The sequence below is a fragment of the Pristis pectinata genome, chromosome 12 (assembly GCF_009764475.1).
Source record: "Pristis pectinata isolate sPriPec2 chromosome 12, sPriPec2.1.pri, whole genome shotgun sequence".
NCBI lineage: Eukaryota > Metazoa > Chordata > Chondrichthyes > Rhinopristiformes > Pristidae > Pristis > Pristis pectinata.
In genome coordinates this window covers 41,574,452-41,675,417 of record NC_067416.1, presented here as the reverse complement: position 1 = coordinate 41,675,417, position 100,966 = coordinate 41,574,452, and the positions used below count along the sequence as shown (strand labels likewise).

The 100,966-nt window shown below is 41.7% G+C and overlaps 3 protein-coding genes and 1 non-coding gene across 7 annotated transcripts; 1 reads left to right on the top strand and 3 right to left on the bottom strand.

The window, feature by feature from the left end:
* Nucleotides 1-7,565: 7,565 nt before the first annotated feature.
* On the bottom strand, nt 7,566-10,942 carry LOC127576720 (cytochrome c oxidase subunit 5B, mitochondrial). The gene is given in 5 exon segments (XM_052027408.1): nt 7,566-7,732; nt 7,734-7,780; nt 8,603-8,702; nt 9,796-9,866; nt 10,813-10,942. Coding segments are annotated over 5 exon segments (408 nt in total). The 5' UTR covers nt 10,916-10,942; the 3' UTR covers nt 7,566-7,645.
* Nucleotides 10,943-19,007: 8,065 nt separating this feature from the next.
* Nucleotides 19,008-60,631, bottom strand: sirt1 (sirtuin 1). Of its 3 annotated transcripts, XM_052027414.1 has the most exons (10): nt 60,505-60,631; nt 59,320-59,459; nt 44,396-44,539; nt 43,427-43,668; nt 39,698-39,850; nt 36,672-36,819; nt 35,838-35,917; nt 35,194-35,380; nt 33,296-33,892; nt 19,008-22,588 (listed from the first exon to the last, which is right to left on the bottom strand). In XM_052027414.1, the coding sequence occupies exons 3-10, from the start codon at nt 44,493-44,495 to the stop codon at nt 22,281-22,283; spliced, it is 1,815 nt and encodes a 604-aa protein (XP_051883374.1). In that variant the 5' UTR covers nt 44,496-44,539; nt 59,320-59,459; nt 60,505-60,631; the 3' UTR covers nt 19,008-22,280. The 3 variants fall into 3 exon arrangements, with proteins under 3 accessions (XP_051883374.1, XP_051883373.1, XP_051883372.1); XM_052027413.1 differs by lacking the exons at nt 59,320-59,459; nt 60,505-60,631 and adding an exon at nt 53,334-53,408; XM_052027412.1 differs by lacking the exons at nt 59,320-59,459; nt 60,505-60,631 and adding an exon at nt 52,920-53,192 and having other exon boundaries at nt 44,402-44,539.
* Nucleotides 60,632-60,830: 199 nt separating this feature from the next.
* On the top strand, nt 60,831-79,374 carry dnajc12 (DnaJ (Hsp40) homolog, subfamily C, member 12). Of its 2 annotated transcripts, none has more exons than XM_052027415.1 (5): nt 60,831-61,028; nt 66,047-66,125; nt 71,118-71,257; nt 73,979-74,198; nt 78,339-79,374. In XM_052027415.1, the coding sequence occupies exons 1-5, from the start codon at nt 60,951-60,953 to the stop codon at nt 78,431-78,433; spliced, it is 612 nt and encodes a 203-aa protein (XP_051883375.1). In that variant the 5' UTR covers nt 60,831-60,950; the 3' UTR covers nt 78,434-79,374. The 2 variants fall into 2 exon arrangements, with proteins under 2 accessions (XP_051883375.1, XP_051883376.1); XM_052027416.1 differs by having other exon boundaries at nt 60,901-61,028; nt 66,051-66,125.
* Nucleotides 79,375-86,211: 6,837 nt separating this feature from the next.
* On the bottom strand, nt 86,212-86,293 carry trnas-uga (transfer RNA serine (anticodon UGA)). Its single transcript has one exon. It is a non-coding gene; the product is annotated as a tRNA-Ser (tRNA).
* Nucleotides 86,294-100,966: the final 14,673 nt, after the last annotated feature.

The window sequence follows — 100,966 nt, the reverse complement described above, 5'->3', positions numbered from 1 at the left end:
TACATAAATTATTTTGGAACATTGGCATAATTTAAATAATGGGCCTGTGTATTCTGATCAATTTGTTCATCGGTGGAACCTTGGCACTAACTTAAGCCAAGACTGATGCAGGAATAGTAACAGCCATGGTATCAAGGATGAGTTCAATCCACAAACTTCAAACAATAATTAGTTGGAACAATCGCAGTAAAGGATCTTTTTGTTCTTACCGTAAAGTTATTTCCAAAACCATTTTTGAATCTACAAAACTCCATTTTTCTAGGACTGTGTTTTAACAAAAGGGTAACTTTGGCAAAAGACAACTGTGATTGATAGGCAAGAATATACATTTAAATTATTTTTGTAATAAATACACAAGTACGATAAAAGAACTTTGAATTTAAAACTTCTAAGCCAGAGCTCTTAATGTCTTGGGATTCACTTTTTTGATTTTGTAGTGCTGAGCTACTTGTTCAAATACCAATCGCTAACTTGCATATTTCCAGGATAAAATATTTTTACCAAATAAAAAATGCAGTGTATTTGTTCATTGGATGTTTCAGCTTGATTTAGAAATGTCAGCATCCTGTAACTTATTTTCTAGTAAATTTGGAGAGTTGTTGGGTTTTATCTTGGTCCATTCAAAGAAATATGTAGTATATTACAAGTTTAAATTAAAAATTTCATTTTTGATGAAATAATTAACCTGTCTTAATAATTAAGCTTGCTTATAATTTTCCAAAGGTAATTATATAATAGTTATATTTTGTGTTGTAATGCTGTGACATCATAAAAAAAAAAGGTCATCAAGAGCTGTGAGTGGACCTTTACATACAAGTGGAGCCAGTGGGAGTGGAGGGAGCCATTTACCTGCTCCCCGGGCCCAAAAATTGAAGTTGGTGGATTCCCTCAAATGCGCATGCACACAGAGTGGAGCATACATTTAGGACAGGAAGCACATGGACATACATGCACAGAGATAACAAGAAGAAGAGAATGATTCTAGATACCATGGAAGAGAAGCCTCTTCCCTCATGACAAATAGTATCCCTTTGGATCAACCTGTCTTAGAGGTAGAGAATTTTGAATGGCCTGTGCTTCCAGTGCAGCTAAGCCATCAATTGCTTCCATTGCAGCCAACAATAATGCTTATGCATTGAAGTGCAACCATCCTTCAGGATGGAAGTGATTCTGTCCTGGCTCCATGTTATCTCATGCACGATGCTGAAAAAAATATGCTTTGAGTCACCTTGTGCATTTTGGTTGACAGGTTAGCATTCATGCTAGCTTTCTGAATGCTTCTCTATCCCAGACCTCATCTGATTGCTCTGGGGACATACTAGGATGTTGACTCTCTGTGCTCCCACCCCAGCTACAAACCAGCACAGTAGATTTCCTTTATTACTTACTTCAGTCCAGCCCATAAACATCAGCTGTCTGGGGATCAGTTGGGCCAGTTACCAAAGAACATGGCCTCACTCTTCCTGCAGTTGACTCTGGCCCCAGATGTCTGCTTAAACTGGGTGCTAATTAAATGACTTCTAGGGCAGGATATGTATTGGCCACCAAAGTCTGTGTGCTGCAGGGAAAACTTGGGTCACTTGCCATCAAAGCTCTGCATCCTGCCACCCAGGGACAGACATGATATCGATTTGATTGTTGGTATAGATGTCAAGGCAGTGATTGGGTACCATCCAATTGTAATGCGATCCAGTGCTCCAGATTGAGTCAGCAGCAGAGGTCTGAAGAGCAAGAATCCTGTTGGAATGACATTTTCTTTTCACTTCACTACTAACACTGTGACAGTGTTGTCATGTATGCTGCTCAGACAGCTTAGACTTTACAGTTCACCAGCACCTCTACTTCCTCAGGAAATTTGGCATATCCCCTTTGACCCTTACCAATGCACCATAGAAAGCGTCCTATCTGGATGCATCGTGGCTTGGTATGGCAACTACTCTGCCCAAGACCACAAGAAACTGCGGAGAGTTGGACTCTGTCTATACTTCTCGCTGCCTCAGTAAAGCAGCCAACATAATCAGACCCCACCCATTCCAGACCTCTTTTCTCCACCCCACCCCCTCGACCATCGGGTAGAAGATACAAAAGCCTGAAAGCATGTACCACCAGGCTCGAGCAGCTTTTATCCCGCTGTTGTAAGATTATTGAATAGTCCCCTAGTCCAATAAGATGGACTCTTGACTTCAAAGTCTACCTCATTATGGCCTCGCACCTTTATTGTCTGCCTGCACTGCACTGCACTTTCTCTGTAACTGTAACACTTTATATTGTTTTCCCTTGTACTACCTCAATGCACTGTTGTAATGAGATGATCTGTATGGATGGCATGCAAAACAAAGTTTTTCACTGTACCTCAGTGCATGTGACAATAATAAACCAACTTACCAATTTTTGAGCCAGACCATCCAGGCTCAAAGCTGCATGTGGTGTCTCTTCAAAGCCACCTGTTGCTTCTTACACCACAAGGGAGGAGACTTTCACCAGCTCAGCTACCATCATTGGAAAACAGAAGCTTGGGAAGCAGATAGTAAGCAATGATTCCAATGTTATCATTACAGATTGCATATGTTTCCGTTTATATGAGTATTCTAATTTAATTTACAGAAGTTGTTTTGATTCTGAGATCTTCCAGATTGTTTGCATGGTTTGTGTTACAGGGTTATGGAGGTAGCCATGAACTGAGGAGTTTAACTTGGCAATGGTGTCACTATGTGGATCTCTTATATTTATTCAATGGCTATTGGATCCTGCAGAGAGTGATGTTGCTGTGTCCTGCTTTTGTGGAGGGAATGATCACTTCAGCTGATAAAATAGGCCACATGCCAATGTAGCTATGCTGTTATCACAAGGGAGCGTAATCTTTTGTTGTGACAACTACGTCTTGTAGTCCATCTTGCAGTTGTTCAGACACGCATATTAGAGGTGCAACTTGCTGAGGCCTTTGTTTAGGCTGGGAAGAGATTTTCTATAGAGTCTTAATATTCTACACCATCCAGTACCACCACAGAGTAAATGATACAATGCAGTGATGGGGCAAGCAATATATAGGATGGCAAATGAATCTGGTGTCACCTGGCTGAAAGAAGTACAATCTCCTATTGCTAGTAGCACTTGAGGTAGGTGCAGAATTATCAATCTCATTTGAGGCCTGTGTGAGTAAAGCAGGGTCTTATTTCTGTTGAGGCCTGCAGTAGGAGAGAAGGGGAAATGAGGTGCTGTTCCTGAAGACACGAATATCGAATTCTCAAACTTCAGGTTACTGCTCCCACTGTCCCTTTCCTTTTTTTTTCCTTTTCTCTCCTGATCCAACTGACCCCACCACCCTATCTCTTTCCCTTCCCAAACCCTCTCCATCTGCCCATCACCCACACACTCCTCCCACTGGTTCCCCTCCCTACCTCCCTCTCTTTATTCCATGCTCCACCATCCTCGCCTATCATGTTCCATCTTCTTCGTCCCTTTGTCACTTCCACCTATCATCTCCCAGCTTCTGCCATCATTCCCACTCTCCTCCCTCGTTTACTTATCACCCCCCCCCTCACCTGGATCAACATATCACCTGCCAGCTCTCGCTCCACCCCTGTCTCCCGCCCCCCCACACACACACTTTTATACTGGCTATCTCCCCTCTTTTTTTCCAGTCCAGCTGAAAGGTCTTGACCCAAAACATCAATTGTCTGTTTCCCTCTATGGATGATGCCTGACCTGCTGAGTTCCTCCAGCACCTTTGTGTGTTGCTGCAGATTTCCAGCATCTGCAGCCTCTCGTGTCTTCAGAAACTATTTGTCTGCCTTGTAGCTGTTAGTCACTTTTACAATGGTGTGTGGGAATTGATCATGCCACTGAGAATCAAGTTGAGGTAATATTTGATGTAGGTGCTCACAGCCAGATACAGGAGTGTTACCAATGCAAATTGTCAGTAGAAGTTTTAAAGTCATGTGGTGTCAAAATCTGATGACATTAGTTGAACTATTGTCTCTCTACCCAAATATGGAGGTCTTGGAATAAGATCCTTAAATTTTCTGAGGTTATGAGGTGCACTCTGACAGCATGTCCAGAGAGGGGCTAGTTTTGTTACTACTTGGTGACCCGTTAATCCTCTGGTTCCTCTTCCATCCCTGCCTGCAGTTCTAGATGCAACTGCTCTAGCTCATCAAGCATGAGATGTACTCTCAGTTTAGAAAAATTGTGCAGGGGGAAAGGAGAATGTGTTCTCCACAAGTACTGAAGAGCATCCGCCAATTGGTCCAGGCACCAGCTCATCTCAATGTCTCCAGTATCGTTCTCCACAGCTCCCAATCCCCATGGCTCTGGTTATGCTTGCACTCTTCAGTGTAACCTGAAGAGTTGAGCTAATAAAGGATACAGCATTATCCCCAAAGAGCCAGCCATCCCATTCATCTATGGCAGGCACTGCTAGCCACCTGAAGAGGTAGAAGTCATGTGAGTTTCCATATACGTGGCATGGCTGAGGATTTTTATCTCTTTCGTGTATTAAAGTGGAAGGGTGTGTGGTGAGCCACCTTTCATGAATTGCTGCAGATCCAGTGAAGTTACTCCCACAGTATTGGTTAGAGTTACTGTGCTGGGTTGAGTAGTGTTGCAACAACCACCTCACACAACGTCAGCAAGACCAAGGAATTGATCGTGAACTTGAGGAAGGGAAGTCGGGAAAACACAGACCAGTCCTCATTGAGGGGTCAGCAGTGGAAAGGATGAGCAGCTTCAAGTTCCTGGGCATCAACATCTCAGAGGATCTATCCTGGGCCAAACACATTAATACAATCACGAAGAAGGCACGCTAGCAGCTCTACTTCATTAGGAGTTTGAGGAGATTTGGTATGTCACCAAAGGCTTTTGCAAATTTCTACAGATGTAAAGTGGATAGTGTTCTGATGGGTTGTATCATCGCCTGGTATGGAGGCTCTGATGTGGAGGATCTAAAGAGGCTGCAGAGGGTAGTACACTCAGCCAGCTCCATCACAGGCGCAACCCTCCCCACCATCAAGGACATCTTCAAGAGATAGTGCATTAAGGACCCTCATCATCCAAGATGTGCCCCCTTCTCATTACTACCATCTGGGAGGAGATACAGGAACCTGAAGACCCACACTCAATGTTTTAGGAACAGCTTCTTCCCCTCCACCATCAGATTTCTGAACAGTCCATGAACACTACCTCATTAATCTCCTTTTACATTTTTTGTAACTTATGGTAATTTTTAATGTCTTGCACTGTACTGCCGTCACAAAACAACAACTTTCGTGACGTACATCAGTGCTAATAAACCTGATTCTGATTTATGCCTTCTGGATCATGGAAAGGCTTTGAGAAGTCAGGAGTTGAGTCAGTCACTACTGAAGGACCTAGCCTCTGACATGCCCTTTCAACTTGGCCATTTCTTTTAAAGTTCTAGTTACTGGTGATCTCCAAGATGTTTGTGATGGAGGACCCAGGGATGGTAATACCATTGAATGTCAAGGCTAGGTGTCAGGCTCCTCCAACTGGAGATGGCCATTGCTTGTGTAGTGTGAGAATCAAGTGCCACTTATCTGCCCATACTTGAATATTGTTAGATCTTGCTGCATGCCCCATTTTCTAAGTTACAAATGGAATTGAACATTGTACATTTCTTACTTAACACTTGCACATGACTGTATCATGAAAGAAAAGCTAACAACTAAAAAGATGATGCTTGGCCCTTGGATACCACATCGAGTAAATCCAGCTATGATGCCATTGACTCAATTGTACAGCCCAGAAACAGGCCCTTCAACCCACCTCATCTATACCGACCAAGACATCTGTCCAAACTAGTCCCATTTGCCCCATATCCTTTTCTATCAATCTATGTAACTGTCCAGATGTCTTTAAACATTAATTGTACCTACCTCTACAGCTTCTTCTGGCAGCCTGTTCCATAGGGCTACCACCCTCTGTGTGGACAAAGTTGCCCCTCAGGTCACTTTTAAATATTTCCCTTCTCACTTTAAATCCATGTCTTCAAGATTTAGACTCCCCTACCCTGGGAAAAAGACTGCTATCAGATTCCATTATCTTCAACCTATCTTCAGTCACTTCCACCTATCACCTCCCAGTTTCTGGCACTATTCCTACTCTTCCCTCCCCCAACTCCCTATCACCCATCCTCACCTGGATCTACCTATAATATGCCAGCTCTTGCTCCACCCCTTTCTTCCACCTTTTTATACTGGCTATCTCCCCTATCTTTCAGTCCAGATGAAGGGTCTCAACTAATTGGGTCATGCCTAATTGGTTAAAATCAACACTCAAGAGTTCCTAGATAAAGCAGATCACACTTTTTGTTAGGTCAGAACTCTGAACATACCAATTCCAGAAGATAAAACAGATAACACCTTCTCCCAGATTTAACAGCAAGGATTCATTTATTCTTGGGGCAAGATCAGCCAGAGGTAGCAGCACTATTGTTCAGTTGATCCTCAGGACTTAAATGGTTACTTAACTAAAAATAATCAAAAATAAAGCCCTAAAAGCCTACATGGAAAATCATTTTTAGCAATAAAACCATATTGGTAGGAAGAATTTACATTTATTTATTGTTTCAGTATAATTACAATGTGGCTTTCAAAAATACTCACACTATTGATCAAGAAGCATAGAAAGTGTGGATAGAAAAGCAGTAGTAAGCAAAAAAAGTGTTCAAAATTACATGAAAATGAAAATTGTCTATGATTATTATTACAAACTATGGTTTAGCTGTGTTTGTAAGTTAATACACCTCAAGTTTTTAAGTAACCCAAGATACTCATGAGTTGGCAAACAGTAATAAAAACAGGCAGATGTCAGAACTGAACTGAAAATGGAAAAATTCAAACCCTATTATCTCATCAATTTCTCCCTCAAGCAAGAAGCAAGATAGAGATTCTTACCCTATAGAATACATCAGATTGTGCAAGCCAGAATCAGGTTTATTATCACTGCCATATGTCATGAAATATGTTGTTTTGTGGCAACAGTAATTTGCAAGTCTTTGGTGACATACTAAATCTCATCAAACTCCTAATGAAGTAGAGCCACTGCTGTGCCTTAGTGATTGCATCAATGTGTTGGGCCCAAGATAGATCCTCTTAGATGTTGATGCCCAGGAACTTGAAGCTGCTCACCCTTTCCACCACTCCTTCCACAATCAATTCCTTGGTTTTGCCAACATTGAGTGCAAAGTTGTTGTTTACTTGTTATGAGCCATGTTTACTTATAAAGGAGGCCATATAGCCCATCACATCCATCCTAGCTCCCAGCAAAACCCCTCCCATTTCCCTGTAGCCCTACAAATTCTCACATACCCATCAATTTCCCTTTGATTATTTAGATTACAGGGTAATTGATAATAGCCAATTAACCTACATATTCTGAGAGAATGGGCCAAATGCATACAGATGAAGGATTGAACAGGGGTCCTGGAATTGAGAGACTAATTGCTGTGGCACTTTGCCATGCTTGGTTGCTAGATTACAGTAATCAGTAAAACACAGCACACACTTCATCCACTCACCCAATATTCTGGTATTGAACTACATAAATAATGACTTTACACAAATAATTAAGTGTTTATTTTATATGGTGCAAATTATCCATGTCATCAACAAAAAAACAGTAGACCAAGCTACTTAACTATTGTTACAAGGCTAATGAGGAAGCTCATGATGCTCGAGTTTATAGTGTGATCCACAGGATGGACAACGCTGGGGCTTTCCTGAATGCAGCCAGAACCAAACAATTGCAGTGTTGTCCTCTTCACCTGCAGTGAAGACAAACTAAGTAAATCCCACCTCTAGCAACTGTTAAAGCATTAATTGGAAGTTAATAGTTTATAGATAAACAAAAGTTAAGTAAACAGCATGGGATCAGAAGCCTTGCATCCAGGTAGATGCAAGGCCTTTAATATTAGTTCCATGACCAGTAACTGTTCTTTGATCGTAGTCAATACTGTATTTGCTACTCGCCCCTCATTACTTCAAGATGAACAACCTGGATATCCCACCCAAGCTGAACTCTGCTAACTGACATGTTATCACTGCTTGACACCCCTCAAGACTAAACCAGGTGGTTCACAAAAGGCTAAGTGATGCTTTACTTACAGGTATGGCAATAGGAGATTCAGTAGTGCACAATGCTCAAGGTATTCTAGCTACTGAACATGCTTATGCTTGACTTTCTTTGCACAAGATTACAAGTTGAAGGATGGTGACAGGACATTCCCAAGTTTATATCAAGGATCAGTTCCAGGGATAGGATCAAAGAGGTAAAATAAAATCAGTGGAGAGAGAAGGGAGTTGAAAACGCATGCAAATAAAAATGATGCACATCCTGGGGTCCCTCATGTTTAACCTCATCAGATGTACTGAGAACCAAGACTAAAAAGTGGACTTGGTGCAACATCACATCTTGTGAAAATGGATCATGTGGTTTCACTGATCCAATTATTAAGTACACTTTATAGGATTCAATTTCACAAATTACCAAGGCAGAAAGTAAATCCTAAAATGAGTCATTGGGCCAATATTGTTATAGTTAAAGCACCATTCCAGCCAGAATCCCAGCTATAAAATCTCCAACTTACAAATGCAACCAACAATCCTCTTCTCAGTGATTGAAGGAACAATGTGAGGATCGTCCTTAGTACCTGCATACTCTTTAGGTTTGAGAATACTGTAGGGGTCCTGTGGAAAAAAAATTGCAATTGAAAACCTATTAAAACTGAAGGAAATAAAAAGAACAAAATAACTGCCTGTAGATACTGTAGTGTTGCTGTGGCTCAGAGTCTTTTCTAACTTTACCTGAATTAGATCAACTGTACCCTGCATCATTTTCATGCAAGAATCCCACCCAACTCTTCACAACTTCAAGCATGCCCAACGTAGCTTTCATTGCACCCAGGAAATAAATTCTACTGAGCAACTTCCAGCTCTGGACTCATCCTATGAATATAGTCCTAATTCCATAAACAGCACAGTATTATATTTCTATCATATCAGGTCCTGTGCTTTGTACAAAATATGTTCCTACTTTGCTCAAACTAATTTTCAATGTGTACAGAAGCTAAATTTCCTTCTTTCTACAACTTTACCTGACCAACTTGAGATTTCATATCCCTGCTCTCACAATTAACACGAGTCAGTCACATGGTTTATCCCAAAATATTTTTACCTTAATAAAAGGAAGCTGCTAAATAGAAACACAAGACTAGGAATAGACAATACAGCCCACTGAGCTTGTTCCACTAATATAAATATTGAACTTCAACTTTGCTTTCTTGCCCACTCCCCTTATCCCTCAAAAACCCAGTGATCTCAGCTTTAAATATGCTCAACAATTAGCACTTCAAGGCAGTAAAGTCCAAAAATACACAACCCTCTTCTGAAATATATCTTCAGCTACTTACCATGAAACCACAACCACTGCTTCTACAATTTGAGAGAAATAGCCCTTCAACATCTATCCTATCAAGGTCCTCCCTAAACTCATTTCCTTACCTCTGATTCTCTGCTCTATTTCAGGTAAAGTGAACAGATTAATGACTTTCTACAACATTCTATTAGCAAGTTTTCTTTAGACTGGGTGGAAAATAAAGAATTTAATTGCTCAATTTAATGTTTTCTAAAAATAGTAATCATGCCCTGAAATTCAGAGCAGGAATAAAGTGTTACACAATTATTTTTAAATTAGAACATCTGATAATCTAAATAAATGTTGAAATGCTTGAAATTATACTTCTGGATTTGTTTTACTTTGAAAAGTAGTAAATACACATACCATCCCTTTTTTCATTGCTTGCAACGTCTTTCGTTCAAGTCCAGTGGACTGCTCTTCATCTGTTGGAATACCTAAGCAAGGGAAACTGAAGTGATTTGCTGTAATAACTTGCTTCCAATCAAAACTCATAAGCCTGGTTTACTGTTTTTCCCCAGTAAACCTGGGGTGAGTTTTGAGTAAACAGTACTGGTTTACTGTTTTTCCCATCATCCAAAATAATGCAACTTTCCATTACCAGCACTAGAAAACAATACTGCCTAGTTAATAATAAAACAAGTTTAAGTTTCTTGAGCCTCGTCTCGGCAGACCATATCCACGGCCATATCAGAAAGCTGCATCGACCAGTCAACCTGTGATGTTACAGTGCGTTTCTCAGAGTAGAGGTCAATGCATGCCAGAAAAACAGCTGCGTCTTTGCGTTATGCGTCCACCACTTCAGTCAAACACATTAAATGTCTATTTCAGGTAAAGTTACAATCAAAATGCAAATATTTACTGAAGCAAATAAACCAAAGTTACACAATACATTGCAATCAGAAGCATTGTCTATGAAACTAACAACACAAGTTGGCATTGTCCCTTGGCAGAGTCCTTAAGCCAACTTCCAAGACTTTCTCTGATTCTGTCTTACCACAGTGCCATGTAAACACAATGTGTTACCCAGAGCCCCTGACCGGCTGCACCAGTCCCTGACCTCTGGGCTCGCCTTTGAGGCATCCCCGGCTGCAGAAGCAGCGTTAACCTTGAAGCAAGGGGCCTGCTTTCAGCCTCGGGCCGGAGCCCGCTGCACACCCGGCCTCGGGCACCTGGAGCAGAGAGTCGACGCGCCCTTCCACTGGGAGCTTCTGCCGCGGCGAGGGCTGGGGCTGGGGCTGCCCCGCTCCCCGCCAGGCGAAGGCTGGGACTCCCTCCCCCGCTCCCCGGACAAGGTCACCCGGACACGGCGCCCCTGCGCCCAGACAAACCGTAAGCAGGCGGCAGCCCGGAGCCGGCCTCGCACGCAGGCCGCCGCTTTACCTGTCAATGCCATGGGCCTGACCAGCAGCCGGGCGGCGGGACGTCCCGCAGCCGCCAGGGGCCGGAGACTGAGACCGCTCCGCACAACCAGTCGCGCCGCCATCCCAGCGCCGAATGGCAGCCGCCTGCCCTCCGCCGTTTGTTTGGCAGGGAGCAGCGACCAATCAGCAGCAGGGGGCGGGGCCGTGTCTAACCAGGAGCCAAGAGGCCATTCAGCCCACTTGTGATTAATCCACCCTCGTCTCCGATTAACGAGAATCTATTAATCACAAATCGTTGTATCACAAAAGGACATTCAACCCATCAAACCGATGAGAATACCACGAGCAACTCTAACTCTAAAGCTCTGCAATATGGTTCAAGTACTACACATCCTATTGTTTTAAAAACCACGATTGAATCTGCTTCCTTCAGCCTTTCAGACAACGCATTCCAGATCATGTCCTCACCCTGGAACCACAGCGAGTCATTAGCACCTTCTCGAAGATATTGATTGATAGGCACTGTTCCTCACGGTTTGGTGGCAGTGGTGAAGCAGATGGTGGTGCCGTCACCCAGCTCCAGCAACTTGGGTTCCATCCTGACCTCCTGTATTGTCCATGTGGATTTTGCATATTCCCCCTGACCCCACAACCACTCTAGTTTCCTCCCTACATCCCAAAGATATGCAGGTTGGTAGGTTGATTGGTTACTGTAAAATTACCTCCAGTGTAGGTGGGTGATAGTAGAATTAGAGTGGAACTGATGTCTATGTGATGCAAGAGGGAATGAGTTACTAGGGAATAAGATAAAATAAAATAAGAGATATAAGACAGGAAATGGGATTGCTCAGAGAGCTGCCATGGACTCAATGACCCAAATGGCCTCCTTTTTCTGTCATAAAGAAATATTTTTAAAAGAGTAATAAATACCAACTTTTCCAAAAGCACCAGGTCCCTTTGTTTGTTTTGTAAGTCCTGAATCACTCCTGATGCAGGGTCTCAACCCAAACCATTGGTATTATTAGTATTGGTTTATTATTGACATGTACTGAGATACAGTGAAAAACTTAGTTTTGCAAGCCATTCATATAGGTCATTTCAAAACATAAGTACTTTGAGGTAGTACAAGGGAAAAGCAATAACAGAATGCAGAATATAGTGTTACGGTTAGTTACAGAGAAAGTGCAGTACAAGTAGACAGTAAGGTGCAAGGGCCATGACGAGGTAGATTGTGAGGACAAGAGTTCATCTTTAATGTACAAGAGGTCCATTCAGGAGTCTTATAATAGCAGGATAGAAGCTATCCTTGAACCTGGTGGTTTGTGTTTTCAAGCTTTTGCGTCTTCTGCCCGATGGAAGGGGGGAGCAGAGAGAATGTTCAGGGTGGGATGGGTCTTTGATTATGCTGGCTGCTTTTCTGAGGCTGCGAGAAGTGTAAAGAGAGTCCATAGACAGGAGGTTGGTTTCCACGATGGACTGAGCTGTGTCCACAACACTGCAATTTCTTGCGGTCTTGGGCAGAGCAGTTGCCATACCAAGCTGTGATGCATCTGGATAGGATGTTTTCAATGGTGCATCAATAAAAATTGGTGAGGCTCAACAGTGAAATGCCAAATTTCTTTAACCTTCTGAGGAAGTAGAGGCACTGGTGTGCTTTCTTGGCCATTACATTTACCTTGCTGACAAGCTATTGGTGATGTTGACACCTAGGAACTTGCACTCAACCATCTCCACCTTAGCACCATTGATACATACAGGGGCATGTGCTCCACCCCTTAACCATCCCTTTGCCTCCACAGATGCTGCTTGACCCACTGAGTTCTATCAGCAGTTTGTTTTTTATTGAGTTTTGAATCTGTATCCTTTGGTGAACCTCTTCACCAATGTGAATATTTACACTTTAGATAATTTTTAGTTAATTTGTCTATACCCTTCATGATTTGGAACAATTCCATTAAAACTCTGTTCAACCTTCTCTGTTTGAAGAATAGACCCAGTATGTCCACATTACTGAAGCCCCTTATTTTGTGTCTACTCTAATAAATCATCACGACATTCTCATTGAAGGCTTTCACATCCTTACCACAGCACAGTGCACAGAATTAGGTCAATGACTAGATCAGGGATATTTTCTTTTGAACGAAGGATACTGAGGGGAGTGACCCATCAGGTCCATGCCTGCTCCCAGGGGACAATTCCATTAGTACCATTCCCCCTCCTTCCTTGTATTCTTGGAAATTATTGTCTCTCTCACATGCCCACCAACTCCCCTTTGATTCTTTTTGCCATTAATTTACACTAGGGGTAGTTAACAATAGCCAATTAATCTACCAACACATCTTTGGGATGTGGGAGTATTTGGACAACTGGAAGACTGTGTAGAGGACTACACAGTCACAGAGTATCCACAAACTCAGCACAGACAAACCCAAGGTCCCGATTGCACCCACATCCCTGGAGTTGTGAGAAAGAAGCACTAACTGCTGTTCTACTGTGCAACCGCTTTCCCTTACTAATTCATTTATTTAATGAAAAGGACAACCTGGAATCTATCCAGGCATTGGATTCAGACACAGTCAAGCCAAACAAAGCCCAGTCGTCGTTGCATAGTCCTTCTTGCAAACGTCTGGAAATCAGTGTCTAAACCGGAAGAGATTCTTCACAGATGATTCAAACAACAGGCAGACAAACTCGTAACTTGCAAATTCATACCTTACAAATGGCATTCCACAGATTTCCATAACGAGTCCTAGGCAAGTCCTGACCCTGCAGCAGGACACACACCAAAGGTGGCAGCATATTTATAGGGAATCTTCACATTGACTGTAGACCCCACGAAGCTTCATGGCATCACAGCCAAGGAACTCTGCTGATTACCACCTACTTTTTCCTCAGCTGATGAGTTAGTACTCTACAGTGGACGAAGCATGAAGTGAAGCAAGGGCATAACCAAGTACTCTCAATAGGAGAATTCGACATCCAGCAACAAGAATGGGTCAGGTGCATCACTACTGAGTGGCCAAAACCTGAAGGACGTTGGCTGGTTCTGCAGCCAGCAGTGAGACAACCAGTGAAAGTAACAAATTTGACCTCATTGTCGCAGATTCAGCTGCCCATGACATAACTGAAGCCGTAACCACCACACAGATCTTGTGAGGACAATTTCCCATCTTTACACTGATAATTCTTCTGCTTTTTGAACAAGGCCTCCTCCATTATTGTTACAACTAGGTCTGGGAGTAGAGGAACAATGATAAAATGCTGAAAACAGTCAGCAGATCAAGCAGCATCTATGGCAAAAGCTGGTTCACATTTCACATCAAGACCCATCATTTGACTTTCAATTACTACAAGCAGTGGGACCTCTACAAGGAAGATAAGTTGCATCTGAGATCTGGCGCCAGTGCATCGGGAATTAAAACATTCTCTCTGTCCTGCATCTTTTCTACAACCACATATTCATCTCTTATTTCCGCACTCATTGATAGACCGCTGGAGGATACCATTTCTGGACTTGGAATTGGTTTATTATTGTCACTTGTACCAAGGTACAGTGAAAAACTTGTCTTGTGTACCATTCATACAGATCAATTCATTACACCGTGCATTGAGGTAGGACAAGGTAAGACAATAACAGAGTCCAGAATAAAGTGTCACAGCTACAGAGAAAGTGCAGTACAGGTAGACAATAAGGTGCAAGGTCAAAATGAAGTAGATTGTGAGGTCAAGAGTCCATCTCATCATACATGGAAAACATTCAATAGACTTATAACAGCGGGATAGAAGCTGTCCTTGAGCCTGGTGGAACGTGCTTTCAGGCTTCTGCCCAATAGGAGATGGGAGATGAGAGAATGGCCGGGGGTGGGGGGGCGGGTGGCGCGGGGAGGTGAGGGGAGGGGAGGTGGGTAGAATCCTGGCTGGCTGCTTTACTGAGGCAGCAAGAAGTGTAGATGCAGTCCACGGAGGGGAGGCTGGTTTCCGTGATATGCTGAGCTGTGTCCACAACTCTCTGTAGTTTCTTGCAGTCACGGGCAGGGCAGTTGCCATTCCAAGCCGTGCTGCATCGAGATAGGATGCTTTCTATGGTGCATCGATAAAAATTGGTGAGTGTCAAAGGGGACATGCCAAATTTCTTTAGCCTCCTGAGGAAGTAGAGGCATTGGTGAGCTTTCTTGGCCGTGGCTTCAACATGGTTAGTCCAGGAAAGGCTATTGGTGATGTTCACTCCTAGAAACTTGAAGCTCTCAATTCTCTCGATCTCAGCACAGTTGATGTAGACAGGAGCACGTGCACCACCCCCCTTCATGAAGTCAATGACCAACTCTTTTGTTTTGCTGACATTGAGGGAAAGGTTGTTGTCATGACACAATGTTACTAAGCTCTCTATCTCACCTGGAGACCGAGATTGTAAAGTGTTAGCTTCCTTAAATCTGCCTGTAGCATCATAGGATTTCTTTATTAGTCACGTGTACATCGAAACACGCAGTGAAATGCATCTTTTGCGTAGAGTGCTCTGGGGGCAGCCCGCAAGTGTCGCCACTCTTCCAGCGCCAACATAGCATGCCCACAACTTCCTAACCCGTATATCTTTGGAATGTGGGAGGAAACCCACGCAGACAGAGAGAGAACGTACAAACTCCTTACAGACAGCGACGGGAATTGAACCCGGGTCACTGGCACTGTAATAGTGTTACGCTAACCACCACGCTACCATATCCCTCGTTCTGCTGGTCATTGGAATCAAAATGCTCCACTGGTTGCCCATTGTTAACCCGACAAATGTTCTGCAGCTACTCGGTGACATTCTTGATCCTGATCCCCGGGAAGCAATGCGCCATTTTGAAATCACATTTGCAGCCACAGTACCAACTCTTTGGAGCACTTTGCTTGATTCCCAAGAACTTGTAGCTATCCTGACCTTTATGCCGACCCGATCGCCACAAAGCTGAGCCATTTGTGGGCCAACTTCTTATTCCTGAATGTAATGCCAGAACCACCAACCCAGTTCCTCCTACACTCACCTGTTCTTTCCCCTCTTCTACCCATTCCATCTACCAACACCCACACACTTCTTCCACTAGGTCCCCTCACCCCACTATTCCCATCTGCCCACCCTACCTCCCTTATCTGATTCCATACTCCACCTTCCTTTCCAATCAGACTCCACCTTGCAGCCCTTTGTAATCTCCCCTGCCCTGCTATTTTTACTCTTCCCTCCTCCACCTGCCTATCACCTCATCTCAGTTGGATCCACTTATTGCTCGCCGGCTCTTGCTCCACCCCTTTCCACTGCTGCCTCCCTGCGGTTCTTTCAGCCCAGATGATGGGTCTCAAGCTGAAATGCAACCGTCCATTTCCCTCCACACATGCAGCCCGACACACTGAGTCTCTCCAGCATTTTATTCATTCAGAATACCCTGCCAATTTGAGTACCTGGTGATCATCTCCTATTGGTCTGCCAGTCAGGGTAAGTATTCTAACTGGGCCACTAATTTGTCTTCAACCCAAACTCCAGCTTTCAGGGGTTATTTGATAAGACCCTCAGATGTCGATATAAACTAATATCTATACACATTCCCACCTACTGTTCTAGTTACCTCTTCACAAAATTTGATCATGTTCAGTAGACATCATCAGTTGTTTTACAAATCCATGCTGGCTTTCTCTGATCCACTGAAAATTTAAGGTAGAGTCATACACACAGAAACCAGCCATTCAGCCCAACTCATTCATACTGACCAAGCTGCCTACCTGAGCTAGTCCCATTTGTCTGTGTTTGATCCATATCCCTCTAAACCTTTCCTTTCCACATATCTGTCTAAATGTCTACTGCTTCCTCAGGCATCTCATTCCATATACCCACCACCTTTTATAGAACATAGAAACATAGAAAAACTACAGCACAATTCAGGCCCTTTGGCCCACAAAGCTGTGCCGAACATGTCCCTACCCTAGAAATTACTAGGCTTACCCATAGCCCTCTATTAGATAGGTACATGGAGCTGAGTAAAATAGTCTCTTGAAAGACCGTATCGTATCCGCCTCCACCACCGTTTCCGGCAGCCCATTCCACGCACTCACCACTCTCTGAGTAAAAAACTTACCCCTGACATCTCCTCTATATCAACTCCCCAGCACCTTAAACCTATGTCCTCTCGTGCCTTCTTAACCAGAGTCAACCTGCGCAGCTGCTTTGAGCGTCCTATGGACTTGGACCTCAAGATCCCTCTGATCTTCCACACTACCAAGAGTCCTACCATTAAGACTATATTCTGCCAACATATTTGCCCTACCAAAATGAACCACTTCACACTTAGCTGGGTTGAACTGCATCTGCCACTTCTCAGCCCAACTCTGCATCCTATCTATATCCCTCTGTAACCTCGGACAGCCCTCCAAACTATCCACACCACCTCCAACCTTTGTGTCATCCACAAACTTACTAACCCACCCCTCCACTTCCTCATCCAGGTCGTTTATAAAAATCACAAGGAGTAAGGGTCCCAGTACAGATCCCTGAGGTACACCACTGGTCACCGACCTCCACTCAGAATACGACCCTTCAACAACCACTCTTTGCCTTCTGTGAGCCAGCCAGTTCTGGATCCACACTGCAATGTCCCCTTGGATCCCATGTCTCCTCACCTTCTCAATAAGACTGGCATGGGGTACCTTATCAAACGCCTTGCTGAAATCCATATACACTACATCTACAGCTCTCCCTTCATCGATGTGTTTAGTCACATCCTCAAAAAATTTAGTCAGGCTTGTAAGACAGGACCTGCCCTTGACAAAGCCATGCTGACTATTCCTAATCAATTATACCTCTCCAAATGTTCATAAATTCTGCCTCTCTATGTGAAAAAGTTGTCCAAGTTCTCTTTAAATCTTTCCCCTCCCATCTTAAAATTGTGCTCTGTACTTTTAGACTCCCTTAACCTGGGAAAAAGACTGTGACCCTATCTATGCCCATCATGATTTTATATACCTCTGTAAGATTAACCCTCACTCCAGGGAAAAAAGCCCCAGCTTATCTAGACTCTCCTTATAACTCAAGCCCTCCAGTCCCAGTAACATCCCGGTAAATCTTTTCTGCATCCTTTCCAGCTTACTAACATCCTTCCTATAGCTGCGCGACTGGAACCGCACACAATACTGCAACATCTTGTATAGCTGTAACATGACATCCCAACTCTTGTATTCAATACACTGACCAATATGACAAGCATGCCAAGCACCATCAACATCCTGTCTACCTGGGTCACCACTTTCAGGGAACTATGTACATGTACCCCCAGGTCTCTGTTCTAAATACTCTCGAGGACACCGTCATCTACTGTGCAAGTCTGGCCCTGGTTTAACTTAAAGTGCATCACTTCACACTTATCCAAGTTAAATTCTATCTGCCATTCTTTGGCCCACTTTGCCAGTTGATTGCTATCCTGTTAACATACAAATAGATGACCTCCTTCACTGTCCACTCCACAACAATTATGGTGTCATCCACAAACTTACTAACCATGCCAACTATATTCTCATCCAAGTCATTAATACAGATGACAAACACACATGACGCAGCACTGATCCCTGCAGCACACCACTGGACACAGCCTGCAATCTGGAAAAATAACCCTCCACTACCACCTTCCATCTCCTAGTATAAACTGATGGAATGGGCCAAATCTTTCTGGAGTGGGGTATCTTGAAATAAACTTTTATTCTTCCTTGCATTCTTCAAATCAAACACATTTGTGCCTCCCGGAAGTGCATATTAATATCCTCACAACGAAGGCAATGGAGTAGTAGGGATCCCAGTGAAGGAACGAAGACAGAAAATGCTGGAAATACTCAGGTCAGGCTTCATCTGTGGGAAGAGAAAGAGTGAATCTTGCAGGTCAAAAGACCCTTAAAGGCCAGAACTGGGAAGGAGACCAAAGCAGCTTGTTCAGTTGCAGGCACAGTGGCTGATCCTTCACTTCTCATGGGTGAAGGATATGGTCAACAGTTAAAATCTTCACCGATGATAATTAAGGAAGAAGGAAACAGGGTCGATTTGGAGTCTGATCAGGTACAGATGGGGACCGAGGCAGAAAAAGAGGCAGAATAGAAACACAAAAATCATTAAAGAGGAATGCAAGGTTTAAATTATTAAGCTGAAGATGAAATGGTTGTGTTTCAGATCTAAATTAATGATTTTTCTGTACTTCAATACAGACTTTTCAAAAACATGTCAATAAATTCAAACTCAAATAATTTAACCAAGGAGATTTATTGCAATATATTATCCATTCAAACACATCTTCACTTTAAAAGCAGAGAACAGAGCCTGTGGTACATGGAACAGGAACAAGATTTCACAATTTCAGGCAACTCAGTTTAAATTAACAGAACATTTCCTTGAATCACGGTGTTCCAACAGTAATTCCAAAAAGCATCATTCCCGTAAAAGTTTGCAATTCAAATTGTAAGATGTTAAATGTATAAATTAAAAAGTCTCACCCAAAACTGCAGGTATGAAATTTGTATCAGAAAACAAGTCACCTTTTAATAACTGTTCCTTATAAAACATAGTTTGATTACATTAATGATTGAATATGTACAATGGACAGAAATAATTTGAACACCATGCTACAAAATAATACCTACAGAGCAGAGTTAATCTATATGCAATACATTGTATTTAGTTGACCACATCATACAAGATTTTAGAAAGCTAATATTTGGGAAGATGAACACACTAATATAAGAACACCTTTGTATTTAAAGGTCAAGTCACATTAACATCAAGGCAGCAAATGTAGGGCTCAAAATTTGAGACTTTTTTTAATCTGGGTATATGCAGTTTTTCTCTGATGTTTTGTATGATTCCCAATTTCAATATAGATGCAAAAATGGTTCATGTAAAAGTGCTGGACAACACTATTCCACAGGGAACTGATCTGAGGTTGTCTATTATTTCCACAGGAACAGAACAAAATATGTTCTGAAATTCCAAATATAGGACAGATCATTAAACATTTGAAAGATGGAGTAATGTGTGGAAATTGGAGCATGTTCTTACAACAATAAAAGAATGACTCGTACATTAACATGAACAAGTTTTGAGAAAAGTTGCACATGTTGCAAAATAGATGGGAAAGGGAAATTCTATTTCCAAACCAAATTCAAAAAAGTGCTTTGAATGAGCACATTTATTTCCGGTAGACTGCAAAAATAAGTAAAAATTTTTAGTTGTTTCACTGAATAGCAAAACTATAAAACAACAAAACCCTTTACAAATTTCTAACATTTTTTAGCTAGATTATTTAGTTTAGTAATTCTTATATCAAAATATGTACCACCCATTTTCATATCTAGGTAAATGTTTTCTTCAATATGCCAGTAAATTTATAGTTACCCTACTTGTTCTGCACAGTCTCAGTTATGCTCAACCAAAACTTTACAAAGGTTTAAAAAAAATTGTTGTATGAAATTATGTGACTTGGATTTGGCAGTCCAAATTATTAAATTGTTATGCTTATTCTGGGTAAGCAACAATACATTAAACATTTGAAAGAAATAATTTCGACTTCCAATGTAATGGGGAATTAGAATGCAGACACATCAAAAGGAACTAGAGCTCAATGTTGAATAAGAAACAAAATGTAGATGCTGGAAGTCTGAAATAGAAACAGAAAATGATGAAACATTCAGCAGCTCAGCCAGCATCTGTGGAAAGAGAAACAGAGTTAATGTTTCAGGTCAAAGACCCTTCATTAAAACTTGGAATGAAAGGAAACATTAGTTTTAATTTCCAGACGGGGTCTAGGGATGAAAAGGACAAAGTGAACATCTCAGAGGGCGAGGCCAGAGCTGCCTTGGTGAAAAGCTGTTGAAGAAGCCATTTAATTAATGACGGTGGTGAGAGAGCAAAAACAAAGGAATATACAAAAGCTGTTAAATGAAAGTCAAAGAGCTCTAGAAAATGCTCAGATGTTTCATTGGAGACAGAACAGCTCTTATTACAGATGGATAATCTGCCGGAAAACTAGCCAGTTCTGATACAAACAGAATAAGGAAGTGACCCAAATTGCTGAATTCAATAGGATGGAATTAATTTCAGTTCACTGGTTGTCTCTGCTTGTATCAGAACCAGTTAATTCTGTGACACAAGGACAGTTTTTCCTCTCTCCACTGATATGAGCTGATCTGCTGGACAATTCCGACTGTTCTGACTTGCATGTCACAGCTTTTACATGTTCTTTTCTTTGTATCATCTCTCTAATCATCCTCATTAATCAATTTATCATCATGGCAACCCTAGCCTCAGCCAACCAGAGTCATTTCATTTAATCTGTCCATCCTCCTACCACGACACATGCAACTTAAACCAACTTGTTTTCTTTCTTTCCCAGTTCTGGCAAGGACTCTTCGACCTGAAACGTTGACACTACTTTTTTTTGACAGGTGCTGCATGAGCTGTTCAGTTTCCAGCATATTCTGTTGCTATTTTAAAACTCAATATTCTTCAGCATTCCAGCTTTAATTCTACAATGGTGTCAAAACATTCTTATACTTTTAAATTACACACTTTATATATATTTCTATAAGAAAATGCAAGGAACAACAAACCTGCTATGTACCTAAACTGGACCCAGGCCTCAGCAGAACCAGGCTCCAGGAGGAAACCCTACCAATCTCTATATAAGGCAGCAAATAACTACAAGTGCTACATTTTGTAAAAATGTTCTTTTCACTTAAATAGAGTAGCCTCAATGGTTTCTAATATACAGCTTAAGCTCAATGAAAAATAGTAACCTCGGTGTACAAATTAGCTGCCAGCTCATCTCATAGAAAACATTACAGCCAGTGTTTTATGAGAGAAAATACAAACCGGAAGGAAAATATGTAATATGCTTAAACAAATCACCCATGCTCTAAAATAAAATCTGCTACAGACTTCTTAAACTTCTGTTGCAGCTCTAGTCATCGAGATCTCCCATTGTTCTTTGGTCTTTTTACCTGTTCCCTTTTTTTTACCCTTTTCAGCAATTAAATGGCTTTTGAACAGCATTCACAAAAATATGTACAGGACATTCATTTTAGCTTCTGAGGAACTGTATTAAATAGCTGTACAACTCAACGTAAATAGAATCTAAAAATAGTAAAACAAATCAACTATTTTGACAGAGAAGGGACCCTCTGGCCCACTCATAAAAACAAAAGCTTATAGTAAACGTAATGTCAATGAACTCAGTGTGTTAAATGGTTGTCTCAATATGCAGAATTTTTATTTGGTAAAAGTACCAGATTGAAGAAAAGTACTTAGAGGAGGCCTAGTGTTCTTGCTGTACAATACAGACTGAACTAGAAGTTTCAGACTGAGGTTTTGCATGATCGTTACAGCCACTGTACGTCCAGGACAGCTCACTGACTATAAAACGTGTCCTAAAGGTAGGCTAATGCTGGTGGATAACTTCATATATTAATATCATGCAAATGTGCCTCTTATTCCAACAAATTATCATCTTCACATTCACCCTGCATGGAGTTTTCAGTCAGCGCTTCACTTCCGAAGTGCTCACTCTCACCCCCAAAGTACACCCCATCGGCATCATAGGCTTCCTCTTCTATTCCATTATAAAATTCTTCAATATCACTCTCCTCTTCCCCGTCACCAACACTTCTGCTGCTACAGGACTCATTGTCGCTAACACTGTTGCCAGAAGATGAACCTTCATCTCCCTCAGAGTCTGAGTAGACTTCAGCACCGTGGAAAATGTAGCGATTGGGTGCCAAGAACAGGTATTGGGAATCTGAAAATTAAGAAAGACATATACTGTAAGACCATTATGTTAGGAATATACAAGTCATTTAGATCCCCTACCCCCCATACATCTAAACCATAGGAGAGTCTGATCTCCATAATGCACGTCTAGGTGACAGAGGGAAGTGGGAGAAGGTAAAAAAATGTGGTCAATCCACACAAATGACATGACAAAGTACAAAAATTAAGTGCACAGAAACACATGGTTCATACAGTTTCATCTGCCTACATTATTCATACAAGGATATATTCAGGCTTTCCCTAAAGTCCCCATTTTATTTGTTGATAAAAATGTAACCCTAGACATGCAACATGACATACAGGAAATGTGCGCAATAGTCTCAACACATTGAAGGGTTTAAAACAAAACAGCTGTTCAAGAGAGAAGCACTTTATACTTCTCTATGGAGGATAGAGTTGTCAGAATGGCAGCCAACCAACTGACCATGAGGAGCTAGGTGTATCCAGTGGGAGGAAGGGGAACACATAATGTGACAGTTATAGAGATTATGTAATTAAGGGAACAGAAATGATCCTATGTAACCAGAATCTAGAGTCCCATATGACACACTACCTATCTGAAGCTAGAGCAAGAGAGATCTAAACTTAGCTCAAAAGGACATTGGGAAGGGAGGGATCAACCTAGATAATAGCCAGTCCACTGCTTCAGCATAGAATTACTAGGATGATACCTGGATTCCTAGCCAAACCCACAAAGTTCCCCTCACCAACATCTGGAGGATGCCCAAAAAACTGGGAGCAATGTTCAAGAGCTGACAAATAGCTTACTACCTCTACAAAATCATACATTTCAGCTAACATCCCAGACTCCTGTTGCCAATTCTTGTGTTTGGCACCCAGTTTTGAGTTTGCCTGATGTTGCTACAATCTACACTCTTTATTGAATCAGGGTTGGTCCCTGTCATGGAGTGATAGGTGAGCAGGCTGTGAGGTTACAGACTGTGGCAGAATAGAATTCCATTTCTACTGATGGCTCGCCATCTCATAGGTGCCTAGTTGTGAGCTGTCATATCTGTTGTGAACATATCCTATTTAGCATGGCTGTAATGCTGCACAGTAGGATAGAGTGTGAAGACGGGATTGCATTCCTGTCTGTATAGTACGTTGCTACTGCCTCTATCCTGCCATTGACATAACATGGGCAGATGCAATATGCTACAAAGTAATCCCACAATAATAAGAACAGAAAAGCTCTGGAACAAATAATCAAACACCGATGAACACAAACCTAAAAGGGTTCAACCCATGAATAGTCTATCTTCATTGACAGTGGAAGTTGAAATACAAGTGGCAGTTCCCCACAAACACCCAGATCAGAGGTGCTCAGTTTGGATTCATCCAGAACCACAACTCCAGATCTAATTACAGCTTCAAAACATCCGAATTAAAGTTTCGGTCAAACCTTTGACAGTTTGGCTTCGAGGATTCCTAGCAACATCGAACTGAGTGGGAATCAACGGACACACTGTTCATCGGCTGGAATCAGGTCTCAGACAAATTAAGATGATTCTGATTGTTGGAACCAACTACTGCAATCCTAAAACATACACAAATACCTTGGTCTAATCTCCTGGGGTCAACCATCTTCCTCTATTATAAACAGAAGAGATCATGCTTGCTGATAATTGCAGTGTTAAATTCCATTTACAATTGCTTAGGTATTGCAATAGTCCATGATTCTGTGCTGTTAAGATCTAGAAAAGATCCAAACTTGTGTGGTACAACACTGTGTCCTTGAAGCCAATTTTTTAATAACTCTCCAAGGTAACAAGATACATTTCTTTTCATTTGGGCATGTTTATTTTAGCCTGCTTATGCATCTTCCTTCATTTTTTGACTTACATGGCTTAAATATACATTAAATTTTTGTATTGTAGAGGCAATTATTGTAGTTTAAATCCACTTGTTTCTGTTTGGATTTAACCATTAAAAGTTGAAGTACTTGGACTCATTGGAAAAGAAATTAACTTTGACCACTCAAGCACTTGAACAGTGGACACAAGATTATTGACTTAGAAAATCGAAGTCGGAGAAAAAACCTGCAGATAATTGATCTCTGTGAAAATGTCAAAAATGGTAATCCTATTGAATTATTTTCCAAATTTTTGATGGATGTGTTTGGCTCTGAAGTTTTTTCTGCCCGTCCTATACTCGACCGTGCTCATCGAGCTTTAAGACCCAAACCTCCCGAAGAGCAAAAACTGCAATCAGTAATATTGTGATTCCACTATGTGAATAAGTGAAGAGCATTTAATTTGAATTGCTCGTTGTAAAGGAATTATCCAACACAAAGATCTGAAGCTTCATCTGGTTGAAGATTACAGTCCAGAAGTAATGAAAGAGAGGTTGCTTTTTAAACTGATCAAGTCACAGCTCTATCAAAGGAAACTTCAACCTGCATTGCTATTTCCAGCCTGCTTAAGGGTCGTTCTCCCTGACAAATCACGTAAATGGTTTGAATCAGTGGACGAAACTAAAAAAGTTTCTTGACGATCAACTTTTGACTTCAGATGGCCAATAAATGTACTAATCTTTTTATATCTATTCGGTCTACAGGTCAATAACTAGTTCATGGATCTGAACTTAAGTCCAGAGATTTTTGCCCTTTGTTAACACCATCGTGCCTGGTTCTGGAATATGGATATTCCATGCTTCTATATTATAATTCTCTTTTTCCTTTTATTATTTTTAATTGTTTATTTTTGAAATAATTAAGAATCTGATTTGGTGGCTTTTTTCTTTGAAAGATTAGTAAGACTATTTTTCAAAATGTTGCCTTTCAGAATTTCTAACTGTGAAGAATTTTCCAGTAAGTTGTTTTTTTCCTCTATATGTTTATGTTTGGAATGTTTATGGTACTTCTATCTCAATGTTTTCACTAATGGTGGTGTTTTGCATTCCTTTTAATTTGGAGATTTGCCATCAAGAGAGATGGGGTTAAGGGATTTTGTAGTTAGCTTTCTGGCTGTCTATTGGCCAGTCTTCGGGCTTGTGTGGGTGGGGGGGGGGGGGGGTGCTATTCTTAGTCTAGTTTTTTCCTTTCTGGGCTGATCTACAACTACAAATACGCCTGAATTGTCGTAACAGCCAGCTACCCTTTGAACTTTTTTCCCTCTTCCTGATTAATGAGTCTCCTGTGCAGCAAGGTTAACCCTTTACATACCATATGCTTTAGTCAAGTAAAATGGATAATATTATTAACCTTTGTCTCATGGAATACGAATGGATTAAATCATCCAATTAAACGGAAGAAGATTTTTAAAGTTTTCCATAGATTGAATGCTTAGATTATTTTTGCTCAGGAGACTCATATTAGGAAGGAGGATAATCAGTGTTTTTTTAGATTTTGGAAAGGTCAACAATTCCAGTCTAATTCACAAGCTAAGGTGAAAGGAGTTTCTATTTTTATAGACTCCTCAATTTCATTTGTTCACTACGAAACAATTTCAGACCCAAATGGTAGATTTTTACTAATTACTGGTGTACTTCATAACAAAAAAGTTATGGTTAATGTTTATGCACCTAATGCCGATTATCCTGAGTTCTTTAAACATTTATTTGCATCTCTTCCTAACTTAAACAAATATACGTTGGTTATGGGTGGAGCTTTCAACTGTTGTTTGAACCCTTCGATGGATAGGTCTGCGTCTAATCATATACTTCCAATCAAATCCACTATCTTTATCAATTCCTTTTTATTTGATTCCGGAATTTTAGAAGTTTGGGGGTTTCTACACCCCAACAATAAAGAGTTTTCATTCTTTTCTCATGTTTACCACAATTACTCTAGAATTGATTATTTCTTTATCGACTCTTGATTAGCTCCATCTGTTATCGATTGTATGATGCAATCGCCGTTTCTGATCATGCACCCTTGAAATTATCAAATTAGCTGACATAATTTTTGGTGCCAGGCAATGGCGGTTCAATTCTTCTCTGCTTCAGGATTTAAACTTCGTTAATTTTATTAAAGAACAGATCGCCTTTTTCTTTTCAACTAACTCTATGGAAGAGATTTCCCATGAGATATTATGGGATACCTTTAAAGTGTATATCCATGGTCAAATTATTTCATATTCTGCTGGATTGAAAAAACGAGCTAATAATGAAATACTTGTATTGGTTGGTAAGATTAAAGAAGTTGATAAAAAATACTCTGTTGCTCCTAATCTGGAGCTTTAAAAAAAGAGAATTGAACTTCAATTGCAACACAGTTTGTTATTAACATCCCCAAAAACTAAGAGTCAGTCTTATATACATGGTGATAAATCTGGTAAATTATTGGCCAACCAACTGAAAGCCGTTTCAGCTAAACGTCAGATTATTAAAGTTCGTAAACGAGATGGTAATTTGACAGTTGACCATGACCAAATTAATAAATCCTTTCAAGAATTTTATACCTCTTTATATCAATCAGAATTTCCTGAGGATTCCACCTTAATGCACGAATTTTTAAGGAAATTGAATATTCCAAAATTACCACTTAACGAATGTTTAACATTAGATGCACCCATTTCGGAGGAAAAAATAAAGAAAGCAATCTCTTCGATGAATTCTGATAAAGCACCTGGTCTCGATGAGTAAACAGTAGAATTTTTTTTTAAATCTTTCTGATCTTCTTTCTCCTTGGTTATCTAAAATTTTTTTAAAGATGCCCTCTTTGTAGGTAAATTACCACAATACTTTTATGAAGCATCTCTTTCTTTAATTCCTAAAAAGATAAAGATCCTTCTGAATGTGCATCATATAGACCTATTTCCTTATTGAATGTGGACTCAAATTTTTCCCCCAAAATATTGGCTACTAGACTGGAAAAGGTACTTCCACAAATTATTTCTGATGATCATAGGATTTATTAAAAATCAGTATTTGCAGTTTAATATTAGGAGGTTTATGAATATTGCATATACCCCTTCATTTAAAACTCCAGAATGTGTTATTTCGCTTGATGCCGAGAAGGTGTCTGATACAGTTGAATGGAAATATTTATTTAACACTCTTGAGAAATTTAATTTTAGCCAAAATTTTATATTCTCGAATAAATAGATATATGATACACCTTTGGCTTCTGTACTTACCAATAATCAGATATCCCCCTTTTTCAGGCTTTTGAGGTACTAGAGAGGGCTGCCCTTTAAGTCCTTTACTATTTGATATTGCCTTAGAACCCTTGGCAATTGCTCTTCATGACTCTTCCAACATATTTGGCATTATTTGTGGAGATGGGACGCATAAGGTATCATTATATACAGATGACCTGTTACTTCATATCTCTAACCCTGAGAAATCCATCCCTGAAGTATTATCACTGCTTGCTCAGTTTAGTGTTTTTTCTGGCTATAAATTAAATCTTATAAGAGTGAGCTTTTCCCACTAAATATGCAAGTTCCAATATATAGGCAATCACCATTCAGATTAGTGACTAATTATTTTACTTATTTGGTTGTTAAAATTATCAAGAATTATAAAGACTTATTTAAAGTTAACTTTTTACCGTTAATTGATCATGTTAAACAATTGCTTACTAAATGGTCCCCATTGTCCCCATCACTGATTGGTCGAATCAATGCTGTTAAGATGACTATTTTACCTAAATTTTTGTATCTATTTCAGGTGGTTCCAACCTTTATCTTTAAATCCTTTTTTGATATTATTGATTCTAAAATTCTTTCATATATATGACAGAAAAAACCCAAGGTTAAGAAATACTTACAGAAATTAAAAAAGGATGGCAGTATGGCTTTGCCTAACTTTAGATTTTACTATTGGGCAATTAATATTCCATATTTAATTTTTTGGACACAAGATTTAGATGTAATTCAATGTCCACGATGGGTGTATCTCGAGCAAGGGTTTTCATTGGCTTCTATTTTAGGGGCCTCGCTCCCCTTTGCACTTACTAAATTGAATAAACAAATGATTAATCCAAAAACTAAACACACAATACGAAAATGGTTTCAATTTTGTAAATTTTTTGGATTGAATAAATTTATTTTATCAAGTCCTATCTAATTTTTTCTTTCAACCATCTGGAATTGATCCAGCTTTTTTTTAAAATGGAAAATGAAGGGAATAACATGTTTTCATGATCTATTCGTTGATAACTGTTTCTTGTCTCGAATAGTTGTCTAATAAATATAATTTGCCTCCTAGATCACATTTTTTTTTAAGATACTTACAGATTAGAAACTTTTTATGTTACTCTACCTACTTTTCTGATACCACATCAAATTGAAATTACAGAAAAAAATTTAGGTTTTAACCCTTATCAGAAGGGCTTGATAGCAATAATTTATGATCTGATTATGAAAATATGTTCAGGGATATCTGATAAAATTAAGAATGAATGGGAAAGAGAACTTCAGATACTTTTACCTATAGAGACATGGAAGAAAATTCTCCAATTAGTTTACACCTCTTCAATGTGTGTTAGACACTCTTTGATACAGTTTAAGGTGGTTCATAGAACCCATATATCTAAGGATAAGTTAGCTTGTTTTTACAACCATATAAATCCTATCTGTGATGGATGTAATTCTGAGGTGGCTTCCCTGACACACATTCTGGTCCTGCCCCCTTTTTGGAAAAATATTGGAAAGACTTTTGATATTATTTCAGTGGTATTGAATATTGATTTACAATCTCATCCTATTACTGGATTCTGGCCATTTATCTGCCTCAGCCTGTTGTATGATTGCATTTGTTACATTAATAGCCAGGAGATCCATTCTATTTAAATGGAAAGATCCTAAACCTCCTACTATATTACAATGGTTTCCCCAAACTATAACATGCTTAAACTTAGAAAAAATTAGGAGTGGTACTATTGATCCTTCGGTTAAATTTAAAGAAACTTGGAGCCCATTTATCCAGCATTTTCATATGATGTAAATTGACCTTTTCAATAACTTTCTATTCGAATATAGAGGAGCGGAGTTATGACATAATAATGCTTTTAACCGATGAAATACAACAGCCCAGCTTTTGTTTAGTTTTTGGTTATTATTATTTGTTTTGTTTTTTTTTAAGTTTGGGGTTTTTATTCCGTATAATCAAATTTCTTTTAAAATCTTTTTCATGTTCAATTATCAAGAGATTGGGAGGTTCAGATTACAAATTTTACTGTCTGCATACATTACTGTTATTATTGTAATCCTGCTCTCTTTGTATCATGTGTATAATTACTATGTTATGGACTCAGTGAAAGTCCCTTTAAGATAGAGAGTGTGTGTGTATGTGTGTGTGGGGCGTGCTTACGTCAATAGAAGATAAAGGACGTAATGACGTTGTTGAAGAAGTAAGAAGAAGAAGAAGGAGAGAGAGAGAGAAGGGAGAGAGACACCAGCCTGCTTTTTCTCTCTATCGATGGATGAGAAACAATAACTGTGTTTGCCACTGAAATCCATGTATGGAAGTTGGAAGTAATCCGGTGGAGTTCACTTTGTTGCTGACCTGTAGAAGGAAACAGGTATTTGTGTGTGGACGACCACGGTTCGGATGCTTTTCGGGGTGAGGAAGTCACTACCGAGTAAACACTGAAGTGTCGTTTGGGTTCCATCGAGGAACATCTGGATTTCGTATGTACTCTCTCTATGTTTTTCTACATCTACATCTTATCTTCAGACAACGGTGGTTGTTGAAGAAGCCCTTGCTCATGTTTCACCTTATGGCTTGCGGAACTGAACTTTAAGAACCATTCAGGAACTGGGAGTTTTGGACTTTGTCACACACACACGAGACGAGTTTAGTTTTGGGGTTAACATTCGAGGTTTAACATTTTTGAATTCTAACATACTAACATTTTTACTTTTATTTTACGTATTATCATAAGTAGTGATTAATAAAATAGTTTTTAACACTGAATCATGCTCAGTGTGTTTCTTTTGTTGCTGGTTTGTGACAACTATTGTTATGTTAATTTGAAGTGTAATAAAAAGATTGAAAAAAAGTTGAAGTACAAATTGGTCATGGTCTGAGTGCATCATGGAATAGAACTGAGGGGTTAACTCTTCTTGTGATCCTATAGCATGTTTTACACCGAGTTCAACCACCTGTCATAGTTATTAATATGCAGTTGAGCTAGACAGATACAGTCCTCAACCTTGAGAACGGAGGGGAGAAAGTGACAGGATTTTTTTCTACTTAGCTCCAAATAAGCTTGGTAATGTGTATACAGTGGACAAGTTGGACAAGGAGTAGGCAGCTTACAGTAAGCTATGTGATTTTATCTGTTTAATCTGCAGCACTCATCCATGGTGGATGAATGGAACTGCATGAAGGAATAATGTGGATAACACTACCAATCTTCAGCTAAATTCTCTGGAGTTAGGAACATGAGGCAAACCAATGCACGACTCCATTTCTACCTGAACGGGTTTCTCAGTTGGTAATGTGTTTCCATGAATTACAAATTAACAAAACAGTATATTAGAAGTCCACTCAACTAAAAGTGTTCATTTTAAACACCTGCATATGCTCTTTCTTTCCCATCACCAGCAATTTTCATCTTTTTACCAGGCAGTTTGTAATCAATTACCAATTCTTCCCTCACTGAAAGTCCAATGTTCTTTCACCAGCTCTTTACTAGTCAGTAAACAAAGCCAACATATAACTAGACCCACTCTCAGCCTTGTTGAGTTGCACAATCTCAACAGATTAGCCCCAGTCTTTGGGATAAAGGTTGGGCAGGAGAGGTAAGAGGTTAACTAATGATGACTCCCACTCTTAACCGCACCTACTGCTGGAAACGTGAATGTGTAAATTCAATGATGACCGAATATGGCTGTGAAGACCCATACATTGGGCTGAGTCAACCAACCCACTTCTCACAGTTATGGCCATTTCACTCTTGAAGGTTGGTAGGAGGGTAACCTAAGTGTGCTGGAGGAACTCAGTGGGTCATGCAGCATCTGTAGGAGGAAAGAAACTGTCGATGTTTCGAGTCGAAAACCTGCCTGGTCTATAGCCTGTGTAGTGAACCATCACGACGACCCTGAGCTCCTCTAGATTTTAGAATCTTGCAGCCTTTGCCTCTGCTACCAGCAATCTAGGCAGTGATGATCTGGAATGTTTAATGGTGGGAGGGGTTCTCTGGCTTGATGAAGGGAAGGACCAGGGTCTCTGACCCAGATTTGGGGAGAGAACAGTGTGGTGGAGATATATTTAAATCAGAGAAGCCATGTGTTAATCCACACCTAGACAGATAGAGCATTTAACAGTCATATTAAAACCTTTCAGTCAGCAAGCCTTAGGCAATACTACTAGCATCTATACATCTTGAAACTCAGCCTCTTCAATCTGCTCACAGAACCAGATTCACCACAGTTGGATCAAATTAACTCACGTCCTCGTTCTGTATTCATGATGGTATTTGGCACCAAGTGGTAGAGGAAAAAAAAGGGGAAACAGTCGTTGAATAAGACCTCTAACAGAATACCTATGGGCTACAGTAAACAAACCGAAGATCACAACTAACCATGGATGAAACTCCCTGATAGAGTCAAACCAGTGCTCAATCAGAGCAGTGCTCAAGACAGGCATGTTAGGAGGACTTGGTAAAAGGAGAAACCTAATGATTGGTTTGGATTTTACCTCCCTGCATCTGCATTACACCCTATCCATTTCCCTGAGCAGGGAGGCATCCTAGCTGCACATCAGATGTCCAGTGGGATTCTCGCTGCGGAGAGAGAATTTAAGATGTACAAGGGAAGGAAAATGCCATCATCCAAAGATGTGTCAAGTGCCTCGAGTATCAGTCAAGATTTTGATTGAAGCCTCAACTGAGAACAAGGCCTACACCAGATAAATAATAGTGCCAACTTGAGAGAGAAGATGTAACAAAGCCCTCTCCCCACAATAAGAGGATATCACATTGTTTATTGTCATTTTCAAGAGCCTAAGGCCTAAGAAATGTGTTCTGCCTTCTAGCTAGCAAGAAGTGGGGAGGAAAGGAGTAGTCAACAGTGGCCCTGGTAGAAGTAAGGGAATGAGAAATAAAACAGAAAAAGTTGAAAATACACAGGCAGCCACACCAAGAGTGTTACAAATCAGTCCTGCATTTCACAAGTCTTTATCACAAATGCAACTCATGGGAAGCAATTTGTTGAACAATCCACCAACCCAGCCATATGGTGAAGTTGTAACCGGTCCCAAATGTGGTTTCTTTCTTGGAGACTTAAGTCTGAATTTAATCACTGTCCTTCCCAAATAATCTGATCTCATACACATCAATACTCCTGATTAAAAAGTGGTAAAATCAAATCATCAGCGCGTGTGAAAATGACAGTCTTTGACATGCATTTACATTGTCTGCACTGCAACTGCTATTCATTCTGACTGCTGCTCTCAATGAGGGTCCATTGTGTTGTATATTATGAGAAAATAGTTGGTAAGCAGCAGGTTGGATGACCTGTCCCATTCAAACAGCCTTCCAACTAACATTCCCATACGAGTAATTTTTTTTGGCCAAGCAGCTACAGAATAACCATTAAAATGTAACAGCAAGAAGGGTTGGAATAAAAAAAGGTCAATTCTATATGCAAAATTATATATCAGCCAATGAACATTTACATGATGACTTAATTGGGAAGTCATTGGGCATCTATGCTCCAGACTCTAGTAATACTTAACTGTACACAAAATGTGAATTCAGAGTTACATATACAATATGACTTACCAGACAATCGCTTACTGATTTGTTCTTTTGGAAATTTACTGCTCCAGCCTTTTTTGAGAGTTTCTTTAGTGTGCTTTGTGTCACTTGGAACATGATGCTCCCTGTCTGGGCAACTTTCTTCAATAGCATGGGTAATATGCACATCACTGTCACAATCCCCAGAGCTTTCTGCCACAGGAGTTGACCTCTCCTTCCCGTGAATTGTTTCTGGCTCAGGTTCCTCTGGATTTTCCTTCATACAACTTGTGGTGGATTCCACAACAGGTTCACAACTTGTAGCTGCAGAATCTTTACTTGTTGCCAACCTGCAGTTCTCCACTTCTTGCTCACATGAACTAGAATCTTCTGTTAAAACCGGAGGAGTAGGAGGGAGATCACATGGCTGATATTTTAATTCTTTTTGCAATCGTGGGGGTTTTTCTGTGATTTCTGTAAGTTTCACTGGATTGCCACAAAGGTCTTCAAACTCTCCGCCCAAACGATGAAACAGCTCATTAATGACAACATCACAATCACCCAATAGCTCCACATCAAAGTTAAGATGATTCAAGGGCTCCCTATTGATCAGCACCTGAGGCACATGATGGGGTATAGAACCTGCAAATAGATCATCAATTAAAAATAGGGTTGGAATGATGAATAAAAATTGCATGCAAAAATAGAGAATTACGCAACTAAACAAAGTGTTCAAAATAATTCAGCATGCATAGGAAGTACCTGTCCATATTTCTAAGTTTGCTAGTTCTGAATCACAGGAATTTATGGCAAAAGAACATTCATGCCAACTGATGAATAGCCATTTAGCCTGAACCACTTTCCAGCTCTTGCTTTATAGTCCAGTAGGGTCTGGTGCTTCAAGTGCACGCGCACATAATTCTTAGAATGGGTTAAGTTCCGATTACACTACCCTTTCAGGAAACTGTCCCCAGTTCCCTATATTTTCTGCAGAGTCCTTTAAATGAATCAGTTTTAATTTGTGCTTAATTTTGTAAAACACCTATACTTCATGTTTTTATTGGTCTCAATTTGCACTGATTGACATCCTCGATATTTCAAGCTCTGTTTTTCTTTAAAGGGCTCCATCACCTGCATTTCTTTATAGATACTTAGAACTTCAACTTCAGACTAAAGCTATTTAGTAAACAAATTATGCACAAATAGGCTTTATTTTAAAGCCAAAATAAATGTGCAATAGTTTCTCTGATATGTCCTTAACATGGTACAGAACGATACTGATTCAAAATGAACAAAATATAATCCTTACTTCATACTATTTTAGATGTGCAGAAATTACAGTTTGACTCATTTCACTTGGACTGACTCAACCTGCAGGAAGTCAGCAAGAACGGAGCTTTTATCTGCTCACAATGCTGGCTGTGAATGTATGCGGTGAAATCAGGACAAGTTTTACTTTTGGTCATGCCCAGAGTCAATGCCTCACCATGCACTGCCCACATTTAAGAAATACATCCATTATTCATGGAACAAAACCAAAGCACCGGTCACCATATTCAGAAAGTTGCTTTAAAATCTTAACTGCAATACCAATCATCAAGGATATGTGGCATGCATCCATCAGACAGTATCATTAACAAGTAAATATTTACAAGTATGCCAGTTCATGCTTTCAAAGAACAAGAAATGAGAGATTACTAAATGGTAAATCACACATTATTGATTTACTATTGTCAATATTTGAATATTTTTTTAAAATATTTGTTGAATTCTGCTAATCAAGATGCTGGCTCATTATCATTTTAATAGCTAAGTGTAGCATTTTGCATTGATAGTGTTCTTTGATACCAATATTCATTACAACACTCTATAATACTGCATTAAAATATTTGTGATATATCCTATGAATCCCATAAGGTTAATTAATAGATTAGGATTCTTACTTGGTATGAGGGCCACTGGCCGGACTTTTAATGAAGATCCAATTACAATTAGGAGGTCAACTTCATCTTTGTCATACTTCATACTCCTGTGAAATTGCTCAGGTAAGTTTTCACCAAAAAACACTATATCTGGCTTCATAATGGCAAGGGGAACTTCAGGTGGGCACCTTGGACAGCGGGGTACAACCTTAAAAAAAAGAACAAGTTAGTTTCATGCTACAAACCATCTTGCACACAGCTTAGTTAGGTGCACACATTTCACAACAGTTGGTGCACTGCACCGTCATTGGCTTCTTGGATATAAAATTCAGACAGCCACATAGTACATCAGTACAGTGCACCAATTTGAGTAAAATGCAGCTTGATGGCCCCCCATCATCCATAAGTCTCCATGTTTACTAAATTCCTAAAGTACTGGATTAATTGGATAGATCATCTAATAGGGACTTGTACACCTCCCAGGAGTTAACACAAGAACTACACACAGTGCTTGATGAAATCAAACACCCACTCCAGCTCTGTGACAAGGAGAAACAAACATCAAGGCTCATCTTCTTCATCAGGACAGCAAAAGAAAAACAGACCCCTGATTCAACACAGAACAGAGCGGTGATTTCAATTACCTCACTTCAAAAACAAATTACCTGATTGAATACTTCTTCTCTAATTGCTTCACAGTCAACCTTGTATTTGCACATCAGACAAGAAGCCATGGCAAATGAACCTAAGTAAAGATTTCACATAACAATAAAACCAATACATTCATAATTCACAAGAAATATTACTTACAGAAATACATCAGAAGGAACAGAAAAGAAGCAATCCAAAGCCATAAATAAACCTGATGGTACCCCAATAAGATTAACAATTTTTTTTAATTCTAGAATTTGCATCAACTCCCCAGAAATATATAAAATTCTTCCCCAAATTACAAACATGTTTAAAAAAGATCAAATCCTGGACGCTGGCTCTCCTTTGGTAAGCTATGAACTCTGCTGAGCTTAACTTGAGGGCACATCAAGACATATTTTGCCCTGCTTTCTAAAATCAAGTTTGAATAAAAACAGAAAATGCTGGAAATATTCAGCATATTAGGCAGCATCTATGAACAGAGAGATAAAGTTATGTTAGACCGCTCATTAGGAAACGATGTGGATCCACAATGATCCCATCAGCCCCCAGTTCAATCAGGAAACAGGTGTAGAGGGCATGCATGCCTAACTTCTATGAAATGCTGGCCTTTAACACAGCACAATAAATGAAGCCGGATAACCATATACTTGAACAGCAAGATCTTTATGAGCATGTGCTTAAAAGAAGTCAATGTGTACTCCAACCAATATTCTCAGGTAGATTTTTTGAGGTGCTTTTGTCAGATCTGACTAACAGGACAGGAATCCCACATTAAAATGTGTAATAAGTCAATGAGAGGGAAAACTCATTCAGTTATTTAGTTGCAGATATTATCCTCTACTAACCATGGCACTCAACAATCCTACGAATGCCAGCAACCTGCTCCAGGGTATCTATGTTCTGGGTGTAATTCCGAAGCAGTCTCTCTTGTTTATCCAGCAAGGCTATAAATTTGTGACAAAGTGATGGCTGGAACTGACCAGGATAAATCTCCTGTGAAATAAAAACAGGTGGAATTACCCTCTAATATGCATTCTGATAATATCTATTAGAACAAGTTAATCTAGCAGGCTTCTGTAAAGTGTAACTTTATTGGGTATAAAAATTCAAAATGCTATGTGATGGAACAATTAGAACATTCCTCAATAGGGTTATTAACCAACCAGTTTTGCAGAAAATTCACTTTCCATTGAATACCTGTCGTAGCACAGTCACAAGATCATGCACCCAAATCCAAAGCAAAGGCTCAAGAGAAACTCCACACTGACATATTGGTGCAATACCGAGAAAATGCTGCTCTTCTGGATGTGCCACTTTTAGAAAAATGCTAAACCAAGGTTTTAACTGTTCTCAGTTAGACTTTAAAGATCCCAGGAATATTTGTCTTTCACCGTCTAAAATCAGAATACCTGCTATTGACATGTTTCTTTGAGCTGCATAAGCAAATTAACAGTGACTTTTTTCGTACATCATTGCCTGTGGATCCTCGCAAGGTTGTGAAAAACATATTATAAATTCATGTCTTAGGACAGAGCCCACAATGATTTGGTGGAAGATAATTTAAACTTAAGCTAGGCAGCAATTAAACTACATCAAACTTTCTGGTTTTATATTACTAAATGACAAATTGATCACACAGTCAAATGAGACAGTTTGCATTTCAATAGCAATGAACTAAGCATTTTCTGAGAGTACTTTACACAGTAACAAACTGCAATTAAGATAGCAAACAGGTAAAGGAAGAGGCTCCTGGAATGGATTCTTTTTTAAAAACAAAAGCACTGAAAATAAGTAATGTGATGGAGGAAAGCAAAAGGGAGGAGCAAAGTACCTGAACAAGCATGCCCTGTAATGGAACGCAAGCAGCAGTTCTTGGTATTGTGGGGACAGAATTGGTATTGTTCTCCTTGGAAGGGTGGTGGGTGGAGAATTAATCAGGGCTTTCCAAAGGAAATTGAATATAGACTCTCAAGTGAAAATAATTTGCATGGTCATGGGGATACAGCAGGGGAATGGGACCAACAGGATTGCTTCACAAAGAAATGCCAGTCTCTTAATGAGTTGAAATGCTTCATGTAGCATTGAGTGACAAAGCCATGAGGAGATCTGAGACTAGGATACAGGCTTCAATGCTTTATGAGAAATGGGCTTTGATACTCTGGATGAACGGCAGCTTACAAATGAGTAACTGTGTTGTGATGGTGAGCAAAGCAATGGGGGGAGGGGGGGTGCAGGAGTGGAAGGAGGGAGGTAGGAATAAACCTATTTCACTTTCTTTTTCATTAGCAGCTACTGCATGGGAACACCAATGGCAGATTCCCTTCCAAAACACAACATATACACTATCCCCATGCAGAAATATAACAGCCTTCCCTAAATCTGCAACTCCCACCCTTCACTAGAAGGACCAAAGCAGTTGAAGAAGGTGGATCATCCACATCTCCTCACGAAACGTTCTACTTCACAATTTTTTCCAATCTACTTGTTCCAGATTCATACAATTGTACTGAAAAAAGTAGAAACAAAGGGCTGGATCAGCCTATATCCAGAATGCTCCTTGTGCCCATCTCATGCCCTTCCTCCATCTGTGGTGTGGCACAACCATTGCATTAAACGAGATACATTCAGAACAAAACTGAGCAGCGTTAAGACATCCACTTGTGGATTCAGAATTGGCTTGCCTATAGAAGACAGTGGCTGATGAATCTTATTCTGGGCGAAGGTCCTTGATTAGTGGTCTTCCACAGGAATCCATACTGGGACCTCTCTTCTTTTATGATATATACATACACATAACGGCGGATGAAAACACAGATGGGTGAGTTCGTAAGTTTACAGATGACACCAAGATTGGTGGCACTGTGGATAATGCAGAAGATTGCCAAAGGATACAGTAGGATATAAATCAGTTGGAGATATGGGCAGAGAAATGGCAGATGGAGTTTAATCCAGACGAGTGTGAGGTGTTGAACTTTGGGAGATCAAATGTAAAAAGTACACAGTTAATGGCAGGACCCTTAACAATACTGATGTAGAGAGGGATCTTGGGATCCAAGTCCACTGCCCCCTGAAAGTGGCCACACATGTTGATAGGGTGGTAATAATAAAGGTGTTGTTTAATGTTTGGAGAGGAGTGGGTGGGGAAGAATGCCAAAAATAGGAACAGTCAGGTGGTTTTGGAAATGAAACAGCAAACATGGGGAAAGATCACATGTAGGGCTCAATATTAAGTTTTATGCAACACTTTCTGGACAGCAGATAGTGACAGCCAACAGTTACACTGATTCAAAACTGGACATAGTGGCTGTGCCGGTCTCGAGCCAGAGGGAGGTTTAATTCTTTCATTTATTAATGTCACAAAGAAAGTTAGAGTTGGCAGCAACTCTAGTTGGATTGACTGAGATGACAGCAAGTAGAATTAGGCATCCCATTATGGGAATCTGAACATATATTTGAGTAATATTGCTAAGTTGTAGTATGTATAGCTGAGCATCCAAGCAAGGTTGGAGATACTATTTGAGGAAGGCTGAAGTCAACAATGGCAAAAATTGAAATCAGAATAAAACAGTGTCACTGAAATGACTGATGGAGGTGCACACATTGTGAATGGAACAGTCAATAGTATTGCTGGAAATGGAAAAGTGGAGGAGACCCCCTCTATAAACACAATTACCACTCAATTCATGTTCATAAATCATATGGGACCACATTTAGATGTTTACATTGATTAAGTGTAATTAGATGACAACTGCTTTCTGAACATCTTAGAAAGCATCTTTTCCTCACTCTCGACATTTCACTTGGCTCTGCCTCTTGCCTTAAATTAACAACATCAGGTTTCTCAAAATTTCCAAATCGTTAAGATATTTACCTTTGCAAACTTAAAAAATGGTCTGGGGTCTTTTCTGAAGTATTCAATGTCAAACATGGCATGAGGATCTGGAAGGTCTGGAAAGTCTACTGCCAATCTGGCATAAATCCCATCTCTTGATCTGAAGTCTGGTATTCCACATGAAACGGAAACCTAGGAAAGTGCATTAAGACCAACTTATTGATCAGTTGAAAGCAAAATTGAGGTTCATTTTATTTCACTCCATTAAATTTTCAACTTGGTACCAATAACCCAGTGCTTCTGTTATTATACAATTAAGTGAAGGAGATCCAATAAGATGCTTTAAACATTTAAATCAACTTATAAAGTTAAGATTTTACAAAAGAAAAATGGAACTCCAATTAACTTACCCAAGCCAAGTTTCTGACTATCAGAAAGGTAAAGCCAAGGAGGCAGTGTCTTATAACGCAAACTAAACTGGTTAAAGCAGCACATGACAATGGCACTAAAAGTGTGAACAGGTCCCAAAATGTACATACTGTGCAAAAAAACAAGGCTACCAAGAAGGTAAATGTGTTGCTTTGACCCAGGTTTTTAATTCTTTTTATTTGTAACAGTATCCTTAATTTCACCAAGCTGAGATTTTATATGCTTTTCCCTTGTTGCTTCTGTCACTTAATGGCCCAATTATGAAGGAAAATTCATTGCAGTAACTGTTCACAGAAGGTGGCAGCACTGATTGACCAACTGAAGTGTCTACTGAGTCAGTGTGGGTGGAAGTCAGAAACAGGAAATCACTATTGGGAGTATTCTTTAGGCCCCCAACAGCCACTGGGACACTAAGAAGCAGATTTTGGAAAGGTGCAAAAATAATGGGGCTGTTGTCATGGGAGACTTCAACTTTCCTAATATTGACTGGCACCTCCTTAGTGCAAAACATTTGGATGGGGCTGAATTTGTTAGGTGTGTCCAGGAAAGATTCCTGACTTGCATGTGGACAGGCCGACTAGTGAGGCCATTCTGGAACTAGTACTAGGCAATGAACCTGGTCAGGTGACAGACCTCTTGGTGGGCGAGCATTTCAGAGATAGTGACCACAACTCCCTGACCTTTGGCATAGCCATGGACAAGGATAACAGCAGACGATGTGGGAAAGTTTTTAACTGGGGGAGGGCTAATTACGACAGTATTAGGCAGCAACTTTGAAGCATAAGTTGGGAACAGATGCTCTCGGAGAAATGCATAGCAAAAACATGGAGGTTTTTTTTTTTAAGGACCACTTCCATGGGGTTCTGGATAGGTCTGTCCCACTAAGACAGGGAAAGGATGGTAGGGTAAAGGAACCATGGTTGACAAGAGGTGAAACATTTAGTCAAGAAGGAGGAAGCATACTTAGGGTTTAGGAAGCAAAATTCAGGCAGGGATCAAGAATTATAAAGTAGCCATGAAGGAACTTAAGAAGAGACTAAAGTGAGCTAGAACGGGACATGAGAAGGCCTTGGTGAGTAGAATTAAGGAAAACCCCAAGACATTCTACACATACATGAAGAACAGGAGGATGACTAAAGTGAGGGTAGGATCACTCAGGATAAAGGGGAAAACATGTGCCTGGAGGTGGAGGAGGTAGGGGAGGTCCTTAATAAATACTCTACTCAGTGTTCACTAGGGAAAGAGACTTTGACAAATGCGAGGTCAGTGTAGAACAGGCTAATATGCTGGAGCATGTTGAGGTTAAGGAAGAGGTAGTGTTGGAGCTTCTGAAAAACATTAGGGTAGATAAGACTCCGGAGCCAGAAGGGATATGCCCTAGGTTACTATGGGAAGCGAAGGAAGAGCTTCTTCAGGCATTGACGATGATATTTGCATCCTCCCTGGCCACAGGAGTGGTACCAGAGCATTGGAGGATGGCAAATGTTGTTCCCTTGTTCAAGAAAGGTAATAGGGATAATCCTGGGAATTATAGACCAGTGAGTCTTATATCAGTGGAAGGGAAGCTATTGGAGAGGATTCTTAGGGACAGGATTTACAAACATTTGAAGAAGCACAGTTTTATTAGGGTTAGTCAGCATGGATTTGAGAGGAGCAGGTTGTGTCTCACGAGCCTGAGTTTTTCTAAGGAGGGTACAAAACAAATTGATGAAGGTAGAGAAGTGGATGTGATGTATATGGACTTTAGTAAGATGTTTGACAAGGTTCCCCACAGTAGGCTCATCCAGAAAGTCATGAGGCATGAGATCCATGAAGACTTGACTGCGTGGATTTGGAATTGGCTTGCCAACAGAATGCAGAGGGTGGTAGTAGATGGAGAGTATTCTGCCTGGGAATCAGTGACTAGTGGTGTTCTGCAGGGATCTGTTCTGGGACCCCTGCTCTTTGTGATTTTTATAAATGACGGATGAGGAAGTGGAGGGATGAGTTAGTAAGTTTGCAGATGACACGAAGGTTGGAGGTGTTGTGGACAGTGTAGAAGGTTGTCGGAGGTTAAAATGGATATAGACAGGATGCAGAGTTGGGCAAAGAAGTGGCAGATGGAGTTCAATCTGGAAAAGTGTGAAGTGATGCACATTGGAAATTTAAAGGCGGAGTACAAGGTTAATGGCAAGATTCTTAGCAGTGTGGAGAAACAGAGGGATCTTGGGGTCCAGGTTCACAGATCCCTCAAAGTTGCTGTGCAAGTTGATAGGGTGGTTAAGAAGGTATATGGTGTGCTGTCCTTCATTAGGTCGGGAGGATTGAGTTCAAGAGCCATGAGGTAATGTTACAGCTTTATAATAACTCTGGTTAGACCACACAGAGTATTATGATCAGTTCTGGTAACCTCATTATAGGAAGGATGTAGTAGGTTTAGGAAGGGTGCAGAGGAGATTTGCCAGGATGCTGCCTGGATTAGAGAACATGTCTTATGAGGATAGTTTGAGTGATCTAGAGCTTTTCTCTTTGGAGCGAGGCAGGATGAGAAGCAATTTGATAGAGGTGTATAAGATTACGAGGGAGCATAGATAGAGTGGACAGCCAGCACCTTTCCCCCAGGGCAGCAATGGCCAATACCTTAGGACATCAGTTTAAGGTCAGAAGAGGAAAGCTTCAGGGAGACATCAGACGTAGTTTTTTTTTTAAATACACAGAGAGTGGTGGGTGCCTGGAACACACTGCCGGGGGTGGTGGTAGAGGCTGATACAATAGGGAAATTTAAAAGACTCTTAGATAGGCACATGGATGAAAGAAAAACGGAGAGCTTTGGGCTGTGTAGGAGGGAAGGGTTAAATTAATCATGAAGTAGGTGTTTATATAGGTCAGCACAACATCATGAGCCAAAGGCCCTGTACTGTTCTAAGTTCAATTTACTTTAGCAAAATCTTCAGTTCCTTCTTAGGAAAACAATTACATCAGTTGCTTTATCTATTTCAGAAACATCTCTACTATTACAATGTGGTAATAGTATTACAAATAAACCACCAGAAATTGAGTTGAGGCTCATGCACTGATTTCACATTGGCACTTGGAGAACACTTATACCCCCTCATTTTGGGTTAGATTCCAATGCAGAATCCAGAATAGTGCTGAAACCACCAGATCCTTCTAAGTCATCAATAATATACTAACAGAATGGCAAATAAAAAGATTGGAATAAAAATTTTTGGAAACTCAAAAATAAAACAAATTCAATCTGGTTTACAAAAGGAAAGTTTGATTTAACAACCCAGAGTCACTGCTCATTAATGCTTACAATTTTAATAGGATCATTGAATGCTATTCTTTAACACATACCCCAGCTCCAGTGAGGACCATGATTTTCTTGCTCTCTTTCAAGATTCTCACCACATCCTCCAAGGTGTTAATATCTTTACGCTTCTTTCGTTTTGGTGGCTCTGACAAAATGTTGAGAACAATCTGCCACAGTGTCATGTCATCCAGATCTGGGGGTGGACTGTTCCCTCGCAATAGATCCTTCAAGATAGACCGTGGGTCTGTACCCAGCATAAGATGTTGCTGGACGAAGCTATATGGACCTGGTTGAAGAGGTAAAAGGGGAAAAGTTAAAACTTTAAAAAGTTAAAATTTTAGTTAAGGGTAAAGAGCTTGAGTGTAACAAGCATTTCCATTCAGTTCACAACAGATATCCCATCTAATGATTATCCCTCGACTCTTTTTAGGCTTATCTAAGACCCCTGCTGTTGAGTAGCCCATACCTCCTGCCATGGTAAATGAGGTTTATGAAATCAGTCCCAGGAAGGAATCAATGATATTTTCAAGGATGTTAGACAAGTGTTATCTTTGACCATAATTTAGGATTGAGAACTGGTTATTAGACAGAAGGTAACGAGTGAGAAAATGGATCTTTCTCAAGTTGCTAGGCTTTGACCAAAGGGTTACTCCGGGATTGGTGCTTAGGACCAATGATTTGACTGAGGGGACCAAACATTATTTTATATCTCCTGCTGGATGGCTTCACAGAAAAACAGAGGATTTAGTTTTTCGCATGACTGGGCACGTCATCATATTGTGAAGAAAAATCTTGTGTGTTCATGAGGCAACTTCAACTACAAAAAAAAATGAACAGTGAAGTTTTAAGATATATAAACAAATTAACAAGGAAGATCATCAAGGTGCACCAGAAGTCAAAGTAGCAAGAAAGGAACCTGGATTACAAGCTGAATATTTTTCTATGAGTCAATGAAATCATGATAAAACACTAAGCACCACGCAACAAAAATAATATTCCAACTATATATTAACCTGTACCTATCCGTGCATGAGGGGTCCAGTCACTTGAGCTAGCATGAGAGGTTTTGTCATCTTCATCACTTTCCCACGAACGAATCCCATTTGGAATCATTTCCTCAGGAGCAGCATTTAATGCATGTCCCACAGATAAGCCATCTGAAATTTGAAAACACAACTATTATAAAACAATTATCTGGGTAATAACAAATAATGGGAGAAATTTATCATCTGTTCTCAGCAACTATTCACAATTGCAAGAGGTTGTTAAATCTTCAACAGATTGGTAGCTCATTTACCAGGTTTATCCAGAATTTCTGTCCAGTTTTGGGAAGTGAGGATTCCTGTAGAAACCATTCAGCTGGTTCCCAGCTGCTCTACCTACTAATGGGAATTCCCACAGGATCTCACAATCCCAAGCACCTTCCAATTAAATACCAATGAAGGAAATTTATTAATCAAACACAGTATTGATATGATTGCCTTGGCACCACAGTGCTGCTAGAGCAATCAAGATGTTAAACTTAGATTGGTTGCCTGTCAGGGTGTAATCAGAGGTTGATTTAGGCTCAGTGGTTGCTGGAAAAGAAATTACAGAAAAACTGTAGCAAACATAATAAGCCAAATGGCTTTCTTCTGTGCCAAATGCCAGAATGATTTAGCCCAACTTCCTTCAAGACAGGCTGTTGAAATCAGAAACTGCCTTGGGAGCCCACCATTGATTGTAGTTATGCCAATACCAGATGATTTCCACGCACCCCCCCCCCTCCCCCCCCCCCCCCCCCCCCCCCCACACACACAGAAGCATCAGCACAGAAGGAAATGAATGGTTGATCTGCACCTTTATGATGCACGAGTATTGACAACAAATCCCTTAGATATTATTCAGATAACTATATAATTCAACCACAACAAAGTTTAAAATGAAAAGTGAAAGTCTGGGTAACAGTAATTCATACTTTGACAAGAAATTGTATGTTTTAGTGTTCAAAATATTTCAAAAATTCCACCATTCACCCAATTTACAAAAAAAATGTCTTACATTTATTTTACAAAGCTTTTCCCCAGCAATTCTTTCTGCAGTGTAGTCATCTCTGTAATGCAGGAAATGCAAAATCTATTTTGCAAAGCGCCACAGATATAATGACCAGTAAGCTGCTTTTCAATGCTGCTGACTGAGGGATAGATGTTAACCAGAGTTCTGTCAGTACTATCTACACTTGGGGTTTTGCCAAGGAATTTACATCTAAATTTGGCTTAGCATTCAACATGAACGATAGGGGCAGCCCAACAAGATGTCAGCTCAGATTCTGCACATCTTAGAACTGGGACTTAAGTCCCAAACCTCTGACAAAGAAGAATCACATTGTCCTAGTCACTTCAGAAATTTTTATATTTTAAATAAAGAGAAACCAAACCAGATAGGCTTCTAATTAGTTTGTAGCTCTCAGAATGCGAAGTATAACATAGAAAATACATTTCACCTCAGCACATGCCAACTGCCCTGTTGGGAAAACAACACGTGTTCCACACTGGGTCTTACTTATTACAACGAGGAAGCAAGTCGGTCAGTTGGGTTCATGACAGCTCCCAGCACAGGATCCTCCTAAGTCCCATTACTCCTCATTATTTCCATCACCTGACAAAGTACTTGCTCCCACAGGCCCATTAACACCCCTTTTAATTGCTTTTGCAATTTACCGATACTGAGGGGCAAGGTGGGAGAAAACCAGAGAACTCAGCAGAAACACACACTGCCAGGGGGAGAATGTGCAAACTCCATACATACGGTGCCTGAGGTCAGGATTGAACCGGGTCCCAGGAGTGGCGAGGCAGCAGCACTAACTGCTGCGCCACTCTACCACCCTAGGTGAACTTGTGCTCTGCACCAAGCCAACCATTACCAGGTCAAGCATGCATGTATGCTACACCAAACCATAACCAAAGGAAAGGTGTAAACCTGTCCACAGCTTTAAAATTCATTGCTCTACTGTTCAGGTATTTATAACATTTTCTGAAAGTAGAACATTTTCCTCCAAAGTTGGTGCCCTGTATACCCATCCATCCCCCTTCTATTCCTTATTTGATTGCACAGTTTTAATTCTGCCTAGAATGCAAAAAAAAATTCCTTAAGTGTTAGTTGCTCGAGGAACTCAGGCTCAAAGTATATGAGCTGGAATCTGAGCTTCACACACTGCAACACATCAGGGAAGGGGAGAATTACCTGGACTTTGCGTTTCAGGAGGCCGTCACAACTATTAGATTAATTCGGTGTGTGGTCAGGGACAAGAATGTGTGAATGAGTGAGGCAGGTAAGGGGATCCAAGAGGTAGTGCTGGAGGCGTCTCAGCCCTTGAACTTGTCCAACAGGTCTGAGATTCTTGCTCCCTGTGCGGAGAGTTGGGGCTGTAGGAAGGATGAGCAACCGAACTGTGGCAATGTGGCTCAGGGAGCCATTCAAGAGGGGGCAGAGAAATGTAGCTGTGATTGCGGATAGTATAGTCAGGGGAACAGACACAATTCTCTGTCGCGAGGATCCAGAAACCTGAAGGCTGTGTTGCCTGCCTGGTGCCTGGGTTCAGGACATTTCATCTGATCTGCAAAGGAATTTGGAATGAGAGGGGAAAGATCCAGCTGTTGTGGTCCATGAGGGTACCAATGATGTAGGTAGAACAACGAAAGAGGTTCTGCTGAGGGAATTTGAGCAGCTAGGGACTTAATTAAAAAGCAGAACCAAAAAGGTAATAATCTCTGGATTGCTACCTTAGCCACATGCAAATTGACACAGGGTCAATCAGATCAGAGAGTTAAATGCGTGGCTCAAAGACTGATGTGGGAGAAGTGGGTTTGAATTTGTGGGACATTGGCACCAAAATTGGGGAAGAAGCGAGCTGTTCTGATGGGATGGGCTCCACCTGAACCACTCTGGGATCAGGGTCCAGGCAAATCGCATAATTAGGGCTGTAGAGAGGGCTTTAAACTAATTAGTAAGGTTTTAACAGATTGGAAAAGTATGGTTAAAGTAAAAGGGAAGGAGAGTGCAGGAGAGGTTACTGAAGTCTTCAGAATAAAGAATAAGACAAAGTTTAGAAAGGGAAAAGAAAGATCAGGCAACATGGAGACAAATTTGAGAAGAAGGGTGGTGCATACAGGACTGAAGGTGTTATATTTGAATGCATGCAGTATACGAAATAAGGTAGATGAGCTCATAGTGCATTAGAAATAGGCAGATATGACGTTATGGGCATCACAAAGTAGTGGTTGAAAGAATTATCAGGGAGCCAAACATCCAAGGATACACATCCTATCGAAAAGACAGGCAGGTGGGCAGAGAAGGTGGGGTGGCTCTGTTGGTAAAAAAAAATGAAATCAAATCCTTAGCAAGAAGTGACATAGGATTAGAAGACGTAGAACCCTTGCAGGTAGAGTTAAGAAACTGCAAGGGTAAGACGACCCTGATGGGAATCATAGAAAGGTATGATATATGGGGTACAAGTTACAACAGGAGGTAGAAAAGGCATGTAAAAAGGGCAAAGTTCTGGTAGTCATGGGGGATTTCAATATGCAGGTAGATTGGGAAAATCAGGTTGGTACTGGATTCCAAGAGAAGGAATTTGTAGAATACCAACAAGATGACTTTTTAGAGCAACTTGTGGTTGAGCCCACTAAGGAAAAGGTAATTCTGGATTTGGTGCTGTGCAATGAACCAGATTTGATTAGGGAGCTTAAGGTAAAGGAACCCTTAGGAGGCAGTGATCATAATATGGTAGAATTCATACTGATGTTACAAAGGGAGAAGCTAAAATCTGATATACCAGTGTTACAGTTGAGTAAAAGGTAACTACAGAGGCATGAGGGAGGAGCTGGCCAAAGTTGATTGGAAGGGGATCGTAGAAGGAATATCGGTAAAGCAGCAATGGCAGGAGTTTCTGGGAGTAATTCAGAAGACACAGGATCAGTTCATCCCAAAGAAGCAGCAGCATTCTAAAGGGAGGATGAGGCAACCGTGGTTGACAAGGAAAGTCAAGGACAGCATAAAAGCAAAAGAGAAAAGATTAAATATAAAGGTAAGCTAGCCAATATAAAAGAGGATACCAAAAGTTTTTCCAGATTTATAAAGAGTAAAAGAGAGGCAAGAGTGGACATCAGACTGCTGGAAAATGACACTGGAAAGATAGTAATTAGGAACAAAGAAATGGCAGAAGAACTGAATAAGTATAACCAACAACATGCCAGAAATTCGGGAGAGTCAAGGGGCTGAAGTGAGTGTAGTCGCTATTACTAAGGAAATGGTGGTTGGGAAACAAAAGTCTGAAAGGTAAGTCACCTAGACCAGATGGACTACAGAACCAGGGTTCTGAGAGGTAGCTGAAGAGATTCTGGAGACATTAGTAGTGATCTTTCAAGAATCACTACAGTCAGGAATGGGTCCGGGGGACTGAAAAATCACAAATGTCACTCCACTCTTTAAGAAGGGAGGGAGGCAAAACACAGGAAATTATAGGCCAGTTAGCCTGACTTCAGTGGTTGGTAAGATGTTCATTATTAAGTACGAGGTTTCGGGGTACTTGGAAGCGCATGACAAAATAGGCCGCAGTCAGCATGGTTTACTTAAGGGGAGATCTTGCCTGAGATCTGTTGGAATTCTTTGAGGAAGTAACAGGCAGGGTAGACAAAATGGAGTCAGTGGATGTTGTTTACTTGAATTTTCAGGCGGCCTTTGACAAGGTGCCACACGAGGCTGCTAAACAACTTAGGAGCCCATGGTATTACAGGAAAGGTAATGGCATGGATAGAAGATTGGCTGACTGGCAGAAGGCAAAGAATGGGAATAAAGGGGGCCTTTACTGGTTGGCTGCTGGTGACTAGTGGTATTCTGCAGGGGTCTGTGTTGGGTCCGCTACTTTTCACATTATAATGATCTGGATGACGGAATTGAGGGCCAAGTTTGCGGATGATACAAAGATACGTGGAGGAGCAGGTAGTGTTGAGGAAGCAGGGAGTCTGCAGAAGGATTTGGACAGGTTGAGAAAATGGGCAAAGAAGTGGCAGATGGAATACAGTGTAGGGAAGTGTATGGTCATGCACTTTGGTAGAAGGAATAAAGGCGAAGACAATTTTCTAAATGGCAAGCGAAATCAGAAATTGCAGGTGCAAAGGGACTTGGGAGTCATAGTGTAGGATTCCCTAAAAGTTAACTTACAGGTTGAGTCGGTAGTAAGGAAGGCAAATGCAATGTTAGCATTCATTTCAACAAGACTAGAATTTAAAAGCAAGGATGTAATGCAGAGGCTTTATAAGGCATTGGTCAGACCACATTTGGAGTATTGTGAGCAGTTTTGGGCCCCATATCTAAGGAAGGATGTGCTGGCATTGGAGAGGGCCCAGAGGAGGTTTATAAGAATGATCCCAGGAATGAAAGGGTTAATGTATGAGGAGCATTTGATGGCTCTACGCCTATACTTGCTGGAGGTTAGAAGGACAAGGGGGGGGGATCTCATTGAAACCTACCGAATATTGAAAGACCTGGATAGAGTGGACGTGGAGAGGATGTTTCCAGTAGTGGGAGAGTCTAGGACCAGAGGGCACAGCCTCAGAATGGAAGAACGTCCCTTTAGAACAGAGAAGAGGAGGAATTTCTTTAGCCAGGGGTGGTGAATCTGTGGAATTCATTGCCACAGACGGCTGTGGAAGTCAAGTCATTGGGTATATTTAAAGCATAAGTCTTGATTAGTAAAGACGTCAAAGGTTACGGGGAGAAGGCAGGAGAATAGGGTTGAGAGGGAAAAATAAATCAGCCATGATCGAATGGTGGAACAGTCTCAAAGAGCCGAATGGCCTAATTCTACCATGTCTTATGATCTTAAAATTTGTACTCTCAATTGTGACACACACAAAATGCTGTAGGAACTCAGCAGGTCAGGCAGCATCTAACACACACAAAATGCTGTAGGAACTCAGCAGATCAGGCAGCATCTATGGAGGGAATTAAACCTCTTAGCTCCACCTTAGAAGCTTGTTGTCAACCGTTCTTCTACTTCTAAGCAAGATTTGCTTCCAGCACTGGTTTAGAGTGTTGTAAGGTGGTTCACAAGGTCAATTTGGGAACTGCAGACTCCCCCTCAGAAGGGCAGATGGGTAGTTTGTGAGGTGGTGTGCTCCTTCCGTTGCTGATACAGGGCCTGTGTGCTCAAAGTACCATCCCGAATGCTCCTGCTCTGCTGTAACTCATCATGGGCCAGAGACCAGTGATTCGCAGCAGTCAGAGGGGATGTTGCATTTCTTCAAGGTAGCTTTGAGCATGCCCTCACATCTGAAAAAAAATGCAGCTGGTGGAAATCTGAAATGAAAGCAGAAAATGCTGGAAACATTCAGCAGGCCAGGTAACATCTAAGGAAAGGAAAAGAGTTAACATTAGAAGGGTCTTCAACACAAAACATCATCTCTGTTTCTCTTTCCACAGATGCTGGCTGACCTGCTGAGTGTTTGATGAATTTTATTTTTATGCCTTGAATCTTTTCCTCGACCTGCTGAGAAATCTCTTCACGTGAGGGTCTGGTGTTGGCTATGAGAGTGATGTAGCTTGCCCAACCCTTCACTCTTTAACAGACCATTAGGGACAAATTTTAAGACAGGTGTCAATCTATTATTGTGAAAATAAATTTAAAATGACAAATATATATTTGAAGTTATTAACATACTTGCTTTTTCATGCAAGATTGCATTTTAGTTAAAATTAATTCAGGAAATACAAGTTTAAAAAACTGACAAACAACTATCATATTTTTTGCAAGTAAATGCACTGAATTTTTCAAGGTGCAGGCATTCTGTTTACTGCTTTGTAAAACGCAACTTAATGTAACAATTGAACAAATCCAACTGTAATTTATAACATATAGCTATAAATATTAGTAAAGGAACTGGAGGGATTTTCACAGAGGTCTATATGTGCAGAAAATAAATTTGGAATTGTATTCCAGATGTTGACAAATAATAGGAAGTTTAAGTACATTTGAAGTATCTCATCTATTTACATCAAGCGAGATCCACTGAAATCATCGGGAAAGGGTGAACAAGCTGGGGTTATTTTCTCCAGAAGAGAGTAGACTTTGGAGTGATTGCAAGAACTCTTTGAAATTATTGTTTAGACATTTAAAAGACCAAACAGGGTGGGGGTAGGGGCAGGAATGAAACATATCCATCCGTATATCCTATATTCAGGACAGACTGTTTCAGTGAAAGATTGGCACGAATGTGAAATTCAACATGTAGCAGATGAGAAATTGCCAGAAGTGCAAGAGTACAAGCTTCTTATTTACAAAGTGTGAAGAACAGAAAATCTTGATAGATTCAGACAAATGGGAGGGTGAGGAGCAAAAGCAGTCAGCATGTATTGGTTTAACCAAGGAGACTGTTTCTGTGCAGCAAATGCTATGCATTTCAAGATGAGATAAATGGGAAACTTGCCCACACAATCAAGTTGCCCCTTTAATACCTACAAACACAGCCTTAATACCGTTTGTTTTCAAAAATGCAATGACTAGAAGTGCAGACTGGAGGATAGACTTCTACATCACAGACTTCAATTTAAAATGACGCTCAGAATCTGTAAAGTTAAGTTAACTATTGGTCAACATTTCAATTCCGTGGAAGTGTTATAGTTTAGGATTCCCACAAGCAGATCCCAAGCACGGTGGAAGTAACAGCACCTCTGAGCCTCTTTCCACTGCAACTCATATCCACCAACCTAGCCATGCATCTCTACAGACTGGCGAATTTACTCCTTCATCACATACCTCAGCTTTGGTCAATGGAGCAGTTATTATCCCACTTCCCCTTCTTTTCCTCCGTCCCCACCAAACCCTTCCCCTCCTCCCCCCCTTTCTCCTCAGCATCCCTTTCTTAACCTCCTTCTCCCCCTCTTAACCCCTTCCCCCGAACTCTCCTTCCTCCTCCACCACCCAATTCTACCCCACCCCAACACCTTCCACACACCCACCCCACCCCCAACACCACCCACACACCCACCCCACCCCCAACACCACCCACACACCCACCCCACCCCCAACACCACCCACACACCCACCCCACCCCCAACACCACCCACACATCCACCCCCAACACCACCCACACATCCACCCCACCCCCAACACCACCCACACATCCACCCCATCACCCACTGCCCCCACACCCTCAACCAGACCCACCCCCAAACTACAGCCCCATACAACCCTCATACAGCCCTACCTCACCAGACCCACCACCCCAACCATTCCCCACCCACATAACAACCATCACCCACTCACCACTCCATCCCCCACACCACCACCCTCCCCCACAACCACAGTCCCCGCCTTCAGACCCCCTCCCCCAGACACCCCCACTCCCCCGCACCCAGAACCCCTCCCCACTCCCACGACCCCAGACCCAACTTCCCGCCCCCAAACCACCCGAAACCCTCCTCCCCACATCTCCCACACACCACCCCCACCCACAGAGACCCCACGCACACCCCTGCCCCGTCCCCCCGGACCGCTACCTCCGACTGCCGGTGCGGACCCGCTCTCCGGGCCCCCGGCCCGGGGCTCATTGTTTCCCGGCGCCGACCCTGAGGCCTGGCGCTCGCCGTCGGCCGCTCTCCGCCACCGCCCTTCCTCCGGCGGCTCCTCGGCGCTAGCGGCCACCGCGGCGTCTCCGCCGTCCAGACGCGGCCGTTTGGCGACCTGACCGCAGTCCGGGTCCTGGTTGTCGACCGCACGGTCCCGGAGCCCGCCCGCCTCCGCCATCTTCGCAGATATTTAAACGGAGTCACGTGACCGCGCCAGCCGGGGTCAGAGGTCACCCGGGGAGAACAACAACAACAACAACAACAACAACAACTGACGTAGCACGAGTGCATCAGGATTAATATCACCTTACTTCAAAACTGGATTTAAAAAAGAGGTGTAATTACATTTTCTCATCCTTAGGCAGTCCCCGAGATCAAAGATGCTTCTGCACAATAGATTCTGCAAATGCATGTTGCCTGACCTGCTGAGTTCCTCCAGCATTTTGTGCGAATGACTTGCCTCCTATTCACTTTGCTGCTCTGATCAGCCCAGTGTGAGATCTGTGACTCTTCCACAGACGGGGGAAAAGAGAGACGGCAGATGGGCTGCGTGGGTGGGAGTGTGGCTTCCTGAACACACTTTAGGTGTAGGTTCTACAGACTTGAGCCTTTCTTCCCTCCCTTCCTTGGGGTCCCGTTTGCTTGTGTCCAACACCATCCTGTTTTTCCAGCTCTGCAACACACCTGGTGAGAACACACCAGAGGCACCAATGCCAAAGAGGTAATACATGTGTAATGGCAAGGCATCTCATCCAAACTTGCTGTGCTCAGTATCAGCATCCCCCTGAAACAGCAGGCAGCGAACTGCATACTCCACAGCAGACTGCATAAGTCTCTATTCATTATGTGACTGGGCCCTTTAAATCATTCTGATGTAGTGGATGGAGGCTTCTGTAAACATGCTTGGCAATGATTTTCCTGAAGCAGAAAAATGTGACCAATTTCACTTTCTTACACACTAAGCAAGTGTTATGTGACAGATCATGTTACTCTGTGTGCTTCCCACATGCCTAACGTTTGACATGCTGGCTTATACCGTGACTGGAATTGCAGGGTCCAATTTCCCCTCCTGCTTGATTCTCAGACATTTTTGTGATTTCCCTGCTAATATCATTCAGCACTGAATCAGTAATGAAAGAGTTACCAACCAAGTCAGAGTCGTTGCCAGGTTCAAATACCTGCACATAGGCTCCTAGGTATAGCTATAGAGACAGGGTGAAGTGCATCTACGGGGGCTCATGTATAACTGCAAAGTGAGATTCTTTTTCCTACATATGGAATCCTACAGTGGGAAAAGCATATACTGGGAATTCCAGTATATCTAAAGAGATTTACATATAAATGTTTATAGCCACAGTGTGTATCTATAGAGAAAGTTAAGTATTTCAGTATATGGATAACCAAGTATATCTAAGGAGTGAGATATGTACATGTACACACAGGCTTAACCACAGAGAAAGATAAATTACATGATCTGGATGAAGGAACTGATGGCATTGTGACCAAGTTTGCAGATTATATCAAGATCGGTGGAGGAACAGATAGTGTCACAGAGGTAGGGAGTCTAGAAGGACTTGGACAGTTTGGGAGAGTGGGCAAAGAAGTGGCAGATGGAACACAGGTAGGGAAGTGTGGGATTATACACTTTGGTTGGAAGAATAAAGGTGTAAGCTATTTTCTAAATGGGGAGAACATTCAGAAATCAGACGTGCAAAGGGACTTGGGAGTCCTTGTTCAGGATTCCAACAAGGTTAACTTGCAGGTTGAGTTGGTGGTAAAGACAGCAAATGCAATGTTAGCATTCATTTTGAGGGGAATGGCATATAAAAGCAAGTATGTACTGCTGAGGCTTTAAGGCATTGGTCAGACTACATTTGGAATATCGTGAGCAATTTAGGGCCCCGTATCCAAGGATGTGCTGGCCCTGGAGTGCATCCAGAGGAAGTTCACAAGAATGACCCCAGGAATGAAAGGCTTATCATATGATGAGAGCATTTGATGCCTCTGGGCCTGTATTCATTGGAGTTCAAAAGGATGGGTGGGGGGGAGGGGAAATCTCATTGAAACCTACCAGACACTGAAGGGCCTGGATAGAGTGGGTGTGGCAAGGATGGTTCCATTAGTAGGAGAGTCCAGGATCAAGGGGCACAGTCTCAGAATAAAGAGATGTCCCTTTAAGACTGAAATGAAAAAAGAATTTCTTCAGCCAGAGGGTGGTGAATCTGTGGAACTCATTGCCACCGAGGGCTGTGGAGGTCAAGTCATTGGGTATATTTAAGGTAGAGATTGATAGGTTCTTGATTGATAAGGGGTTATGTGTTATGGGGAGAAAGTAGGAGAATGGGGTTAAGAAAAAAAATCAGCCATGATTAAATGCGGAGCAGACTAGATGGGCCAAGCGGCCTAATTCTGCTCCTATGTCTTATTGTCTACATGCTTATGTAATCTAAGAATATTTATTCAAAGTTCAGTTCCTTGAATTGTTGTGGAATTTCTTTGTTCATGATATCTACCTCCTACCTCTTCATCTTGAATAACTGTGCATTGTCAAGATGGAAGGGGATACCAAAACACATAGTTAATGGATATTCAAGATGTAAAGGTTACTCATTTGCAGTTCTCATAGAGTACAATCTCCAATCCCTAAAACCCAGATATGGTTCCAGAATCCCATTTTATGAATACAAAATTCAGCTGATTCAGTGGCCCAGATATAACTTGCTGTTTGGTATAAACTCCTTTATTTTTCTGGTCTTTTTGATGCCAATCCTTCTCATTACCCAGTTACTGCTGTGCCTCCATAGTTCAACTTCACCAGTCAATTGCAACTTTACATCTATTAGCAGAAGCAGTCCATGTGAAGTACTGTGCATTGATTGCATTTTCTGAACTTACCAGCAAAGACAAAGAGCATCCCTGATAATGGAAATACCTACCTATGAATAATTTATCCACAAAACATGTGTAGATCTAAGCTGACCCAATGCCACTCTTTCACTCCCCCCTTCATATGGGAAGTTGGAGATCACTACAGCTCACAGAACATATGTTTGGTGCTGAGTTTGAGGTCTTTGCCTTGGAACACATTTCTGCAGACTGCTGAAGGTTGTGCACTGGTGGGTGTTTATCATCAATGTTTGTCCTTGCTGAGTAGCAGCTCCTGAGTTATTGGAAGTGGTTCACATTGAGCAAGATCTCATGGATCATGATTGTTGGGGCCAGTGTTCTGTAGCTGGGCAGGTTGGTGAAGGACTTGGGTTTAGTGCAAGGACCATCCTTTTGTGTACTTCAGTAAAGGATCATTGAGAACCTTGGACTATGAGTGTATGCTGGTATGATCTGGGGTCTGCAGGGGAGGCGACAAAGGTTGTACTCTTTCCCACTCATCCAATCGATTAGCTCCACTCCAACAGGAAGCTTGTTGGAAGTGAAGTATTGCAGTGAGAAAGACTGAGATAACAGCTTTGTACGACTCCAGTCAACTCTGAGATTAGGACTGTCATGGATCTATTAGTGAGGTTCACAACTTGCATGTAATCGTGGAGCAGTGGATGGTGATGAATTTTTGGCAACAGCTAAGTTTAAGAATGGCTCATGATAATCACTTTATTATCCATCTCCCTCTCTGTTGACAAATTTTGTGAGGTAAAGGGTGGTCACATACAGTGGATGATGCTGCTCACTGCAGTTGTCTTCTTCATGCAGTGAAGAGAATGTCCAATGTGTTTGCAACTCCAGAGGAGCTCTTTGGGTACTGGGTCTCATGATGCCTTTCCCTCCGTAATTGCTGCATTCAGTCCTGAGATTCCTCTGGTATCCTATTCTTTTCCCCACAGAGGAAATCATGAATTTGTGCATATGGGGATATATTCCTGCACCACGCCTTATTCAGCAGGAATTTCTTTACAAATGTATTCATTTTTTGTGATAATCAGTGTCTGTATTCATCACCCTTTCTACGTTTACCAGAAAATGCTCAGTGTAGAATGCAGTCAAGGGCATTCACACCAAGGACCTAGTCTAGGCTGAGGAGATCTTTGAATCACATCCTCTATCAGACCCCTATTGCCTCACTGTCCTTGGTGAGCTCTCAATTACACTGATGGTAACATATAACTGACACTTTGCATATAAATATGTTATTTTAAATCAAGCCCCCAATGTCATACTCCATACAGTATAAATTACCTCTTGATGTTGTAACGTTGTTGAAAAATCCTCTAATTCACTGACTGACTACATGATACAAAGTTCTTAAAACGAGCAGGCATTTATCACCTTTAACAACACATCTTTAAATCTTTGCAGGCCACTGGCGAGGTGCCAGATAACTGGAAGACAGGAGATGTGGTATCCCTATTCAAGAAAAGCAGCAGGGATAAAGTCAGGTAATTACAGGCCAGTGAGTCTAATGTAAGGGGTAGAGAAATTATTGGAAAAGTCCTGAGTGACAGTATTAATCTGCACTTAGAAAGGCAGGGATTGATTAGCACAGCTTTGTTGGAGGGAGATCCTGTCTGACTAATTCAATAGAGTTTTTTTTTTGAAGAGGTATATTGATGTTGATGAGGGCAGTGCAGTTGATGCAGTTTACATGAACTTTAAGGCCTTTGACAAGGACCCACATGGAAGGCTGGTTCAAAATGTTAGAGCCAATGGGATCCAAGGCACGTTGGCAAATTGGATCCAAAATTGGCTTGTTAATAGGAGAAGAGATTGATGGTGGAGGGTTGCTATTGTGATTGGAAGCCTGTGACCAGTGGTATACCACATGGATTGGTGCTGGGACCCTTGGTGTCTGTTATATACATCAACTACTTGGACGTGTATGTATGAGCTATGATTACTAGGTCTGCTGATGACATGAAAATTGGTGGTGCCATTGATAATGACAGAATGATATTGATCAGCTGGTAGAACAACGATAAATGGAATTTAATCCTGATAAATGTGAGGCGATGCATTTTGAAGGGGGGGTGATGGAATCTAATGGGGTCGGGCATAAATCTTGAATGATCGGGCCCCAGGGAGTTATTGAGGAACAAAGGACCTTGGTGTACAAGTCCAAAGATCCCTGAAGGTGGCAGCACAAATAGATAGGGTGGTGAAGGCGGCCACTGGGATGCTTGCCTTTATTAGACAGGGCTTAGAGTATAAGAGTAGGAATGCCTTGGTACAACTTCATAAAACATTGATTTGGGCACAGCTGGAGTACTGTGTGCCACTGGTCACCATTCCATAGGAAGGGCATCATTGCACTGGAGAGAGTGCAGAGGAGATTTAGATGTTGTCTGTTGTGAGGAGTGACTGGATAGATTGTGTTTGTTTTTTTGTGGAGCAAAGGAGGTTAAGGAGAACCTGATAGATGTGTACAAACTTATTAGAGGTGTGAGTAGAGAAGATAGTAGGAAACTTTTCCCCATGGCGGAGTTGCCTAAAACCAGAAGGCTTAGATTTAAAGAAAAAAGGTAAGAGGTTTATTGGGGATCTGAGGAAGAACTTTTTCACCCAGAAGGTCGATGGAATCTAGAATGCACTGTGCCCGAGAAGATGGTGAAGGCAGATACTCTCATAACATTTAAGCAGCATCTGGATGAGCCCTTGAACCACCAAGGCATAGAAGGCTTTGGACCAAGTGCTGGTAAATGGGATTAATACAGATGTGTTCTTCTGTTTCTGTGCTGTACGACTCCAAATCTCGTTTATACTTCCAAAAAAACAAAAATGAGCACAACATTTCACAGAAACAGGATAAAAGGAAAATCAGAGAACAAGGAGCCACATACAGAGATACTTTGTCAGATGAACAAAGGCTTGGTGAAAAAGCTATGTTTTAAGGGGCAACTTAAAAGAAGAGGAGTGGGTAGATTTTGGGCAGGAATTCCAGAGCTTAGGGCCTTGACAAGTGAAAACTAAATTTAATGTTCTGGGAACAGGTCATAAAATTATTCATTCAATTTCTGCAAAGCTTTGAAAGAAAATTATGAATGAGATATTTACACAATTAATACAATAGGCAAGGCATAAATCATTTATGCTTAACACTGACAGCCACCTACGTCAGGTAAATAGCATGGGTCATTTGTTATTACAATACGTGTCAAATACAAAGGCAATCTTTATGGGTGCAATGGTTGTGTCCCAGTTAATTTACCAGATTGGTAGTCCAGGGGCTTGCACAAACAATCCAGAGACCCGCATCCAAATGACAAAAGTGGAGTTTAAATGAAATTATTATTTTTGAATAAAGCCAGTCTAAGTAGTGAAACTACTGGATTGTGGTTAAAAGCTCACCTGGTTCAATACTGTTGAAGAAATCTATTGTCCTTACCTGGTCCAGTCTAACTCGAGATACACCAAATGTGGGTTGACTCCTAAATGCGCTCCGAAATCATCTAGCAAGCCACACAGTTCAAGGGCAATTAGGGATGGACAATAAATGCTGGCTACTGTTTCCATCAACAACCACATCTGAAAAATGATAAGTAAATAGTTATGAAGTACTTGGTGTGTAGAACAGAGCCACCTCCCATCCAACCCCAACAACCTCCCTCATTGTTATTAACTTTTTCCTTGAATGAATCTACCATTTATCATTTTGTGGTTGCAAGTTCTACATTCTAACCATTGACAGCGAGGGGGAAAAAAGCAAGGCTGTTAATTTAGAGCTTTCACAGAAAAATTGTCAATTCCAGAAAAGAAATCTCCAAAATACTGATAAAAATTCATGTAATAAAAGCTGACCCCTTGATTGATTTTATTCCTGACCGGTAAATTCAAAGGCTAGTTAATACAAGCGGGCGTAAGATAGAATCAACTTTCACCTTCACCCCCACCAGTGGAACCTATCACACTCCTGTTATGATTTTCGCATACATTGATTCCGGGAGAAATGTGAAGTACGGTATGTTAATTCTACGAAAGATGGGAGATAGGATCTCCAATTTTACGATGCAGGGGATTAAGATATAAATTAGCCCACATTGGCCAAAGCCACAAGACATCTGCTAATGTTTATAAACAAATATGCACATCTATATCACACACAGCTGGAATTGTATGAACAATGGAGAGTACAGGACTGTTGGCCTAATGGATTCACTCGATGCTGGTACTTTTCTACAGAAAAGCGATGCAAAAGATGTGATATCCGCAGAAATAAACAGAATAGAAACTGAAAAACACGCAAATATATAGGGAGACACAAAGAGACAAATGTATCACACGTGCGCCAAGGATGAATAAATAAGAAACAAGCTAGATGGGTATATAGGCATACAGACAAATGCATAAACACACTGCCGTAAGAAAAAAAGCACGGAGTGATTTCAGACAAATTTCTTCGTTGCTGAAATCAAAGGTGACTGTACTGGACAGTCTATTTCCTGTTCCCAAACATGACGGTTTTTTTCAACTCCTTTCACGGCTTCGCCCGTCTGTGAAACCTTCTCCAGCCCCTCGACACCTGCTCTTAAACATTCCCGCCTCTTGTTAAAACCCCGGCAAGGAAACCTACCTCTCTAACCAAACGTTTCATTACCCGGCCGAACACACGTTCAATTCTGAAGAGGCGCTCCGTGAAGTTTCCTGGGACATTTCACACCCCCCTCGAAAATCGCTCTCACTGCAAGTTGGGAGTCCAGCGTTTCCCCTTCTTGAGGCAGTCAGCATGTTGAGACTGGTCTCAGTTCCGGACTGGCCAAAGTCCCTCAGGTCGAGGTGTTTCACGTTGCTCGGCTGGGGAAGCAGAGCACTGGCGAGACCGACGCCTGCAGCGGCTCCACGCTCCTTGTGATACTCCCCGGAGATGAGAATCTCAGGAGGTGGAGACTGGCCGTGTGTGTGTGTCATCGCCCGGAACATGGTGAGTGGGCGGCGCATCCGCTAGGAGGGCATCGCCCGCTCTTCATAAGGGGCCGCTGCGCAGCCGGCCGCTGAAGTAGTTGGAGTTGGGTTCTTCAGATGGACGCGGTGCTGAATTTCACAGCCGAGGACGGAGACGATTATTACCAGCTGCTCGGCTGCGATGAGTTGTCCACGGTGAGAGAGATCCGCGCTAACAGTCCTTTACGGCATTTAATGGGGTCAAAGTCCTTATGGTGGCCTGTGTGTCTCCTTGTGGTGGTTTGGTTTGGTGGGGTGGGGGGTGGGGTTGGTGTTGGTGTTGTGGGGGATTGGGGGTGTTGGTGTTGGTGGGGGGGGGGGGCTGTTCCGACAGGTAGTGAGGCCCACTGTCTCCCAGTGCAGTCCGCTTTGTCTCTGAGGACCTGACCAGTGGGTTTGTCAGTGCAGGACTGCATGCATTTTAGAATGGGCTGTGGGCCAGTGTTAGTGTGGCCAGTGAGAGGTGAGTGTGCACCAAAAATATGAACCAGCAGGCTGGTTAGTATATGTGGGTTAGTATATTTTGTGGGTGTGATGTCCCTGGCAAGGCCAGCATTTATTGCCCAACAGTAATTGTCTTCAGAAGGTAGCGGTGAACCACCTTCTTGAATTGTTGCAATCCATTTGGTGAAAGTACTACCACAGCCCTGTTGGTGAGGAATTCCAGGATTTAGACCCAATGATGATGAAGGAATGATGATGTATTTCCAAACCAAGATGGCATGTGATTTGGATGGGGAATCGGCAGGTGGTGGTGTTCCTATGCACCTGTTGCCCTTGTTCTTCTTTGTGGTAGAGGTTATAGATTTGAGAGTTGCTGTTGGAACATTCTCTGAGTAACTGCATTGCATTTTGTGGATGGTGAGAGAAGAAGGGAATGTTTAGTGTGGAGGATGGGGTGCTAATCATGTCAGCTGTTTTGTCCTGAATAGTGTTGAGTTTCTTGAGCATTGTTGGAATTTCACTCAGGCTCCTGTGTCCCTGATGTCCCTGACTTGTGCCTTGTAGATTGTGGAAAGATCTTGTGGGTGTTAGGAAATGAGTTAATCACTACAGGATACCCAGCCTCTGACCTGCTCTTGTAGCCACAGTATTTATGTGCTTTATCCAGTTGAATTTCATGGTCAATGGTGACCCATCAAGATGTTGATGGTGAGGGACTCAATGATGGTAATGCATTGAATAAGACAATTAAATGGTTTGACTCTTTGTTGGAGATGGCTATTGCCTGGCACATTTATGGTGCACGTGTTGCTTGCCATTGATCAGCACATGCTTGAGTCTTGTTGAGTTCTTGCTGCAGGCAGGTGTGGGCTGCTTCATTTGCTAAGGTGTTATGACGAGAAGTGAACATCGTACAATCATCAGCAAACAGCTCCTGACCTTGTGCCGGAAGGTAGTCATTGATGCTGGTATGAGTAAGCCAACATCAGGATAAGCCAAATTAACTTTGTTCCTGTCGATCTACCTGTGGCAGATGCATCTGTCCATAAAATGATTGGTTGAAGTGACCACAGCACAGCCCCTATTTCTGTCTTCACTCTATCACATTATATGGCACTACAAACATGCTAAATGGAATAGATGTGGCAGCTCAAAGCTGTGCTTCAGTGAACTGCTGTGGACCAATTCAGTCACTAGTGACATTAGTAAGCCATTCTTTGTGGTGTCTCTTGATGATCCCCTCACCTAGAGAACACTATGTGCCATTGCTACTTTCAGTGCAACTTCCAAGTATGGCTCAAATGGAGGAGCATTGATTCATCACCTAAGGGAAGATGGCAAGTGATGCTCAGAAGAAAGCTTCCTTGTCCATGTTTGAGTCTGGAGTCAATGTTGAGGACTCCCTCCTGCCTTTGACAGTGTCCTGCTGCCTCTGGTGGATGTGCCCTGCTGATATGTTGGGATTGTGATGGAGGAATCTGGCCTGTTGTCTGTAAAATATGATTCTGGGTGAATGACTGTGACAAGTTGTTACTTGACTAGTTAATGGGACAGCATTCCCCAGTTTAGACATCAGACTCCAGGGGAGGATTTTGTAAGGTTGATTGGTGGGTCATTGTGGATCTTTGTGCAATTTAGAGTGTATGTAATTATGTGCCAGGATACATTTTAATGCACATCAGGGCCAGCATACACCTGTCCCATTTAGCACATTTGTAGTTTATTTTGCATTTTTGTGTGCATCCTACTGCAGGCAATTTGAATCTTGGTGTAGGCCAGTTGTGCACTGTAATGTGGGCACCCAATCTTTACATCTGTACCACTGGAAAGGACATAGCCAGTGGACACAGGAACACTAATGAGCACAAACTATCCTGACTTGGAAATGTGTCGCCATTCCTTCATTGTTGCTGCATCTAAATCCTGGAGCTCCCTACCCACCAGCAGTTCACAACTGCCATCTGAAGGGCATTCAGGGATGGGCAATAAATGCTGGCTTTGCCAGAGGCATCCAGTTCCTAAAACAAAAATGAATAATTGAAAAGAAAGCTATAGTTCTGTATCAGATAAAGAATCATGGACCTTGGTGAGCGACATCATATCATTTAGAAACAATTCCAAGCTACTGTACCCTGTAAAGGTTTTGTATAGATTCTTTTAAAAAAATAATGTTACTTCAGAGTATGTATAGTTGCTTCTTTGAATAATTAATTAAATTTGGTCATAATCATACAGCATAGAAATGGGTCCTCCAGCTCAGAGTCCATGCCAACCATCAAGCACCCATGTACACTAATTCCATTTCATTCTCCTCACGTGCCCAACAACTCCCTCCAGATTCTATCACTCATTTACACATCAGGGGCAATATATAGTAGCTAATTAATCTGCCAACCCACATGTTTTTGGGATGTGGGAGGAAACCAAAGCACCCAGGGGGAACCCACACAGTCACAGGGAGACCGTGTAAACTCTACACATGCAGCACTGAAGGTCAGGGTTGAACCCAGATCTCTGGAGATTTGAGGCTGCAGCCCTACTAGATGCACCACTGTGCTGCTCTGTGTTGAGTCATTGTTTCCTTGCACCACTATCAATGGGAATAAAGCTTTAGGAGATTTGGTAAATTTATTATTTAAAGCTGAAACAACAGCACTAACCTTCATTTGTATAGCACCTTTAACCTAGTTTAACATCCCAAGGCATTTTTTTTGCAAAAACATATTTGTAGAGCTAGAGGGACCAATCCAAAGAAGAATACAATTGGGCTGGTGGTGAAAAGTTCTGTCAGAGAGATTGGGATTGAGGTACATCTGAAAGAAGGAGTAGTGGAAAGGTTTACGGAAAGAATGCTAGGCTTTGGGACCAAGATGGCTGAAACCATAGGATGTATAACCATTGGAGAATTGTAGAGACCTTGGAGAATTTTAGGGCTGCAGGAGGTTACAAAGGTAGGGAAGTTGTTAGCCAATTTATTTTGCTCATGTGTCATCAAGAAACTGAGTACACTGATTACGTGTTGTCCACAATAGCAGCTCAAATCCAAACTGGCCAATTGCATCATATCCTATTATCAGCAAAGTGATAGAAAATATTATCAACAGTACAATAAATGGCACTTACTCGCAAATGATATGATCACAGATGCTCAGTTTGATTTCTGCCAGAACTCCTCAGCTTCAGAACTCTTATAGACATGGTCCAAGCAAGAACAAAGAGCTGCATTGGTGAGATGAGAATGACTGCCTTTGACACCATGTGTGACAGTGTAACAACAATAACCCTAGGTAAAGCATAAGCCTGTGGAATCTGTAGGAACTCTGCATTGGTTTGTGACTTTATCAGGGATTAAAAAAAAATCTGATCCGCTTCCTTGACATTCATTAACATCACGAGTATTAACATCTTGGGGGTTGGAGTGGCAGGGGGAGTCACTATTAACCAAAAACTTAACTGAACCAGCCACAGTACTAGGACCACAAGGACAAGTCAGAGGCTATTAATTCTGACTTGCCTCCTGACTCCCTAAATCCTCTCTATAGTGCAGGTCAATAGAATTGCAATGATATCCAGGACACAGCAGCACACCTCCTTTGTACCCCATAAAGAACATCCATTCACCTTATGACTGGCACACCTGGGTTGGAATGTGTGCCATCTACAAATTGCACTGCAGTAATTGGTCAAAGCTTTTTCATCACATTCCAAGCTTGTAACCTTTAGTGCCTTGGAACATGATGCCAGCAGGTGCATGACAGCAAATTGCACAATGTCCTGACTTTGACACGTATCAGTGATCCTCCCCTTCATTTTTGGAATTGTCTGTCTAACTTTACCTGACAAGCTGCAGTGGTTTGAGAAGGCAGCTCACCATTATCTTCTCAGAAGCAATGGGGTATTGGCAATAAATACTGGTTTTGTCAATAATGCCCATATTCCAAGACTTTTTCATTATATATTGAAATGACCCTGTAAAATGTTCTCCATCTGCCTTGATGGAAGCATCCTCTTGATGTATGTTTGGGTAGTGCTCCAGAGGACAGTATGTGGTCCCAGGCAGTGGGTGAGGTTAACAGACACTGGAGCAAAGTAATGAGGAAGGACAGTTGAATAAAGGCAATTGAATAAATATCTTGCCAGGGTATTGTCTGGACTGTATCACAATGTATAAGATCCCATAACGGCACTGACTAGGTTGGGGTTCTCTGCTATTCCAAGGGTTTCAAAGCCTAAGCACCAGTCAAGTTATATGCTTAAATTTATATATTTTGCTTTTATTTGGCACTTTTAAAATTGGAGACTCTAAGAGATTTGAGCAACAGATGAATGATGTATGGGAAGTGTGCATTGTAATTAGCAAACAGGTTCAGACTGATAAATATTTAAATGTCATTCTTCCTGTATTGCATTATAATGGATCAGTGAATTCAGTATCAGATCGGTGTCATTAAAACACAAATTAAAATCTCTCTCTGAGAATGTGACGCAGTTTCCAATATTTACAACTGTACTTGCAGAAGGCTGAGCATTAACTGTTGCCTTGGTGAATGTATTACATCATGAAAAGCATTTACTTCCTGGCTGCAAAATAAACTAACCAATAGAGGCAATACATACATAAAAGGAAATGCAGTCTGATAAGTTCACCCATATTCTTCTGATGACATTAGTGACTCAAGATTTATCTCTATATCTGATGTTGTGTCATGATTTAATATTTATTTTGTCAGACAGAACAAATCATGGCAGAATTTAAAGCGAAGGCCCTGAGCTGCCATCCTGACAAACATCCACAGAATCCAAAAGCGGGTAAGTTAGTATTAAAAATAAAATGTGCTCTCTGAATGTCTGATGGCACAGGATAATGCTGTAGCAAAGTGATCTGCTTAGTTGGACAGATCTTAGTGATGTGCTGGGGGGTGACTCAGTGTGAACTGGGGTGTAGTCAGGGTACCCCAAGCTGGAGTCTCCCAATTCAGTGGCAGTTCCTTGGAATTCTTGTACCTGCACCCCTCAGCCTCCCCTTCTTATGAGCAGGCACCAGAGTTACTGGACTTCACTATCTTCTGCCTCTCATCCGATCTGCAGAAGAGATTTAGCAAAGTGAATCTAGCGATGAGAGATTTTAGTTACGTGAATAGACTGGTGAAACAGAGGTTGTTTTCTTGGAACAGAGGAGGTTACAAGGAGGTCTGATACTGATGTTTAAAATCATGAAGGACACAGACAGAGTAGATAGAGAGAAATTGTTCTAATTGACAGAAAAGTTGTGAATTAGAGAACATAGAATGAAGGCAAAGGGAAAAGATTTTTTATACAGCGGGTGGTTAGAAGGTCAATTTGATTGTAACATTCAGAAGGGATAAAAATATAAAGGAAAATATGTGCAGGGTTATGGGGGTTCTTGAGGCTGGTACAGGCTTGACAGCCAAATAGCCTCCTTTTGTACTGTCACCATCCTGTGATTCTGTAGCAAGAAATGCTTGAAAAATATAAAATGAGTATTGTGGCGACTCACCTTACCGGTATCGAACCAGCTCCCGAGATCGCAAGCGTTGTTGGAGGCCCCAACCCAAGATAGCACAGGGCCAAGATATACAGGGTATACAGATATACAGATATAAAAGGACATAATCATGGCCAGGGTATACAAGATATTGAGAGGAATAGATAGTGGACAGCCAGTGCCTCTTTCCCAGGGCGCAAATGCTCAAAACAAGAGGACATGGCTTTAAGGTATTGGGTGGGAAGTTCAAGGGTGATGTCAGAGGGAGGTTTTTCACCCAGAGAGTGGTTGGTGCATGGAATGCGCTGCCTGGGGTGGTGGTGGAGGCTGATACATTGGACAAGTTCAAGAGATTGTTAGATAAGCATATGGAGGAATTTAAATTAGAGGGATATGTGGGAGGAAGGGGTTAGATAGTCCTAGGTGTGGTTTGAAGGGCGGCACAACATGGTGGGCTGAAGGGCCTGTATTGTGCCGTATTGTTCTATGGTTCTCCATCGTTGGGCTAGGAAAACCCGCATGTGGGAAGGTCAGGTGACCCACGCGGGAACTGAAGCGCGGGAAGAGTTTCGGTATTAAAAGGCGCACCGCGCCCCCGTCGAGCAATCGACTTCTGACTCCAAACAACAGACTCCGTGTCTTTATTCTATAGTAGTGTAGCTAGCTGCTACAGTATAAACTTAATCTAGTGAAATGAACAAATGCTGATTTATCTTTGTGAAAGAACCTCTTCAAGCACCTGCATAATGAATGTTAAAGATTGTCATGAAGTGCACATATATCTGTCTGTCCACATCATAGGTTCATGAGTCATGGCGACTATGAGCAGTGCTTTATTTCTGAACTTGCTAGACTGTGTGTTATTTTAAATTAGGATACAGTATTTCAAATTTTCCATAAATGCATCTTTTGTCTCCACCCCACAATGAGCTGCAGTAGGAAGTAAAATAGTCCAGATAAACTGCTTCTCATCAGCATTTAAGCTTTGTAGTGATGGATGACGCAGTGGTATATTCATTAAGTAAATATCTATCAAGTTAAGTGATGGAAATAATCCTTTCACTCTGTTGCTACAGGTAGTTTGTGTATTTCTGTTTGTTTTTGTTAGCTTTCTATAAAGCTTTGAGGAGACCGGTGATTTAATTCCTGTCACAGTGATGCTCCTTATCATCCTGGAAAATAAAGCATGCTCGTCCACTTTTCTATTATAAATTACACACGCACTAGTGGGACCAAATTAACACAGCCATACAGATAATACAAGAGCTTGGATCTGTAGTGAAGGTTGTTCACATGTGACTACTTCATACTGCTAAATACCTACGAATATAATGAATGAGCTAGAAATATTATTGACACTGCACATGTGGGCAGATTTATCAAATGTTCAGTTGAATAATGTTACAGCAATTTTACTTTTTCAAGAATTGTTGATCTGGGAAAACTTCAGCCTGATGTATTTCAGAAACGATTGCTTGAAGTCACTTTCGAAATCCATCTGTATCATCGTGTCCCTGTGTAACCATGTTCGACTTGGCATTGAGAGTTGTTAGTTCAAGGCCCATTCTTTGATTGGAGCACATGATTGAAGATGGCATTTCATTTTATCGTGCATTTGTTAAGTTAAGATGGATCTTCTTATTGAAGAGATTTAGCTTGTTCGTATCTTTGAAATAGGTGGGAGAGAGTGGGCTGCTTGCCCCCTCAAGCCTGCACAGCCATTGAAAAAGGACAAAGCAGCCTGCTTGATTAGCATCCCATCAACCACCTTAAATAGTGGTTGCATTCTGTACCACCTACAAAATGTTATATGCTCACAGAACTCTAAGCCTCCCAAATCAGAAGCATCTGCCTCCAAAAAGGACATAGTAGGTGCCTGGGAGCACCACCACCTGCAGGTTCCCCTCCAAGAAGACACCAACCTGACAAGGAAACATATCAGCTGTCCTTCATCATCATTGGGTCTAAATCCTGGAATTCCCTCCCCAACAACATTGTGGGAGTACCTTCATTAGAAGGAGTACGGCAGTTCAAGGTGGTGTGTCAAAACCATCTTCTGAAGGGGGATAAATGCTGTCTGTGTGTGAGACCCAGATCCCAAAAATTATTTTTAAAGAATCATGGCTGACCTGGTTCTATCCTTGACTTCACGTTTCTGTTTACTCATGGCATCTTTTCAACCCCTTGCTTATCTAGTATCTGTCTGCCTAAATTAAAAATGCTAAAAGACTCTGCTTTCAAAGACTCAAAATCCTCCAACAAATATGTTTTGCCTCATTGTCTTAAATATACGACTCCTTATTTATAAAGTGAAGTTCTACATTCTCCCACAAGAGGAGGCATCTTCTTCTCCATATTTACCCTGTCAAGACACCTCAGGATCGTGTTTCAATCAAGTTCCTTTTCATTCTTCTAATGTCCACCTGCCCAACCTTTCCTCATAAGGCAAACTGTCCATTCCATGTATTAGTTTAGTAAACCTCTGAACTGCTTCCAAAGCATTAGTGACCTTCCATGAATTCTTTAAGAAGACCAGTACTGTATACAGTACTCCACAGGTGGTCTTGCCAAAGTTCTGTATAACTGGAGCACGTCTTCCCTATTTTTGTATTTACTTCATCTACCAACAAACATTCCAACATTCTGTTGGCTTTCCTAATTACTTGCTGCACCTCCCATGCTTAAGCTTTTGTGAATCCCAAACTCGTACACCCAATTCCTTCTGTACCTTGGAGCTCTGCAATCTCTTCCCATTAAGATAAAATCCTTTCCCTTTATGTACCTGCGAAAAGGGACCATGTACTCTATTTGCCGGATCTTTGACCACTCACTTAACCCTATCAATTCCCCTTTTAGTTCCCTTTTATCCTCTTCACAACATGCATTTCTACCTCTCTGTGGCAAACTGGCAACCATTCCTTCAGTGTTTTCATCCAAGTAATTTATATAAATTGTAAAATGTTGCAGCAGTATCAATCACCTCGGCATACCTATCATTACCTTTCACCAACCAGAAGAAGCTCTATTTACGCCTATTTTCTTTTTCCTTTTAGCCAGCCAATATTTATCTCCTATACCACGAGGATTCATTTTCCATAATAACCTTTGATGCAGTAGCTTATCAAGTGCCAAACTGAAATTTTAAGTATAGCACATCCACTGGTTCACCTTTATCCACAGCAAGTTATTCTTCAAAGAACTCCAATAGATTGGTCAAACATGATTTCCCTTTCACTAAATCACCTTGCCTGATTATCCAGAACTTTTCTAAGTGATGCACATTGAGCTTACTGGCATATTGTTTTGCATCTGATTCTACCACATCCTGTGGCAGTGTTCCAGATATCAACCACTGTCCACGTGGAAAAAAATACCTGTGAGGTTCCCTCTTAAATATCCTACCCCTCACCCTAAAACTATGCCCTGGACTTACTTTTGTAAAATTGACAATACATTTTTTGAGAAAGTGTGTTTCAGATTTCCACTGCCCTTTGTATGAAGAAGTGTTTCCTTGCATTGTCTTTAAATGTCAAGTTCATAGAATTATAGAATCCAATGCAAGACCAATCAACTCACTGTATCCACATTGTGTGAATGAGAGCCACCCTGCCAAATCCCACATCCCAGCTCTTGGCTGGTGGTCATGTGGATGATGATGCATTATATATACCAATCCAAGTATTTATTAATCATTGATGATTATTTCATCCTTTACCAAGCTATCAATTGACCCTACTGCTATCTGGGTGAATCATTTTTTTCCTCTACAATTCTGTCATGCTTCAGCCAATTTATCATTAAATTTATGCCTCTTGTTATTGATTGACACCATCTCAGCCTTTCATAATGTTGTGCACCTCAGTTAAATCTGCCTTCGATATTTGTTATAATTAAAAAGACAAAGTCAGCATAGCCAATGTTTCCTCATAATTAAAATCTCCAACCTTGGCAACATCCTGTGCCTCCTTTCCTTCAATTACATCCTTCCTGTAATGAGAAGGCCTGAACCAGACAGTGGACTCCAACTCTGCTTTGTACAGCTCTAGCATAACCTCCCTGCTCCTGTATTTTCAGCCCATTAAAGTCAAGTCCCCATCTGCTGCCTGCAATAACTCCACTCCAGTGCCCTGACCCTGTGGTTGCATTCATACAGCTGGAGGAGACTACAGATGCTGTGAGCAGCTCTAGTCCTGGATGGATCAGCTTTAGGTTGACCAAGGGTCAGCTGGAATATTGGGGAGAGCGGGAGATTGTCAGAATAATTAACCAAGCTCTGTTTTACTTCTGTAATCTAGTGGAGCAGTTTCAGAAACTGCAGCAAGCTAAAGAAACCCTAACCAATGAAGACCGGCGTGCCCGCTATGACCACTGGCATCGCAGTAGGATTGCAATTCCATTTCATCAGTGGGAGGCTCTAAGTGATGCTGTCAAAATGGTAGGTAAATTCTGAGTCTAAACACTCAACTTTCAGTATAGTTCAGTTGCACATTTTGGCTGAGAAGTTGTTGCACTTACCTTACTGTCGTCCAGTGGACTTCTGACTTAATGGATCTAAGGATCTGCACTGTCCCCACGTGCTACTAAAAGCTCCCAATATCCAGGCCATTGATTTAATACTTATAAACTCTCTTGTTTTATGGACCCTTACTCTTCCATTGCTGCTCCATAAGTAACACAAAATGTAGGCAATTCACCTATCTAACTTCCATAGGATTGATGTCATTGGGAAGAACAGATGCAATTTGTTTTTTTTTGGAACTATTGTGCTTTCTGAATACACTGCATGTGAGAACTATTTAACCTGTGTACGTGTTCCACCAGCTACTCTCCTTAAATATGTTGTACACTTTTGTTTTCAAATAAATGTCCACTATTTCAAGGTGAGGTACTATTATAAGTGCCTTTCTGCATATCAACCCACAACTCCTCTATAAGTTCCAGCCTTCTGGATATAAAGGCTGTGACTGAAGTATAATCAAGAGTATCACTCTCCATTTACAGGAGGTGCAGGACTAAGGCAGGTGAGGTGAGTTGGCGTGGGGGAAGATGTTGTCACAGTTACATTGGTCTTTGTAAAGTGCTGATGGTTTGTACATGAACAGCGTCTTCAACTCCTGCCAAAGCCCCAAACATTGTTATTTTTAAGGGTCAATAATATCTGGGAATCTGGAAAAATTTGGATTTATGAAACACCAATTCCAACAGTGCATTGCCATAGAAAGGTGCAGCACAGAAACAGGCCCTTCGGCCCACCTAGCTTGCACCAACCATCATAGATCTGTTTTATACTAATCCTACCCAAACTCACTTTATCCCTCCCACATCCCCGTGGACTACACCACCTCACCCCATATTCTACTCCTTACCTACACGCGAGGGGTTAATTTCCGGTGACCAATTAACCTACCAACCGTTGTCTTTGGAATCGTAGAGGAAACTAGGGCACCCAGAGGAAACACATGCACTCAGAAAGAGAACATGCAAACTCCACCTCCACACAGACAGCATCTGAGGTCAGGATTGAATCTTCTGATTGGCTGACATCTGGTCAGAAGGTGGTTGGATTAGAGCAGTGGCTTTCCATGTGTTAAATGAGCCACCTCCTAATTACCTTACGCCAGTGAGACTGGTCCTTGCTGGCCTGGTGGGAGGTGCTGAGTGGGACCCTGCCCTTTCCTGGAGCCTGTGGCTCATTCTGGGACTCCTGGTCTGTGGTGGGGTAAAGTGAATTCAGTAAGCAGAGTGGACCCATATAATTGTTCGCCCAAAACACCAGCCAACAAGGCACAGATATTTTAAGCAAACAACTAAATGAAGGCAAAAAATTATTCACCATTGTTCCCACTTAGATGATTGGGAGGGAATCCCTGGTGATGTTTGTCAGCTGTTCCTTTTTGGGGTGGTGAAAAGGAACATGTGTTTTTAAAAAAAAACCCCAGGGCAAAAAATGGATACAGCTAGGGGACGCCAACAAGGTCTTCCATATTGGTCACCTGTAAAACAAAGGAAGTGACATGGTCCATGTGTGTGAAGTGCTGAGTGATGCTGCAGCTTTGGGCTGAGGAGTTCAGCAGGCTTGATGTTGGGTAGCGAGTGGTGCATATTGTGGCTGCAAACAGTTGGAGAGAAGCAGACATAAAGGACACCTTTCAAGGAATGCCTTAAACCCTGCCTACATCACTTCTGTAGAGAGTTGAAACCTGTTTTTCCCATGTAATATTGCTGGCCTGGAGCCTCTCCTGACAGGAGCACTCAATGGGGAAAATGCTCAGGGAGTTTTGATACCACATCAAAGAACTTTTAAGCTTGAGGACTAATCATTCTTGAAGTCTGTTTTACCAGCCCTTGCATACCTTTCCTTTTCCTATGTGAATGTAGTAGCTTCCAGTACCTTTGGAAAAATGCATTTTATTCTCTAATGCAGCTACTGATGAATCAAACTGAATATGTTTCCATTGGAAAGGTTTGTCCTTCTGAACAATTAGTGGTTGTGAAGGTAACTGTGAATGAGACACAAAATGCATCTGAAACATTTTGCTCTTTTGAATTGGTCGAAAACATCAGATTTGTCATGAATGCAGTTTGAATTAAGGCTGCCAGGGTTTTAATGTCACTTGATGTGCAGAACTGTGGAAGCTTAGCTTGTGCTGATGCAATGGGATGACTGAATATGTTGGGTAACATTTCCAGATCATGACCCTTTTGCTGGCTGTGCACAATATGAATCCTCCTCTGTCCTGTTGCTGGAGATTCTTCTGTTAATTTGCAAACTGCCACCACATGTTTAAACCAATTACATAAAATACTTGTAATGAAGTGGTAACCAGCATCATTATCAGGTGGATTCTATAATTATCAGTGCTAATACTGTAGAGTGACAGATGGGGTTCTGTGTCAAGTTTGTTCTACATCAAGGACTTTTGTAAGGCCTGGGGTCCCTAATTGCTGAGTTCTTTAACAGGTCCAGTCCAGAACTAATGTGCCCTATACTATGGGGCTTCCTTAACTGGTGAGCTCTTGTGAAAAGGACAATCATCATATTGATGCATATATCACACATCATCAGGACAAAACATATCAACGAAAGTGTATATATCTTTATTACTAGTCTGTAATAGATAGCAAAGGTTTTCAGACAATATATTGCATCTTATAGACAATGCACTGGGCAGTAAGAAGTAAGAAAGAGCCAATGCTGGAAGCACCTACCGCAGATTCCAATGGCTCCACCAAGGAAGGGGAACAACGACAGTCTACAGGGGAAGAATGGAGTGATGGCTCTGCTGTGGGACAGGCTGACGGGGATGGAGCTGGAATCAAAGCGACAAGAGCGGCAAATGATGATCAGCGTTCTGCAGAAAATCCCACCTCTCCAGGTAAGCACAGAAAATCTTATTTTAGAGAGTGAGCAAGATGTAGATTCACTGAAGGTGCAGTAAATGATAAATGATCAGTAAGTGGAGAAGTAACCTAACAGTGAGGAAGCCAGCTGATGTAACTGTTGCAAACATTGGGTCTACTTTGGATACTCGTTACCAAACAAAAGTCTAGGTCTCCTTGGGATGGACCTTTATCACTTGTGGGAAATGTGTTTTAGAAGCTAAACACGCTAAGCTGTACTCAAATGAAGAGATTTATCCCTATCATAATATGAGTTCTAAATAAGATTTTACTCATTATCCTAAGATGTTATGAACCACATCGCTCCATGGCTTGTTACAATATAAACTCCTGCCTTGCAATAACTTTTGAACATGGCATTAAGGAGAATATTAAGCAGCATTAACCCCATTTTAAAGCACACTTGGTTGTATCCCATTTCTAAAACCTGTCTATGGAAAATTGGTCAGAAATCCCAGAGTTCATGGTTCAAGGATGCAAAATGAAGCAATGATTCAAAGACAATAGAAATGTAAAACTGGATAGAAGCTATCAAAAGAAGAAAAATCATGAAGTAACAACTTGGAATAGAGAATGTGGTTAATTTGAGATAATTGTATCATGGTTGGGAGAAGAAGTGACTTTGGGAGTTTCAAGAATTAGAACAACAGTCACTGGGTGACCTTTTGTTATATCTGATGAAGACTAATTAAAATGGGTCTCATTGTTGTGAGTAGTAATCAAGTCCATTTTCATTGTACTTGTGGTACTGGGATGATAGATGGCAAACAAAATGGACCTTGCCGTAGAGAGAGGTGGCAAAGATTCCCCAGACTGGTACCTGGGATGGCAGGTTTACCATATTAGGAGAGATTGAGGAGACTAGGTCTGTATTCACTAGAGGTTAGAAGAATGTGAAGAGGTTTCATCAAAACTTACGAAATTCTTAGGGCTTGACAGGCTGGATACAGAGGGGATGTTTCTACTGACTAAGGAGCCTTGAACCAGGTGTCACAGCCTTGGAATAAGGGATAGGCTGCTTGGGACTGAGACAAGGAAAATGTGGTCTATCTTTGGAATTCTTAACCCTGGATGGCTCAGGAGGCTCAGTCATTGAGATCATTCAAAAACAAGATCGGTAAACTTCTGGATATAAGGAATATGGAAATAAGGGCAGGTAAAGGAACGTGAAGCAGAAGATCTGCCACAATCCTGATGAATGGTGGAGCAGGCTTGATGGGCTGGATGGCCAATTCCTGATCTTGTGTTTTGTGTTCTTGGTTTAATTGCATCCAGAAATTTCCTGAGTTCTTACAGTAGTCTCTGTGGTTTAGTTGAGTGAATAAGTAAAGTCATTCTGCTGTTTTGTTCAACGTAACCCCAGGGGCTCAAGCTTGAAACCAGGAAGCTGTGCTGAGAGATCAGACAGAAAAATTTTTGTAAATGGTGATCTTTGTGAGGAATGGTGGGAGCAGGGTTTCAGTGGGGTCTGAGTACAAACAGGCTTAAGAAGGTTTGGGTGATATTCAAAAAGTGTGCTTGGGGACTTGTTGTTTTTGGGACTGTCCCAATGGACAGCAGGTTATTGTGGTCTTGTAGTTGTTGGGTTTGTCCACAAGTGAGGTTTAAAACTGATTAGAAACAATTTCAAACCATATGATTTGAGAGTAGTAGGCAAGGTCACCTCCATGTGTCAGTGGCCAAATTTAGAGCTGTGTAAAATATAGCTAGATGTACAGTGATAGTCATTAGATAAAACTGAGATTTCGGCCTCCTGAATTAAATATAAATTTGGAAAATCATCTATGGAAATATAAATGCTTTTACAGAGACAGATCTTTCAGCTGTCTGGAAGCACTGGATCTAGATAGAGACATAAGAGACTGCAGATGTTGGAAATCTGGAGCAACACACAAAAAGCTGGATGAATGCAGCAGGTCGGGCAGCAACTATGGAGGGAAATAGACAATCAACGTTTTGGGTCGAGACCCATCATCTGGTCCTTTCCTCATTTCCCTCCGTAGATGCTGCCTGACCTGCTGAGTTCCTCCAGCTTTTTGGGTGTTGCTCTGGATTTTTATAGTATGTTGGCTCATGTACATTATTGGTAATGATGATCTCCCCAACAACTTCCTGAGGTTGCTCGCACAAATCCTCCTGAGCCATTGGAAGTGGTTTGGTACCCAGGTATTCTCATTACACCTCCAAGTGAGAATCAACTGTACAGGGAGGATTGTTCTGCTCACTGTTAGCTTTACCCTTGCACTATTTGCAGAAGTGATTTTCCGTCACAATGTGGACGCTTTTTTTGTCGTACGCATGACATTTTCCTTTTGACCGATCATGTCGCTGCCCACAATACTTGAATATCGAAGCTCTACTTTCCCAGTTCTGCCTTTTGTCTCATGGTTCAACCAATAATTCTTGTCTGGCTTTGGGAAACTCGGCAGTTTTACATGTCTGTAAGCACTTTTCTCGAGACAATTCTGACATGTGTAGTCACTGTTCCTTCAGGGTAGACTCCCAGATTCCATAAAAATCTGCTTTGTAGTGGAATCCTTTTAAATCTGTGAAACTGCAATTCCTTGCTAACTGGCTTTGTTCTGTAAAGAAAGTATTAAATAAAAATTTACCCTGCTGCTGGTTATAAGAGCCAGTTTCAGTCAACTGTTTATTTCTGGTGGGTTTATAATATAATTAGTGTTATCTTCATTTGAAGGCTATTTGGTGTGACAAAATTCTCTTGTGATCAGATGAGAGATACAATGACAATTATATTTCTACTCTGTTTTATCTGACATAGACTGTTCAATACACAGTGTAAACATTTATTACACAACATGGTGGGCTGAAGGGCCTGTTTTGTGCTGTATGGTTCTACGGTTCTTCCTTACATTGTTTCCATTCTTAAAATAGATTAATTGCCTGGAGTCTAACCAGTAGGGGCATCATTTTGTTTGATTGCGTACTATCCAAATTGAATCATATAACACACACAGTCTCTCAACACAGTCATGTGCTGCCTTGATTAGACTATAAGATATAGGAAGAGTATTAGGCCATTTGGCTTATCGAGTCTGCTTTGCCATTCAATCATGGCTGATTTTTTTTCAACCCCATTCTCCTGCCTTTTCCCCATAACCCTTAACAATTAAAAACCTATCAATCACTGCCTTAAATGCACCAATGACTTTGCCTCAACAGTCCACTGTGGCAATTAATTCCACAGATTCACCACCCTCTGGCTGAAGAAATTCCTCCTCATCTCTGTTTTAAAGGGACATCCCTTTATTCTAAGACTCTCCTACAGATAGAAACCTTCTCTCCATGCCTACTCTATCCAGATCTTTCAGTATCGGGTATCAGTGAGAACCCCCTCATCCTTCTGAACCGCGCCAAGTACAGACCCAAAGACATCAAATGTTCCTCATACGTTAAGCCTTTCATTCCTGGGATCATTCTTGTGAACCTCCTCTGGACCCTTACCGGGGCCAGCATATCTTTCTTTAGATACAGGGCCTGAAATTGCTCATAATGTTCCAGATGCAGTCTGACCAACGCCTTATAAATCCTCAACAGGACATCCTTGCTTTTATGTTTTAATCTTCTCAAAATGAATGCTAAATTGCAAGGGATTACACTACACCTGGCATCCTAATTTCATTGTTTCAACAACCAGTGGGAAAATAATAGTTCAAAATGAAAACTAAATGATAAGCTTACAATGTCCGTTCAGTATTTTACTGTGGCTTTCCGCATAGAGGTAACCAGACTGTCTGGAATTTTAGACACTAATGTTGGAGAGCAGTGTCACATGATACAATCCCCTAAGCAGTTGACTTATTTGTGTTCATGACTGCCATTACACTTCAGGGGATGCCCATCCCTATTTGCCCTTGAGAAGGTAGTGGTGAGCTGCATTTTTGAAATGAATGCTAGATACAATTACTATGTTTAAGAGACATTTAGGCAGGCACTTAAATAGTGGAGATATAGAAGGATGTAGATGCAGGCAAATGGGATTAGCATTGGTGGGCAAAAGGTTTGTTATGGATGCAGTGAGCTGAAGGGCATATTTTTCTTGCTGAAAGACTCTTAAGATTCTATAACTTGTTCAGTTTTTTTTCTTCCTTCAGGAATTTTCGACATGCACAACTGTCATTACTATTTCCACTGGTCAGCAGACCCTCCCTCGGAATTGCTAAGGAAATTCAGGAACTATGAAATTTGATGAAGTTTCAGCAGGGATTCTCAACTTTACTAAAATGTCCCATCAGATCAGTTTGTTCTTTGTATGTTGAATGTTCTGTGGAAAGTTTTATTTGTGATATATTGTGCATTTCCTTACCTGAGAGCTGGTTAGAGATGACAACACTGTTGCTGCAATTTCCTCTTGTACACGTAATCAAATGTGACTGTTCCTCATACTGTGAATTTTATGTCGGTGTTTGTATTATGTTACTGTTGCTGAAGATGTAAATTGTACTTTGTGTGATCTTAACTCTTTGAGGTCTTACTGTATAATTTTGAAATGGGAGTTAAAATATATGATACACCTATTTAATTCACTCAAAGGATGTTGTCTTTCACTGAGATTATTAAATATTATTTTCTGTTAGAATCCAGTATTTATGGAAGTTGTTTCTGCAGTATTTGTCTAAAGGCACCACTTGCTTGATTCAGCCAGTCTGTGTATAATTATAAAAACGATATAAGATATCTTTATTAGTCACATGTACATCGAAACACACAGTGAAATACATCTTTTGCGTAGAGTGTTCTGGGGGCAGCCCGCAAGTGTCGCCACGCTTCCGGTGCCAACATAACATGCCCACAACTTCCTAACCTGTATGTCTTTGGAATGTGGGAGGAAACCGGAGCAATCGGTCTTCACCCATTATTGGCAGGTTTGCCTACAGCCCTCCTACCTCAAAGTTCTGGAATTCCATCCTTAAATCTCAACTCTCCCTTTCTAAAATGCTACTTAAAAATCTTTGACGAACCATTTGGTCACCTGATCTAATGTCTCCTTTTTGAGGATGAATCTTGGTGGGGGCAGAGTTCCTGCCAGTAAGTTTGAGGCATGAAGCCACGTAGGGATGTGAGCACAGAGGTCAATTCCCCCAGGGGTTGCAATCTCTGAGCAGTATTGGAGGTGTGATTCTGACCTGGGCAGGGTGTATATGGGGGAGGGGGAAGGGGGGAGGGGGGATGGGGGTGGTCTGATGGGAGAGGAAAAACTAGCCTTTGTTGTCTTATCTTTTTAGCTGCTGGGTTTCTTGATGCTCGGGAAACCCAATGAGCCAGGATTATACTTGCAAAAATTAGGTTAAATTGAAGGTTGCCAATAATTAATTGGCCACTGTATTTCCTTTAACCTCTGTAAATAGGGGTTGCATATGGATTGGGGTTGGTTTTAGATAACTAAATTTTTAACATCTCTATTTTCCCAATACAACACATTAAAATCCATTCATTTGCCCAAAATCAGTTTTTGTCAAATAATGTCCAGTGAGGCTCTATGGCAACGTTCTACAAATATAATGGATTACAACTCTCTCCCAGTTAGTGAACATTTACTTAAGGAATCTTCACTACAATACAAAGAAGGGTTTTATTTATTTTCCATTTGATGACCAGGCTGAGAGAGGAGTGTTTAAATTTCCTGTATTTTATGAATATATTGTTAGCTGCAGCTTGTTTTGTCAAAACACTGGTGTTATTAAAAATAGAAATTGATGTTGACTCACCAGAATCTACTGTTGATTTATACTTTTAAAGTTTCACATTTTACTTGTTTCTGTAGCTCCAAGACTGACCATAACTGGTGATAGATGAACCAGAGCCCATAAAAGGTCCCGCATTACAATTAATACTGGTATATGAAAATTCTTGCATTACAATTTCTTATCAAAATCTCTTTGAGGAAGGTCTTAGGAAGAACATTTGCATATTTTTCAAGAGACTGTGCCCACCTCATTTGTATGTAGAGCTACTACTATGAAGACCGGCTCCAATGATGTATCTGCAGACCCTGGTAAGAAGATTGGATTCAATGGCACATTTGCAGCCCCCTTCCCCAATCTCCTGTGAGACAAGCTTATGGGAATGTGGGTCTTTGACTAGTTCCTGAGAACGTACCCTTGGGTTTCCGGAGAGGGAGATACCAAAACCTTTTCATTCTGGAAAAAGTAGAGAAGCTTAGTAGAAAAAAATAATGAGGGAGAAACTGGGTTTTGGTAGGTAATATTCCCCTCTGAGTCAAAAAGTTGTGTTCAGGTCCCATTCCAGTAATATTAATTCAAAAACCAACCCAATACATAGTTTGATAGTGAAGGAGTGTTGCACTGTCAGAGCTACCAACTTTCAGACTGGACATTAACCAGAGGCCTTAAAAGGTCTGACAGTGCTGTCTGAAGAATTCGTATGTATTTTCCTCAACCTTCAGGCCAATGTTTATCTATAAGTAAACATCATTTTTGAAGCAGAAAATGCTGGAAAGACTCAGCAGGTTAGGTAGCATCTAGGAGAGAGAACAGAGTTGATGTTTCTAGTTGGCCTTCGTCTCAACGAAGAAAAGACAGAATCTACTAATTTTGAGTTGTAAAGGAAGGTCAAGGTGGAGGGAAGCCTGTGATAAGGCATAGGCAAGGAGAGGCTTCAAGTTGTGATTATGATTTATGGCTGGAATATCCTATTTATATGGTGGTACCTGCTGACATTTTCAATTATTAATAATAATCTAATGGTTTCCACCATTTTCTGTTTTAATTTCAGATTTCCAGTATTTGCAGTTTTTCGGTTTTTAAATGATAGATAGAAATAGGACAGGTGAAATGGATTTTCTTTCATCTGTTAACAAATTATATTGAAGGTTACTTCACACAGTCCTGGAAGTTATCAGTCAAGAGATCACACATTATAATTTAACAGCCTCAGCTGATCATTACTGCCTAATTCCTTCCAAGTTCCCATTTTTATCTCAAAGTTTCTGAACAAAAGACAAGCACAAGTTAACTGAATGTTACAATATTGGAGTGGAGTGTGTATGTGTGCAATTTTGCCAACTTACTCGGGTGCTAGAAATTCATTCATGCAACTCTACACAATGTGACGATGAAATAGATTAACCTGGAGTTAGTGACTTGGCTGCCTTTGGATTAGTTGGGAAACTTTCCTCCTCATTTTTCAGAGGAAATTTCATTTGCCCTGGCATCTTTTTTTCAGTGTAAAATTACCTCCAAATGACATCACTAAAAGCGCTGCATGCAGAATTTACATACAGTAAGGTTCCCAGCATTAATGGTCTGAAAACCTGCAGTTCTTTTCTGCTCACAGAACAGCCAGATGTTACAACTCTTTCCCTGGATAAGATGCTATGGAAAGGGCCAACACTCACACTGCATTCTTTGTCCTCATTAAGATCTGTGATCCCCCTATGAGTTCAAATGTGTATCCTGATGATTCCCAGCTTCCTAGTCTCAGAACCATTCCAGGCTGCTGCTGCTATAACTTGTCATGTTTCAGAGCTGGCTGCCTCCTGCCGTGTAAGGGAATATACCCAAACTCCAAACTCAAGCAGAAGAGACCACCTACCTTTGCTTCAGTCCATAGAAGTAGTTGGAGTGATCACAGGCACTTGGCGGCATTGCAGCTTTCTCAGATCTTTTACAGACCTCCCTGGCAGCCTCTTACCTGAAACATCTGCCTGTAGTCCTAGGGGATCTCTATGGCTCCTTTGAGCACACTGTTCTTCATCAACCTGTTCAGGTCTCTCTTATCCCTTGGGAGCACCCACCCACTCCCCTTCCATCATTGCAATGTCCATTCATTCAGTAGCAGTACTACCCAGTAGCTGGGAGATTGTTGCTTGTATCATGTTATGTCCCTTTAAGAGTGTTATGTCTCTTTAAGAGCTGGTTGCAAAGATCACAATGCCAGCAGCTGCAAGAACTCACAAAACTTCAGTGGAGAACTCCACGCCAAAAGCAACAAGGTCACTTTCATCAAGGCAGTATCCAAGGTCTGTGAATTGTAGTTCCTGCTCTTTGGGAAACTTTCACAAACAGTGCCCAGGTGACACACAGCATTGGTTTACGCCAAGAGAAAACATGGTGGAGAAATTTGTAGCCAACGTGTCCTGTTCCATGAATAGGACTCTTCGGTCAGAGCTGTGCTTACAGAACTGAGATGAGATTGGACAGAGTTCAATCCCATGGGTAACCTACCAGAACCCAACATTCTGCCACATGGGAACAACACCAGCCACAGGTTCTTCTCCAAGCTACACACCACCCTGATGTGGAACACTAGCACCAGTCCTTTGTTGCCGGTGGTCCCTGTGACGCCCTGCTCGCCAGCAGTGTGAGAGTAGGCTCACCAGGCGGATCGCTGTGGTTCAAAAAGGTGCCATTCCACCACCTCTCAAGGGCAGTTAGGGATGGGCAATAGATGCTGGCCTTGCTGGCAACACCCAGATCCCAAAAAGTAAATACATATAAAGAAAAGTTGCATTTTTCTTAATTTAAATTCCAAAATAGGGAATCAAACCAGGAAATGATTGAGTGCAAGGATTTTGAATGGGCACAAACATTGGGCCAGAGGCCTGGAATCAGCACCTGTGTGCCTGCACTTAGCCAGGGCCAATGGGCAGGGCCAGCTTAGCTGGGACTGAAAGAAGGTCAGGTTCACACCCAGCACCAGCTCACCACTGCCTCCCTCAGCATGGATGTGGAGGGAAGCACACTATGTGGGGGAAGTGGACAGTCACTTCAATGCCATTTTTTATAAATCAACAACGAAACTAGATGACATCTATTTGTGATTCTTGCTGTCAAAGAAAGAAGGTTGTGTACTTTGAAGCTCTGGGAGTTGCTAGTTTGACTGGAAGGAAACTTTGTATTGGTTATGAGATGGATCGATGCTGTGGAGGGGGTTGGGGGCTGCCTTTTCTTCGATGGAGTTAATGACTAGAATCAGGCCTTTTTCAGTAGCTGTCCAGGATCGTGCTGCTCCTCTTTTGTCACCTTGCAGAAGGAATGAACCACAAGCAGCATCCTTTCAGTGGGTGGAAAGATCCAGAACAATGAGCAAAGTTTTTTTTTACCTGATGATATTTTTATTCAAAAGACCAAAAGCAAAGAAATAGAAACATCCTGTACCTAACCTGGTGATGCAGCTCCAAAATCCATTGAACAAATATATCTTGTAACCCAGGAATTTTTTGCTGAATTACTCGGGTTGTGCTGGGGCCAGTGTGGAACGGGCCAGTGACATTCAGCAGCATGCTGGGTACGGTTGAGCACCCTGGTTTGTTCCCTCAGTGAAAACCCATACAGGAAATTCAGCTCCCCATCACTGCAAAGGCACAGCATTAGAATCTACCACATTTTCTCCAGGTTATATTTGGGAAATAAATTCAGAAAATTAACTTTGTTGTTAAAATTCTGCCTAAATTTTAAAAAATTACCTCATAATTGGTTATGTTACAGGTTTGGGTAGAAAATCTTATGGTACCTCTCAATTGCCAGATGGGACAGCCTTATCCAGCATAATAAACAAAATTACTTTCTGACACAAGCGAAATATTTATAGACATCATTTATTATCCGTGAGTTGATTTGTCTCGACCCCTCTGCCATGTCACTGGACAAATCGCTGGTCCAAGCTGACTTAAAGCACTAGTAACAGGCAAGATTCTTAGTAGAGCTTTGGCCTAGTGAGCAGCAGAGGAAGAGAACCACAACCACAGCAAGAGTGTGGCTGTTACCTACTGGAGCTGGGGCTGTCACTCTGCTTCGACCTACTCCTGGAGGTTTCACTGAATGAACAGCCTACTCAACTTTTTTACTTCCCCTCTTGGAATCGTGGCTATATTGCTGAATGTAAATTCCTTCTGTTGTTTAATAATGTCAAATGTCTTTTTCAGTGCAAATGAGGCACCATCAAAACATTTGTTTATTATTGCAATATCTCAAGAACTTCTGTGGAAACATTAAAATATTTGAGATTGTGTTACAACATTGATAAAATGTGTGTTCTGTGGTTCCTATTCTCATATATTCCCAAAGACCTTCATAATAGTTTACACCAAGTGTGTGTCTGCTACTTTATGATATTACATTTTATAAACCAATTAAAAAAATGAAAACCAGACATTTCATGCTGAATCCTCCTTGTGGAGCCAGAGATATACAAGCTGTTACAATTAACCTCCACATAACCTCAATGATTTATAAACTGCTGCAATTAACCTCCATGTAACTGCAAACCTTTACAAGCAGCTACTTATCCACTTCGATCACTTCCTCACCAGTTACACCTGAGCAATGGCTTTAAAAGAAAGTTAAATACAACTCTATTATTGCAATATCAATCATACTCTCAATCATAGTTATATTTGAGCAGCATATAAAAATGAAATGGTGTATCTAAAATGTAGTATCTGATGTTTATCTGAATGTTACTTCAGGCCTGGTAAGAAAAATAAATATTTACTAACTCAGATATGTTCAGCTAAGATAAGATCTTTATTAGTCACATGTACATCGAAACACACAGTGAAATACACCTTTTGTGTAGTGATTTTGGGGGGGCAGCCCGCAAGTGTCGCTGCGCTTCCGGCGCCAACATAGCATGCCCATAACTTCCTAACCTGTACGTCTTTGGAATGTGGGAGGAAACTGGAGCACCCGGAGGAAACCCCCACAGACATGGGGAGAACGTACAAACTCCTCACGGACAGTGGCCGGGGAGATTGAATGACTCATGTGGCAGGGGAGGGTGGTTAGGTTTATTGAATAACAAGAGCTATGTCTAGAACCGGAATAACAAGGGGGAGACAAATGAAGTCTGAAATTACCAACAGAGGGAAAAAAAACAACTTTGGAAATCTGAAATGCAAGGTTGGAATGGCTGATTATTTCAAATTGTTTAATTGAAGAACTGTTTGGTTTTCCAACTGGTATGAGTATGATGGTGGCATAATGAGGAACATATCAGTTGACCAGTGGTGTGAGGGTTGAGAGTTGGTGGTTGGTAGAAGGTGATTACGATGAAAGCTTCCAGAATGTGTTCGGCTAACATGCTCACCCTATATTAACAGCTGACCTCAATCTACATTTTCAGAGAGCATTTAAAAGTACGAATGATTATTTGAAAGAGCAACATCCTGCCAGACTGACTGCCAAATGAGAATGCATAGAACATGGTGGATAGGAAGGGAAGATGCAAGGTGTGTAGTTAGGATTGTGGTAATAATGTAGATCACCACAAGTTGCAATCACAGACTTTGCATCTGGCGTTCTCTGCTATATTTAACAAATTCCGAGTTTCGATTTGCTCTCTATAAATTGGAGCCGTTTTACTGCCGTTTCCAGCTTGCTTATATTAAGAAGGCTGGAATCTAAAGAGCATTGAATATACATGCTGTCTTAAATTAAATTACTTGTGCTTAAAGTTGTAATATGTTCATGCTTATTGCAATTTCTGGGAAAAGGATTGTATGATCTCCCCCTCGTCCTAAACTACACAGTTCCATAAGCACTAACACACAGTTTGTCGCAAGTCCAAGTCACTGAATATACACTTTATGGTATCAGTAGAATTTACATTTCTTAGAGCAGTAGAACTCACAGAATATAGATTTTTTTTCTTGCGGGAGAAAAAAGAACGTGTTCTTGCAATATTCAGGAGTACATAATTTAGCGGGACACAGGAGACTGCAGATACTGTAATCTTGGAGCGAAGACCCAACTGCTGGAGGGTCTCAGCGTGTCAGGGAGCATCTGTTGAGGGAGAGGGATGGTCGTCGTTTCGGGTCGAGAGCGTGCGGTGTACATAATTTACACTGTCTGAAATGGTCACAGAATATTATATGACATGGGAGGAGTAAATGTCCGGAAGAGGTGAAGAATACGTGGTAGAATACATAATTCCGTGCAGTGAAGGAGAATTTGCTATTTGTATCTTAAATCTGAAAAATTTGCTGAGTTGGGAAAAACACATCGCCGCAGCGAGCAGGGTTCGAACCTGCGCGGGGAGACCCCATTGGATTTCAAGTCCAACGCCTTAACCACTCGGCCATCGCTGCCATGCGGAATATGCGGCAGAACGGCGCTCTTCACAGCTCCGCCCGCTTCCGTAACCAGCTGCACCGCGCCGTCTGCGAGCTGCTCCCAGTTCCTGCCGCTCAGATTGCAGCCTTCCTCCGGTTGTTTTCGGCAGCCGAACTTTGAGTTCGGGAGCGGCCGGCGGCCCGGCTCCAGTGTGCGTGCGGGTGACCGGTGGCAGCCCCGCCTGTCGGTCAAGCGTTGCCGTGAAAACTGGTGCCTGGCTGCGGCACTGCGCCGCATTTACTCTGCAGCTGCTGAAGGCGCTGCCTTAAACTGGACTTGTGCAGTTAAAGTAAGTGATCGCAGCTCCCGGTGTCAGTTTCCTCTGTCAGTTTTCAGCATTTCGTTTCTACACCAGGTGAAAGTTTAGAAATCTAGTTGCAAAGTTTTCCAACAACAGCAGGAAACCCCGTAAGTGATCAGTCAGCGTCGGAAACTGGGGAATCGATTAATGATTTTCGTTTGCTGTTGTCATTTTCCCTCTGGTTGTTTAGGTTCAAGATATTGCAGTCATTGTGGTTTTAGAAGCCCCAGCTGAACGTTAGGAATTACGACGTCAAAAGCTGGTGATTAACTTCATTCTTCTGAAAGTTGAGATCAAAAATTTTCATCTAATTATTTGTGGTGAGGCTATTTAAATGATTGGAGTGAAACTTTTAATTTAACTTTTAACTTCAAGCATTTGAACCACAGACCCCGCACTGACCAGGCCAGTCGGCCCATTATGCCTGTACTACCTCTATGTATAGTCCTCTCCACCCTTTGACCATAATTCTTGTCCTTAGGATCATCCTGATAGCCCTTTCACCAAATTATTCAGGAATCTGTTCTCTTAACTAATTATTTGGGGTCCACATCCTCTAATTTTTGTGGTGCACAGTCACTTGTTACTTCTCTGCGACTTGCCAATCTTTCACACTGGATGCGCAACTTTTGAAATTTACAATAAAAACAGATATGCCAGAAATACTGGTTGGACCCAACAACACCTGCAGAGAGAAGCAGTATTAGAGATTTTTCGAAAAGTTAGAAACCAAACATGTTTTAAGTTGCCGAGAAGGGGAGGGGGTGAGGAGGACAAATGGCGTATCTGTGATAGAGCAGAGACCAACAGAGACTGAGTGGTGGTGTTGGCATTGACTGAGAAAGGTTGATGAAGGCTTATTAATCAAAATCTATAAGAGATGTAAATAGAGGAAGGGAAATGATAATAGAGAAGGGGAGAATTCGCAGGAAAAAAGTACTAAAACTCCAATCTAATCCATCTCCCACGTATCACACAGCACAGGCTGACTTGGTGGTGAAGAGGGAAGTTATAGACTGTTGGAATCTGTCACTGGACTGACCAGGGGTGCAAAACAAAAGTGACAAATTCAGTCTGGTAAAAAAGAGAAGGAGTGCATTTGGGAGGGAAAATATAGGTCATCCTTAGGCACACTTAGAATGGGCTTCAGTTCACACTGGACCTTTTATAAACAAATTTCCAAAAGCCTGGGATTCCCACCTAACATTGAGAAGTATGAGGTGTTTCATAAGAACGGACAAGCCCTGCACCATAAATTATTGAGGGACTGACAGTCAAAGGCCTTCCTTTACCTGTGTTTTGTAGGCCAGCCCCAGACGATTAAAAATTTTTAGGTTGTTGTCTTCAATCTGTGTGGAACCATATATTCCTCACACTACTTTTGCACCAAGATATTATCAAGCACTGAGTACAAAAGTAGTTTGAGCTCCTGACACTGTTGTTAATGGTGGACCTAAGAGATGACCTTTCAGCATTTCCAGGACAAATCACAGGAAATACAGCTGAGGATGTTTTACTGATTTGTATCTTGTACCACACTCTCTGTTCCCTTCACCGTCAAGTCCAACTTCCTGAAGATGCTGGGTATCTAGTTCTGAGGAGCTGGGGTTAGTGGCAAAAATTGACTGGAGTGGATAGCCATAGCGAAACAGAAGTTGGGACTGTGGGAGTGGTGCTTGCTCTTGATGGCAGGTAAGAGCCTGGAGATCGAGGATCAATCATGACTTTTGGGTCATGATGTACAAGTCTCTGCGTATGGGGGAGGGGGCATTCATACCCAACATGACCCCCATCCTGATGGCCACCTTCGCGTCTGGCTGCATCAGGACAATGCATAGAGCCCGTAATGTTTGTACCTCCCTTTGGAGACATCTTTTATTTTCATGTCTTTCTCATTGTCACCCCCATGCCATCTAGTGTCCCCATATAATCCCTGGACTCTCTCTCCCTGCTCTCCTTTTCTCAGTGTGTGTACTTCGTTAAGAGTGTTAATCACTAACATTTTCCAGTTCTGATGAAGTTCATGAAGCACGTGGATAGGTACATGGAGGGGCGGCGCTTCGAGGGATATGGGCCCAATGCAGGAATTTGGGACGAGCTGGGTGGGCGCCATGGTTGGCATGGACTGGTTGGGCCGAAGAGCCTGTGTCTCTGCTGTATTGCTCTATGAGTCAATGTAATGTTATGGAGTCATATAGTCAAGGGAACTTACAAAGAAGGCATTTAGCTCTTTCTGTCCATGCAGGCTGAAAGAGCTTTCCAGCCCAATTCCTCTTCCCAGCCTTTTACTTTCTGACCCTTCGGGAGCATGTTCACATCCTTAAATATGATGAGGCCTTCTGCCAGTTCCACACTTCCCAGCATGAGCTCCATACCCCATCAGTCTCAGGGGCAAAATAAATTTTCACATCTCCCTTCTAGTCCTTCTCACTATTAGCTCAAATCTATGTCCCTAGTTATGGGAGCTCACTTAAGGGAAATAAGTTCTTCCTGTCCACCTTGTTTCGGCCTTTTGACTAAATCTTCCTTTTGCCTCTTTGGTTCCAGATTTAACAACTCCATGTAATCATTTCTCATGGCTAAATTTCTCCTATTCTGACATTGTCCTCTCAAATCTCTTCTGAACCCGTTTTAGTACTATCACATCCTTCCTATGATATATGACCAGGAATGTACACAGTTCTCTGGCTATCAAATCCTTTATCTGGCTAGCATGATCTAAGACACGCTGTGCTTCAGCTAATAAATGAAATTATTTTGTGTGCTTTTGCAACCACCTTATCCATCTCCCAGGGTTCTGTAGCTGTGATCCCTTTGTTTCTTTATGTTTCTTAATATCCTCCCACTTATCATGTACATCCTTGCCATATTTGCAATCCACAAATGAATTACCTCTCATTTTTCCAGAATGAATTCCATTTGTCACTTGACCTGGCCGGTCAATGATAGATTCCAGCATTCTATAACTTTCTCCTTCCCCATCAGCCACAGTCAATTGTTGTACAAATTGCAAATTTAATCTGTTGCATTTAACTTTAAATTATTGAATTTCACTACAAAAATCAGGAGACCTAATAGTGCACCCAGTGGAACCCTCCTTCCAACTCCATTCAATCTGCAGTACTTTAAAACTCATTGACCATCATCCTTTGCATCAAAGGCACAAAAGGCCATGGGCCGAGTGCTGGTAAATGGGATTTGTATAGATGGGTACTTGATGGTCAGCAAGGACATTGTGGACTGATGGGTTTGTTTCTGTGCCATATGACCTTGGTTCTGTGCTGTATGACCTTGTTTCTGCGCTATATGACTTTGCTGTCCTATGCTGAACAATTTTGGATACAATTTTCCCTGTTCCCAAAGAGAATTGGAAAATGGATGCTAGAGCCCCTCTTATCTTTTTGTTTTCCCTTATAGCTGAAGATATAGTTTAACCTAGTCAAAGAAAATAAACTTCTTCCCCTTTCTCTGTTTATCCCAAATAATTTCACACTCTTCATCTTAACTACAGTGACTGCATTGTCTACCAGTCTTGTGAAGACAAGTGCAGTGTTTTCATTCAGAGCTGTGCCGCATCTTCTGCTTCTATGGTCTCTAACCACCCTTTTCTTTTCACCACCTTGCTCTTTACATACTCATAAAGCACTTACAGGTTCACCTTTGTTTTACTTCCTGCTATTTTTTCATGACCTCCCTTTGTTTTCCCACCTGCACTTCCTTTTAACTGTTTCTCTCTTCACAACTGTTGCCTGGCCTGCCAAGTTCACAGCATCTGCAGGTTTTGCTTTTGAATTGTTTTCAAACAGTATGTAGATTAGGCATGACTAGTTGGCATTGCAGTAAATCATTCTTTTCGTTTTGCTGTGGTATACTCATTCTGTTTAGAAAATCTCCTTTTCTATTGCAGAGAGCCAACCATGCATCATTTTGACATCAAACAGACCATAATGTGAAATAACATGATTTTCAACAAAGATATCCACTTGACATTTAAATCATGTTAATATTAGAATTTCAAATTTGCTTCTACTACAAAGCAGACAATGCACTATGAAATGTGTGGTTTATTTATCATGTTGCAGAGACTGATTCCCTCTGGAAAAATTAAGAGCAAACAACATGCATGTCATTATTTGCTTTAAAACAGTGCATTCACAACCTTGGGATTCTTAGTGCAGTACTTTTGGAGTGTAGTCACTGTTGAAATATAGTGAACATGAGAACTAACGCACACAGGGCAAGGCTCCATAACAATGAGATGCTGAGCAGATAATCTGTCTTAGATGTTGGTTGAGAGTAAGTATTTTACTAAAATGATATAAGATATCTTTATTAGTCACAGGTATGTCGAAACACACAGTGAAATGCATCTTTGTGTAGAGCGTTCTCGAGGCAGCCCGCAAGTGTCGCCACGCTTCCGGCGCCAACATAGCATGCCCACAACTTCCTAACCCGTATGTCTTTGGAATGTGGGAGGAAACCGGAGCACCTGGAGGAAACCCATGCAGACACGGGGAGAACATACAAATTCCTTACAGACAGTGGCCGGAATTGAACCTGGGTCGCTGGCGCTGTAATAGCGTATGCTAACCGCTACACTACCCACTAGGTTGCCAGGAAAACTCCCCTGCTTTCCTTTGAAACAGTGCCTTGGATTATTTATATACACTTGAGAGGGAGGCAAAGCCAGGGTTTAACATCTCATCTGAAAGGTGCCATCTGCAGCAGTTCTGCTGGGGAGTACTGCTGGGGAGTAGCAACTCGGATTTTGAGCTTAAGTCTCTGGACTGGGATCTTCACTTTATGGTGAGTATGCATAAAAGGGCTGGTGTCTGAAGTATGTACTTCACTTGCTAAGCTTGGCACACAGGAAGGGCATACTTCGGAAAGCAGATGCTCTGCAACGCAGTCACCTGGTCTACTCTTGGTCTTGCCAATGTAGGGGAGGCCACATCGAGAGCACAGAATGCAGTAGACAAGGCTGGAGGAGGTGCATGTCTGCCCCACCTGGAAGGGATGGAGGAATAGCAGATATGTGATCCTTGCAGGAGAAGATAACCCAAAGTTTGAGCTTCTAGCTGAACATCCAGGAACCGTATTGAACCCCTACATCAGGAAATGGCAAATTAAAATCACACCACTTTGAGTTGATAGAGATGCCTGAACTATCATACTAATCCTCAAAGTCGGGACTGCAGTCAGACTAGTCCTCTTGACTCAGCGTTGTAACTATCCTTTGGGTGAGATGTCAATTCAGTCTTATTCTGATAAACATTGCAGATCTCTTGCTCCATGCAAAGGTAGTCAGGGGGTTATCCTAATGTTAGAGCCAGCATCCACTCCCTCAATCAATAACAACATTGCAAACTAATTAACTGGTCCCTCAGTATAGTGTACAGAGGACCACGTGGACTGTATGGCTTTTCTATTCATCTACGTGGCATCAGTGACTGTGTTCCAAATTAATTAATTGGATGTAAAACACTCCAGGATATCTTGAGAGATATGATACTATGTAATATGGCAATTATTCTGTGAGGTGCATCTTTGGCTCTGATACCTTGTTTTTAGCTGCTCTGCAAGTGCAACCAACTCCTATTTAGTAAACTTTGGTTTCCACAATCTTGAGATTTTCTGTATACAGTCCCCTGAGATGAAAGCCAATAAAGAATTGCCAGAAGATACCTGACAAGATTAAAAGTTTGATTTCTGTATCACTCTGATTATAGACATTTTTGCATAACTTGATTGCCTAATTTTCAGTACAAGTGCATCATTTCGGTGGATGAGTTGGTGGAGATTATTGCATTGATCTTCTAAAAGCATCTTCCAAAGGAGGAGAGACCACAGAATGGATATTTAACAGGCTTAGAGAAAAAGTGGATTCTTGGTCATCATTTTCCTGAATGCTATGGTCAAATACAAATTTCCAGAAATACTTAATCTTAAATAAACTGAGAAACACTTATCAGTTTCAACTTATTGTACGCACCATTTCTTACAATGAAAATAGTCAAAAATCAACAGCAGGGGGCAGTTTAAACTGGCAGGCAATAGAGATGCGGGATGACTTCATTGTCGCTGCTGTATGGTGAAATGGGACTGCAGGGGTGAGAAAACACAAAAGTCCACAGCAAACCACCAATTTAAAAACAGACAGCTCAAGACGTACAATTGAAATACAGCCCTGAATAAAAACTTTTCTATCAGAATGAGAGAATACCTTGTTTTCCATTAATTGTCAGGACTTGCGTTAAAGGTATCTTATTCAATAATTTACTTTGACTTTCTGTGTTGGCTAATATCTGATGAGGTCATGAAAATATGAAGCAGTTACTGTGGAATACAGTGAGACATAAAGCTGACATAGCTTTGACCAAGGCACAGAAAGTACAATGTGCTAATATTTAATTTGTGAAAATACTAACCTTTCCCAGGACATTTAATACTATATCAAATTAGCTCATTTCCCAAAAACATTGTTTTGTAAAAAAAATACTAATTTATTACACATTGTAAAATCAACATTAAGATCAAACATCATCTTTGGTGCATGTGCAATTTCAGAAAAACTTAACTTCATCCAATGTGCCGTTTCTAATGCTTTACCTAAGTTGTAATTTTTCAAAAATTGCTGATTCTCCAATAATAACCCTCTTCTGCAATTTTGTTAGATCAAGTCCATCACTGACAAGTGCTACTCCACTCACTGTCTCCCTCTGTCTCTCCTGGATGTGTGTTCCAAAAAAGAGAAAAAGACATCATGAAAGAAACAGACCTTTTGCCTCCCAGTCACCTGCACGTTGGCCATCAAACCCTTGTCCTTTGAACATCAAAATCACCCAATCTCTCGCCTTTCTTAAAAAAACTCTGCTTTTCTGAATAACGTCACTTTTTTCCACATTTTATTGCATCTGCAATGTTCTTGCTCCCTCACTCAGCTTGTCTGTATCCCCCGAAGCCTCTCTGTTCTCTTCCCTACTCTCAAGCTGACTCAGTTTTGTAACAGGGTAGAAAATGTGGTAAATGATACTTAGTCCCCTCAACCAAATCCCCAATTAGATTGTGAATAGCTGCAGCACCCCATTAGTCACAGCCTGCCAACCCGAGAGAGATCCATTTATTCCCACTAGGCTTTCAGTTTGTGTCACCATTTTACCCCAAATCTTATTTTATGTATTAATCCTACAATGCCTTTTGAAAATATGGATAGGTAACATTCATCGTTCCCCTTATCTATTAGCCAATTACACCTTCAGAAATGTGATTTCCCTTTCATAAATATATATCTTAACTCTGATCATGTTACGATCTTCTAAGTGCTTTGTTACCATAACATTAATAATAGATTTCAGAACTGCCCTGACAATCTAAATCTGTAGTTCCCTACACTTTCACCTTTAGTGATATTAAATTAAACTGTGGGAGCAGTTTAAAAAGAAAAAGAAAAAGAAAAAACTTTTCGTTTCGTTTCGTTTCGGATTGTTTCAGCGAACTTTGGACTTTGGAGCAGCTAAGTGTCTTTTTTCTCTCTCTAATCGGGAATAGCGGGGCGAGACGGCGCAGGCGCGTGATGTAAGCGGGTAGCGTGCGTGGGCTGTTTAAAAAGAAAACCGCCATATCCAGCAGGCAGCGTTGGAGCGGGCAGCGGAGTGAGAGGGAGCAGAGTGATTGGGCTTTGCCTCAACGGGCTTAGGCGGTAACGGGGCGAGGTGAGGTAGGGGATTTGAGGAAAGGAAGTAGAATGCGTGCGGTTTTCTATGCTCGGTGTCAGATATGGGAGGTCCTGGGGTCTCCCAGCCTCCAGGATGACCACATCTGCACCCGGTGTGTCGAGCTACAGCTCCTAAGGGACCGCATTAGGGAACTGGAGATGCAGCTCAGTGACCTACGTCTGGTCAGAGAGAATGAGGAGGTGATAGAAAGGAGTTATAGGCAGATGGTCACACCGGGGCGATGGGAGTCAGGCAAGTGGGTCACAGTCAGGAGGGGGAAGGGGAAGGGGAAGAGTCAGGTACTAGAGAGTACCCCTGTGGCTGTACCCCTTGACAATAAGTACCCGTGCTTGATTGCTGTTGGGGGAGACAGCCTACCTGGGGGAAGCAACAGTGGCAGTGCCTCTGGCACAGAGTCTGGCCCTGTGGCTCAGAAGGGTAGGGAGGGAGAAAGGAGGGCAGTAGTGATAGGGAAGTCTATAGTTAGGTGGGCAGACAGGCGATTCTGTGGACGCAGGAAGGAAACTCGGAAGGTAGTTTGCCTCTCAGGTGCCATGGTCCGGGATGTTTCAGATCGCGTCCAGGATATCCTGCAGAGGGAGGGAGAACAGCCAGAGGTCGTGGTACATATTGGTACCAATGATATAGGTAGGAAAAGGGATGAGGTCCTGAAAATAGACTATAGGGAGTTAGGAAGGAAGTTGAGAAGCAGGACCTCAAAGGTAGTAATTTCAGGATTACTGCCTGTGCCACGTGATCGTGAGTATAGGAATAGAATGAGGTGGAGGTTAAATGCGTGGCTGAGGGATTGGAGTAAGGGGCAGGGATTCAGATTTCTGGATCACTGGGGCCTCTTTTGGGGCAGGTATGACCTGTACAAAGAGGACGGGTTGCACTTGAATCCCGGGGGACCAATATCCTGGCGGGGAGGTTTGCTAAGGCTACTGGGGAGAGTTTAAACTAGAATTGTTGGGGGGTGGGGTCCGAACTGGAGAGACTGGGGAAGAGGCGTTTGGCTCTCAAATAGAGAAAGCTAGTAGTAGGTACGATAGGCAGGTGATAGAGAAGGGACGTGCTCAGACAGGTTTGAGATGTGTCTATTTTAACACAAGGAGTATTGTGAACAAGGCGGATGAGCTTTGAGCTTGGATAAATACTTGGAGCTACGATGTGGTGGCCATTACATAGACTTGGATGGCTCAGGGACTGGAATGGTTGCTTCAAGTGCCAGGTTTTAGATGTTTCAGAAAGGACAGGGAGGGAGGCAAAAGAGGTGGGGGAGTGGCACTGTTGATCAGAGATAGTGTCACGGCTGCAGAAAAGGTGGACATCATGGAGGGACTGTCTACGGAGTCTCTGTGGGTGGAGGTTAGGAACAGGAAGGGGTCAATAACTTTGCTGGGTGTATTTTATAGGCCACCCAATAGTAACAGGGATATCAAGGAGCAGATAGGGAAACAGATCCTAGGAAGGTGTGATAATAACAGTTGTTGTGATGGGAGATTTTAATTTCCCAAACAGTGATTGGCATCTCCATACAGCGAGGGGTTTAGATGGGGTAGAGTTTGTTAAGTGTGTTCAGGAAGGATTCTTGACACAATATGTAGATAAGCCTACAAGAGGAGAGGCTGTACTTGACTTTGTATTGGGAAATGAACCTGGTCAGGTGTCAGATCTCTCAGTGGGAGAACATTTTGGAGATCATAATTCTACCTCCTTTCTGATAGCATTGGAGGGAGATAGGAAAAGACAGACTAGAAAGGCGTTTAGTTGGAGTAAAGTGAATTACGAGGCTCTCAGGCAAGAAATTGGAAGCTTAAATTGGGAACAGATGTTCTCAGGGAAAAGTACAGAAGAAATGTGGCAAATATTCAGGGGATATTTGTGTGGAGTTCTGCATAGGCATGTTCCAGTGAGACAGGGAAGTTACAATAGGATACAGGAACTGTGGTGTACAAAGGCTATAATAAATCTAGTCAAAAGGAAAAGAAAAGCTTACAAAAGGTACAGAGAGCTAGGTAATGTTAGGGATCTGGAAGAGTATAAGGCTAACAGGAAGGAGCTTAAGAAGGAGATTAGGAGAGCCAGAAGGGGACATGAGAAGGTCTTGGCGGGCAGGATTAAGGAAAACCCCAAGGCATTCTACAGGTATGTGAAGAGCAAGAGGATAAGACACGAAAGAATAGGGCCTATCAAGTGCAGCGATGGGAAAGTGTGTATGGATCCAGAAGAAATAGCGGAGGTACTTAATGAATACTTTACATCAGTATTCACTATGGAAAAAGATCTGGGTGATCGTAGTGGGGACTTGCAGCAGGCTGAAAAGCTTGAGCATGTACATATTCAGAAAGAGGAGGTGCTGGAACTTTTGGAAAGCATCAAGTTGGATAAGTCGCCAGATGTACCCCAGGCTGCTGTGGGAGGCGAGGGAGGTGATTGCAGAGCCTCTGATGATGATCTTTGCATCATTGATGGAGATGGGAGAGGTTCCAGAAGATTGGAGGGTTGTGGATGTTGTTTCTCTTATTCAAGAAAGGGAGTAGAGATAGCCCAGGAAATTATAGACTGGAGAGTCTTACCTCAGTGGTTGGTAAGCTGATGGTGAAGATCCTGAGAGGCAGGATTTATGAACATTTGGAGAGGTATAATATGATTAGGAATAGTCAGCATGGATTTGTCAAGGGCAGGTCCTTCCTTACGAGCCTGATTGAATTTTTTGAGGATGTGACTAAACACATCGATGAAGGGAGAGCAGTAGATGTAGTGTATATGGATTTCAGCAAGGCATTTGATAAGGTACCTCATGCAAGGCTTATTGAGAAAGGAAGGAGGCATGGGATCCAAGGGGACATTGCATTGTGGATCCAGAACTGGCTGGCCCACAGAAGGCATAGAGTGGTTGTGGAAGGGTCATATTCTACATGGAGGTCAGTGACCAGTGGTGTACCTCAGGGATCTGTTCTGGGACCCTTACTCTTTGTGATTTTTATAAATGACCTGGATGAGGAAGTGGAGGGATGGGTTCGTAAGTTTGCGGATGACACAAAGGTTGGAAGTGTTGTGGATAGTATGGAGGCCTGTCAGAGGTCACAGTGGGACATGGATAGGACAAAGCTGGGCTGAGAAGTGGCAGATGGAATTCAACCCAGATAAGTGTGAAGTGGTTCATTTTGGTAGGTGAAATATGATGGCAGAGTATAGTATTAATGGTAAGACTCTTGGCAGTGTGTAGGATCAGAGGGATCTTGGGGTCCATAGGACGCTCAAAGCAGCCGCACAGGTTGACTCTGTGGTGAAGAAGGCATATGGTGTATTGTCCTTCATCAATTGTGGAATTGAATTTAGGAGCTGAGAGGTATTGTTGCAGCTATATAGGTCCCTGGTCAGACCCCACTTGGAGTACTGTGCTCAGTTCTGGTCACCTCACTACAGGAAGGATATGGAAGCCATACAGAGGGTGCAGAGGAGATTTACAATGATGCTACCTGGATTGTGGAGCATGCCTTATGAAAGCAGGTTGAGGGAACTCAGCCTTTTCTCCTTGGAGCGACAGAGGATGAGGGGGGACCTGATAGAGGTATATAAGATGATGAGAGGTATTGATCGGGTGAATAGTCAGAGGCTTTTTCCCAGGGCTGAAATGGTGGCCACAAGAAGACATAGGTTTAAGGTGCTGGGGAGTAGGTATAGAGGAGATGTCAGGGGTAAGTTTTAGAGAGTGGTGAGTGCGTGGACTGGGCTGTCGGCACCGGCGGTGGAGGCGGATATGATAGGGTCTTTTAAGAGACTTTTGGATAGTTACATGGAGCTGAGAAAAATAGAGGGCTATGGGTAAGCCTAGTAATTTCTAGGGTAGGGACATGTTTGGCACAGCTTTGTGGGCCGAAGGGCCTGAATTGTGCTGTAGTTTTTCTATGTTTCTATGTTTAAATTTATTACCTTCCAATCTGGCAAGGCCTTTGTAGATTCTAGAAAATGTTGGAAGATCATCAATGATGAATCCACTATTTTCATTTGGCATCCTAAAGTGTAGGCTATTACCTGGGGAACTTCTTGGCATTTAGTTCTCCCAATTTCTCTCGTCCTGCTTCTTTAATAATACAATAAGATATCTTTATTAGTCACGTGTACATCGAAACACACAGTGAAATGTTTCTTTGCGTAGAGTGTTCTGGGGGCAGCCTGCAAGTGTCACCACACTTCCGGTGCCAACATAGCATGCCCACAACATCCTAACCCATACGTCTTTGGAATGTGGGAGGAAACCGGAGTACCCTGAGGAAACCCACGCAGTTACGGGGTGAACGTACAAACTCCTAATAGACAGCGGCCGGAATTGAACCCGGGTCGCTGGTGCTGTAATAACGTTACGCTAACCGCTACACTACCGTGCCTGCCTTTCTTTTAAGTTTTCTTTTATTTACTCTGATTCAACCACCAGTATCCCACAAGTTCTTGCTCCTTCTCACGTTATAATTTCTCTGGTTTCTGTTACTTTCTGTTCAAATGCTACAGAATTGGCAAACCTCTATCTGATTTACAAATTAGCCAATTATCTGTATAATTGGTTTTATTTAAGGCTGTTGTTTCTAATCCAAATGTGAAATTCTTTCTTATTGCAATCACTTTTCCCCATTGGATGCATCAATTAAACCTGTCTCACTACGTCAGGCAAGTACTAAGGCAACTTGTTCCCCATTTACTTCCATGACACATTGCTCCTCAGAAGTGTCATGAATACATTTTGAATTCATTCTCTAGACTGCTTTTGCAAACTTGATTGCCCAGACAATATGAAAATTAACATATGCCAAACTTTACTGATATTGATTAATTTCTCTCCAGCAATTTAACTGTTGGAAGGGCAGCTGGAAATATGCAGGAAATTGGCATTCCATTATTGGAATCCACGAGGCATCCAATGTTGGTGCACAGTCGGTAAGACAATGATGAGGACCTCTTGGAGTTCTGGAACTGTCATTGTGTGAGGGCTCTCAGAAGTGATGTGGATTTTTTGTCTGGCTCTCCCCTGACTGTTGCTTATTGCTGTGTTTTTTCTAAAGTCTACACTACTGAATGTAATAACCATGGATGTTAAGGTTTTGTTTTTGCACTGTTTCTTCCTTTGTATATATATTCTTATTATGAATAAGGTTTTCTTTTGAAAATAAAAAATCTAACTGTTGTTTACTGCTGTGTCAGTGGTGAAAGAGGGACGTCCTTTAAAAAGAACCAATCTTATTGTGAGAGTGAAGCATTAGGGATGTTTTGCCATTTTTGGTTAGATGATGTTTGGTAGGACCCTGGGGAGTGTTGTAGAACGGAGAGTCCAAGTATATGGTTCCCTCAAGGTGGCATCGCAGGTGGACAGGGTGGTGAAGAAAGCTTTTGGCACACTGGCCTTCATCAGTCAGGGCATTGGGTATAGAAGTTGGGATGTTATGTTGCAGTTGTAGCGACTCACCTTCAGAGCAAGCGAACCGGCTTGGCGGTCGGGTCGCGCATTGTCGGAGCGGCGAGGCCCAAGATGATGTTGGGCCTTCATCTTCCCCGAGCGACGGGGAGAACCCGCACGCGGGAAAAGTTTGATGACATAGCGCATACGTCATTTCCGTTTTTGGTGGGTGGGAACCGTTCCTCTTAAAAGGCCGCGCAAGGCAGGAAAATAAATCAGTTTTTGTTCTGCAGTCCACCGACTAGTGTCTTGCTTTCACATTGCGGTAGCAGCCGCTACACAGTTGTACAAAATGTTGGTGAGGCCACTTTTGGAATATTGTGTTCAGTTTTGGTCATCCTGCTATAGGAAAGATGCCGTTAAGCTGGAAAGAGTGCAGAGGAAATTTATGAGGATGTTGCCGGCACTCAAGGGACTGAGTTATGGAGAGAGGTTGAGCAGGTTGGGACCTTTTTCACTGGAGTGTAGGAGAATGAGGGGTGATCTTATAGCGGTGTATAAAATCATGAAGGGCACAGATAGAGCCCATGTCCCTGGGGTTGAGGAATCAAGAACTACAGGGTATAGATTTAAGATGAAAGAGGAGATATTTAATAGGAACCCGAGGGCAACTTTTTCACCCAGAGGGTTATCAGTATATGGAATGAGTTGCCAGAGGAAGTGGTTGAGGCAGGTACATTAACAACATTTAAAAGGTACTTGGACAGGTACCTGGATGGGGAAGGTGTAGAGGGATATGAGTAAAATGCAGGCAAAAGCTTAGTTGGGAATCGGCATGGACCAACGGGGCTGAAGCATATGCTGTGTGACTAGTATCTCCATGATATCTAACCAACTTTAGTTAGAAGGAGCTTTTTCCAGAAGCTATTTTTTGGGCTGCTTTGGGAATGTGACAGGACTCTGTGCTTCTGCAGTGGAAGAAGTTTAATCCACTGGAGGGTGGTGGTACACTGGACAGTGAAGAAGGTTGTCTAAGGTTGCAAAGGGATATTGATCAACTGGGGAAGTAAGTGGAGGAACGGCAGATGGAATTTAACTCAGACAAGTGCAAAGTGACACATTTTGGGAAGTTAAACCAGGGCAGGACATACATAGTAAATGGCAGGGCTGTGAGGAGGGTACAAGTACATAGTTCACTGAAAGTGGTGACACAGGTAGACAGGGTGGTGAAGAAGAC

Coding starts and splice junctions, on each gene's coding strand:
- dnajc12 (XM_052027415.1), top strand. CDS start 60,951: ATGGACGCGGTGCTGAATTTCACAGCCGAGGACGGAGACGATTATTAC. Junction 66,126..71,117: donor TCCACAGAATCCAAAAGCGG/GTAAGTTAGTAT, acceptor TCTGTAATCTAG/TGGAGCAGTTTCAGAAACTG. Junction 74,199..78,338: donor AGAAAATCCCACCTCTCCAG/GTAAGCACAGAA, acceptor TTCTTCCTTCAG/GAATTTTCGACATGCACAAC.
- sirt1 (XM_052027412.1), bottom strand. CDS start 53,166: ATGGCGGAGGCGGGCGGGCTCCGGGACCGTGCGGTCGACAACCAGGAC. Junction 36,820..39,697: donor CATTTTTTAAGTTTGCAAAG/GTAAATATCTTA, acceptor TTTATTTCACAG/GAGATTTATCCTGGTCAGTT. Junction 35,381..35,837: donor GAGAAGAAGTATTCAATCAG/GTAATTTGTTTT, acceptor CTTTTTTTTAAG/GTTGTACCCCGCTGTCCAAG.